General features: G+C 42.4%; 4 protein-coding genes across 10 annotated transcripts; 2 read left to right on the top strand and 2 right to left on the bottom strand.

Annotated features, from left to right (window-relative positions):
- Nucleotides 1-31,026: 31,026 nt before the first annotated feature.
- On the bottom strand, nucleotides 31,027-45,128 carry CRELD2 (CRELD disulfide isomerase 2). The gene is made up of 10 exons (XM_035128311.3): nucleotides 44,879-45,128; nucleotides 42,898-42,980; nucleotides 41,263-41,373; nucleotides 39,386-39,477; nucleotides 38,413-38,589; nucleotides 36,660-36,755; nucleotides 35,692-35,775; nucleotides 34,186-34,281; nucleotides 33,609-33,749; nucleotides 31,027-31,563 (listed from the first exon to the last, which is right to left on the bottom strand). Exons 1-10 carry the CDS (start codon nucleotides 45,041-45,043, stop codon nucleotides 31,511-31,513), a joined length of 1,098 nt encoding a protein of 365 aa, XP_034984202.1. The 5' UTR covers nucleotides 45,044-45,128; the 3' UTR covers nucleotides 31,027-31,510.
- A 95-nt stretch (nucleotides 45,129-45,223) lies between these two features.
- Nucleotides 45,224-71,544, top strand: ALG12 (ALG12 alpha-1,6-mannosyltransferase). Of its 2 annotated transcripts, XM_060279554.2 has the most exons (10): nucleotides 45,224-46,086; nucleotides 51,981-52,162; nucleotides 53,351-53,483; nucleotides 54,388-54,561; nucleotides 55,446-55,640; nucleotides 56,422-56,525; nucleotides 60,171-60,394; nucleotides 61,026-61,195; nucleotides 63,111-63,186; nucleotides 69,678-71,544. In XM_060279554.2, exons 1-10 carry the CDS (start codon nucleotides 45,957-45,959, stop codon nucleotides 69,913-69,915), a joined length of 1,626 nt encoding a protein of 541 aa, XP_060135537.2. In that variant the 5' UTR covers nucleotides 45,224-45,956; the 3' UTR covers nucleotides 69,916-71,544. The 2 variants fall into 2 exon arrangements, with proteins under 2 accessions (XP_060135537.2, XP_060135538.2); XM_060279555.2 differs by lacking the exon at nucleotides 55,446-55,640 and having other exon boundaries at nucleotides 45,947-46,086.
- Nucleotides 71,545-73,761: 2,217 nt separating this feature from the next.
- ZBED4 (zinc finger BED-type containing 4) lies at nucleotides 73,762-89,275 on the bottom strand. 3 transcript variants are annotated; one of them, XM_035128117.3, is made up of 4 exons: nucleotides 89,077-89,275; nucleotides 83,009-83,059; nucleotides 81,649-81,810; nucleotides 73,762-78,925 (listed from the first exon to the last, which is right to left on the bottom strand). In XM_035128117.3, the coding sequence occupies exon 4, from the start codon at nucleotides 78,566-78,568 to the stop codon at nucleotides 75,068-75,070; it is 3,501 nt and encodes a 1,166-aa protein (XP_034984008.2). In that variant the 5' UTR covers nucleotides 78,569-78,925; nucleotides 81,649-81,810; nucleotides 83,009-83,059; nucleotides 89,077-89,275; the 3' UTR covers nucleotides 73,762-75,067. The 3 variants fall into 3 exon arrangements, with proteins under 3 accessions (XP_034984008.2, XP_034984009.2, XP_088508226.1); XM_035128118.3 differs by having other exon boundaries at nucleotides 81,702-81,810; XM_088652100.1 differs by having other exon boundaries at nucleotides 89,031-89,097.
- A 6,569-nt stretch (nucleotides 89,276-95,844) lies between these two features.
- BRD1 (bromodomain containing 1) lies at nucleotides 95,845-134,669 on the top strand. 4 transcript variants are annotated; one of them, XM_035127067.3, is made up of 13 exons: nucleotides 95,845-96,278; nucleotides 104,521-105,898; nucleotides 109,031-109,187; nucleotides 109,477-109,608; nucleotides 110,806-110,934; nucleotides 111,781-112,093; nucleotides 114,436-114,693; nucleotides 117,060-117,164; nucleotides 126,179-126,314; nucleotides 126,713-126,840; nucleotides 130,380-130,489; nucleotides 130,758-130,912; nucleotides 132,809-134,669. In XM_035127067.3, the coding sequence occupies exons 2-13, from the start codon at nucleotides 104,535-104,537 to the stop codon at nucleotides 132,990-132,992; spliced, it is 3,171 nt and encodes a 1,056-aa protein (XP_034982958.1). In that variant the 5' UTR covers nucleotides 95,845-96,278; nucleotides 104,521-104,534; the 3' UTR covers nucleotides 132,993-134,669. The 4 variants fall into 4 exon arrangements, with proteins under 4 accessions (XP_034982958.1, XP_034982957.1, XP_034982959.1 ...); XM_035127066.3 differs by having other exon boundaries at nucleotides 116,676-117,164; nucleotides 126,713-126,780; XM_035127065.3 differs by having other exon boundaries at nucleotides 95,878-96,278; nucleotides 116,676-117,164.
- The last annotated feature ends 9,510 nt before the right edge of the window (nucleotides 134,670-144,179 follow it).

Raw genomic sequence — 144,179 nt, 5'->3', positions numbered from 1 at the left:
ACACACTTAAAATGTTGTATTTGCAGCTGAGCCCTCTCTCCTACACCGCTGCATTAAGGTTGTTCGGTTCTATTGATTTGATGGGCGTGGACTACAGATTCGAATATTCAAAGAAGATGGGTTTATTTATAAGATGTGTTTATTTATTTTAATCTTTGGCTGCCCCTACTGTGTTCAAAGTAGGGAGAAATATAGCATCCAGGATTTTGCAAGTAACACCACAGATGCTCAGCTCAGCCCAACTGTATCATGCTTAGCATCGTAGCTCAAGAGCTAAGATTTGGTTCTGTTGTGCTAGACACTTGGCTGACTGTCAAATTGATATAATTATATCATTCATTTTTTATCATAATTGGGTTGTTTTAGTTTACTGCAAGCGGTTTGCTGCTTATATACAATAGACAGGATATTGTGCTTCAAATGAAATGATTAAAATGGAGTTTTGCCTAGGGATGCAATTCATTTAAGCCCCATTGGTTTCAGTGGGATATAATTGAAGACCCATTCAAATCTGCTACTGAAGGCAGTGGGGTTTAAAATTTGTATGGTTGATGCCTAGGGATGAGGGAGAAAATCTGTTTTTGTTCATATTTTAAATTGAAGCACCTAATTCAGACTTTCCAGAAGAGGACGCAAAGCTGATTTTCTACCATCCTTCAAAATTCAAAGTGTGTACAGAAATGCACATATCAAAAGAGAGTGTGTATCAAAATGCATACATTAGGGAAGACACCATACCAAATTGCACTTTATTGCGGGGAAAACTGCTTGCAAAGGAGAGAACTGCGCACCAAAATCCCCATGCCTTTCATGAGAACTCTAAAAAGATGAGGAATGGAACTGAGGACTTGGAAATGAAAAACAAAGAGAAAACCAAATCGACAGGTGTGCACATCCCGAATCCCATTCATGTTGTATTTCCATTAAAGGAAGTGGAGGAAACAAGGCAATAAAGCGGGGACGGGAGAGAGTTCCCATCCAGGCAGTTCCCAAAGCCAATGGCAAGAGATCTGCAGAGTTATCACTTTCTCCGTTGTTCACCCATACCCATTCCTGACCTGATGCCAAGACACCAGACAGGCAAACTAATATTGGTGTACTGGAAGAAGCAAAGATCACCAGTGTCAAAGTGGTGATTCTTCAACATCAACTTCGTTGGACTGGTCATGTCGTGTGGAAGCCCGATTATCGTCTTCCAAAGCAACTACTCTACAGTATCCCAAACTTAAAAATGAAAAGCGTATTGCTGGTGGTCAACAAAAGAGGTTTAAAGACTCTCTCGAGGCAAATCTTTAAAAATGTAGTATAAACACCGACAACTGGGAAACACTGGCCTGCGAGCGCTCCAATTGGAAAACAGCCTTTACCAAAGGTGTCATGGACTTTGAAGACACTCAAACTCAAGACGAAAGGGAGAAATGTGCTAAGAGGAAGGCATGCTTGGTAAACCCTCATCGTGATCAGCTTCTGCCTGGAAACCTATGTCCCCACTGTGGAAGGATGTGTGGATCCAGAACTGGCCTCCACAGTCACTTACGGACTCACTGTTAAAACCATGTTCATGGAAGACAATCTTACTCAGTTACGAGTGATCGCCAAAGAAGAAGAAGAAATGGTCCAGGGGCAAGGTTGCCAGCCGTCAAGGATTTCTGCCCTGTTTCTTCCTTGTGACCTAGCACATTGGGTCGAGTACTCCAGGATAGGTGAAGAGCATTTATCCAAGCAAAACTAGTTGCTGTTAAATAAAGGTTTGGGGCTACAGGTCTCTCTCCCCAAAGACCCTACCATTAACTGGTACCCAACTGTATGGGAAACAGCCTGACTAGAAAGCTAACCAACAAACTGAAACTAGCATGGGGACAAATACTTTTGTAACGCAATAAAATCTTTGATAAAAAAAAATTCCCCCAAAAAAGAGCAAACCGAGGCAATTGCCTCGGGTGGCAGCTGTTGGAGTACAGCCAGGACAACTCTCAGCTGTTTCGCCTAAGACCCCTCTGTTTTTTTTTTAAAAAAACAAGTCTTTGGTAAAAGATTCAGGGCAAAACTACTTCAAATCTGTGTTGGAAATGCAAAGGGAAGGAGGGTACTTTTTACCATATGTGGTGGATATGTGCACTGGTAAAAGCTTTCTGGGAAATGATATACAATGAATTAAAGAAAATGTTTAAAAATACATTTGTAAAAAAAACCCAAAAAACAGAAGCCTTTTTGTTAGGTGTAATAGGTGAAGAGATTCCAAAAGGAGGTGAATGACTTTTTATGTTTGCAACGATGGCTGGAAGGAAGGAAATGTACCAACGAAAGAAGAATGGCAGAAAAAACTGATGCAGTATGCAGAGATGGTGAAACTGGCGGGGAAGATCAGAAACCAGGAAGATCAAGTATTCTTAAAAGATTGAAGTAAATTCTTAATTTTCTTAAAAGACCACTGTAAACAGTTAAAATCATTGGCAGGGCTGTAATCATAGAATCATAGAGTTGGAAGAGACCACAAGGGCCATCCAGTCCAACCCCCTGCCAAGCAGGAAACACCAACAAAGCATTCTTGACATATACCTGTCAAGCCTCTGATTAAAGACCTCTAAAGAAGGAGACTCCACCCCACTCCTTGGTAGCAAATTCCACTGCTGAACAGCTCTTACTGTCAGGAAGTTCTTCCTAATGTTTAGGTGGAATGACACTTGTAATGTGGAATTAATTGTGGTAACTATGGATATATAACAGATGGATAATTGTAAAAGATGCAGAAAACTTTATCTTAATTATGGAACCTAGTCTGGAGTAAACTTGGCTTGGAACCACTGTCCATTCCTTCGACCAGATTATCTGACAGCATCAACAGTCATTTTAAGGTCCACAGTTAACCAGTGCCTAGGCCAGACAGACCAGACCAGGCGTAGCAGAATTTTAGCAGTTTTTTTTTTTTTTTTTTGCTTTCAGCATCAGCTGTTCATTTTAACACTCCGGTTTGGATAATATTCTTCTAAATTCTCCAAAGCCTATAAATAAGGTAGAGGGATTAAGGGCTGATTTAATTAAGTTAAAAGCACCGTGTGGTGCCAGCTTTCAAAATAAAACAGGAAAAAGCTTCAGATCACGTTCTCACTTTCTACACAAGGCACCATTTCAGTTTTGGTACTGTAGAGCTAGGGCAGGACAAGAGGATGGTGTCCGGAGTAAGTTTTGCTAGACGTTTTTGGGGGGTAGGAGGAGGCAGAACTTGACATGAGGGTGCTGCGACAGCTTCATGTTACTCACAGAATGTGGTTTGGTCCTTAAATGAAGCACACTGGTTTACCCCAATAGCATTGTAACTGTGTATCTGAAGAAGTGTGCATGCACACAAAAACTCATACCAAAATATAAACTTAGTTGGTCTTTAAGGTGCTACTGAAGGATTTTTTTTATTTAGCATTGTAACAGTTGAGGGATGGGGGAGAAAATCAGTTCCAATTTAGCGTGAAACCCGCCTAATACACCCTTCCCAAAATATGCAAACAGGAAATTTCCATTCTTCAATTTCTACTCTTCAGGGCTCTGCTTTAACTGTACCAAACCCTGAGGTGAGGTGAAAGTGCAGGAATCCCCAAACTCGACCCTCCAGATGTTTTGGGACTACAATTCCCATCATCCCTGACCACTGGTCCTGTTAGCTAGGGATGATGGGAGTTGTAGTCCCAAAACATCTGGAGGGCCGAGTTTGGGGATGCCTTGGAAAGAGGCTTTACATATGCAACTTGTACGTGCCAGATCAACAGGTAGTCCTACCACACCCTCCAACATTCCTCCGATGAAAACAGGGACATCCTTCCATACCCTCCAACATTCCTCCGATGAAAACAGGGACATCCTTCCATACCCTCCAACATTCCTCCGATGAAAACAGGGACATCCTTCCATACCCTCCAACATTCCTCCAATGAAAATAGGGGCGTCCTAAGGAAAAGCAGGACATTCCAGGACCAAATCGGAATCTGGGTCAGCTTCTGTGAATCTGGGAATGCCCTGGAAAATAGGGACACTTGGAGCGTCTGTAGCCCACATTTTGGTTGTGTGAACAAGCCTCATATTTCTTATGTAGAAAGGTAACAAGCTATTCACTGCATTGGCGGAGGAAGAAGGGGCGGGGGGAGTGCACTGCCCCTGACAGCGCGATCCTGGTGGGGTGGCATCGCAGCTAGCCCCCCTGCGGGCGGTGCACCATGCTACCGAGATGCGCACCATGACCCCCGGGACGCATGCCAGCCACGCCCCTGCCTGCTCTCCACACACACACACACACACAGTCCCGGAGTATGAAATTCTGCCACTGATCTGGGCAAAATCTAGCTATGTGCTTTCCTCTGAAATAACAGATTGCAGATAACCTGAGAGCATGCCTGCCCCTATTTACAGCCTGACACCTCATGAGTGAGCTCCAGACGTCTGGGGTAAGGTGGCATGTCATCTTGCGCTGAAGATTATCCACACGGATCAGATGTCTGAGAGCATCTTTGGCGTGCAAAACGAAGTGTCCTTCGTGACCGTGGGCAATTCCTACTCACAAAGTACATTCAAATGAGCCCCCCTCCTGCGATTGCCCATTAAAAATAAATAAATGATGCATTTCGAGACTCTGCACAAGCCCTCCCGAGGAGAAGCGAGTGACGCACAGACAGGTTTGCTCCCGATGAGAAAACAGGACAGGTTTTGTTGGCATGATCTCTTCTGTTTAAAATTTAAAAAAACTTGCAAGCTCTCCGATAGAACAGACCAGATGAACTATAGGGAATACTCAACCATATGGTTAAAAGAGTGGTAGATAAAAAAACAACCTGGTTCTGCACCTGAGCCTCGAGCGACTTCCCAGCCCTTTTCTCATGGAGTTGCTGTTTCCCCCTTCTGCTGTAAAAGAAGAGTTTGGATTTTATATCCCGCTTTATCACTACCCTAAGGAGTCTCAAAGCGGCTAACATTCTCCTTTCCCTTCCTCCCCTACAACAAACACTCTGTGAGGTGAGTGGGGCTGAGAGACTTCAGAGAAGTGTGACTAGCCCAAGGTTACCCAGCAGCTGCATGTGGAGGAGCGGAGACGCGAACCCGGTCCACCAGATTACGGGACTACCACTCTTAACCACTCCACCACACTGGCTATGTACTCTATCTTCTATCTATGAAACCGTAACCACAATGTTATAAGAGGATGCAGTGGGGGGGGGAGCTAACTGTGCACAGGCTCTTCCTTCAGACCTACCACCCAATGATGAAAGTCAAGGGGTAAAGCCCACAGAGAGAGTGTGTGACCATGCAAGGGATGGGGAGGTTTGCATGGCTAGTCTCTAAATTATACATACATACATACATACATACATACATACATACATACATACATACATAAATACATACATATCCCACCCATCTGACTGGGTTTCCCCAGCCACTCTGGGCGGCTCCCAACAGAATATGAAAAACACGATAAAACAAGGATATTTTATGAGTATATAAAGAATAACGGCATATCCAAAATGCCAAAGGCAGACTAAGGTTGAACCTAAATTGAATTTAAGGGAAGAATGTATGTAAACAGAATGTAAGAATTGTGCGATACAATAAGATTAACATATACAGATTACAGAGAGAATAATTGGAAGTCAGCATAAAGAAGATGTAAATGAATAGCTTTTTTTCTTTTTTGTTTCTTTTTTGTTTCTTTCCTTGCGATTGTCTTTTTGTATGTATAGATCTTTAGAGTGCGTTGTTTTTTTGTTTGTAACAGTGTACATATATGTTGAGTGTTTATGTTTTTAAAGAGAGAAAATAATAAAATTTATTTTTTTAAAAAAGAAAAGAAAAACACGATAAAACATCAAACATAAAAAACCTCCCTAAACAGGGCTGCCTTCAGATGTCTTCTAAAAGTCTGATAGTTATTCATTTCCCTGACATCTGATGGGAGGGCGTTCCACAGGGCAGGCACCACTACCAAGAAGGCCCTCTGCCTGGTTCCCTGTAACCTCACTTCTTGCAGTGAGGGAACCGCCAAAAGGCCCTCGGAGCTGGACTTCAGTGTCAGGGCTGAACAATGAGGGTGGAGATGCTCCTTCAGGTATACAAGGCCAAAGACGTTTAGGGCTTTAAAGGTCAGCACTTTGAATTGTGCTCAGAAATGTTGTTGTTTAGTCATTTAGTCGTGTCCGACTCTTTGTGACCCCATGGACCAGAGCACGCCAGGCACTCCTGTCTTCCACTGCCTCCCGCAGTCTGGTCAAACTCATGTTCGTAGCTTCGAGAACACTGTCCAACCATCTCATCCTCTGTCGTCCCCTTCTCCTAATGCCCTCAATCTTTCCTAACATCAGGGTTTTTTCTGATGTATGGAAGTGAGAGCTGGACCATAAATAAGGCTGATCGCCAAAGAATTGATGCTTTTGAATTATGGTGCTGGAGGAGACTCTTGAGAGTCCCATGGACTGCAAGAAGATGAAACCTATCCATTCTGAAGGAAATCAGCCCTGAGTGCTCACTGGAAGGACAGATCTTGAAGCTGAGGCTCCAATACTTTGGCCACCTCATGAGAAGAGAAGGTTCAGAAATGTACTGGGAGCCAATGTAGGTCTTTCAGGGCCAGTTTTATATGGTCTCAGCGGCCGCTCCCAGTCACCAGTCTAGCTGCCGCATTCTGGATTAGCTGCAGTTTCTGGGTCACCTTCAAAGGTAGCCCCACCTAGAGCGCATTGCAGTAGTCCAAGCGGGAGATAACTAGAGCATGCTAGTTATACTAGGTGTGATGGTTTTGAACATCATATGCAGTGCCGCATGGTGTTTTGCTTTGTTTTGTTTCAGCTGGGAAGGACAAGGGCCAAAATATATTACATTTTCCTGTTGCACGCCCACTGCGGTTATTGCCTCCGTTCACACACCCCCCCCTACATATAGAAGCAAGCAAAACCCAAGACTGTTTTGCCACGCAAAAAATGATCATGCGTTTTATAAATCCCCGAGGAAAGTTTGTAGCCTTGATATTTATGTTGCATACTCATTTCTAGTAAACACAGAATTAACATTCATTCAATTACTTATCTGTATAATGAGACTTAACATTCTTTCCGGGATCTATAGTTCTTAAGGCGTTTTATCTCAGCAGGTTTCTGTTGTAAACGTGCTTTTTCTTGCTAGGGCAACACTAATTTCCAGAAAGCCATCAAAACAAATTATGCCACGATTTATAGGCCAGCCTGCCATGGGTATACAGAATTAGACCATCTATCACCATCCTCAAAACGCAGTATTATGCATGCGTTTGCCAACTTCACACCAGATGGGTTAGTTTTCCTAAGCTATGGATACAATTTCCCATTATATGCACACACCCCGTGTGACATCTAATTACAGGATAAAAATTACTCCGGATCCCTAAAAGCACAAATCCAAGCAAGCCAGTTTGCACCGTCAAAAGAATGCAGTGCTCCCTCAAAGGTTAATGTCATAATGAAAACGCAGTAGGAATCTGGCTGAGTGATTTCTACAGCCTTCCCAGACGGCATCATGCAGGCTGGTTCTTCCTTTGCTTATTTTAACCGCCCTCTTGTACACAGAATCAAAGGAGGAGGGGGAAGAAGAGGAAGAAGAGGAAGAGGAAGAGGAAGAGGAGGAGGAGGAGGAGGAGGAGGAGGAGGAGGAGGAGGAGGAGAGTGGTTGTGGGGAAGAGCAAAAGGATTGCCCAAAGCATTTCCAAGAGTTAAGTTATGATTCTTAATCTGCGTGAGAAAATAATAAGCATTAACTAAGCCACTGTCAAATACATGGGGGTACTCCATAGGACTGTGAATGTGATACTTTATACATGTGTGGAATTCTAAGGGGGCAAGTCATTTTTTTCTTTTTAGGGGGGTGGTCAACGGCTGACTGTTTGGTGTGTGCCTTTTTTTGAGTTTACTTATCCAACTCATGAGGGTAGGAAGCAAATCCGTCAAATGAACTAATATATAAACTTATAGTAGCAGTGAAAGTGGATCTGTTAGAGCCGTGGTTCACAACGGCAGACGCCCCACAGGGGGGCAATTCGAGAATGAGTTATTAACAGTGAATGGCCTTTTAGGCTTCCTCCACGTGAATAGGAGTTCACTTTTTTAATAATAATAATAATAATAATAATAATAATAATAATAATAATAATAAATTTTTATTTTTACCCCGCCCTTCCCAGTCAAAACCGGGCTCAGGGCGGCTAACACCAATAAAATTACAATAAGACATAAAAGAAAAGAATTAATTAAAATACAGATTAAAATACAATATTAAAATTTAAAAGTTAAAATGCAGCCTCATTTTAAGTAGTCCATAAATCCAAACCATGAGGGAGGGAAACACAGGGGTCAGACTGAATCCAACCCAAAGGCCAGGTGGAACTTGCAGGCCCTGCGGAAAGATGACAAATCCCGCAGGGCCCTGGTCTCCTGTGAAAGAGCGTTCTACCAAGTTGTGGCCAATACTGAAAAGGCCCTGGTCCTAGTTGAGGCCAATCTAGCCACCTTATGGCTCGGGATCTCCAGCATATTGTTGTTTGTGGACCTTAAGGTCCTCCGCGGGGCATACCAGGAGAGGCGGTCCCGTAGGTACAAGGGTCCTAAGAATTATATGTTTGGGGGGGAGCATCAGGATTTTAGAGATATTTAGGTGGGGCATGGCCAAAAAAAGGTTGGGAACCACTGTGTTAGAGCAAGTGGGGTCTGTTGGGGGCCCACAACTCCCAGTCTGCCTGCACCCAGCTTGCATTTGCCGGCTTTCGTACTTACCATGGTGCTAGCTGTCAACCTCCTTAATCTCAGTGTTGTTGCCCTTGTAGAATTTAGCGAGGAGGAGGATGGGGGGGGATTGCACTTTATTGGGTCTACTTGCTATTCCCTCTGGCGCCACCTACTGTTGGCCTCCCTGCTTTCCATCTTACCATTCCCATTGAGCACCAGCCACCACTGTTCAGCGGGAGAAGTTGCTGCCGTTGTGTTGCCCACCTTTCCAGCTCCTATTGTCATCTTCCTCCCCGATGTCAGGGGCTGAGCAGAGGAGGAGGAGTGGTGGAGACCACCTCCCCAGCCTGACTCGTAATCTGGGGAACCGGGTTCGTGTCTCCACTCCTCCACATGCAGCTGCTGGGTGACCTTGGGCTAGTCACACTTCTCTGAAGTCTCTCAGCCTCACTCACCTCACAGAGTGTTTGTTGTGGGGGAGGAAGGGAAAAGAGAATGTTAGCCGCTTTGAGGCTCCTTCGGGTAGTGATAAAGTGGGATATCAAATCCAAAGTCTTCTTATGTTGCTGCCATCCCTTTGCCAGTAAACAGAATCACACCTGGACTCAATTACAGTTTGGGGTTCCCCCCCCCCTAAAACGGTGTCAAAGAGCCATGAAACACCGTGAGGAAGGCGGGCAGCTGGCATCCTTTCAAAACGGAGTCCTCAGCTAAAATATTGTAACCTCTTAAGGCTTCCTTGGTGCAGCAATAAAGGAAGCACTGCAACAGAGAAGCGAAGGGAAAAGAAACGTCGTCATTAATTATTCACATCATAAAATCTAATGGTATGTAGAAGACAGGGCATTTTGTAAGATGAGGAGGAGGTGGAGGAAGAGAGAGACATGAGACAAATCAGGAATAGCAATCCATCGGCCCTGTGGTCTAAACCAGTGGTCCTCAACCCCCGGACCACGGACCGCTACCGGTCCGTGGATCAATTGATACCGGGCCGCCCAAGGAACATTTAAATACAATTAAATTAAAATTCTTAAATCAAAACAATCTAAATAAAATATAAACAGTCAACGTCCTCCCCTTAGTGGGCCGCGGTAAAATTATCAAATGTTGACTGGTCCGCGGCGATAAAAAGGTTGGGGAGCACTGGTCTAAACCACTGAGCCTCTTGGGCTTTCCAATCAGAAGGTCGGCGGTTCGAATCCCCGTGACGGGGTGAGCTCCTGTTGCTCTGTCCCAGCTCCTGCCAACCTAGCAGTTCGAAAGCACGTCAAAAGTGCAAGTAGATAAATAGGTACTGCTACAGCAGGAAGGTAAACGGCATTTCTGTGCGCTCTGGTTTCCGTCATGGTGTTCCGTTGTGCCAGAAGCGGTTTAGTCATGCTGGTCGCATGACCCGGAAAGTAGTCTGTGGATAAACGCCATCTCCCTTGGACTGAAAGCAAGATGAGTGCCGCAACCCCATAGTCGTTTTTGACTGGACTTAACCATTCAGGGGTCCTTTAACTTTTACCTTACCTATTGGAAGGTATGGAGTTATGTGACCCCTGAGCCAAGGAGATAAGTAACTAGACAACCTTTTCAGGGGTCAGTCCTTGTTGGGGGCCGGACTATTTTTTTTGGGGGGGTGAACGAATTCCTATGCCCCACAAATAACCCAGAGATGCATTTTAAATAAAAGGACACATTCTACTCATGTAAAAACACACTGATTCCCGTCCACGCAGACCGGATTTAGAAGGCGACTGGGCCTATACTGTAGAGATCTAGCCCCAGAAGCAAGGCGAAATAAATTGCATGCTTGTCATTTTTGTATTCTCTGTTGCCACTTCTGGGCAATGTGTGAAGTAGCTCTTCTGGTTGCAGGAAATCAGAATGCTGAATATTACCCACTTGACCAGGGTATTTTTTTATTGCCACTTTTTGGCACCACAGGGAAGAAGTGAAATTGTGCTGTATGTCAATGTGCAAAGGGAAAATTGCAAACGAACTCTGTAGCTCTCATGTCAGTTGTGATCATTAAAGGAATCTTTCGAATATAATACAGTCATACCTCGGTTTAAGTACACCTCACTTTGAGTATTTTCAGTTTAAGTACTCCGTGGAACTGTCTGGAACGGATTAATCCACTTTCCATTACTTTCAATGGGAAAGTTCACTTCAGGTCAGGTTAAGTACGCTTCAGGTTAAGAACAGACTTCCGGAACCAATTACACACATACCTCAGGTTAAGTACACTTCAGGTTGAGTACTTCGTGGATCCATCTGGAACAGATTAATCCACTTTCCATTACTTTCAATGGGAAAGTTTGCTTTAGGTTAAGTACGCTTCATTTTAAGTACTCCACAGACTATCAGGAACAGATTAATCCACTTTCCATTACTTTCAATGGGAAAGTTTGCTTCAGGTTAAGTACGCTTCAGGTTAAGAACGGACTTCTGGAACCAATTGTGTTTGTAAACCGAAGTACCACTGTAATAATAATAATAATAATAATAATAATAATAATAGAAAGCGATTGGGCCGAATCCGGCCCCCGGACCTTAGTTTGCCTACCCATGCTTTAGATAACATCTGAAGGCAGCCCTGTATAGGGAAGTTCTTCAATGTTTCATGTTTCGTTAAGTTTTAATAAATGTTGGAGGTCACCCAGAGTTGCTGGGAATATCTAGTTAGACGGTTGGGGTATTATTATTATTATTATTATTATTAAGGACATCCCTATTTTGATTTGGAGGAATGTTGGAGGGTATTTTAACCTACCCAAATCCTGTGGTTATCCTCAGAGGTCCTTTTCAATTTGACTCGGAGGGAAGTGCTAAGGGCAGCGACATGAAAATGGGCCTTTACAGTAGTGGCTCCCCCAGGAAAGGGTGCCTGGAGCCACCAGTGCCTGTTTTTAGGCACCAAATCAAAACATTTCTGATCACCCAGGCTTTTGGATATTAAATCGGAGAGTACTGAGATATGATTCTTGACCTGTTTGCAAAACTCATATTGTGGCGGCATGGGCAGGACTCATCCCTTTCTATGACTACCGGTAGTGACGGATGAGCTTTCTCGGTATTTTGCTCTGCAATGGTTTTTTTTATACAGTTGTACCTCATAAGTCGAACGGAATCTGTTCCAGAAGTCTGTTCGACTTCCAAAAATTTCGGAAAGCAAGGCGCGGCTTCCAATTGGCTGCAGGTAGCTCCTGCAGCCAATCAGAAGCCTTGGAAGCCACAATGGATGTTCGGGTTGCAAAGATCATTCGCAACCTTCTAAATCTGGCCCGCAAACCAGAACACTTACTTCCGGGTTTGCGGCATTCGGGAGCCAAAAAGTTCGACTCTCCAAGGCGTTTGTCAACCAAGGTACAATTGTATGTGGCTTCAATGCCTCTCGTGTTATTCATCTCTCATTAACCTTGAATTTGTTTCGGGACACATTTTGTACGAAAAGCCCCGAAAGAAATATATAAATAATCTTCTATATATATATAAATGTAAAGGGTCCATGTTTGGGGCTTTCCACTTTTCTTGGGAACTGCTTGACTGATTGCATTGAAATTTTGACACAATGTTCCGTGCAGAATGTTTGTATATACATAGATTATACATACGTCATACCTGATGCAGGTAAAAATCAAAGTTTTTGGAAAATCCAGACAAAAAACAACAGAAAAGGTTGCAAAACATCGCCCTCTAGCGGCGACTACACTGGTACAGCAGCTATAAAACCTTCCATGCCTCGAGGCTAAGCCGGGCCCAACAGCCGCAACCGCCAACGGAACCGAGCCCCAAGAGGCCAAGCCGGTGATGGAGCTTATGGCCCAAAAAACACGCCGCCGGACCAGCCCTCATCACAAACGGAACCGCAAAAACCCCACGCCCCGAGGCCAGGCCAGAACCCACAGGCACAGCCGCCAATGGAGCACACGCCCCGAGGTCAGACCGGACCCAACATACTCAGCCAACTGGCGGACAAGAGACCCAAGAGGCAGCTCACCCCCAACATCATTGAAGCAACAATCTTGACAGGACCTTTCAAAGGTGAAGGTGTCCTCATTCTACACATTCCTGTCATTCCTACAGATATATCATTTCCATTTAAAAGATTACAATTCCCTATTCAAATAGCATTTGCAATTACCATCAACAAATCTCAAGGCCAATCTTTGAAATTCTGTGGCTTGGATCTACAAGCACAATGCTTCTCACATGGAAAACTGTATGTTGCATACAGTGGTACCTCTACTTAAAAATTTAATGCGTTCCGAACGCACATTTGTAAGTCAAAAAAATTTGTAAGTTGAATCCCATAGGAATACATTGGGATAAAAAAATTCGTAAGTCGAAGCAACCCTATCTAAAAATTCGTAAGTAGAAAAAATCCTATCTAAACCGCATCCAAGATGGCGGACGGAGCTCCATTCGTAAGTAGAAACATTCGTAAGTAGAGGTATCACTGTATTTGAGAGTTGAAACACCAGAAAATCTCTCTATTTTAACAAACAATGGAACAACAAAAAATATTGTCTATCAACAAGTATTGTAACATCCTAAAACTTTACAATGTCAAATTTCTATTTCCATTTTTTCAAAATTTCCACAGCAACGCGTGGCCGGGCCGGCTAGTAAACAAATAAAAGGATATCTGGTATTCCCTGTTAAATAAAATTAAATCTGTGGTGTGACTGTTTGAAACACAAGGAGTGAAACCCAGGAAGTGCTGGACATCAGTAGCTATAATGACCATTGCATGATCCCTGGTACTTGTTCCTTAGAGAAAAATAAATATACACACATTATAGCACAGTTCTCACTACAGAGCAATACAAGCCTTTCCAGGCATGTTTATGAGCAAAACAAAGGTCTTTTAGACATATATATCTTGACACCATCTTTGCGGAAATTGTAAACCAGGGACACATTTTTCTCACCATGCATTTAAACCGTTAAATCATAACCTTAGGAAGGAATACACGCACATTTTCTTTTACTCTCTCTCACAGCTTTTCCTAATACGTTGAACAGATAATTATATCTGGAGTCTTTTCAGAGTCTGACCTGCAGTTGCCTCTAAAGCTGTGACGCACGTGGTCGAAACAAGTGAATTTGGGATTGATCCTTGCGATTATGAAAAGCTTAATAAGTTATAAGCTACACTATGAACTCCACAATGCAAGGTCTTCTTGGCCAGATTTTAATATTATTATTTTTTATTTTTTTGAAAAAGGGAAAAGGAAAATAGAATCACTTGAGCAAAGAAATTCGGCATAAGAAAGGAAGAAAGTTCCCCAGGGAACGATGCTGGGCAGTATGTTCCCACTTGGAAAAGGCAAAACACATTCCGGGCTGCATCAATAGGAGTATAGCATCTAGATCAAGGGAAGTAATAGTACCACTGTATTCTGCGCTGGTCAGACCTCACCTGGAGTACTGTGTCCAGTTCTGGGCACCACAGTTCAAGAAGGATACTGAGAAGCTGGAACATGTCCAGAAGAGGGCAACCCAAATGGTCAAAGGCCTGGAAACGATGCCTTATGAGGAACGGCTTAGGGAGCTGGGTATGCTTAGCCTGGAGAAGAGAAGGTTAAGGGGTGATATGATAGCCATGTTCAAATATATGAAAGGATGTCATATGGAGGAGGGAGAAAGGTTGTTTTCTGCTGCTCCAGAGAAGCGGACACGGAGCAATGGATTCACACTACAAGAAAGAAGATTCCACCTAAACATTAGGAAGAACTTCCTGACAGTAAGAGCTGTTTGGCAGTGGAATTTGCTACCAAGGAGTGTGGTGGAGTCTCCTTCTTTGGAGGTCTTTAAGCAGAGGCTTGACAGGCATATGTCAAGAATGCTTTGATGGTGTTTCCTGCTTGGCAGGGGGTTGGACTGGATGGCCCTTGTGGTCTCTTCCAACTCTATGATTCTATGATTCTAATAATCAAATTTATAAAAGAATGTATGGGTCAGGGTAACTTTTGTATATATTCATATAATGCCCCCCCTACACAGGTCTGTGTGTTTTGTTCTTTTTCCTTCGTTTTGTATCGCTTTACTTATTTGATTTCTTTTCAATAAAATATGAATGAAAAGAATTGCTAGAATTGCCCAGGCAAGCTGGTGAGAGATCACTGTGGGATAAACAGTTGGTTCCATGTGGTTCATACTGTTCAGATGTGCTGAAAGATCCCACACTCCATCAAAATTTTGTGGGTGTGATTTCTTAACGCTTGCTTATTGTTCTAATATGGGTCTCACGATCATACCTGCCAAGTCTCCCACTGAAAAATGCGGGATCAGCAGCAGCGCAGCACCGGAAGTTGCGTAGTGACAACTTCCGGGGCCTCTCAGCCCATGTGTGGGCACTAGAAATAGGGCAGAGCGGCACCGGAAGTCGCTTCTATGCATGCCCGCCGGCCATCTTGGTGGTGGTCGCCGCCATTCGGCCACCAGCAAGATGGCCGCTGGGCATGCGTAGAAGCGACTTCCGGTGCCACTCTACCCTATTTCCGATGCCCACACATGGGCAGAGCAGCACCCAAAATGGAGGCTCTCTGGCAGGTAGGAAATCCAGGGGATTTCCAGGATTTTTCTCCATGCGGGAGAACAGCGGGAAACGGATTAAAATCCGGGGGTTTCCCGCGAAAAACGGGATACTTGGCAGCTAAGCTCATGATCCAAATTTGGGGGGGGAGGGGAGAGACAAGTCTACAAACATTCATTCCCAGACTTGGCTCAGGGATATACAAGCTGGCAGGTTTGATTATTGTTTACTCTCTCATATGCTTGCCCACACAGAGCACTTTTTAATATGCCTCAGAAGCTATTGCAGGGATAATAATACGTACTAATCAGAATGCTGTATGGTCTTGTTTGCTTGACTGCTATCAATTTCCTTTGTGGACAAGCTATAAAGGAAACGACTTCTTGAAAAGGCTGTGTGAAGGAAGGCATAGGTTTAAATGGCATGCACCCGAATGAATGACAGCGGGGTCCACCAGACTGACATAAAAGATGGCTGTTCTCAAGATGGATGTTCAGCTCTGGCTTTCCAGCCACAGTCCTGGCTTTGAACACTGAGACTATTAAATGCTGCTGCTCTCTGCACCAAAAAATGCCATAGCGGGTTCTTTTTATCACATGCGGTGGTCTTATAGTAAGGTTAAAGCTTACCGGGAAAGGATATAAAGTGGTACCTTGGTTCTCAAACTTAATCCGTTCCAAAAGTCCATTTCAAAACCAAAGCGTTCCAAAACCAAGGCATGCTTTCCCATAGAAAGTAAAGCAAAATGGATTAATCTGTTCCAGACTTTTAAAAAGACCCCCTAAAACAGCCATTTAACATTGTTTGGCACCGTTTTAGAGAGCTCGTTTTTTTTGCCTACCTGGAATTGTGGCGTTTGCATCACCAAACGTTCCAGGGGGAAAATTGCAGGTGTTTGCCGCTGTTTTCAAGTGAATCGGACAACGTCAGAATTTTGGCAAAAACCGTGACCCGGTCAGGGCGCCGAGGGCTCATTTTTTAGCCAGCTGGAAACATGGCGTTTGCATTGCCAAATGTTCCAGGGGGGCAAATTGCAGGTGTTTGGCACCATTTTCGAGTGAAGCAGACGTCAGGGTTTTGGCGCAACCGTGAAACTCGGGCCAGTCACCAACTCTCAGCCCAACCTGCCTCACAGGCAGGCCCGTCCTACCCATAGAAGGCGCTGGAGGGCACCGGGGAAGTGGTCTGGGGGCCACGGCTTGGCAGCAGCGAGCCGGGCGCGCAGCGGGGCAGGCGAGGGGGTCCTGAGCTTGCGCAGAGTACCCTTTCTCTCTCCCAGCCTGGCTGGCCTGGCCCTGCCCCTCTCATGACGGCCAGGCGTGGCGATTGGCTGCGTGGTGGCATTGCCCTTCACGACAGGGTCTCCGGCGCGCCTCTCGGTGAGCCGCCCCTAAGGCACCACCGCCTGCCTGGCCACCCTTCCGCTCGCCCTGCTCCTTGCCTCCCTCCCTCCCGCCACGGGTTCGAGTCCCGGCCTTGGCATGGTGAGTCGGGGGCATTAGGAGGACGAGAGGCTGGGCGTTGCACTGCACTGCCCCCCCAGCAGAGGCCTCCGCACTGGAGGAGGAGGCGACGGCACCCCAGAGGACGACCAGGCAGCCTGGCTCACCCGCTGTGAAGCCCCTGAGCCCAGCCTGCCCTCAGCGCCTGGCCCGCCCGTGCCATGTCCCTCCTCTGCGTCTACGGTGAGTCGGGGGGGCGGAGGGACCTTTGCGCCACGGCACTCAATGTGATTAAGACGGGTGTGCTCACAGGTTTGTTGTAGAATGGGAGAGAACAATGTATGCCAACTTTGAGCTGATTGCAGGAAAGGCAAGGGATAAATGAAGCAAAAGAGGATGGAGCTGAGCTAAGTATATATTCAATGCAGTGCTAAATTCACCAGCTGACAGGAGATATTTCAAAACTTTCCCCCTTGCTGGGATTTCTCCCTCTTTGCCAGGGGGCGGCAACCTAAGGCCCATGGGCCAGTAGCAGCCCACGGGGCTCGTCTGTCTGGCCCATGACGACCCCTACCGCCCTCACCGCCCGCTCTTACCGGCGCAGTGCAGTGCAGCGTGGCACGATGCAGGGGTGACTTCTGGGTTGATGGCGCCCATGCGCATGCACACGAGCACTCCTCCGTCCCGGGTGTGCACTGGAAATAGCATGTGAGCACACGTGCGGAACTGAGAAGCTCCTGTGCGCATGCACACATGCTATTTCCGGCGCACATCTGGGTCGGAGAAGCGCCGGAAATAGCGTGCGCGCATGCACACTCCTCCTCTTTTGTTGACCACCAGCATTACGCTTTCCATTTTTTAAATTTGGAATAGAGCAGTTGCTTTTGAAGATGATAATCAGGCATCTGCACAACATTAAAATCCCACCCGGCCCTCTGTTTTGACCTAAAAGATCTTCCCATGCGACAACCATTGCCGAAGCTTTGAAATGTTAGGAAACGAGCCTGCAATTCTATGAGAGACCTGTCATTTGCACCCTGCCCTGTCACAAGCCGCGGCTTTGTTTATTAAAATAGATCTGAATCTCAGGAGGGAAGTTCTTTGAATGACAACTCAGAGGACAGGAAGCCAAAGAATTAACCGCTACAAATATCAATCACTTCTACAGCCCCATCCAAAGAGAGGAATAATCTGTCATAGTGATGTGATGGGTAGCAGAGTAATTTTCCACCGGTGTTTTCCACCAATATAATCCCAACACCTTTCCGGAAAGGGCTAAATTACTGCTCTGTCATTTTGTGCACAATCACCATTTTGAAATAAGAACCGGTTTCTGTTCTTCCTGGCCCAAGGACTTGTTCATTTTCCCTTCAAGTGTTTTTATCTCGGGGAAACAGAAGAAATTCAGCTGAGCTCCATTATCTCCATGCACATTTTGTAAGAAATAAAGCATGGATTCATGCAATCATAAAATTGTAAAATTGGAAGGGACTCAGAGGGAAATTTAGTCCAACCCCCTGCAATGCAGGAATCTCAGCTAAATCATACATGACAGGTGGCAATCCAAAACTCAGACTCTCTAAGTGTCCCTACTTTCCAGGGACGTCCCTGATTTAGAAAATCCTGGTTTCTCATTTGATCCCATAATGTTCAGCTTCTCCTTAAAGGTAAAGGGACCCCTGACCATTAGGTCCAGCCGTGACCAACTCTGGGGTTGTGGCGCTCATCTCGCGTTATTGGTCGAGGGAGCCGGCGTACAGCTTCCAGGTCATGTGGCCAGCATGACAAAGCCGCTTACCTTCCCTCTGGAGCGGTACCTATTTATCTACTTGCACTTTGACGTGCTTCCGAACTGCTAGGTTGGCAGGAGTTGGGACCGAGCAACGGGAGCTCACCCCATCGCAGGGATTCGAACCGCCGACGTTCTGATCGGCAAGCCCTAGGCTCAGTGGTTTAACCCACAGCGCCACCTGCTTTTCCTTAGGCCATCACTATTTTCATTTGAGAAATGTTGGAGGGTATGCAGTTATCCAACCCGCAAGCCATCTGGAGGGAAAGGTTTTTTTTTTAAGTTTAATGTTTTCTTATGTTTTTATGTACTGTATTGGCCCGAATATAAGCTGCACCCGAATATAACTTTTCACAGTTGGAATTTGGTGAAAAAAGACAAGAAAAGAAAAAAGAGGCTTATGTTCAAGTCAATACGGTATGTTGGAAGCCACCCAGAGTGGCTGGGGCAACCCCATAAGATGAATGGGGTATAAAAAGTAAAATTATCATTATGGCAATGATGGGACGTTCCTATTTTCATCAGAGGAATATTGGAGAGTATCAAAGCTCTGCTTAAAAACCTTCAGCTCCAAGAGCCTTCTGGCAGTTCCCTCACTGCGAGAAGTGAAGTTACAGGGAACCAGGCAGAGGGCCTTCTCGGTAGTGGCACCCGCCCTGTGCAACGCCCTCCCATCAGATGTCAAAGAAATAAACAACTATCAGACTTTTAGAAGACATCTGAAGGCAGCCCTGTTTAGGCAAGTTTTTAATGACGTTTTCTTGTGTTTTTAATATTCTGTTGGGAGCTGTGGAAAGGCGAAGTATAAGTTGTTTATTATTATTATTATTATTATTATTATTATTATTATTATTATGCCTGTGTGTTTGCCACCCTGGGCTCCTTTGGTTGTTTGAAATATGTGCATTCCATGCGTCTATTGGCATGCAGCAAAAAGCAACCCCGAGCACATTCATTGCGTAATAGATGTATCATCTCATTGACTTGAAAGCCGGGGTAAAGTTTTGATGAACTGCACAATCGGGAATTAGTGAAGTGACTCCAAGGAAGCAGAGAATGACACCCCTGATGTGAGGAGCCAGAGCGATGGTGATGATGATGATGATAAGTTCTTGGATGTAGCCATGACAGCTCATGAATTCGGAGAGGGCGGCATCGCAAGGCATGAGCCATTCCTCTTGGCACTGGGAATGTTTGTCTCAGAGCATTCTGAAATGAGCACAGCAAGTATTTAAATTGCTCCGTGGCTTTCAAATTGCTACTACAGTGGTACCTCGGTTTGCGACCGCAATCCGTTCCGCGGAGGCGGCCGCTCGCCGAAGGCACGCTTCAGCGTGTGCGCAAAGCACAGATAGAGCGCTTCTGCACACGCACGCGCTGCGCAGATCGCTTCTGTGCATGCGTGAGCTGCGCAGATCGCGTCTGCGCATCTGAGGCCGCGGAACCTGGATGTAAACACTTCCGGGTTCGCGGCGGTCGCTCACCGAAGCGGTCGCTCGCTGAGGTAGTCGTAAACCAAGGTTTGACTATACCAGCAAAGAACCATCTCCACATCTTCAGAGGGATGCTTCAGAGAGTTCCAGTCTTGTCATTTATTTATTTATAGAAGAAGAAAAACACCGGTTTAAAATGTGGCACTTACTGTAACATACAAATGATAAAATTGTTGTTGTTGTTGTTGTTGTTGTTGTTGTTGTTGTTGTGTTTTTCCTATTCTGTTGGGAGCCGCCCAGAGTGGCTGGGGCAACCCAGTCAGATGTTGTTGTTGTTGTTGTTGTTGTAACTTCATGGTGATTACTGGCACCTTTTTTTCCTAGAAGAAAAGTCCTGGGCAGAGCTTCCGTGAGCTTCCCCAATACTGTATTGGCCTGAATATATGCCTCACATTTCCCCCAAATTCCGACCGTGAAAAGTTAAAGTGTGGCTTATATTTGCAACCTTACGGTTTCTGGGTTAGCGGAGTTTGTAACCTGAAGCGTTTGTAACCTGAAGCATTTGTAACCCAAGGTACCACTGTACTGCATCATCTCTCTCTCTCTCCCTCCCCCCTCTCCCTCTCCCAAGCACTCCCCACATCCTCTCCAAGGGTGCTGTTCCTTCTCACGAGCAGGCCAGTGCCAGCAGTTATTTCAACAGCAGCCGGTCAGTGCAACAACGAACAGCCAGGGCATGATGCGATCCATCTGGGCCCTGCCTTTTCGCCCCATGAAAATGTGGATGTCACACTAACTTCTCTGCTGAAGCCCACTGGGTGCTCTGTGACCTGCATTCAGCAGTTTTGGCAAGTCAATACTCTGCCCCTCCGCCCCCCTGGTATTTTCTCCCCCCCCCCTTGACAGGCTTAGTAGGGGAAAATGTTAACACCAAGCTGTGATAGATTATTTGGAAGGTGTCAGGGAGAAGAAGGAAAGGGCAATGCAGCCACCTGGTGGCCAAGAGAGAATCTGCTCCTCCGTTCCTGAGCTTGCTAAAACAGGGATGACAAATGTCAGGTATAGTTTACCTGGTAGGTAAAGGTAAAGGGCAGTTCGAAAGCACGTCAAAATGCAAGTAGATAAATAGGAACCGCTACAGCGGGAAGGTAAACGGCATTTCCATGTGCTGCTCTGGTTTGCCAGAAGCGGCTTTGTCATGCTGGCCACATGACCTGGAAGCTATACGCCGGCTCCCTCGGCCAATAATGCGAGATGAGCGCGCAACCCCAGAGTCGGTCACGACTGGACCTAATGGTCAGGGGTCCCTTTACCTTTAAAGGTAAAGGACTCCCTGGATGGTTAAGTCCAGTCAAAGGTGACTATGGGGTTGCAACGCTCATCTCACTTTCAGGCCGAGGGAGCCGGCGTTTTTTCACAGACAGCTTTCCAGATCATGTGGCCAACATGACTAAACCAATTCTGGCGCAACAGGACACCGTGATGGAAACCAGGTCAACAACTTTGATCCATCCCCCTAAAAAAGGTTCAACAACAATTAACTCCCCCCCCCAAAAAAACTGGGTAGATCACTGTCAGCCCCCCCCCCCCGGGAGTAGATCGCAGTCTCTTGGGAGTTGGATTCATGTCCCTGGTATAAACCACTGAGCCTCTTGGGCTTGCCGATGGGAAGATTAGCAATTTGAATCACCCAAGGAAAAGGTGAGCTCCTGTTGCTCTGTCCCAGCTCCTGCTAACCTAGCAGTTCAAAAGCACACCTGTGCAAGGAGATAAACAGGTACCGCTGCAGCAGGAAGGTAAATGGCATTTCCATGCGCTCTGGCTTCCGTCATGGTGTCCTGTGGGACCAGAAGCAGTTTAGTCATGCTGGCCACATGACCCGGAAAGCTGTCTGTGGACAAACGCCAGCTCCCTTGGCCTGAAAAGTGATATGAGCGCCACAACTGCATAGTCGCCTTTGACTGAACTTAATCAGGGGGTCGTTTACTTTAGTCCTGTGTTGCCCAACCATGGCAGAGCTCAGTGGAGGGAGAGGCCAGCCAGCCAGCCAAGTCTCATGGGGGTACTTGCCTGGAGTCAGAGCCCGTGTGCAAGGTTCGATCCAGTCCTAAATTCAGAATTATCTCCGTTCATGTAGTCAGATGGTCACGAAAGCCGAGGGTCCAAGGTCACGAGAAGCAAGCAGCAGCAAGGCCTGGCCAGAGAGGGGAGCTGAGGGAAGTCCTTAGAGGGTGGGAGAGGGTGGGAGAGGGAGGGATGGGAGAGGGAAAAGGGGGGGCTGTGATTTGCTATGTTATTGGAAATTTATATTGTTTTTTAAAAAATTATTTCTTCAGTAAAAATATTTTTTTAAAAAAAAATGGAAAGAAGCAGAAGTCCCAGCAAAGGGAGAATGGATACGAAAACTTATGGAATATGCAGAAATGGCAAAACTTACGGAGGAATCAAGATAACAAACTTTTTATAAAAGAATAGAAATGGTTTATTGAATATTTACAGATAAATTGTAAACAGATAAGAACACTGGCAGGATGATTGTAATAACCTGCAGGTATATAAGAGTTTGCCAGAAGCGGCTTTGTCATGCTGGCCACATGACCTGGAAGCTGTCTGCGGACAAACGCCGGCTCCCTCGGCCAATAATGCGAGATGAGCGCGCAACCCCAGAGTCGGTCACGACTGGACCTAATGGTCAGGGGTCCCTTTACCCTTTACCTATATAAGAGTATAGGGATGTGGGTGGCGCTGTGGGTTAAACCACAGAGCCTAGGGCTTAGAATCATAGAATCATAGAGTTGGAAGAGACCACAAGGGCCATCCAGTCCAACCCCCTGCCAAGCAGGAAACATCATCAAAGCATTCTTGACATATGCCTGTCAAGCCTCTGCTTAAAGACCTCCAAAGAAGGAGACTCCACCACACTCCTTGGCAGCAAATTGCCGATCAGAAAGTCGGCGGTTCAAACCCCCGAGATGGGGTGAGCTCCCATTGCTTGGTCCCAGCTCCTGCCAACCTAGCAGTTCGAAAGCAGGTCAAAGTGCAAGTAGATAAATAGGTACCGCTCCAAGCGGGAAGATGAGCGGCGTTTCCGTGTGCTGCTCTGCTTCGCCAGAAGCGGCTTTGTCATGCTGGCCACATGACCTGGAAGCTGTACGCCGGCTCCCTCAGCCAATAACACGAGATGAGCGCCGCAACCCCAGAGTCCGGTCACGACTGGACCTAATGGTCAGGGGTTCCTTTACCTTTACCTATCTATGAGTATATATTTAAAGAAGAGAAATAAATGAGTAAGTTAAGTTGGATATGCAGAAGATATTTAAAAAATAATTTAAGAAATCACAGAAAGAGGGGGAAGGAAGTCAAGTTCTGAAATGTCAAAATGATGCTAAAATCAGTGCAATGTATACATCTGAAAAGTATAAATACAGTGGTACCTCTACTTACGAATTTAATGCGTTCCGAACACACATTTGTAAGTCGAAAAAAATTGTAAGTCTAATCCCATAGGAATGCATTGGGAGAAAAAATTCGTAAGTCAAAGCAACCCTATCTAAAAATTCGTAAGTAGAAAAAATCCTATCTAAACCGCATCCAAGATGGCGGACGGAGCTCCATTTGTAAGTAGAAACATTCGTAAGTAGAGTTATTTGTAAGTAGAGGTAGCACTGTAAAAAAAAATGGGGGGGGGGAGGTGACCACCGCCTGCCGGACTTGAGGAACCTTTCAAGTTTATCATCCAGTGACAGCATGACAAATTCCTCTCCTCATTTGCACCGTGTGTGTGTGCATTGCGTCAGGCTGACATTTTGTTTATAGTGCAGGCACCCACAAATGCTCGTCCTATTAGGTCATTTGTATTACACTGAAAATTGCCCCTCTCATCATCTGAATGCATTTAAAAGCATAAAAGGAGATGGCCGCATTCCAGAAGCAGCTGCTAAAAAGCAAAGATCAAGGGGGGGGGGGACATGACATGGGCTCCAAACAGCTGACAGAGGCTGCCACAGGAGAAACTCTGCCATCCTAGAGCTAGTTAATGAGTTTTTCAAGTAAACATCCAAGTTTCTTTTTATCATGCTATCAGGTTTCTTTTATCGAAAGCAGCCCGCTCCATTCCTGGCCCATCAGCGGAAACACAATCCTTTGAATTCTCAAAAAAAAAAAAAAAAAAAAAGGCCAGAAAAATAAAATATACCCCAGATAAATGGAGGCTGACAAAAATTGTGAATAATTTAAAATGAAATAGATTTGAATCCAGTGGCTCGATGCGCAACCATCATTAATGGACTGTTTTTCCATCGGTTTGCCAGAGCCCAAAACTTGACCGAGGCCAAAATGAGAACCATTCAATGGTTGCTGTTTTTTTAAAAGAAAAAGAAAAAGAAAGAAAATGCTGTCATGAGGACCAGAGCTGAAAGAAGCAGAGTTGGATCAGTTTGGAACCAAGTTACCTTAGGATGCAGGTGGCACAGTGGTCTAAAAATAAACCACTGAGCCTAGGGCTTGCCGATCAGAAGGTCGGTGGTTCAAATCCCTGCAATGGAGTGAGCTCCCATTGCTCTGTCCCAGCTCCTGCCAACCTAGTTCGAAAGCCCGCCAGTGCAAGTACAGTAAATAGGTACCGCTGTGGCAGGAAGGTAAATGGCATTTCTATGCACTCTGGTTTCCATCACGTTGTTCCGTTGTGCCAGAAGCGGTTTAGTCCTTGCTGGCCACATGACCCGGAAAGCTGTCTGTGGACAAAAGCCGGCTCCCTCAGCCTGAAAGCGAGAAGAGTGCTGCAACCCTATAGTCGCCTTTGACTGGACTTAACCCTCCAGGAGTCCTTTACCCCCCCCTTTTTTTTTTACCTTGACCTAAGGGACCATCTCATTCCATATATCCCAGACTTCTCAAACTGAGAGCAGCACATGCCCTGAGGAGGAGGAGCACTAAATTTGCACAACTTTCATCTAAGTGCCAGCATGGTGTGGAATTGTGCATGAATGAGTTATTTTGCAGATCAAAAGGTCTGGGAACTGGTCTTGTTTGCTGGAGATGTGTATTCAAGATCTGAGCTTGAAGTGCATCGATTATACACGGGATCAAAGCAAGAACATCAAATACATCTGACCCCACTGTAATGTGGCCTGAAGTGTGTCGATAGTTTCATCGTGTCATGCCAAGCCATATTGCCATTAAAAACAAATGACTGGGCCCCAATTTCACGAACAAGAGCAAAATTTGTCACCTGTCATTTTCTACTATTCAAAGATGGAGTTTTCATTGTTTATTTTTTTCTGCCCTGATCCAGGTGGCTGAACATATAACTTCTGATTTACTGTCAATTCCCATATGATGTGCTGCCAAGCTGTTCTATGTTCGGAGTTCAGCGCTACTTGGTGCAACTACTATTTACATCTGAACCATAATGGATCTTCAGAAGGCGAGCCAGTTTGATCCTCCGAGAGGCAGAGGAGTTATTAGACTAAAAACACAGGGAAATTGCGTTATTGAAAGATGAAAGGGATTCCAGCTTTGGAGATGTAGATCAAATAACTTCATGACCGAGCACAATGCTTTTCTGAAACCCAAGCCGTGATGTCTTTCAGAACAGCAAAGAGAAACATGGTAGTTTTATAGTACAGACAAAACCAAACCATATTCGATGGGTGATTTTGCTGTATGGTAAAACATGTCGAGGAGGCAGAAACCACAATGCAGATCCATTTGAAAAATGTGTATGCTGATTCTTCGCTGTTCTACACCCAGCTCAATTTGTACTCCCCCCCCCCCCCGACATAGCTGCCAAGTCTCCCGTTTTCCCTGGGAAACCCCCGTTTTTCCAGCTGTCCCCAGCCGAAAAAACAGATTTTTTTGTTTTCCCCTGGTTTATTCTGGCATGGCGGCCATTTTGGAACTGGGCGGAGCATGCTCAGAAGGGACTTTTGATGCTGCTCTGCCCAGTTCCAAAATTGCTGCAGCGCGACTTCTGGTGCGGTGGCCATTTTGGAACTGGGCACAGCAGCATCAAAAGTCACTTCTGAGCATGCTCCGCCCAGTTCCAAAATGGCCGCCGCGCTACTTCCGGCATGCTACTTCCGGTCGGTCCCTTATTTTTCAGAGAGGAACTTGGCAGGTATGCCCCCTGAGGTAGTGGGGGGCATATATTTAATAGTGGTGAACTTGAGTCACATCACTGGGCACCCCCGAATGACAACGCTCCTTTTCTCCCCCTTTTACTAGAGATGCTTGCAGCTTGAGACCCGATATAAATTGCTCAGATATAAGGAGCTATCACTTTACCAATTGAGGTATACCTCAGGTATTTGGCCAGGTAGCAGGTTTCAAGTTAAATAAAAATAAAACCAAGGCCTAGGTGAAAAATGTGACAGAGCAATATAAAAAGGACCTACAACAAACCATGGATTTATGTAAAGAAAAAAAAAGTTAAATAAAATATGATGGAAATAGTATGCAGTTGAAAAGGTTTATAATAGGACCCATGGAGGGGAAGGTGGGAAGTCTAGAGATTCAGAGAAATCTCTAAATATAGATGTGCATTTTGTATTGTTGTAACTCTACACTTGTAAAATCAAATAAAAATTATTTCAAAACAAAAAAACAAATCTAACTGCTAAATGTTAAGGCGCCTTTCTAGTGCAACAGCAACAACGGATTGGCGAACCGTATTTATATAACACAATACAACTTCCAAACATCCAAGGGAAGGGGGGTGGATGTTGCAAAAAGGCAGTTGCAAAATGGCAAAGATTGATGGCGTACCAAGAAAAGAGCACATTATTTTTAGAGCAATAGAGTTTGGAAAGAGACAGCTTTGTTTAAACAGTGAGTAACAGGGAGTTGCCAATGTTTTAAATAGCTGTCTATGCAAACCAAACCTTCACATCGCTTCCACAAAACAGGTTATAAGAGTTGAAATTCAACAGACACACACAAAACTTGCCCATGTATATTTTCTCCTTACCAGTGAGCAGTTTCAGCCACCGTTTAGCCGCAGCGTTTTGTATGCATTAGTTCTTTAGAGTCCTAGAAATGTTGAGCTATACAAAGAAAATATCAAACAACCGCAACCATTATTTGCAAGAGTGAAGTTGCACATGTATACTGTTGGGTTGTCGTCCAAATTGTTCTTGAACATACTTCCTGCAGCCTCCTAGAAACTGTTCCCTCAGTTGTAAAAGCGCAATCCGTTGAGATCCTTTGTAGAATCGTAGCTGGAAGGGACCCTGAGAATCATTTAGTCTAACCCCCTGCAATGCAGGAATTTCATCTAAAGCATCCATGTCAGATGGCCATCCAACCTCTGCTTAAACCTCCAAGGAAGGAGAGTCCACAAACTCCTGAGGGAGACCGTTCCACTGTTGAACAACTCTTGTGTTGCAATGAGAACCAGTAATATAAAGACAACACGTAGGCTAGTAGTTGTTAGAGAATATATAATAATATAATTCAAATAGTGGGAATAAGCCAATAAGAGTTGGAGGGCACAAGGAGAAGGGGACGACAGAGGATGAGATGGTTGGACAGTGTTCTCGAAGCTACGAACATGAGTTTGACCAAACTGCGGGAGGCAGTGGAAGACAGGAGTGCTTGGCGTGCTATGGTCCATGGGGTCACGAAGAGTCGGACACGACTAAACAACAACAACAATATACAGTGTAACAGAGAAGAACATAATGCCGTATGTTAAAGATAGGTGTCAAAAGACAGTCTCACAATAGTTTTTCAAAAGTTTCAACAGAAGACGTCTCAAAAGTAAAGTTTCTCAATAGTCTTTCAAGTTTCAATGGAAGATGTCTCAAAAGCCTCAAAAGGACAATATCTCCGGAATGATGCTGTCAGAAAGTTCCTCCTGATGTTGAGTCGGAATCTCCTTCCTTGTAACTTGAATCCACTGGTTCGGGTTTAATCTGCACCAGGAAATTGACTCAAGGATGCTTCAAGTCCACAGCTCTTCCAACCTCTTTTGAAATTCAAACCTGCAAACTGACTTCCTTCCTCTCATCCACCTGCCCTGCTGAATATTGGTCTCAAACCCCATTCCAGGCATTCAAGTTGTGTCCATACAGGGGCAGGTTGTAGAGCCAGTTTTTTTCTGCGCGCGCATTTCACCATACACAAACACATTTACCTTGGGTTGCCACTAGTGCCTACGCTGATGTTTACCACCCGCAGTAGTCAGTGGCATGTGATGGGATGGTTGTGCATTGTCGTGTGATGTCCCCTGTCCTTTCACCCAACTGGAAAAAGATCCTACCGGTAGCAGGATCAGACTAAAGGTCTCTCTGTTCCAACACCCTGCTTCCCTCAGTGACCCTTCCTTGAAGCCCGCAAACAGGGTACCACGTCAATGATGCTCCCTATGAATCACAGGAGCCCACAATTTTAGAGTGGGGACTCCAAGGCTCATCTAATCCAACAAAACAAACTTGCTCCCTCTTTCATGTGAAAGCCCTTTAGAGATTTGAAGGTGCCTATCCTCTCGCCTCTCAGTCTCCTCTTTCTCAGCCTAAACATCATCATCATTAGTATTATTACATTGTAGTAACTACATTGCTGGTTTCCCCACAGACTATTCATTTGTTGAGTTATGCTAGCAAGAGATGAAGGGTGCCCTCTCGTGGCTGAAAGTGCTCAAATGCTGCACAGCAGACCATTTAGAAAGATGGGAGGGTGCTTTCAGTTTGGGGCAGTTTTTTTCCGTTTTAACATTATTCATGAGGTGCAAGGTTGTAAAAGGCTGTGTGATATGACTAAGCTCGCTACATATAAAAGAAGAAACGATTTCTAGTTCTACAAAGCCACCCACATCAAATCTACTTATAGGTAAAGGACCCCTGGACGGTTAAGTCCAGTCAAAGGCAACTATGGGGTTGCGGCACTCTTCTCGCTTTCAGGCCAAGGGAGCCGGTGTTTGTCCACAGACAGCTTTCCGGGTCATGTGGGAGCATGACTAAACCGCTTCTGGCACAATGGGACACCGTGATGGAAGCCAGAGCGCATGGAAACGCCGTTTACCTTCCCAATGCAGTGGTACCCATTTATCTGCTTGCACTGGTGTGCTTTTGAACTGCTAGGTTGGCAGGAGCTGGGACACAGCAACGGGAGCTCACCCCATCGCGGGGATTTGAACCACTGACCTTCTGATCGGCAAGCCCAAGAGGCTCAGTGATTTAGATCACAGTGCCACCAGCATCCCCTCAAATCTACGTATAGCTATGTCTGTTTCCGCAGTTGTATATATTTTACAGAATGCTACAGACTCAGTCTACATCGATCCTCAAAGTGTGTTGCAGGAAAAAGTATGGCAGGTGCAGTGGGGAGAATCAAGGTCAATCAAAGAAACATTTAAACATTTCAATGCCATACAACCAGAAACGGTATTCACGCCTCTCTTCAAGAGCACTGGCTTTTCTTCTACGCTACTCCATGACGTATTGTTGTGAACAGGGATTTTCAACAAATTATGAAAGATCAGAAAAGAAAGGCTTCTTTGTGTTGATGAGTGCTTGTATGTCTCAAATTAGACCCAATATAAATGAGATTACCTGGCCAAAGCAAGCTCACACTTCTTGCAGAGTTTGTACTTATGGTACATGCTTGTTTACAATTACCAGTACATTTTCAGAATGATTCATGTTATGTAGTTGCATTGTTTTAGACTTCTGGAAGTCCCATGATCATATTATAAAATAGTTGCGTTCTCCATTATAAATCAAGTACTGCCAGGAGTTGTTTCTTTTCATTTTCCAATGTATTTATCACCAATTAAAACTCCAGTGTGGCGTGAGCAAATTTTAATTCTGAAAGTGTGGCCCAGAGAAAAGTTTGAGATTAAAACCACTGGAGACAGGAGTCTTTGCCCTAGGCCATGTGTCACATACCTACCTGGTCATGCTAAATAAGCTGTTTGATACTAATGCAAGTATGACTTGAGACTCTCTTATTCAGGTCATCTTAGTTCTGTAGGCAGGGACTCAGGTTTATAATTACTGTACCTATGCCTTGTAGGGACACGGGTGGCCTAGGGCTTGCCAATCAGGTCAGCGGTTCAAATCCCCGCAACGGGGTGAGCTCCCGTTGCTCGGTCCCTGCTCCTGCCAACATAGCAGTTCGAAAGCACGTCTCAAAGTGCAAGTAGATAAATAGGAACCGCTACAGCAGGAAGGTAAACAGCGTTTCCGTGTGCTGCTCTGGTTCGCCAGAAGCGGCTTAGTCATGCTGGCCACATGACCTGGAAGCTGTACGCTGGCTCCCTCGGCCAATAAAGCGAGATGAGGGCTGCAACCCCAGTCGGTCACGACTGGACCTAATGGTCAGGGGTCCCTTTACCTTTACCTCTAGTATATGATACAGCATATTAAGGATGATTATGATGATGATGATAGTAATAATAATAATAATAATACCTATACCCAGAGGTCTCAGAGCGGTTCACAGGAAAAAAAGTTTAAACTTATTGGAATCAATTAATCATATGAGTTTTACTATTTTTATTGATTAATCTATCTATACATAATTTGCTCATGAGTAAAAACAATATCTCTGAATCATCCAGCATTTTTTAAGCCACCGTGTTAGATGACATTGTCCCCATCTTGCATGTGTGATATGGTGACGTAATTGTACTGGCCAATTTGTTTTGAATGTTTCTGGATGATGCCAATAAAGGTCTTGATTGATTGATTGATCTTGCATGTGAGAGTAAAAAAGACTTTTTCTAAAACATCAGAGAAAAAATGTGTGTGTTAGGGGAAGAAATCCCAGGAACAATGATGTGCTCTGTGTTTTGTTTTTCATTGGGGGGGGGATGTAAAGTTTAAAAACCCCAGAGCTTCCCCAAATAAGATTTTTTTTGCAATAAATTATAACTGCGCTCCTTCCAGCTTTTCCCTTTCTTTGGAAAATATCTTAGAGCTCATGATGACATCAACACAGGTGAAGACAAAGAATTACACAAGCATTCAGGTAGGTAGCCATGTTGGTCTGACGCAGCTGATTTCTACAGGAGAATGACTTGAGGCAGAGGTCAATTCCCCTATAAACTAACAATTCCCCCACACCCCTACGCAACAGATGCTAACACGCAAGGCACACAAAATACAAAGCAGTCAAAATAAATCTTTATTGAATGCCGCACTTGACACTCAGCTTTCCTTCGCAAGAGGAGCCTTTTTCATAAAACAGCATCTCCTTTTGCTGGTATTTTTAAAGACAAGTGCGGGTCGTAGAAAATCCACCCAGATCTAAAAGTACTTAAGTTAGTCATTTTCTTTTACACAAGGAGCAATGTTTTGCAGGACTCAGCAATAAGTCGTTCAATTTAACCAAATACACTGGGGGGGGGGGAAAGACATACCTATCTCCAACAATGTCTACTAAGGTAGTTCAATGGCAGTATAAAAAGTGACAATTGTTTATGTTTCACAAAGAAATGCAGTTGAAAGGGCAATCCATCATGAAGTTCCAGAGAGAATCTTACTGGCGACCTGAGGTTATTTAATACCATTTACATCTCAGGTAGCAGCTGTTTGGTCCAATAACTTAAAGGTTTGATACCAATGTCTGTCATCTTGGAATGTAGATCATAACTCCTCATGGGCATCTGACGAAGATACATTTGCGGCCGTCTCCTCTTCTGTCAAAAGAAATGCATCTTTGTTAAAACGAAACCCCTACACAGTTAACATTATTTGTAAGAGGCAGGAACCAGGCAGAGGGCCTTCTCAGTAGTGGCACCTGCCCTGTGGAATGCCCTCCCGTCAGATGTCAAGGAAATAGACAACTATCAGACTATCAGAAGACACCTGAAGGCAGCCCTGTACTGGGAGGTTTTTAATGTGTGTTTTACTGTGGTTTTATAATTTGCTGGAAGCTGCTCAGGGTAGCTGGGGCAACCCTCATCTGGGAGTGTCATGAATAGTATGAATGTTAGGCCCAAAAGAAGATGGAGAATACGGAAGGCATGATATGCTGGCAAGTGAAGCGAGAAACTAGTTTTATCAAAGAGGAATGTATGACTGTGGTGTTGTCTTAGGCTGTTGTTTAAGGAAAGCAAAAAAACCAAAACAGACAAAAACAGGGAAGAACTGGCAATGGTCTAGGAGGGCAGGAGAAAAGCGGTGGAGACAGCCCTTCTCCAGACAACCCATGGACGGCAATGGGAAAGGCGGCTATAAAAAGGACCCCTTTGCATACCCCCAGTGTGCCGGGACTAGCGCTACAGCTCGACACCCACAGCTCTTGTGTGAGGCATGATCAACCTACGTGAAGGGCCTTGTGAGTATGGATGAATGAATGTGTGAGTGTTTGAACCTCTTGGTACCAATGTATTAATGTATACTTGACTATATGAAATAAATGTTACATGAAAGGTGTAAACCCAGATCTGGTCTCCAACGTGTCTTATTGAAAGTCCTATAGCATATGGGATATCACTTGTATCTCCAGATTCAAAAGAACCAAGTTACCACGGTTTGGTGACAGGAACTCCCACTCAAGTTCACAGGGTACCACTCCAGAAGGTCTCTGACAACTGGGGAGGGGGGCTTCTGCTGAAAGGGGGAGCTGAAAAGATTCTCTGCGCAGGTAAGAAACACATCATGCACACTCCCTAAACCTGGCCCATTCTTCTTTTTAAAAAGAAGGCAACCAAATTTCCTTGGTTTTTTAAGCAGCACCAAGAATTTGACCCTGCTGAGAATCTACAAGGGGCTTGCCATTCAATTTGACAATGTTTTGGACTATGAAGACAAACCATTAATGGCTTTTCAAATCAGATGTAAAGAAAGGAAGTGTATGGTGAGCGTTTTGTTAGCCCCCAAATGGAAAATGAATGAGGTCCTAACCAAAAAGAATGGCAACTAAAATGGATGGGATATGCGCAGCTTGCAGATTTAACATACAGAATAAGAGAGCAAGAACATACTGTATGTTTAAAGTAGGTTGGAAAATGTTTATTGAATACATGGGTGAAAATTGTATACTGTTTAGGGAAGCTTTTGATGTTTTGTCGTGTTGGGAGCCGCCCAGATGGGCGGGGTATAAATAATAAATTATTATTTTTACTACTACTTTTGAAAATGTTGGCAGCATTAAGATATATTCAACAGTGTAAATAAATTTTGATGGATGTAAAAATGGAATACTGAATGATTTTAGTTTAAGCAAAATATGCAGGGATTTATGATATGTAAAATGAACCATGGAAAGAGAAGAAGGGAAGTCACTGATATTTTAAGGTGGTTTAAACGAGTATTCTAAAATGTGAAACAGAAAAACTTAATTAAAAAATTATACAAAAAAGAAGTGTATGTGGAGGTGTTATTTGCTATATATTTTTTTATCCTAATTCCTTCAAGGAGCTCAGGGAAGTGTGCATGATGCAACACCCATGAAGGTGGTTGGATTAACTGGTCCAAGGTCACTCAGTGAGATTCATGGCTGGGTGAAGACCTAGAAGTTAGCCTTTCCAATCCTAGTCCACAACATCACACTGGACCAATGATGCAAAATGTGCTTAAGAATCAAAAAGAGAAAGGATAGATCTGTCTGGGGAACGGTGATTGAGAATGCAAGGGAGGCTGAGACGCATATGCAGCAGCAGTTGTGCAATTAACACTGGATTTGCTACATTCCCCTACCAACAGCCCGCAAAACCCTCGGTAACAAACAGCCACTGACCTCCTTTTACTGTTGCAACGCAAGAGCCATCTTCATCTTGAAAACCCTCGGAACAGACACATTTGTAACCCCCTGCAGTATTAACGCAGTCTTCATTTTCTCTTACACACACCTTTTCGGACGAGGTACATTCATCTACATCTATTTAAAAAAGGGAAAGAGTATTACAAAAAGTTTAATGTGGATGAAAACGTTCTAATACAAATGTTCTGTTTCTTTTACTTTATTTGCTCACACATACGAGCAGCGACAAAGATTACGCAGAATATAAACTGAAGCAATTTCTACACCGATAATCATTGAACCGTAGCCAGCTGTTGTTTATTGGTATCAATAAACACACATACAAACACAAAGAAATGAGAGTATTTGTGTTTTGCAGGCCTAGTTTGAATTGCAGGAATTAAAAATTCAAGCATATAGAATCTGCTTAAAATGACTTATGAAATTCTCCTCCCCGGAAATCAGGAACACATTCTTGCCTTTTTGGTGGCAGTTAAATACTTTTTTTTTTGTTCTCCCGGGCTTTTAGAATTGTGTCTTGACTCTGAGTTTCATACAAAAGTAGAAATCTAACCTGTGCATTTTTCATCTTTCATTTCATAGCCAGGTACGCAGCTTTTACATTTGCTGGGCCCTTCTCCTGTGCATCCCAAGCAGCCCCGATCGCATGCTGAAACATAAAACGGAACGTCTTTAAATCGCTGTAAACTAAGGTGAAAACTTGCTTAGAGAACAAGTTGAAGCTAATTTTTGTCGGACCCACCTACTGTGTTTAACCTACACACTGTGCTGCTTTTCATATGGAATCCTTTAACTTACTATTATAAGTTTATAAACCCTTTTAAGCTTGTTTTGAATGCTATGAATATATTGTTGCAAAGGGATGTGAAGGACAGTAAGAAATCTAACCAATAAACAACAAATACCTATGTACAAATTAGGCAACCTTTCAGCTTTCTGTTAATACTGCTAGCCAACTCAAAATATATGAATGACATTACAAAAACTTTTCTGCTAATTTTCCAAGATGACTGTCGTCAATGGAAAAATTGCCACAAATAAACTAGTATATTTAACTCCTTGCTTCCCTTTTCAGATCTCATTATCTTCTATCTTGCCCTGTTCATACCATTATCCCCTATTTCGTTGCCTTTTCCTTTCTCTCAAAACTATTTACTATGGATTGCTTCCTAGTTGCATTCTTTCCCTTTCCCTGGTGATGCCAATATCTATGAAGACACATTCTGACCGCTCTGGAGGTGGGTCAAGGGAATCCCCAGAGCAGCACGCGGCAAGAAGAGAGGGGAAATTGTTCTGTCTGGCAAGTGGAAATGTGCATCAAATTCTACCTGCAGAAAATAAATGTGCGAAGTGTTGCTACACAATTACTTTACTAGGGTTCCTGCAACTTCAGGGACACCTCTCGGAGCCACAGAATCACAGCATAGTGTATCCATGTAGCTCACGTATTATATTTCTCCGTGCAGTTTTCTACTTGGGGACAAATACTAAGATTCACAATTTTGGGTGGCGGTGGGAAAGCCAAAGCAAGCATCCCATTTGAGATGCACCAAACCCAGAAAGTATATATTGTACATCTGTTTATGCCAAAGGAAGTGAAACAAGCTCTCTATCTCCACATGTGAAATTAAACATAAAGATCTATCAATGAACCTATCCATTCTTAAGGAAATCAGCCCTGAGTGCTCACTGGAAGCACAGATCCTGAAGCTGTGGCTCCAATACTTTGGCCACCTCATGAGAAGACTCGACCCCCTGGAAAAGACCCTGATGCTGGGAAAGATTGAGGGTACAAGGAGAAGGGGACAACAGATGATGAGATGGTTGGACAGTGTTCTCGAAGCTACCAACATGAGTCTGACCAAACTGCAAGAGGCAGTGGAAGACAGGAGTGCCTGGCGTGCTCTGGTCCATGGGGTCACGAAGAGTCGGACACAACTAAATGACAACAACATCTATCAATGGTTTTCACACAACAAATCTGACATTTGTTTCAGCTCTTATATACTCAAGCCTACTACAAGTTAAGGTTAAATATATAGATATATGGAAAGGAAACCTTTGCAGGAGAAAGAGCCCTCTGTGTTTAAGCAGAATTTGTCCGTACTGCATGGAGACTCCTCTACGGCACATTCATCCACATCTGCAAAGGTGAACATAAATTTGGAAATTAAAAAAATTCCTTCAGTAGCACCTTAAAGACCAACTAAGTTTTTATTTTGGTATGAGCTTTCGTGTGCATGCACACTTCTTCAGATACACTTGAAACAGAAGTCAGTCCCTTATGTAAATTTGGAAAGTTAGTATTGCCATATGAACAGAATGTTTCAAAAGGGGGGGGGGATGTCTGGTTTCAAAGAGATCTGTTCGTGAACAGAAAGCACTTATTATGCATATAAGGGGAGGGCTGTTGATTCTTCTTTCCCACTTCAGCCTCATCAAATTGTTTGGAGACCATGATTTGCACAGGCTAGAAAGGAATGCAAGAAATCAGAGGATGAATAAGAGGAAAACCACGAGCTTCTTACCCTTGCACGTGACCTATTCCGACCCCTACAATGGCACAAAGACGAGTATCTACATGTGTGTGATTATAAACATGTTATATATTATATATTAGGCCTTAAAAGTAAAGGTAAAGGGACCCCTGGCCGTTAGGCCCAGTCGCTCCCTCTGGGGTTGCGGCACTCATCTCGCTTTACTGGCCGAGGGAGCCGGTGTACAGCTTCCAGGTCATGTGGCCAGCATGACTAAGCCGCTTCTGGCAAACCAGAGCAGCGCACGGAAACGCCGTTTACCTTCCCGTCAGAGCAGTACCTATTTATCTACTTGAACTTTGATGTGCTTTCAAACTGCTAGGTTGGCAGGAGCAGGGACCGAGCAACAGGAGCTCACCCCGTCGCGGGGATTTGAACCGCTGACCCTCTGATCGGCAAGCCCTAAGCTATGTGGTTTTGACCACAGCACCACCCGTGTCCCGTCTTCTCTAAACTGAACGCTTTGTTTTCTATTGAATGTCTTACTAACCTACACAGGCGTCTTCATTTCTGGTCCAACCTTCTTTACATTCGTTACAGTCTGTGTTTGTTGCTCCAATGCACGTTTTACATGAATCATGACAAGCTGTGAAGACAGAGAAAGACTCAAGACTTCATTTCAGATTCTGGCAAGCACATTTAAAACTGAATCTAGGTTTATGTTATATAATTAAACTGATTCTAGGGTTACTTCAGAGGCGTCGATAATGCAAATAATTGCATGTGAATTGGCTCATGAAATGTTTGCACATCCTGGCATGTTATTTAATTAACACGGTAAAATAAGTAAGAATGTTACGAAGTTACATAAAGCACTACCTTATAAAAGCAGTGGAACAAGTAGTGAGTGTGCAAACTGAAAAAGGCTATCAGGTTATCACCCAAATAATGACTCCACTGTTTTTGGGTTCTGATCAACAAGACACGCAGGACGGGTTTCTTTTTCCACTTTAGCAAAACAGGTTGGCTTTGACAGAACAAAGTGAGATTAAGGCTACAATCCTATTCTCACTTACTTGAATTCAACAAGGCTTACTTCTGAGTAGACAAGTATAGGACTGTGCTTGTTCTTTTTATGAATTTATTTATTTGGTTTTTCAAATTAAAATTTTACAATCACTAACATACAACATAAAGGCAAGATTCCAAGGAATCTCCTGGACTTCCCTCCTTCCCTTTGTGGGTCCTATTCTTAATCATTTCCTCAAACCTCTTTTATAATAATCCAAATCTCCATTACAGTAGAACCTCTATTTACATCCCGCTCTACTTAGGCCCATTCAAAGTCGTGACCACAGCAAACCCGGAAGTAAACACCGGATTTGCTGCAATTCATGCACACGCAGAAGCAGCTGCTGCCATCTGCACATGCGCAGAAGTGGGCTGCCACCGCCGAATGCGGCTGCACAGAAGCGGGCCACCGCCGAATGCGCCTGTGCACAACCGCGCTTCTACCAGCGACCCGTTTCACCATAAGGACGGGCCTCTGGGACGGATTGTGGTCGTGAGTAGCGGTTCCCCTGTATTTCCAAAATCCACCACTAAACTACAAGTGTTATTCCAATCCCGCTAATGATTTTAGCTGTTTATAAATTTTCCCCATTCCTTATTAAAATTTTGGCCTTCCTGATTTCTGATTCTTCTGATTGTTCTTGTCACTTTGGCCTAGTCCATTGACTTGATCTGCCATTCCTCTCTACTAGGGATCTTATCTTCTTTCTATGGATTGTGCATGTTCTAGCTAATTTGGGGTGCGGATCGGGAGCAGTCAGTGAGGAGAGAGGTGGTGCCACTTACTGGGAGAGGGTTGAGATGGTGATGTGAAGACACATCAGTGGGAGAGAGCTAGACTAACAGTTGTGCCTGGCTAGCAACAACCTCCCTTGCCAGCTTGCCCTTCCTTCTGCTAGTAAGCAGCAGTGGCTCCAGCAGCATGGCACTGACCCTCCTCACGGACCACTCCTGGATTGAAATATAGAAAGTTCAGAAATATTTAGCGACAATTTAACCGTAAAAAGCACTGCCTGAAATCTTGCAAGCAATTGGGCATGCCCACGGTTCCATGTTATGTCTAACGGGACTTCTGACTTTTCTTTTCCCATTCCAGCTCAAAAACAGCTTCTCGCACAACAAAGCAAAATGTTCCTGGAGAAACTCCAGTCCAAAGTCCCCTTTGTTGTGTGGAAGGAATTACGGTTCTCCGGACTGTAATAAAGGCTTTAAATGTAAGCATGTATGCATACCTGTACAAACAGAATGTGTGTCGTTTCTATGAGAGTTGTAGTAGCCGTCAGAGCAGTCCAAACAAAATTCTCCTTGGTATTCCCTTTTACAGCGGCAGGATCCATCGCCACCTCGGGTGCCGTCTCCAGCACAGTTGCCATTTCCATGGCAAGGTCTTTCTGATCCCCCACGGCAAGCTTAAATATATTAACACAAAAACAGGAAGTTTAACAATTTCACGTAAACGAAGCCAAACCGTATTTTCTCCCCACTGCCACTTCTCTCGCTGCAGCCGCTCGATCAACATTCACAAGCCTCTTCGCAAAAAGCTTTTCCCTTTGCTTCTAACTAAAGCTGTGCTGAAAATATTCTGTCCCTATTTTTGAAGGCCCCCCGTTGCAGGTTGCCTCCCCCCACAAAAAATGGGTGGTGAGCTGCTTAGGAGGAGCACCACCACAGCAACCAGAAGAAGAAGAAAAAGAAGAAGAGGAGGAATCTAAAAGGGCAGAGGGGATGAAAAGCTTCTGCAGCTAACACTACTGCAGTGAGCCCTCTGTGGCCTGAACATGTTGTGAATTTTCTTCCACCCCCTCCCAAAATGCCTTGCTTTTTTTGCCTCTCCAAACCCCTCTGAACGGTGCCAAACTTTCTGCGGATCTTTCAGCTTAGCTCAACTTTTTCAATGAACTGTGCCCTGATGCAGAGACGCCCCTAGCAATAACAGCCTATGCCACAATATAACTTGTTGGTTATATTGCCACATTCTCTATGAACCGTCTTGGTACTGACCCAACAAAGGCCCCAAGCTGACCAGCAGCTGATCTCCTGTGTTTCAGGCAGGGAGCGTCTCCCAGCCTTACCTGGAGATGCCAGCTACTGAACCTGAGACCTTCTATTGTATACTAATCAATGATAGTAAAAGGCTAGAAATAAATTAAAGCTTCTGTGTATGATTAAAGATACTCCAGTATTTTATTATTGTTGTTTAATTACCAACACAGTCTGGACCATGTGTTCCAGCAGGACAGCAAACTTCTATTGTTTCTATACAAAGCCACTTAAACAAATCAGGAGACTTCTTCTTCCTGTAAATACAAACAAACACAAAGGAAATGTATTTCTTGAACAAAAGGTAAGAGTTCTGTTCACATCCGATTGTATGAGTCAAACATTATTATCATTAGCCTGAACTGACTGAAATCAAAGTTCTAGAGAATGCCAATTACAACTGTCATGGAGAGTTTTGATGGGGAAGCAGGTACAATTTGCATAGCCAGCGATATTAGATTGTCCATTATGACTGATCTGGTACTTTTTCACCTTGTAGCATCTTTCATGATAAGAAACTTGGCTCCCAGGTTTATAGTGGAGGTCGAGAGACCACCAACTGGTGTCATAATAGAAATACAAGAGGTTTTCCCTGCTCCTCTTGGTGTTTAAAACCGGCCTGCCCAGGGTGGAGAGGGCAACTAAGGGTGTCTGCAAAAACACAAAAAAACCAGACAGACACCTTTTAAGACAGAGGTACCTAACCATTGGGTTGGCCAGTACAGAATTGCACATCCAACACACATAAACATACATGGTCCACACGTATCTAGACAGGTAGGACACACTACAGGTAGGAAAACACTCAGCCAGAGAGCAGACCTCCTCATTCCCGTTATGGGGAGAAAAGCCCTTCTAAAACTGAGCCCTGTTCTCTGCAGGAGAAGTGGCACTTTTCAAGATAAGAGGCGGCACTGGATTTCGGAAGAGTGTGGTGAAAATGGTTTCATGGGCTGGGGTCAGCCTGCAGCTTTATCGCCTCAACCTTCAGCATTTGCAGCCTTAAATTTGATATATCTGCTGCCCAACAGTCCACTGTGCCAAGCAAACACATCTTCAAATAGAAACAAAAGATCTGTGATGGAAGGAGAGAGCTAAAAGTGGCAGCCTGCTTTGGTCAGCTTTGTCTCACTTACCTCCAATACACTACACGTCTTGCCTGAGCCGCCAAAGGCTCCCAGATGCTATGTTAAGCTCACCACTATTGCAAACATTCCTACGGTGGTATTCCTATGTAACACTGGGCATTTTGCCAATGCGAACAGTCATCTTTACCCCCAGGGTGCAGTTTGGCTGGGGCAGAAGGGCTCAGGATGCAGCATCCACTTTGTATGCAGAAATTCCCAGGTTCAAGCTCTGGCATCTCAAGAGAGGGCTAGGAATATCCCCTGACTTAAATCCTGTAGATCTGCTGCTGGCCAGTGTAGATCAAGGGTGTGGAAACCTTTTTGGCTTCGTGGGCCAAATCCTCATCACTGAGCGAAATTTCTCGGCCCAGTATACCTGAAGGAGCGTCTCCACCCCCATCGTTCAACCTGGACACTGAGGTCCAGCTCCTTCTGGCGGTTCCCTCCCTGCGAGAAGTTAGGTTACAAGGAACCAGGCAGAGGGCCTTTTTGATGGTGGCGCTCGCCCTGTGGAAAGCCCTCCCATCAGATGTCAAGGAAATAAACAACTATCTGAGTTTTAGAAGACATCTGAAGGCAGCCCTGTTTAGGAAAGTTTTTAATGTTTTATGTTCTATTGTGCTTTTAATTTTGTTGGGAGCCACCCAGCCAGATGGGCAGGGTATAAATAATAATAATAATAATAATAATAATAATAATAATAATAATATACAGTAGTGCATCTGGTAAAATTAGTAGTTACCAAGCTAACAATATATGAGAAGCTGGTTTTATCAAGTCACAAGTTGAAAATTTGTGAATAATGCATTTAACATTGTTTTCCAGGAAGTTTATATCAAGTCTTTAATTTACACCTCTCTTGAATCCAATACTGAACACAACACAACAAAAAGTATTGCCTTGTTTCTTTCTTACCATTTGAACCACCATGTTTCTATATGTTCTTCATGCTCTTCTACCATGTTGTTGCATTCAAAGTTACTACTGTCACAGAGGTTCTCTATTATTTCCACAAGACGAATTTCACTGCATGGGGGGAAAAAGACCCAAGACAAATCAGTTTATTTTGCTGAGTTCTAATTTGGCACTAACTTTACAAATGAGAACACATTTCTATTTAAAAAAAGGGTCAAGAATATTAGACTCACTATTCGTTTCTGTTATTCCATAAACTGTAAGCATTCCAAAATTAAAGCCCAACTTTTGCTCAGGGTAGAAGTGATACATTTAAGAAAAGTTGTCTTAGATGATACCTTATTGATGCAGATCAGCAAAGCAATCCGTTACTACTCAGACTCAAACTATCTGATTTTTAGAAGACATCTGAAGGCAGCCCTGTTTAGGGAAGTTTTTAATGTTTGATCTTTTATTGCTATTTATTTATTTATTTATTATTATTATTAATATTCTGTTGGGAGCTGCCCAGAGTAGCTGGGAAAGCCTAGCCAGATGGGCAACATATAAATAACAAATTATTATTATTATTATTAATCTGAAGCATTTTTGTGTGCAGCATATGCAATCAACAGGAAGCTCAAAATACACCCAGCAAGGTCAAGAGCAAAGAAAGCTGTGCCTTTACAGCTTTAATTATAGAATACTTAATCATGAAATATACTTAGCAAATGCCAAAGGGATAGATAAGCATTCATATCAGAGCATGTGTTGAAAGAGAATCTGGGACTACGCAAGAGAAGAGTAAGAACTTTAAAAGGCCCATGTTTCCCATTCTTTTCCTGCCAACTATATCCCCTCTGGCCTGGATCAGACTCTTCGAAGCAACTCGTATTTCTCCTGCAAAGAAACTGTGCTTGGGGCTCACAGCAGGGTTGCAGAACCTGTGGTCCACTGGATGTTGTTGGGCTGTAACTCTGTTCATACCCATCCTGGCTAGGACTTTGGGGAGTCTGGAGGGTCACAAGTGTACCACCTCTGCTATAAAGGTTCCTTTCTTTCCTTCGTCCCTGCCTTAAAGTTGGTCCACAGAACTGCCACTACACTGAACCATTGCCCTTGAACAACAGTCGAAGCAATCTAAGCTGTCTTCCAGAAATTCAGTGGATTTGTGTCACAGCAGGACTGTTCTCTACATTTGTTGGGTTGATGTTAGTTAAATGTTTAGTTGGGGTTGGTGGTTATTTAAATTTGGGTATAACTGTAAACTGTTTATTATTGTTATTGTTGGTTTCTATTTATTTATTTGTTTGTTTGTTGCTTGTATAGGATATTTTGTTTTAACGTTTCATGCTTTGTTGTGTTCTTATATATGTCGTAAGTCGTCCAGAGTGGCTGGGGAAACCCAGCAAGATGGATGGGGTATAATTTTTTTTAAAAGCTCACTTCAAAACAATGTTCTGCAAAACTAAGATTATAGAGCTTGACTAAAGTATTAAATGTGTCACAATATGACATTCTTACAATATCAGCATGCTAACTTTGCTCTCAGAAAAATGTCCCCTGCTGACATAGACTATTTCATCCAGTCCTGTTATTTTACAAGCTGCAGACAAGGATATGACCTCATTGAAAAGAAAGATACACATACCATACCTGGACTCATACTTTGACAGAGTCTTTTCTTCCCAAGCTGTATTGCCACCTCCAAAGTTCTTTTTTGCAGTGTCAGTTAGACCCTGAAAAACAGAGTATTTTGAGACAATCTCATTTTCTAGAGCAATTGCAAAACCAGACAGACTTTGGATTAGTATGTGATCACCATAACGGAGTTTTTAAAGACTAAACATACCACCTAAAACTCTCTGAGACAAGTAGATTCCTTCAAAACTGGCTGCCCTTAAGAAGCCGCACACAGTGGGCAGTACAGTGGGTGGCTGATAAGATACTCTTTTCTGAAACCCCAGGGCGCTGCCAGACAGTATAGACAATACTAAGCTAGATAAACCAATGGTCTGGATCATTATAAGGCAGCATCCTATGACTTTTTTATTGGTGTTTTAGAACCAGTAATAAATGATGATGATGATGTTATTATTTATACCCCCATGCTATGATATGGTAGGCAATGCTGAAAACGTGAAGGGCAGTTGAAATGATCCAGGGGGGTGGAGGAAATATCTCTTCGAGGAAAGGTGGAAGCAATGTGGGACCTTCTTAATTTGGGGAAAAGGTGAGATCAGGGGAGATTTTTATTAAGTGTGTTCTTCACGAGGACGGAACAACTAGAGTCTTCCTCCCCACCCCTACATAAAGACACAATGCCACGGAAAGAGAAGAAGGGAAGTCACTGGCTTTTTAAAAGTTTGTAAAAATGCTTACTTGAAATTGTAAAATTGTAATTGTTTAGGGAAGTTTTTAATGTTTGAAGTCGTGTTGTCGTCGTCGTCATCCCCCCCCCCCCGTTTTAATGTTCGATTGAAAGCTGTCCAGAGTGGCTGGGGAAACCCAGCCACATAGGTGGGTTAGAAATAATAAATTATTTTATCATGATTATAAAAAACAGTTATGATTAAAATAAAATAAAACGTCAAGGTAGGGAGATGGGGGAAGAGAAAGGGGAAGAGAGAAAGGGGAAGAGAATGCACGCCAAAAATGCGGGGCGGACCTTCACCTGTCACAATTGAATCCGTATTAAGATGTAGGGCAGGCATAGGCAACCTTCGGCCCTTCAGATGTTTTGGCAAGAGCACCTCTCAAATGTTGCACACTGAGGAAGCATATCACAGAATAACTAAGAAACTGCAAGGATGCATAGTTGGACCATATAAATCCACCATCAATGCTCTACTGTTGTGTCAATTGCATGTTGCAGAATATACTAGCTAAAGATGCCCAAAGTCGCCAGGCATCTCCAAACTCGGCCCTCCAGATGTTTTGGGACTACAACTCCCATCATCCCTAGCTAACAGGAGCAGTGGTCAGGGATGATGGGAATTGTAGTCCAAAACATCTGGAGGGCCAAAGGTTACCTATGCCTGATGTAGGGGGTCAGGGCCGGATTTAGGCTTGATGAGGCCCTAAGCTACTGAAGGCAATGGGGCCCTTTATATGCCCAACTGTCCTTCGTCAACAACAAACTGTCGCTGTTTTTTGTGTTGAATATATGCTAGATCAGGCATCCCCAAACTTCGGCCCTCCAGATGTTTTGGACTACAATTCCCATCTTCCCTGAACATTGGTCCTGCTAGGACCTAATAGGTATCTAAAGCCATTTGCACATAACAAAATATGTATTTTATCAAAGTAATTGTTGAACTGAAATACAATTAAGAAGTATATTAACAGTGAAATAACTATTAAGCTCTAACTTAAAATGATTGGGGGCCCGTTACTTACAGCATAGGAGCCTACACAACACAAAAACACTGTTGCTGTATGTTGGCTTTATTTTATTTGCTTTTTTAATCTTATACCTGTATTTTGGAAATGTACATCCAGTTTGTTTTTTTTCCTTTAATTTTTTCTGGGGCTCCCAAGAGAGTGGGGCCCTAAGCTATAGCTTGTCTAGCTTATGTCAATCCGGCGGTGTTAAAGGGGGGAAAGGATGAGTCTGAGGAGCCGCGGCATCCCTCACCTGGCTGAAGCGGTCCGTTATTCCGCGGCAGGTGTCGCAGGCCTGGCGGACCCGGTGCTCCTTCTCCGCCGTTGCCGTGAGGGCGAGGAAGAGGAAGGCCCCGAGGGCGTCGCTGAGCCACCTCGGCGGAGCTCCGCGCGCCTTTCCCGACGGAAGGCGCCTCATAGCCGCCCGCGAGCCTTTCCCTTTCCCCCTCGCCCGCGCCCGCGGGACTCGCGCGTCTTACCGGGGGCAGCCGGCATCCCGAGCCTCGGGCCCGGCCAATCCCGACGCGCGCGCCGACGTGCCCTCTCGCCCGGCGACGTGGTCCAATCGGCGCCCGCCACGCTCCGAGAGACGTAATGAGAAAGCCCCACGTGTAGAAGAGGCGGGAGGGAAGCGGGGAAGGCGGGGAAGAAAGGGAAAACGCACGGGCTGGGCCGTAGAGTTAAAAATGGCAAGACGAGCGCGTAGCTTCGATATTCTGGGTTCCTTTAGATCAGCCACCCCCAAACCCGGCTCTCCAGCTGCTTTGGACTACAACTCCCATCAACCCTAGCTAATAGGACCAGTGGTTAGGGATCATGGGAATTGTAGTCCAAAAAAATCTGAAGGGCCGAAGGTTGGGGAAGCTTGGGTTACAGTGTGGTGCTGATAATGCAAAGGTCAAGGGCTGCCATACGTCCTGGAAATCGCCTTGGAAAATAACCTGGAAAAGTTCCAAAACCCCAAAACCCTTCTAGCTTTTACTAAAAAAAAAGCTCAATAGCTTTGGTTCCCCTAGAAATAACAACAACAACAAACAACAACAACAACAACAACAACAGCTCCACAACTCCGTCCTGATTTTCACCCTAGGCTTGTTCCCCCCAAAAGCTCAACAACTTTTAGGTTTTTACTTTTTTGAAATATGGCAACCCTACCAAGGTTGCATCTTCTATCCCCCTATGGAACAGATGCCTCTTCCTGCATTGCACGGGATTGGACTATGTACTAGAGACGATCCTCTGGTTCCCTTTCCGCTTGCTCCATTCAAGCGCTTAAATGCGCCTTATCAAAGGGATCCATTGCAGGCGCTTTGCTTTTGCCAGTCTCTAAGATGGCTGGGATGCGAGCACAGCGCTCGTACTTCCGCAGGCGCTTCGGTCAGCTGACGCGTTCGGATCTGAAGCGGATCACGTGCTCCACGGACTGCCCTTGTCTGGAGAGGCCACGTGGGTGCCTTGCGGGTAAGTCCAGTTTCCTCCTTAGTCCGGATCGGGCAGGATTTCTCATCCTTCCGTCGGATGGGCTTGGCGGGCTTGATCTCGAAGGGAAGGGGGGAGGAATGGAGAGCAGAAGCGGAAATAAACCGGGAGAAGAGTTGGATCAAATATCCGATACCCTTTTAAAATGTGTGGGGTTTTATGGGTGGTGGTGGAACAGAAGCGGAAGTATACCGGGAGAGGAGTCGAATCAAAGATCCGATGCCCTTTTAATTGGGCTGCTGCTTCGATTATGTGTTTTGTGGTTTTATATTTTGATTTTATTCTGTGCACCGCCCTGCGCCCTCTGGGTTTACAAATGCAATAAATAACAATTAAAAAATCGGATTCTTTGGAGGGCGTCGTTGATTTGTCGCAACGGTGCTAGTTGCAATCGAAATATGCCCTCTGGGTTTCAAGGATCGCCCGCCTCAATCCAGAGTGGGGTGGCATGTTTGGAACATAATAATGCGTGCTTCGCCAGGGAGGCAAGAAAGTTCAAATGCCACTGCAAGAAAGGCTAAATGGATGTAGCCAAGTGTGTGTGTTGGGAGCAGGTATTATGCATGACGAAGGTATAGGCACGCTAAATGTCTTGTATAAATGAGGCAGATATCCTATAGTGCCTATAATGCTGCTTTTCCAGCTGTTTCTAACAATGGAGGGAGTTTAATATTAACATTTATACCCCACACATCTGGCTGAGTTTCCCCAGCCACTCTGGGCGGCTCCCAATTGAGTATTAAAAACAATACAGTGGTACCTCGGGTTACAGACGCTTCAGGTTACTTTTAAAAATAGGATAGCTGCTTATTTCCTTGACATCTGATGAGAGGGCGTTCCACAGGGCGGGTGCCACTACTGAGAAGGCCCTCTGTCTGGTTCCCTGTAACCTCACTTCTCACAATGAGGGAACCGCCAGAAGGCCCTTGGTGCTGGACCTCAATGTCTGGGCTGAATGATGGGGGTGGAGACGCTCCTTCAGGTATACTGGACCGAGGCCGTTTAGGGCTTTAAAGGTCAGCACCAACACTTTGAATTGGGCTCAGAAACATACTGGGAGCCAATGCAGATCTCTCGGGACCGGTGTTATATGGTCCCGGCGGCCACTCCCAGTCACCAGTCTAGCTGCCGCATTCTGGATTATTTGCTGTTTCCAAGTTATGTGCTGAGTACAAGGTACGGATAATAGCAACAACAACAGTAATAATAATAATAATAATAACTTTTAAATTGATATCCTGCCCATCTTGCTGGGCTTCCCCAGACACTGGCCGGTTTACAAACATACATAAAAGCAAAACATAGCATCAAACACTAAAAAACAAAATCTCCTATACGAGCAACAAACCAATAAATCAATAGAGCAACAACCTCTGATTGGTTCTCCCCTTTATTGATTTACCCTATATATGTATTTATTACACCATTTGCTGTAATCAGTGCAGTTTGACCCTCCTCTCTCCCAGCCTCCAGTGTAGGAAGGTGGATCTCTAGCAAAGCTGTCCCGTTAGCAGGAGCCCGCCAGTGTGCCAAGAGTTAGTTGGCTTCCTCCAGTTGTCTGCTTTCACCTTGCCACAGTGCAGATGCCCATGTTTTGCTGACTGCATCTCTGTAGGGCAGAAGTTTTCAACCTTTTTGAGTCCACAGCTCCCTTGACCAGCTACATTCTTTCTGCGGCAACGCTGTGGGGCTCAGGAGCCCAGTTATGTCACCCCTTGCCAGCAAAGCTGGTAGCCTCTCACCCTTTTTCGAACAACCTCCCTTGTGGAGTGTTCCCTCAGCCTCCTCTCCCCTCTCCTCAGGAGTCCTCCAGGCAGCCACTGTCACCGTCCCTAGTTTCTGAGCTCCCCCCCCCTGCCCCAAAGAGAGGTGCCTCCTCACACTGCCCCACAGGGGCCTGAGACTCGCCTGTCCATTCCCAACAGCAAGGGCTGGCAGACTGACTGGCTGGGCTCCCTCGCCCGCTTGCTTACTCCAAGGCTGCCTCAGTTTCTGGCAACCAGCAGCCCCTGCCCAGCCATAGCTGCCAAGTCTTCTGTTTTTCGCGGGAAACCCCCGGATTTAAATATCCCGAATTGAAAAATGTCCCGTAAATCCCACGGATTTGCAGCTTCTGCCGGCGCCGGCGGCCATGTCCCGGCTCCCGGCTGGCTGCTCGCTCACTTGGCTTCAGAAATCGCCTCTGCACATGCCCGAGCATGCGCAGAAGCGATTTCTGGTGCCCAGACATGTGGACACGGGCAGCCCGGCACCGGAAGTCACTTCTGCGCATGTCTGGACATGCATACAAGCGACTTCCGGTGCCACGCCGCCGCTGATCCCTTATTTTTGTGTCCAGAAGTTGACGCCTATGTGCCCAGCTCCAGAGGCACCATTCGCCTGCGGAGCTTGTAGCCAGGACAACAAACACCCCCACCAGCCTTTGGGAGGCAGAGATGCAAGAGGGCATCAGAGGAGAGAGGGGAGGAAAGAGGAACAGAGGCCAGTGTTGCCCTTGGCACCCCTGACCATCATTCAAGGCACCCCAGGGTCCCACTGCACACTTGTTGAAAGCCACTGGCTTAGGAAAATGGCCAGAAAGGGATAGTGATCTATAAAAATAGGCATGCGGTAGAGGCACCCCTGACCGTCATTCAAGGAGGCACCCCAGGGTGCCACGGCACACTGGTTGAAAACCAGTGCCATAGGGAAAGGCAAGGGGTGAACTGTACAAATCCATCTTGCACTCGATTCGTGCCTGACTGGTTCGTGTTGGACCATTAGGACTTGGTAAGGGCAAAAAGCAAAACAAAGCAATCAACAAAACACTCCAGTAAAAATCGATGTGCATTGATTTTTCCTGGCTTTGTTGTCAAGCGGCTGTTTGGCAAGGCTGTGTGCCCTGTTCAAAGAACCTCTGCTGTATTTCATATTCCAACCCCCTTTTATCTGCTGCCGTTTGAGAACAACAACAACAAACACTTTGGCTGAATTAATGATCCTTCTAAAAAGAAAAAGAAAAGGAATTAACTCATGGTGAAATACTCTGTGTAAACTACAGTGGTACCTCGGTTTATGAACGCAATTGGTTCCGGAAGTCTTTCCCATTGAAAGTAATGGAAAGTGGATTAATCCGTTCCAGGCGGGTCCGTGGAGTACTCAACCTGAAGCGTACTTAACCTGAAGCATGGGTGTAATCCAGGGGTCCCCAGACTTACCGCGCAGTGGGCCGGTGCCCGCCGCGCCGACTGCGTGGCGGGCCGGAGGGCAGGGGAGTGCGCGCGCAGCGGGCCGGAGGGCGGGGGAGTGCGCGCCCGTGCGCGTGCGCACACGCACACGGGCGGGGAAAAAATCGCCGAAAATCGCTTGTGCGCATGCGTATGGGCCTCCCCCGACCCGGAAGTGCATCGGAAATGACCTCTTCTGGGTCGGGAGAGGCCCATACGCATGCGCAAAATGGATTTTCGGCGATTTTTTGCCGATTTTTCTGATCGTCGCCGTGCCGCGCGCCGTAAGAGCGGGCGGCGGCAGCGGGCGGCGGGGGTCGTCGCGGGCCGGATTGGGAGGCCGATTGGGCCGCATCCGGCCCGGGGGCCGTAGTTTGGGGACCCCTGGTGTAATCGGTTCCAGAAGTCTGTTCATAAACTGAAGCGTTCATAAACTGAGGCGAACTTTCCCATTGAAAGCAATGGAAAGTGAATTAATCCGTTCCAGATGGGTCTGCGGCGTTCGTAAACCGAAAATTCGTAAACCGAGGTGTTCATAAACTGAGGTTCCACTGTAAGCATCTGTGTTGCTTGTTATGGGAAATTTGTGTTGAGCAAGGGTTAAGAATGTTGTTTTGGGGTATATTTGTTCTAATAGCACTTGTGGCAAAGGCACTGTGAAATTCTTTGACTTCATGCCATGTTCCAAGCAGAAGTACCACCTTTTCCTATTTCTTTCTATTATTACTATTTTTTTTCCTACCCTTTCTTTTTCTTCTTTCTTACACTTTTCTTTTTTCCTTTGATAAGATACGTAGATTAATGTTTTAGTTTGGGGGGGGGGGGGAGGAGAGGATATTTGACATTAAGTTCTATATTTTTCTTTAATGAAATTTATTCCAAAACAAGCAAGCAAGCAAACAAACAAACAAACCACAAGGCAACTGACCCGGCTTATAGTGTAACACTTTGACAATCAAATTCCAACACTTACTGGACCCATGCATTTAGGGGGTCTAGCACCCACAAACTCATAACAATACCTTCTATCCAGATAACTAGAGAGGGAACAGAAATTGATAAGCTCAACATACTTGCAATGTGAAGCTGTGCTGGTTTAGAACAGCTTGGTGCTCAAAACAGCATCATGGTTATTCTTTGTGCCTATGGTGTTTGGCTCTGCAGAGAGATGCTGATTTGTCTTTTAACTTTTTCCTTTCTTTGAAATATTTTTTATTTGCTTTTACAAGCGTAGAGTTATAACCATACCAAATACATATCCATTCAGGCGAAACTCGGGAAATTATAATATTGTCGAAAAGTGCATTTATTTCAGTAATGCAACTTATTATTTTTTATTTTTCTTTTAATTTTTACAAATGCTTTCTTTTGGAAATTCCACAGTAATAAAACAAATAGTTACAATAATACAAAAATAAGCATCGCTATTACATTTCATTAATTACATTCCATTCATAATTGACCCGCCTAATGACAAATAATTACAATTACAACAAATAAAGGCTTGACATATCTTGTTTCGCATGTCATGCATCTATCACATATACGGTATTGGTTTCACCTTTTAAGTTGTGTTACTGAAATAAATGCACTTTTTGACATTATTCTAATTTTCCGAGTTTCACCTGTATTTAGAGATTTATCTGAATCTCCAGACTCCCCCACCGCCCCTCCATTGGGTTCTATTGTCAACCTTTTCAACTGCATATTATTTCATAATCCATATTTTTTATCTCTCCAGATTGTCCAGAAAGTTTGTTATTGCATACATAAAAAGTCTTTCCTGTTCCTTTGGGATGTCGGTACCTACAATTCCTAATAAAAAAGCTTCTGGGTTTCTTTTTAAATAAAGGTTATTTCAAACATTTTTTCAATTCATTATAGGTCATTTCCCAGAATGCTTTTATTACCTTACATGGCCATCACATATGATAGAAGGTGCCTTCTTTTTCTTTACATTTCCAGCAGGTATTTGTACCTGTCTTATACATTTTTGCTAACTTAAAGGTACAGTCATACCTCTGGTTACGTTTGCTGCGGGCTGCTTATTTTCAGCTTAAGAATGCGGCGGACCCGGAAGTGTTTACTTCGCTTCGCACATGCACACAAGCGCTCTATTGGCGCTTCGCGCATGCGCAGAAGCACCGCTCCAGATATGTACTTTTCGGGTGAGAACCACCTTGGAATGGATCAAGTATGTATCCAGAAGTGCCACTGTAAAGGTAAAGGGACCCCTGTTAAGTCCAGTCGCGGACGACTGTGGGGTTGCGGCGCTTATCTCGCTCTATAGGCCGAGGGAGCCGCCGTTTGTCCGCAGACAGCTTCTGGGTCATGTGGCCAGCATGACTAAGCCGCTTCTGGTGAACCAGAGCAGCACATGGAAACGCCGTTTACCTTCCTGCCAGAGCAGTACCTATTTATCTACTTGCACATTGACATGCTTTTGAACTGCTAGGTTGGCAGGAGCTGGGACCGAGCAACGGGAGCTCACCCCATCGCGGGGATTCAAACCGCCGACCTTCTGATTGGCAAGCCCTAGGCTCAGTGGTTTAGACCACAGCATCACCCGTGTCCCTTTTTGCTAACTTTGCTAAAAAAAAAAGTCAAATACCACCGGTACATCATTTTCATGTCTTCTCACTTTCAATCTCACACTATAATCATGCGCAGGGGGATGTTTTGTATCCGGCATGGCTGAGAAGAGATCTACAGGAGGACAGCAGTTTCTGCTGCTGTTGATCATCTCTGTGGCCTTCGTGCACCTAGCTGTCTGCCCGTTTGCAAAAGTGGAAGAGAGCTTCAATCTTCAGGCCACCCACGACATCCTTTGCCACAAACTGGACTTTGACAAGGTGAACGGGATGATCCTCAGGGAGGGTCCTGCTTCCAAAACCTTCCTCCGTTTACGATTGGTGTCCTGCTGACTTGCTAGGTTCATGGGACGAAACCAAGCAGAGGTTTTAACCCTTTCCGTTTTTAGCCTCTGGGTTTCGATGAACGTGGTAGAATGGAAACAAACACCCAATGCTTGAGGGAGTCGAGAGAGGAGCACCATTATGTTTGTTTCTCTTAGGGTGAGATTTGAGATTAAGCACTTAATTCTCAACCCATGATCAGAGGCATGGATGAGAAAAGAAGCCATATTTATGCCCCTCGAGAGAGGAAAATGTTTTATCAATTTATTATTATTTGACTCACTGCGTGGATGACGATGTAAAGGCTGATCCACAGAAGCCAAAATATTTGGATTGAATTCAGTACCAAGTCTTATCCCCACATATGTATAGATGGGAATTGGAGTCTAGCAACACCTGGAGGGCATGGTTGCCTTACCAATATTTTATATACCGTACTTTTCCTTCTATAAGACGCCCCCAATGTATAAGACATTCCCTATTTTAGGGGACTAAAATTTATGTAAATGGGGGAGATTGCCCAAAGTTCTTGGGCTTTTTTTTGCAGAGGGTTGCACAGAGTTGTTGAGCTTTTTTGGGGGGGGGAGGGGAATTACCAAGGGTTGTTGAGCTTTTTTTAGGGGGGGTGCCGAAAATTGCTCACCTACATGCGCTGCTAATTCCGCCTCCCGTCTGTCCCCTCGCAGACAGAAGCTGCAAATCGCCTGCCAAAGTTGCCGCAGCATCGGCCAATCAGCACCACCCATTGACGCAGCAACCAATAACATGCGCAATAGTTACTGACAGCCGCGGCAGCAACCAATCAAACGTCCACCCTATGCACTGCCCATGTATAAGACGGCCACAACTTTTTAAGCATGATTTCTTAGGGGGAAATACATAGTCTTATACAGGGATCTCGTGGGGAAGTGTACTGTATTAGGCGAATTGCTGCTTCGGGATTAGACTACTCGTCTTTTTAAGTACCTCCACAAATACCAGCAGGGCTACTCTGGAGCAAATACTTTGGAGCGTGCATCCCCGTTTATGCAGACCCACCGAATTTAGAACGACCATTGTCATTTATTTATTATTTGCAACATTTGTCGGCTACCTTTCTATAGCCTCTTTGTTTTTAAATGACAGTATGATCATCACGAATTTCCTGGCGTCGTCCCGAGGACGTTCCTTGGCCCGTTGTTTGTTGCGCTGCTTTCCAGCCCAGCCGTCTATGTGCTGTCGCTGCTGCAAATGTCTAAGTTCTACTGCCAGCTGATAGGTATGAGATCTGTTGCTCAAGTCAAGAAAGGCCCTTTTCAGGAGGGAGGGGGGCTCTGTAACAGTCTGCAAACTGTGGATGAGGAAATCATGATCCTGGACTACAACTCCCATCACCCCTTAGCATTGGCCATAATGACTGGAGCTGCTGGGAGTTGTAGTTCAACAACAACAAGTGGCTCGACAATATGAGAACACTTGCAACTTATGCTTACAGACGCAGACTCGGATAAATATGGCAATATTTGGAATGAGTTACACAAAATGCAGTAGACTACAGTCATACCTCGACCTACGAAGACTTCGACTTACGAAGATGACCGCGGAACGGATCGTCTTCGTAAGTCGAGGTACCACTGTATTAATATTTACATAAGTATTAGAATAATATCAAATTCATGCTTACAGGTTAGGATAGTTTTCATATATATTCATATAATATTTTTTCCCCTTTACACATTTTTGTGCCTTTCTATTTCTCTCTCTTTTCTTTTTCTCTCTTTATTTCTTTATAACTGGAAACTCTGAATAATTGAAAACTTGTCAATAAATTATTATTATTATTATTAGTAGTAGTAGTAGTAGTAGTAGTAGTAGTAAAAATAAAAAATTGTGGAGGGCCACAGGTTCCTAACCTCTGCTACAATCTCTAATGCAGTTAGATTGCTAGAGCAAGCACCCCCAAACTGCGGCCCTTCAGATGCTTTGGCATACAACTCCCATGATCCCTAGCTAACAGGACCAGTGGTCAGGGATGATGGGATGGGAATTGTAGTCCAAAACATCTGGAGGGCCGAAGTTTGGGGATGCCTGTGCTAGAGTAATCTTGTGACGCAGCAGTCAATTCTTCCATTTCTACTACAGATAACGTTTTCCCCCCCCACCTTGTTTTTTCCCCATGCAAGTCCGAGGAAGCCTGGGGCTGTGCGTGATTTTTGCCTTGTGGCGATTGCACAAAGAAGTGAGAAAGCAGTTTGGTCCGACCGTCTCCATGATGTTCGGTCTCATAACTGCGACGCAATTCCACCTGATGTTCTACTGCACTCGAACGCTCCCCAACATTTTTGCGCTACCCGCCGGTAAGCAGTTTTACCTGCCGTTGCCTTTAGACTGAAACAACTTGCCACTTGATCAGTAGTTAATCCAGAATGGAAAACGAGCGAGGTCCCAACCAAAGAAGAATGGCAACTTAAGCTGATGGAATATGCGCAGCTTGCGGACCTAACATATACAATAAGAGAACAAAAAGAACATATGTTTAGAGAAGGTTGGAAAATGTTTATTGAATATATGGTGTGTGTGGGGGGAATTGTGTACATTTGAAAAGGTGGGCAGCATTAAGATAAATTCAACAGTGTACTGTAAATAAGTTTTGATGAATGTAATAATGGAATACTGAATGGTCAAGTTCAGGCACGTCCAACTTCCAAGAGACTGCGATCTACTCACAGTATAAAAAGACAGGCTGTGATCTACCCATTGTCATTGCCAGGAGTTGCTCAGCTTTTTTTAGGGGAGGGTTGGCCAAAGTATGCAAAATTAACCACGGAAAGAACACTGGCGTAGGAAGCCGCTCGGGCACCCGGGGCAGCTAACATGACACACACCCGGGGGTGGGGCGTCGCTACGTAGAGCGCATGCGCTGTGTCGCTACGTACGACGTATGCATTGCTATGTACGACACATGCGGCGCTACGTAGTGACACTGCGCATGCGTGCTACGTAGCGGGGTGCAACCGCCGCCGCTTGCACTGCCCCCCAAAAGACGGAGCTGGGAGCGAGCCGCCCCCTCCACTCCCCCTTACTACGCCCCGGGAAAGAGAAGAAATTGATATTTTAAGGTTGTTTAAATGAATGTTTTGAATTGTAAAACAGAAAATTTAATGAGATTTATGGTGTTTTTAAAAAGGAACCCCAAATCTGGCCACACTTTGACAGATTCTTTTGTTTCCTTGTCAACCAGTTCTACTGGCAGTTACGTCCTGGATTCAGCAAAAGCAGCGCTCGTTCATCTGTTTCTCAGCTTTGGCCATTATTGTCTTCAGATCAGAGCTCTGCATATTCCTGGGCCTTATGCTTCTGATAAACCTATTTAATAAAAGGCTCTCCTTTGTGAAAATGCTTTCCTATAGCGTTCCTGCAGGGGCTCTCTGGCTAGGTACCGTAAGTCTTTTTTTTTTTGAGACCCATTTTTGTTGCACATTGCTTTTAGCGTTGATGCGTTTTTGTGAAGAACTGGAGGTTGGCTGTGGGTTATTAGTAGCTATTTTTATTTCTGGTTTTGAACAGCGTTCCGAAATGGCTTCATTAATTTTACGGATTGCTTGACTGGACTCGGAGATCTTTCTAATTACTGTTCTGAAGTATTTTACTGAAATTGTGTTGTTGCTTTATAACGATAAAGGAAACTGCCTCGGGAGAATTGTTTGCTTTGAAAGATTGAAGCTAAAAAGCAACGATGGCCTAGAAATATTTAACAATTAAAAAGCACAGTTGGACTAGTCAATAAATAACCCCCTTTTAAAAACTAAGTCTTAAACACCTAGTATCAAATAGTTTTTTTTAAAATTTTTATATATACAGTATAGTCTCCAAAGATATTTCAAATCACTTCAATCATAGTTTTTTTATACATACATAACTTCTTTTAGACATCCCACCCCTCCTTTCCTATTGTTTATTTTTACTACTCCTTTTTATTAGCTGTTTTAAAACTTATTATCTCAGCCCCAATATCATTCGTTTCTCCAATAATCTGCTGCTTATATTTCAAATCCTGCCTGCGACTTCAACCCAGTGTGAAGGTTTTTATTCAACCGTAATTCAGATTTTGTTTTATGTCTTATCTGGGAAGCAAATCCATTGCTTCAAACTAAAAAAAAGAAAAGAAAAAGTGTTTTCCGTTTTGTTTTTTACTTTGGGATTTTGCTTTCTTTTAGGACTCACCGTAGCCTTGGATTCCATGTTGTGGAGGCAGCTTCTGTGGCCCGAGGGGAAAGTGCTTTGGTATAACACCGTTTTAAATAAAAGTTCCAACTGGGGAGTATCCTTTAATGTGTGGCACAGCATCAGTGAAGTCAGGTATTCTGAGCTGGCATGATCGTCTCAGCTGATGCCCTGTGAGCTTATATATATATATATATATATATATATATATATATATATATATATATGGGCATTGATTGATTGATTGATTGATTGATTGATTTGCACAGCTGACAGTCATAGCAACAGAATACACGCAATATACAATTAAAAACAACATGGATAAAAGAATCAGTCATATGACTATGATTATCGTTTAAAAGGTAGTCCTTAGTCTCATTGCACCCGCGATGAATCTGGCAACTTTTATAAACATATAATCACATTACGTAACATCGTACCCCCTTATTTTATCTCTTTGGCTCAACTGAGCCTAATGACTTCCCTTCCTCCCGTCTGATGGTTTTCAAAATTAAACTTTAAATCTTTACTTTTCGTTTTGTTTCCTGTCCTTGTTATATCATTACCTAAAATACTATATTACTCAACCTGGATAGGTAGCAATTTCATCTTACAGATCTTCAGATAACCCTGCTCGTGATGTTAATTGCCTACAGTTCTCTTTCGAATATAATATAAATTTGTTCCATTCCTTTTGGAATGCTTGGTCTCTCTGGTTCCGGATTCTTCCCGTCAGTTTCGCCAGTTCTGCAAAGTCCATCATTTTCATCTGCCGCTCTTCTCTTGCTGGTAACTCCTATTCTATCCATGATGCCCTGTGAGCTTAAGGCAAATACAGAATTCCCGAAAACATCTGTTGAGAGAACAGTGATAATTCCAAAATATATTTGGTGTAGTCATGAAAGGGGTCTACAGCAGGCACCACCAAACTGCGGCCCTCCAGATGTTTTGGCCTACAACTCCCATGATCCCTACCTAACAGGACCAGTGGTCAGGGAAGATGGGAATTGTAGTCCAAAACATCTGGAGGGCCGAAGTTTGGGGGTGCCTGGTCTACAGCATCAAATGGGCAGGAGATTCCTGTTCCGAAAGTAGAGTTGCCGTACGTCCGAGATTTCCCGGACATATGCGGAACACTGTAGTTGGCAGCAGTGTCTGGGCGGAAATTGGTAAAAAATGTATTATTTTGGAAATTATAGGGACAGAACTGTCTAAATTGTAAAGAAATTTATTTACGTATGCTACTATAGCAGCAAGAATGCTATACAAAAACTTAAGGAATGGATACAAAAACTTATGGAATATGCAGAAATGGCGAAGCTTACCAGAAGAATAAGAATTCAGGATAACAAACTTTTTATAAAAGAATATTTATTGAATATTGACAGATAAATTGCAAACAGATAAAAACATTGGCAGGATTATTGTAATAACCTGCAGTTTCGTAAGAGTATATATTTAAAGTAGATAATTAAATGAATGTGGATATGCAGAATAAAAAATAAATTTAAGGAACCTCAGAAAGAGGGGGAAGGAAGTCAAACTTTGGAATGTTAAATGGATTGTAAAACTAATGAAATGAATAAACTCAGAGTATAAAAACTTTTTTAAAAAGAAGTCGGACACATGACAGGCCATGTCGGCATTGCCAATTTTGCTGATTTCCCATAAAAGTATCTCAGAAACGGCCCCAAAAGCTCAAGAACGTAGGGCAGAACAAAAACAAAGCTCAGCAACTTTGCCCCAAAAAAGCTCAGCAACCTTTCTGTCCGGATTCTCACTGTTTGAAATATGGCAACCCTACCCCCCAAGGGAACAGAGCTTCTATCTAGCAGTATTGCATAATATAACAAAACAAATGGGAAGCTGCAAGAAAATGTTGCAGCGCGGAATGCTTCTCTTCTGGATTTTAGCCGGGGTTCCCTAGAGCCTGCTAATGCCTTCCTCTTAGCAGCAGCACCAGATTTTCTTGTCCTGGGCCACGTAAAGATTTAAACTCAGAATTATAGTTCGTGTAGTGTGGACCTGTTGAACCCAGGAATAGCTCAGTTGGTGGCGCAAGGGACTTTTAATTGTGAGCTTTGAGGCCCATGTTGGGCAAAAGATCCCTGCATTGTAGGGAGTTGGACTAGAGGACTCCTGGGTTCCCTTCCATCTCTACGATTCTATGCAAACTTTGGCCTTTCTCAAAGCTGTGTCATATGGGAATACAGTGGCACTTTGGTTCTCAAACTTAATCCGTTCCGGAAGTCCGTTCCAAAACCAAAGCGTTCCAAAACCAAGGCACGCTTTCCCATAGGAAGTAATGCAAAACGGATTAATCCGTTCCAGACTTCTAAAAACAACCCCTAAAACAGCAACTTTTACTATCTAATGAGACCATTTATCCATAAAATGAAAGCAATCATCAATGTAAGGTAAAGGTTAAGGGACCCCTGACCATTAGGTCTACTTGTGACGGACTCTGGGTTGAGGCGCTCATCTCACGTTTTTAGCCGAGGGAGCCGGCATACAGCTTCCAGGTCAGGTGGCCAGCATGACTAAGCCGCTTCTGGCGAACCAGAGCAGCACACGGAAATGCCGTTTTCCTTCCCGCTTGGAGCGGTACCTATTTATCTACTTGCACTTTGACGTGCTTTTGAACAGCTAGGTTGGCAGGAGCTGGGACCGAGCAACGGGAGCTCACTCTGTTGCAGGGATTCGAACTGCTGACCTTCTGATCAGCAAGCCCTAGGCTCTGTGGTTTAACCCACAGTACTGTGCTATAAAATAAATAAGACAGTATCATGGGCTGTGTCCTGAGTTCGCTAGATGACATCGCAGGAGACCGCTGCCTCAGAAGAGCGAGGGAAATCCTCAGGGACGACTCATACCCTGGCCAGCACCTCTTTAATCTCCTACCTTTGGGCAGGAGTTACAGAAATATAGTCAACCGCACCAACAGGTTAAAGAACAGTTTTAATTCATGGGCTGTTGGGCTGCTGAATGAAAAAAAAAATAGTGGTGCAATTGACTTCTGACAAGCACACAGAGTGCAAACAGGATTGAGTGTATGTGTAGGGGGGAGGGCGGCTCATTTAATTTCACTGCACACAGGTGGTGAAGTGATAAAGAAGGTTTATTATTATTATTATAGATGGTAAAAATTGAAATTAATTGTTTTTCCTACCTACACTGATGATAGTCATTGTTTGGATGGGGGGCTTTTATCCATTTCTGCAGTGACACGATCAATCAATCAGTCAGTAGCTGAACTGGGTTCCCCACAGTCACAAAAACAAATGAACCGAAAAGGCATCAAAAACAAAAAGGCAAAATAAATAGCAAAAACAAAAGCGCCAAACTTAATGCGTTCCGGAAGTCAGTTTGACTTCTGAAATGTTCGAAAACCAAGACGCAGCTTCTGATTGGTGCAGGCGCCCCAGAAGCAATAGCCGACAGCCGCATCTGATGTTCGGCTTCCGAAAAGCGTTCGAAAACGGAACACTTCCGGGTTTCTGGCGTTTGGGAACCAAGGTAGTTGGTTTGTGCATTTATTGACATGCTCCTTCTCTCTCACACACATACATACACATGTCTCCTTTGGAAGAGCCGTGTAAATACATAGTGTTTCTGTATTCCACTAAAATAGAACTTTTGTCTTTATTCAGGGCTTGTGAGTATGTAACATGCTTCATCACTGGAAACATTCCAATAGGCAGTTAAAATAAAAATAAAAATCCTTAACTCTTTTTTTTTGTAGACTTCTCCTTTCCTGTGGTATTTTTATTCAGCCATGCCTCGTGCCCTGGGTTGCAGCATTATATTCATACCACTAGGTGCAGGAGAGAGAAGAACTCGAATATTACTTCTACCCACACTTGGCTTTATTTTCCTGTATTCCTTTCTCCCACACAAAGAACTGCGGTTTATTATATACACTTTCCCAATCTTCAATGTTGTGGCTGCCAAAGGCTGCTCACGAATGTAAGTTGACAGGTTTATTTTAATCCTTTGTTTTATTGCTAATGCATTGCTTCCCAGTTTTAGAATCACTTTGAGTTGCCTCCTTCCATCAAGTGAAATTGACCTGAAGGAAGAAAGATGTGTGAATTTATGTTGGCCTAGAAGCCATTCACATCATCTCTCACTATTTACTCACTGAGCCATCACATCATGCGGTTTCCCCTCCTGTATTTGAGTTGTCACCCACCCCAACATGGGTCTCCCCCCCATATTTGAGTTGGATATATTATGGGAAGACAAGATAAGCCCCCCCCCCCCAATGTGGGTTTTTCCGCCCTGTACAGTCGTACCTTGGAGGTTGAACGGAATCTGTTCCGGAAGTCCATTCGACTTCCAAAACGTTTGCAAACCAAGGCATGGCTTCTGATTGGCTGTAAGAAGCTCCTGCAGCCAATTGGAAGCCCTGTCGGACGTTCGGGTTCCAAAGAATGTTCGCAAACCAAAACACTCACTTCCGGGTTTCGATCATTCGGGAGCCGATTTGTTCAGGAGCCAAGGCATTCGACTTCCAAGGTACGACTGTATTTGATTTGGATATATTACACAAAGACAAGATCAGCCGCTAAGTCTCGTCTCCTTTTTTCCTTTGCAGTCTAAACAACTACAAGAAGTCTTGGTTGTATAAGTTGGCGTCTCTCTTTGTTGCAGTACACCTTCTAGCTAATGCTGTCTACTCGGGAGTATCGCTGTATGTTTCCCACTTCAATTATCCTGGAGGAGTCGCCATGCAGAAACTGCACCAGTTAGTGTCTCCAACGGCAGGTGCGTGAAGCCAAGTCGAAACTTAAGGAAGAGACTTTGGGGCTCGAGTCCCGTGGCAGTCCGTGGGGCATCATTTGTGCATTTGCAGATGCGTAGCTCGGCTTCGGGAAGCTGCTTTGAGGGGGCAGCTCGGAATGGAGAAGCGACCTTCCTATGTTCACCACATACGTCCAAAACACTGCGATGCCACTGCAGCTGGGCGGTGCCAGGTTTTCAACACTGCGATGTATCGCCAGCCAAACGTCATAATATGGCGATGCATTGTGATGCTGAAAAGCTGAAGGAGAAATGAGCTGCATTGTGGCTGGCCCTGCGAGGCAATGTGTCAGGGACTGTGTTGAGGAGGGCTGCACTGAGGAAGAATGGTGGGAGCCACGCTCTCCCCCTGATCCTGAATCTCCCCAGGAGCAGGAGGACAGTATAGAATTAGAAGAGTGGTTTGCAGAGGGGCATAGTTCAGAAGGCAGAAGCTGGGAAATACTGGGTGGGGAACAGCTAGCCGAAGAAACAGTAGAAGAGAGAGAGTTAACAGATTCACAGTCTCTGGATAGCATCCACCCCCCTTCCCCAAAGTCCCGGAGAGCTCAGAAAGTGTCGGATCAGAAAACACAGAGGCTTCAAGCTCAGTTTACAAGACATAAGAATGACGTACATTAATTGGTATGGAGCGAGGAGTGACCTTAATTGGGAGCACTGCCATTCTGGTTAGATGCTTTCTTTTGTCCTTCCCTATGTTTATTAAAGTAGCCAACTGGTAAGAATTCCCTTTCGTCTGATCCGCTCATTTACGGCCATGGGGGAGGAAGCCGATTCCCCAAAGCCTGTCACAATGTGATGAGACCACCTCTGATCCCTCAGCGGGAGTGATGGCAAATTCACACCAGTGCCTCGCGGGGCCTGGCCCGAGGCGGATTGTTCCTCTGCACACGAGTCCCTCCCAACATAGCACACTGAGGGGGAAATGAGCTCTGTCGACTCCGGCACCTTGCGGCTTGTTCCTCGGTGGCATATTGTGGGTGAAGGGTGCTGCCTCTCCTGACTCGGGAGCGGAAGCAGATTCACCTGCGATATACCGCCAGGCAAAGACGCTGTCGCACTCTGGCCCTCAAACCGGTCCTGGGCGATGTATTGATGCATTTCCCAGGCTGAGATACCACTTTGAGGTCACGGCTTCCCCCCAAAGAATTCTGGGAGCTGTCGTTTGTTAAAGGTGCCGAGAGTTGTTAGGAGACCACTGTTGCCCTCCCGGAGCTACAGTTCCCAAAAGTCATAATAGTGCTTAAAATGTATGCTTGAAATGTGGCCAGTGGCTGAGGGAAAGGTTAAGTAGCCACCTATTAATTCCCTGGTTTAAATTCCCTGGGCAGCAGGTAGATTGAGTGGGAGATCTTCGGAGCAGGTCAGCAAAAAACCCTGACTCTCAGTTGCTCATCCAATGTGGTGCTCTCTAAATATCGCTGATCCACCTGATCCAATGGTTAGAGATGATGGGAGTTAGGGTCCAACAACATTTCAGGGGGCAGCACGTTGGTCACTGCCAGCTTCACAGCAGTGGTGACAATAAAATCCCCCCCCCCCCAGAAAATAACATAAAAAAGGTTGAAGAAATAAAGAAAGCTTGGAGGAGAGAGGAAACCGGAAATGGATTTTTGCAGGAAGGGACTCTAAGCTCGATTCTGGTACTGGAAACTAATTCTTTTGCTGGGCTTGTGATCAGAGGTACCATGTTCTTTAATTCCAAGTATATGCCCATGATTTTACACCAGGCTCCAGCTGGCGGACAACACACAGGGTTGTACTAAAAAGTATGTAAATTCTCCCTACCCCAGTGTAGATTAAATTTTACTCCTTCCTTTCAAGCGTTTCTGTCTTGAGCTCCTATTTATTTAGAAGCACTGTTTCGTTCTCTTCTCAGATGTTTCCGTCCATATCGATGCAGCTGCAGCGCAGACAGGAGTGTCTCGGTTTTTAGAAGTCAATTCGCATTGGAAGTAAGATTTTTAAATATATATATATATAATAATAATTTTTATTAGTTTTCCATTACAGTCCGGTAATAGCCTCATTATAACAATACCAACTTATAATACAATTATTAATACCAGTCGTTCAAATGCCATATTATATAATTTGGATAAAGTGGGGGCCCCGCGTGCTAGATTTGATTATTTTCTTTATTTCTGTGTTCCAAAATCTTACTAATTTCTCTTCCTCCCTCTCTCTCCCTAATTTTTATTAAATTTTTATTAAATCCCTGCATATTTTTTAAAAACCAAGCCATTAGTATTCCATTATTACATCCATCAAAAGTTATTTACACTGTTGAATTTATCTTTATGCTGCCTACGTTTTCAAGTGTACACAATTTCCCCCCATATATTCAACAAACCTTTTCCAATATTCTTTAAATGTATGTTGTTCTTGTTCTCTTATTCTATACGTTAGATCCACAAGCTGCGCATATCCCATTAGGTTAAGTTCCCATTCTTCTTTAGTTGGGACCTCGCTCATTTTCCATTTCCTGTGTTCCAAAATCTTATTAATTTCAATTACATTCCGGTCATAATCTCTCATACAACAACTGCAATATTAACAACGTCTATTTGTGTAAACACATTAAATGATTTATAAAATGACAAGTGAGGCACTCAAACTACAGTGGAACCTCGAGTTGTGGACGCAATCCGTCCCGGAGGTACGTCCGCAACTCGAAGCATTCGCATCAAGAAGCGCCACGTCTGTGCGCGGTGCGATTTAGTGCTTCTGTGCATGCGCGAGCTGGGCAAAACCCAGAACTTTCGGGTTGCCACGGGGACGCAACTTGAAAAGACGTAACCTGTAAATATTCAATAAACCATTTCCATTCTTTTGTAAAGTAGTAATAATAATAATAATAATAATAATAATAATAATAATAATAATAAATGTTATCTTGATTTCTTACTCCTCTTAATAAGAACAAGAACTAGGATTCTCTTCTAGATGCAGTTTTGGCTTTTGACGCAATCTCCAGAACATAACCCCTGAGTAAGTTGTGGGCTTGCTATATCGCCAGAGTTCACAAAGGAATTTCCCCTCTTCCCATTAATGGAAATCTTTTCCCCAAACTGGGGAGTGCTTCGCCTTCAGAACTGCCTAAGTTCAATTAAATGGATGTCAGCACGATTAAGATGTGAGAGAGAAGCCTCTGCGGCCTTGGCCCCTTGGCAGGAGGCCGTGTTTCGGCTCCGAGCACCTACATAAACTCAGTGACTCATATAGGCCACCTGAGCTATACCTTTTCATCGCCCTGCCTCCAATCTGCCTCAGGAAAAATGGCTGGCGGCTGATTGTCTCCCTCCGGTGACTGACGGCGAATCAGCTTGACAGACACGCTAACGCGAGGCATGCTCTCTATCATCTTGGCCAAACCAGGATGAAAGGACGGGGCTGAATAATAGTGTTTGGCAGAGCTGGCGTCTTAATGACAGCTTCTTCAGTAGCCGGGGGCAAAGTATTACTCGAGGAGCTGGCCAGGTGTTTGGTTTTCTCCTGCAAGCACCCCATACTTATTGTTTCAATTAGCAGCTAGCTTAGAATCCGTGCAATCTAGGAGGGCGAGAGCACCTGCCCAGTGACGGCCGAGGTTCCTCAAACAAAAAAGTCTGCACACTGTTTTGCACAAGACTTGCATAGTTAGGGATGGAGGCAGGTTATTCTGAGGAGCAGACCTGCCTGTTGCTGTTCTTTTCTGCCGGACCTTCGCCAACCTGGTGCCTCTGAGATGTTATGGGCTGCAGATCCCGTAGTTCAGATAGGCTGAGCATAGGGCTGAAGGCATTAATGGGTGCGATTAACTGGAGCCAGCCAGCCTGGCTCTTCCCATAGCTCTCCGGGTAGCTGTGTGCAGCCTAGCCTTCCACGATGCGAGTGTTGCAGAGCTGATGCACGAGGGTGAAAAAGTAGGGGAACGATCGGAGCAATTTGTCACCCATTGCTAGCGAGGAAGAGACATAAGTAGAACCAGGGGGGCCGTAACAGTTAGAGCGTCAGGCTAGGACCTCGGGAGAGCACGGTTCAAATCCCCAATCAGACATTGAAGCTCTCTAGGTCAATAGGAGTATAGCATCTAGATCAAGGGAAGTAATAGTACCACTGTATTCTGCTCTGGTCAGACCTCACCTGGAGTCCTGTGTCCAGTTCTGGGCACCACAGTTCAAGAAGGATACTGACAAGCTGGAGCGTGTCCAGAAGAGGGCAACCCAAATGGTCAAAGGCCTGCAAACGATCCCTTATGAGGAACGGCTTAGGGAGCTGGGTATGTTTAGCCTGGAGAAGAGAAGGTTAAGGGGTGATATGATAGCCATGTTCAAATATATAAAAGGATGTCATATAGAGGAGGGAGAAAGATTGTTTTCTGCTGCTCCAGAAAAGCGGACACGGAGCAATGGATTCAAACTACAAGAAAGAAGATTCCACCTAAACAAGAGGAGGGAGAAAGTTTGTTTTCTGCTGCTCCAGAAAAGCGGACACGGAGCAATGGATTCAAACTACAAGAAAGAAGATTCCACCTAAACATTAAGAAGAACTTCCTGACAGTAAGAGCTGTTCGGCAGTGGAATTTGCTACCAAGGAGTGTGGTGGAGTCTCCTTCTTTGGAGGTCTTTAAGCAGAGGCTTGACAGGCATATGTCAAGAATGCTTTGATGGTGTTTCCTGCTCAGCAGGGGGGTTGGACTGGATGGCCCTTGTGGTCTCTTCCAACTCTACGATTCTATGATTCTAGGTGACCTTAGGCCAGTTGTCATCTCTCTCTCTCTCTCTCTCTATTTTTTTTATATGAATATTTATTAAGAAAAAAATGGTGAAACAATACAAATTGCCAATAATCAATTGTAGTTCCTCCCTCTCCCACCCTTCCCCATCCTCTCAGGACTTCCCTCAGCTCCCCTCTCTGATTTGTTTATACGTATTATTTTCTGCATGTTAATAAATTGTAGCCAGTGCCATCTTTTAGCCTTACCTGTGACGTGGGTGGCGCTGTGGTCTAAACCACTGAGCCCCTTGGGCTTGCCGATCAGAAGGTCGGCGGTTCGAATCCCCATGACAGAGTGAGCTCCCGTTGCTCTGTCCCAGCTCCTGTCAAACTAGCAGTTCAAAAGCATCGTGCAAGTAAAATTAAATAAATAGGTACCACTGCAGCGAGAAGGTAAACCGTGTTTCCGTGCGCTCTGACTTCCGTCACGGTGTTCCGTTGTGCCAGAAGCGGATTAGTCATACTGGTCACATGACCTGGAAAGCTGTCTGTGGACAAACGCCAGCTCCCTCGGCCTGAAAGCGAGATGAGCACCGCAACCCCATAGTCGCCTTTGACTGGACTTATACACAAGTTTGGTGTATATAAAGTAGCAGCCTCCATTGACCATAAGGCATTGTGTCTAAAACAAGACAGGGCTCAATACTGCGTAGGAATCGCACCCGCTGAACTTGAAATCATTGTCCTAATCTCAGATGCTTTGGGATAGGCCGAGACTGATGGAAGGGAAGTGGTCCTATTTTTTATTCACAAACCCCAAGTCTGATTTAGCATTAAAGGCAGGTTCCAGTTTTTAATTTTTTAAAAAAGAATAAAGACATCAAACGCTCCTTACATCTTGGCCATAGACACAGTTTGCAAATGAGGTAGACTTAATGAGATGTTTACTGGACCAGTATTTTATGTGCACATCATGTTCTCCGTTCCGTCTGGAAAAATGCAGCTAAATAGCCTGAAGCGACCCCAAAGAAACTTATATCAATTTTAATGCCTCTCTCTGGGGCATTGTTAATAGCAAAGGGAAGTACATGTTGTGTAGGATTTGGGGAGGTGAATAAGACGTGCAGCTTTTTGCAATTGGAATAGTGGGCAGGGCTGCATTTACTCGATGCGCACAGGCTTTCTGCCATCGCTATAAGCTGGGCAGCTGTCCCTGTTGCCGCTTCAGCCCCACGGAAAAGGCTTGATGCCCCCTATCACGGGCTCGCCTTGGTGTAGCTCCTTCCACTCTTGGCTGGCAGCCCATTCCGGTCGTGTTTCAATGTGCCATTCTGACCTACGCCCACTTTCTCCTACACAATTGAATCGGGTATTTGTGACATCTATGCTAGATACTCTTTGGGGTAGGTAACAACGGATTTCAACATCTGTAGGTCTGGTGTTGCACCTCCCCTTTCTGCAACAGCTGCCACGATCCTTTATTTATTTAAAAAATAAAGTACAGCGGAACCTCAGTTTAAGTACCCAATTGGTTTCAGAAGTCTGTACTTAACCTGAAGCGTACTTAACCTGAAGCAAACTTTCCCATTGAAAGTAATGGAAAGTCGATTAATCCATTCCAAACGGTCCGCAGAGTACTTAAACTGAAGCGTACTTAACCTGAAGCGAACTTTCCCATTGAAAGTAATGGAAAGTGGATTAATCCGTTCCAGACGGGTCCGCGGAGTACTCAACCTGAAGCGTACTGAACCCGAAGTATGAGTGTAATTGGTTCTGGAAGTCCGTACTTAACCTGAAGCATACTTAACCTGAAGCAAACTTTCCCATTGAAAGTAATGGAAAGTGGATTAATCTGTTCCAGATGGGTCCGCGGAGTACTTAAACTGAAAGTACTCAAACCAAAGCGTACTTAAACCGAGGTATGACTGTATCTGTGCTATTCACTTACAAAACAGTAGGGCAATGAGATAGGCAAAACACCCATGCACTCCCCGCCACTCTTGGCATCAGCCATCGGTTTTCTTCATGCATGCTTGGAGGAAACCAATTACTGAGATCCATTCCGGCCTCGCTTCAGGCTTGGTCATGGCACCATACCTGCCAAGTTCCTGTGGGAGAAATAAGGGACCAGGCCGGAAGTAGCTAGCAGGCCGGAAGTAGCTAGCAGGCCGGAAGTAGCGCTGCCGCCATTTTGGAACTGGGCGGAGCATGCTCAGAAGTGACTTTTGATGCTGCTTTGCCCAGTTCCAAAATGGTCGCCGTGCCAGAAGTCGCGCCGCAGCCATTTTGGAACTGGGCAAAGCAGCATCAAAAGTCACTTCTGAGCATGCGCCGCCCAGTTCCAAAATGGCCGCCGCGCCAGAATAAACTGGGATAAAACAAAAAAATCCATTTTTTCAGCTGGGAACAGCTGGAAAAATGGGGGTTTCCCGGGGAATACGGGATACAGCTATGCATGGCACTCAAACTGCCTTGGCACCCCCTGGGTGGAAGATATTTGTCAGGAAGGAGATGGAGGGAGAACGAATCTGCTCGTTGAGGACTCCTACCCCCAGGGCTGCTTCATTCTGATGGTGCAGATAAAATATCCCGGGTAGAATTATACAGGATGTGGTGCCAAAAACAGTCAAGATCCAAGGATCCCCCCCCCCCCCCAGGCAGGGACCTCCAGATGGTGGAGACGTCATGTGCCATTCTGGTGCCCGGGCATCTTCACTTGGTCGCAAGAGGTCAATATCCAGGTGCAAAATGCACCTGGCAAATTTCAAACGCTGCCCTCCAGATGTTGTTGCCTAGCATTATTATCATTCCTGATCATGACAGCAGAGACTCATGTGAATTACGAGTCTAGCATCACAAGCTGTTTGGCACACAAAAACTTTATTGTTGGGTTTTAAAGTTGGGTATAGTGCAGGTATCGTCGTTGCAGTAGCCCTGGGTCAGCAATCTTTTTTGTGCCTGCAGGCACAATTCAGGTTTTTTGAGTGAGTGCCGTAGGTCGTGGAGGTCGGATCCAGTAGAATTAACCTGAGCTCTGAAAAGCACATAGAGCTGAAAGAGGAAGTGGGAAAGAGTGTCCTTCTTCTAACTTCCTATGAAGGACTTGCTCACAAATTTATTGACAGCTTCACGAATTAGGATAGCTAGGAAGTGGAAGGGGCAAGTAGAATATAAAATAGAAGAATGGCATAAAGAGGTGTGGCATATAACTATTAATGATAAATTAACATATGCCATTCAGGTAAAACGGGGAATATGCAGGAGAAATGATTCTGAGGAGTTGTAGAGGGTGTTTGTACAATGTGTACTGTTAAAACGGAAAGGGGTCAAACTATTGCAAGAGGTGTTGAAATTTTGGGAGGTTGGAGAGTTACAATGGAATGGTCTCGGTGGTGGGGTGCACGTTCTTATTCTTATTTACTTATGATTATTACTTTGTTAAAATAAAATTAAAATTAAAAAAGAATGTTTGAAATGTAAATATAAAATTTAAGAATGAATAGAAGCAAAAAAGGGGACAGCGTGTGAATAGAAGTAGTACCGGTAGTAGAAGTAATAGTAGTAGTAGTAGTAATAGTAGTAGTAGTAGTAATAATAATAATAATAATAATAATAATAATAATAATAATAATGTCTTATTATGCTCCTGCTACTATGCCTTGTTTATTTCCAGACTGGAGCAATGGTCTTATGTTTGAAAAGAAAAGGAAAAAAAATAGCAGTTTCTTATTGTTTGTTCCCTTAACAGGTATGACAAACGGGAAGATCTCATGCCAGGTGACCCACTCATGTTTTCATACACACATATACTTATGGAGATGAACCCTGTTGACTTGTCACATTACGAGAAGACTCACAGAGTGCTGGCGCACATACATGGGACTAATGGGATCGGATTGAATTTTACTGCACTGCCTCCGGTTTCTTTGAACTTGAAATGCAAATTAGTATTGTTGGAAAAGTTTCCCACGTCGGCCGGAACGTAATTTTGCAAACAAGCGTCATGTACGTTGCAAACTGGAACGCAGTGGATGTGGAAGACCGAGAGAACCCCTCTACTCCCCTTTCTTGCGAGAGGATTGCATAGACGTGCATTTATATGTCAATATATATGGCACCAGCTATATGTATTTCCACGCAACTGAAACCCGATACAAAATATATATATATAGTGCCAATGGTCGTTTATTGTGTGTCCCACAAAGATGTCATGCACACTTTGAAACATCTGACAGATGTGTTGTGTTTTTATGTTATTTCTTGTGCGTTTACGTAAATGTGAAAGGCGAAAAACTGTCTGTCCCCCTGTCTCCCTACCTTCCGCAACCGAGTGCTCGGTAAAAACCTTTGTTGTAAGGGACTACAGCAGGCATCCCCAAAGTGCGGCCCTCCAGATGTTTTGGCCTACACCTCCCATGATCCTTAGCTAACAGGACCAGTGGTCGGGGAAGATGGGAATTGTAGTCCAAAACATCTGGAGGGCCAAAGTTTGGGGATGCCTGTGACTACAGCATCTAAAATTTAAATTTGTTCTGGGCTTGCTCTGACTATCTGATTGACTACACGGTGTAGGGAAGCAGGGTTGCCCAAAGTATCTGTTTTTCTGGATGGACACGTCTAGGTGTCACATTTGAATAGCCTCTGCATGCAAGAAATCCAACACGCAGATGCCAAAGCTTGTATGATAAAATCTGTGATGTGACTGTGCTTGATGCTTGTATCTATTGGAGGTGCAAAGGCACAATTCAAACACGACAGCCTTATGTGCTGGGCACAAATACAGGAGTTTTAACGTTCAGTGTGAACCCATTCCCTTTATCCTGTTACCTGTAACATTCCTGAACTAGCTCCCTAGTCTTTTTGCAAGCAGGTGACTGTTGAATGATTGTGTAAAAGTGTCATTATTGTGTCATTGTTTCACTGTACCTTTAAGAGTCAGGAAAGATTTAGTGACTGGGGCTCTGCAGCTGTGGAGCAGCTCGACAGGTGTTGCTGCGAAGTTGATGATGCAGGGTATATCAGGGGTATTGTGTGTTGCCTCTGTGCTGGGCGATTTCCCAGTGTGCTCTTGGTGGGTGGTTTGGTTGTGTGGGTGTTTTGTGTAAGCCTAATTTAATTTCTGTTATTTTTACTTTCTCCCTTAAACCAAGCATTTGTTTAAGTCTTGGTATGACTCTATGTGTAAGTCCCTCAGCCAGTTTCTGCTGATGCAACTCAATTGCTTCTAACCCTAACATGGAGGAGCCCCTCAAAAAAGAAAATCAAGGTAACACCTTCAAGGTGCTAATGAGAGCTATCCAAACAAAAATTAGGAGTAAAATACCACACCACATTTCATAGAAACATCAAATGCTGAGAGTTGGGACAGAGGATCATCTGCTTTGACCCCCCCTGCAATACAGGAGTATGCAGCTGCCCCAGACAGAGATCGAACCTGCAACCTTGGCGTCATCGCCACCATGCTCTCCCCAACTGAGCTGGGATTTTTGTGTGCGTGTTTTAATCACTGTAACTAATTTTGCTAATTCTGGCTGCAAAATGCAAAGCCTCATTAATCCGTCGTCTCAGCAAAGCCACCTTTTAATAAAGCCAACATTTTTCCTTGCTTGTTTTAATTTTGAAAATGTGGTGCTTTTCAAGTGGTACAGAAATACAGTGGGAACTTTAGCGATTGCAGCACATTTTCAGTGTGACCACAATACGGCACCTCGTGGAAAGAAATGGGTTTCGAGTCAACTTAACAATTGTGCCGGTAGCCTGAAACCAGCTGGCGGAGACATTGAACTGCCCCTTTGAGGAAAAGGCATTTCTGTATTCTTTAAGCATTCTTTAAGATGCTTCTTAAAATTATGCATACAAACTTCATTTTCATTCAGAGAGCTAAGCACTCGGGTTCATAATTTTGGGCGTAGCCTTAGCACAGCATGAGCAGGGTGAAATTTATCTCGATGCATCAAATGCCAACCTGCAAAACCAGTTCACCCGCTGTCCTGCAGTTCCTCTGCCATACATTTGATCAATTTTATTCGGTGTCAAAGAGCGCAATAGTTCTTCCTTGGTGTGTGATTTATTCAGGCATTCAGCAGCAGCTGGTTTCACTAGGGCAGGTGAGGTAGTAACCCACATTGAAGCATTATGTGCTATCGTAACAGCCTACAGCCAGCACTGTAACTTGACTATCAGGTACTTGCAGCCTTGCTGACTGTACCAGACCTTGCTACGGCTGGGGGGGAAACCCTACCTCTTCCACAACTGCCGGTTCCCACAGTATTTCACACAATTTGGGGAATACCTGGTATGTGCAGTCACTCCAACTTTCAATAAACAGTACTTTAATAGGTAATATCTTTCCGTTCATAAACAAAACTCCAGTTTTACGAATCACATAATTCAAGCATGAAGGCCAGGATCAAGACTGCTGTGTCCTCAATTTTTGTTGTTGTTAAAACAGCAGCCTTCCCAGTACCATATGCTAAGCGTTCAAAGTCAGAAACGCCAGCAGAAATGTGCAAACCATTGAGCTCACTTCAAGTTGATGCTGGGTCACCGGCAGATGCTTTTCCTACGGTTGCAATAATTTTACACCCTGAAAGCCATGGTTAGCCTTGGTTTATTCAACAAACCACAGATCAAAGAAGCGTTGGCTTGTTTCTCCAAATCTTGGTTGGTTTCCTAGCTGCTCGTGCCTTTGTAGCTTGGTGGACGTCTGGGGTGGAGCACTCAAACAAACCAGTTAAGGAAGGTTACAGGATTCAGACATAATGCCAAACCATTGTTAAATCAAGTCATGGTCTATAAGCTAAGCCAACAACAAACCATGGCTTCACGTTAAAAAGTACCTCCTTCCCTACAGACCCTATGGTGTTAACATTTGCAGAGGAGCCCCTCTTTGTGGTTCCACTACTCTCAGAAGTTTGAGGGTGGCAGTCTGGGGGAAGGTGTTTCTGTGGCAGCGTGGAAGAGGATATTCATTATGAAATTCCCTCTCCAAGAGTCATGTATCTGGTACCTTATCATATGCTGAAGACACACCTCTTTACCCTGGCCTTTGACTCCAGAGTGTTATTTTTTAGGACCCATTGTATTCTTCTGATTAAAAATCAAGTAAAACAATTTACAATCTAGTCTTTTCATATTGTTGTAATCCACCCTGGGACCTTGAAGTGAAGGGCAGGTAAGAACTTGAATATATTATAATAACAAATTCATTGGGAGAAAACAAACCATCTTTGCAGAGCTGGGCTCATTAAACAACCTGTAGTTAGGCAAAAGCAGCCGTAATTTAGACCTGTATGAAAATGAAACCCTCATCTGCCTTAGGTGTTATCCTGCATCTGTTAGTGAAGTGTTTTCAATGCATTTTCTTAAATAATTTCTTTTCATAAATTGATTCCATTCTAGTCTATATAGTGTTTCTAAATATTGCGCACTTAGAATAGAATGGAATTAACAGAATGTTGTATGGCAAAATGTTTTGGCTTTGTGTGTTTTTAAGTAAAGCAGCTCTTCAGCATTGTGTTCTAATGTGTGATTGCAGACTGACCTTTCTAACCAGTACTTAACCACTATATGTTGTTAATGCAACTGCTAGGTCACATACATCATTTTCTGCAACTGGTAGTTTAGGTAATGGAATCCAACTGAGACCAAAGAAAATACAAGAAAGTAAGAAAAATTTGACCAAAAGATTGCAGAAGTGCCCCCCCCCAATTCATATTTAATGTAAGCCTGTGCACCTGCTATACTTCTGCATATTCCTAAAAGTACTTTTCCACCAGAAATCCTCACTGCACTCTAAAGAGAAAATAGGGTAATTCAATTCACTCTAAAAATTGCAAATAAGAGGTTTAATTTCAGAAACTGAGTTCACCATTTATAAATACACTAAAACATAGTAAATGCAAAAATTAGGCAGAGGTACAGTATTTTAACAAAACTACATCTTTCCTAAAGGTCATAATCAATTCATTTCCCCTAAAGAATTTCATCAATGCACAAAAAATGGGGAGACAAATCTTAATATTAAAAAAAAAGTTGAGACCATACAGTTTACAATTAAAATGCTGGCTATTCTGACCTCAGAGGTTTAAAGGGTTCTACAATATTTTATTTGCCTGATGGACACTGTCAATTATGGGTCAGATCTACTATATAATATTCTAGGCAGGGCACCAAACTGTAAGGGTTATATTAATAGAGAATCATATTCTTTTAACAGGAATGCAAGAGGATGTCATGCACATTTTTCAATTACATGGGAAACCAAGACTTAATTTTTACACCAAGAAATATCGAATGTCTTGTTGCACTCAATTTTAAAAGGCTTTAGCATAATACCTACTCTTTATATTTTACCTTTCAATAAACTGTATTAAATAACAAACATTAATTGGAAAAAAAATTGAAAATAAACATCCCAAAGACCTTATAAATACTCAAGCTCTAATTCAGTTACAGTGTAAAAAAAAACCTGAATAGGGACCACTGAATGGCAAGATTATAGATTACTGTATAACTCATGTTCTGTAATACCTCTAAATTTAATTTAGTCAAATACTAATTCAATAGCCGCCCTTAGTACACATACATCACACTTGAATATCATCATTACCCTTTAAGTACATTAGGCCTGCAGTTAAAACCTGCTAAATAGAAAGATGGCTTCAATTCCACCTTTATGTACAGCTTTCTTCTGACAGCTACAAAATGTTTTGTGTAATTAAAGCAAATTTCAACTAATATACAGTACCTGGTTTATGGTTTTTACATAATTGAATAAAAAACTACATAATAGAACTGTTTACATCTCTTTCTTTGCCATTCTATTAAAACTGTTTTAAAACTTCATTTACAATTCTCAATTAAAACCAACATAATTATGTATTATCATGACAAAGACATGTCTAAATTCTAATGTGAACTAAAAAACACACACACATATATACAATATCTGGCCTGAAGGACTATTAATAAGGCACATGTAGACATATAGAAAGCTTAAAAATAAAACTAGAATTTGGAACTACAGTCACTGATTAAGATGTCATACATGGCCCCTTCTGGAGCAATTTAACAATCCAAGTTACAAATACAGTAATTACCCAGTGAGCAACAATTTTTTTTAGACTGGCAGCTTGTTCAATACTGGAAGTATATCAAAGGAAGATTTACTTTCAAAAATATAAGTTTCTCAAAGTGTTCCATTGCTAGCCTTGACTGACTAAAGCTGATGTTTTCATTGGATGTACTGAACAATCTCTCGGATGGGACAATGCTTGGAGGACAACCGAGGAATCGAACTGCTAACTTCGACAGTACTGGCCAAGATGATTTCTTAAAGTTCCAGTAAGTTAGGGGATCACAGTTATGCTCAAGTACTTCTTCCTCTAAGTACAAAAGCACCATCTCTTCTGGCAACTTGGCCTTTTCTTTTGGAGCTTTTGCTTTTTTCATGTCTTCCATAAGCGACCAAAGATTACTGTCCCCGTAAGAGTTTTTAGATGATGAACCTGTACCACAGCCATTGGAAACGGGTTTCTCATCCTCTGAGGTAGCGTTTAGTATTTCCAGCTCCCTGATTAAGTCCTGTTTATACTGCTCCGCCTCCTCTTCGGTGAATAAGGAAGCTTTATAACGAGGGTCCAAAAGTGTAGCAAAAATATACCGTGGATCATGAAGTGTGGAGGACAGTCTACTCACCATAGCTTCCTTTAAGGACTTTAGCATGGTATCGATGCCCATCGTTTCTTCAAACAGCAGCTCAATTTTCCGGTTGAGTATATGAATCATTGGAATTACTTGACTTAGAGTGGACATGTGTGTACTCATCTCTCGGCTTGCCACTTCAAACGGTTTAAGTGCGTGACAGACAGACTGCATTACTTTCCACTGATCACAGCTTATTAACTCCCTGAAGCTGCACTCTACAGACATTTCATCAATTGCTCTTTTCTGTTCAATTAGGCGTTCAAGCATATGGAAGGATGTGTTCCACTTTGACGGAACGTCTTGGATCAGCTGGTGCTGTGGCAAGTGATACTCCTTCTGCAGATCTGCCAGTTTCTCCCTTGCTTTCGCTGACCGATGAACCCGTTCACAGATCTTTCTTGCAATACTAAGCAGGTTCTGAACCATTCTCTGGCTTTTAATAGCTTCGGTTACTATGAGGTTAACCGTGTGACCAAAGCACTGCACACTTGAATGCTCCCCTTCGTTTAAAGTCTTTCCTATAGTCTGATTATCTGTAACAGTAATCCCAACCTGAAGCCCAATCGATGCAATCCAGGCCTCCCACCAATATTCTAGCTGCTTCTGAATGCTGATGCCGTTGTAGTCGCAATCAATCTGCGATACATTTAAAAGAGCGGAGCAATGGTAATCTTCACACTGCGGCCGAACCCTAGACTCAAACGTTACCCAATGAGCAGTAAGGGTAAGATATTCTCGGGTCTGGTTGCTCATCCATATTCCCGATGTAAAATGGACTACTCCGCTTTCAGCTTCTTTCAGATGTGAAACGATTATTTCTTTTACGCTATCATACATATCAGGAATTGCAGTACGAGAAAAATAAGATGGCGAAGGCAACGAATACTGAGGCTGCAAGAATTCAAGCAATCGATTAAAGCCAATATTGTCTACAAAAGAATATGGCTGAAGGTCAAGTGCAATCATTTCTGCTACAAGACTGGTGATTTTTTTGGCAACAGGGTGAGTGTCAGAAAACTTGTCATTGGTTTCATCGAAAGATGATGACCCCAACAGATCTGTGCTCAGTGGCACGTGACTATTTGCAGAAGAGGACAATACTGGCTCGGAGGCATCTGGTTTTAGGACATTGTTATGAAACCGTTGTAAATGTCTTAAAAGGCAACTTGTACCTAGATTGGTTGGCTTTTTCCCTCGACTTATTGTACGTCCACAGTGCATACATATTACTTTAGTTGAATCAGCAGAACAAATTGAAAAATGATTCCACAGTTTTGAGGTCTTTTTGCTACTGACAGGAAATATGACTTGTTTCTCATTAGAAACCATTGTGGGTAACTCAGTCAATTTTGACGATGAACATTCTGCAGAAGCCAAGGTAGCATAAGGAGAATTTGCTAAACTCACATCTATAAAGCTCTTCTGGATCCCAACGACTTCAGGGTGACGTCTGTATAAATGTCTCGTCAAACAACTTGTGCCTACATCACCCCTTTTCCCGCGATTTATAATGCAATTGCAGTGTCTACACACAACCTTTAGACTGTCACCTGGAGACGAAGAAAAATGATGCCATACCTCCGACTTCAGCTTTCGCATCATTCGTTTATTCTGATGAAAAACAGAGCCGTGTTCAAATATCAAAGGGCTTTTTTCAGGGGAAGAAACTAAAGAAGCTTCACCTATATCTTCAGATGACGACAACAACGAGGAGTCCTCCATAAGTGTATCCCCCAAAAGAAGAGAAGAATTGTTTTCTTCTGCCATTCTGTCCGGAGAAGACGATATAGATGTTGGTTCTTTAGCTACTTTTGCAGGAGATGACCCAGAGTTTGGATCTCCATCTGAAGGCAGTATGGGTTGCAACAAAGTTGGAGAAGCAGAGTACAGAGGGGGTATGCTTGAACCACCTCCATTCTCTTGTAGAACAATAGAACGATGGGCTCTCCACATGTGTCGTATTAAGCAACTGGTTCCAAGATCTTTCCCATTCTTTCCTCTACTGAATTCATTCATACAGTGGATGCAAACAGCTTTTGAATTATCTAAAGGAGACAAATAGAAATGTTTCCAGACAGCAGACCTTCTTCTGGACCCAGATGTACTCTTAGGAACCTGGACCGTTTTCTCTGCTGCATTTTCCACCGTTTCTTCACATTGGTTGCTGGGAAAGGGTTGACACAATCCACCACTGCCCTCTTTATTGCTCTTTTCAGGATGTGACATGTCTGAAGGCATCTCTTCAGTAGAAACTACAGGAACAGATTCCTCAGTTATTTGATCTGGGGATGGAATCTTGGAAACAGTTTTCCTAACTAATTTTATGGGGGCTAGCACACTAGTTAAATCTCCAACATCGGTAGGCTGTGGTGGGATTAATAATGTAGGTGGAGAAAAGGAAGAGATAGACGCCATATTTCCATTTTCCTGAATGAGCACAGTGGGATGAGCTCTCCTCACATGCCTCATGAGACAACTTGTACTTAGGTCTTTTTCATTTTTGCCCCTGCTAAATTCTTTCATACAGTACATACATATTGCTTTAGTGCTGTCTCTAGGAGATATGAAGAAATGGTTCCAAGCAGGAGACTTTTTTCTGGAGCTTATATTTCTGCTTGAAAGAAGGCTCTGTGTGACAGCTTCCATTGCTACATCATAAAGGGTGCTGCTGTACTGGGAAAACAGAGATCCATAATCATCTTCATTTTCTGCAGAGATATATTTGCCTGAATTGTTATGGATGAAATTCTTTTCTCTATCGTCTTGTTCATCACTGCTATCTGTCTGTCTCAAGTCCTCTTGTTCGGTTTTTATATCTATTGTTTCTAAAGCAAAATTACTATCATCTTCTGGTTCCACTTTTAAACTGTTGATTTTATCGATCATAAAATTATCATCAATTTGTGGAGAATCTGACCTATTTGTATCCATGATGGACCTCAGTTATTTCTGCTTCTTCTTCATAACTTAGTGAATACTTAGAATTGGGTTTAAATTGTATCTCTTAAGTCATACGAAAGGATGGATGTGAAACATAAGTTTGTATTTGTAGTTTGATAAGAAATGTATATTACACAAACTTATGAAAGAGCATGTGGTTTAATGCACATAATCTCATTTCTCCCCAGGATCTTGAGATTTCCAGGTCATGTATTATTTTTGATGAGCGATGCTGCAAAATGTTTCATGTTATGGGGAAAAACCTGAAGAGAGGATAATTAGAATCATGTTGAGTTTCTTCCTCTAAAAAGTATATATTCTTTTCAAATTTCAATCCGCTCACATCATCTAGAAAAAAGAAAATAAAAAAGAAAATGGGTAACTGAATCAATTCAACTGAGCTTACTTCATATGCCTAAAATGAATCATTACTTTACCTCCACGTTTTGCCATTAAACATCACTGTTCTTATAAATTAAGAGAAAAGAGCACACACACACATTTCAGAAGAAACTTAATTCCACAAAATGTCTATATGCAGAGTATATCTGAAAATAAATTTGCAGAAAGTATATGTGACAGCCAGAACCCAAACAGCTAGTTTAGATGTATCCAAGAGCTTAATCATATCAGATATGAACCGTTATCAACCCTGCCTTTTTGGTGAGCACTCTTTAACATTTCGCAAGCTGTCTGTGCAGGTACCGTCCTGTTCAAAAGCATTTTGGCATACATTATATATGGAAACTTTGAGAAAGAAAGGTGAAAAACACCTTAGTCACACTTTTATTTTCGTCCCAGCCATTATTTGTCTGTCACTCAATTAACCAGCTCTACTGAAAACTAGCTAAGCTTAAATGTTGTAGAAAAAATAAGCGACAACTATTATTCAACACATAACTCAAAACCATGATAAGTGAGCAGACTAGGCTTATGACATACAGATGTCAGATAAACTCTTTGAAAAATCTACATATAAGCTGAACAAAGGGAATGCACCAGGCATTTACACCATTATCTTATTTTTTTGTCTGTGGGAAGGAATGGAGAAATAGGTAGAGTCACTTTGTGGTTGCTGTACAGATAATCAATCTATTTCCCACTTCTCTCCCATCCAAAATTTGTTTATTTTTTTGTTACATATATCTTCCCCTTCTTCAGTAGGGGACAAGGAAGTAGGGCACAAAGATGAATACATAGGATTTCCAAGCATTCTCCCTTTCAGGCACAGATCATTTGAGATTCAGTAAATTTGCCTTTGTACAGTCCCAGGAGTTAAAAATTGATCAGTCTAAGTTACAGAAAGCTGGCTGCTAAGTTATGCTACCATTCCCACTTTCATGACTTCCGCCGTTGCTCTCACTCCATAATTTAAGGTGATGGAAACAGCCCCAACTCCTGCTTCCCCTTTAGTAGGTTTTTGAGGGAGGCGTGTGTGCGAATGGACACGGCATGTTAATTTGGTGCCGAGACTACATTGGCCATCTAGTTTACAGTTTCCCTAATTTCTCTGCTATAATACTCAGGATTCTCCCTAGCTAAGCAGAGACATGGACACTAACATAGCAACTTGGTTTATTCTAATAAAATAAGGCAAACAAACAGGAAACAAAAGAGGATAAGTACCACAGGAAGGGGGGAACTGTTCATGTATTTTAGTCTAGTTCCACAAGCTTAACCCTAAAGCTGTAGGTAGGATATGTCTTTGGACTGTGGTCTACTCTGTGGGTTTTTTTAAACTGCATCTCTCAAAGATTCCAGAATTTTTATACATTTAATATGAAAACAGTCTGTAATTTCCGTACCGAAACTATCACTCATGGGAGTGTATTCCATTGCTACTAGTCCATAAAAAGGTAAAGGGACCCCTGACCATTAGGTCCAGTTGTGACCAACTCTGGGGTTGTGGCACTCATCTCGCATTATTGGCCGAGGGAGCCGGCGTACAACTTCCAGGTCATGTGGCCAGCATGACAAAGCCGCTTCTGGCGAACCAGAGCAGCACACGGAAACGTGGTACCTATTTATCTACTTGCACTTTGACGTGCTTTCGAACTGCTAGGTTGGCAGGAGCTGGGACCGAGCAACGGGAGCTCACCCTGTTGCGAGGATTCAAACTGCCGACCTTCTGATCGGCAAGCCCTAGGCTCTGTGGTTTAACCCACAGTGCCACCCGCGTCCCAATATACTACCATATATACTAGTCCATAGCAACTATAAAAAAGGAATGACATTTATACTGACCCAAGTGTTAATTTCAATATTGACTGAAATGAGTAGGCATTAGATCTTATAATCAAAATGCTTAATAACAACATTTAATGAGGTTTTTATTAGCCACAAAACATTCACCAATTGTCTGTGAGGCTAAATTGACAAAACAGATAAGTTCCTATCAAATCTTCCCTCTTTTAAGTTTGTTTTCATTGAGATATCAGCCAAGAATGAAAATATTTAATTAAGAGGGCTGTTTCCCCTTGATATTCCTTTTTTTCATACATAGTTTGAAGTTATGAATAGCAGAGCTGGTAAAATATGCATGTTCTTTAAAGAAGGTTCCATTACTTAATTGTTGTGATAAATCCGGGAGTTGTTCAATTCTACTCTCAACCACTCCAAACAATGATACTTGTAAAGTCTACATTTTACTTATTATTGGGAAAAGTGCAGAGCTATCCATAAATACCCTACAGGACAATTTAGAGACAGGAGCACATGGAAACACCAGACTACCCATACATTGCAACTGAACAGTCCCCACCTTCAAGATTTTTTTGCTAAGTCAGTCTGCTTTCTAGCATAAATCATGTTACATTTAAGCCAAAATCCCTAGCTTCTTATATTTCATTTAATCTACTTTCTCACAATGCTGACTCCCATAGATTTTAGCATTCATAAAGAGTAGAGTGCTGGCTCAGAGCAGGCAGGCACTTACTACGAAAGGAGGAAACTGTGCAGAATTCCTTCCCCTCAACAAGCAAGAGACCAACAAAAGATAAGACCAACAAAAACCTCTAAATTGCAATTTTCTAAATGCATCCCCTTTTTTTGAAACAAAAGTTTCAATTTACCTCCCAAATTTGTAGTAATCTGAAAATGTTTGGTGCATTATGTAATTTTTCACCTATCTTGTAGGCTTCATCCTTCTCATTAAGCCCATGTGGATAAACAAACTTTGGAATTTTTCAGTTTCTTTGATTTATTGAAGAAAGATGTCTGCATTCTCTGAAACCCTGTACAAAGACAAATAACACTCATTTTATATTTTCCTCATTATTCTGCATTAACTATTTTTGAGTATGTTTAATAATTTTTTTAATCCAGGCATCATTCTCTTAGTAATGATAGTATGACCCAATTCAGACCTAATAACAAACCTCTTCCTTCATATGCAGTGAATGAGGTTCAAAACTTTGAAACTTCCTGCTTAATTGAACAAAACATGAAAATTGCACCTGAAGTATTAAAATTCCCCACCCCACCCCTGGTACAGGTAAAGGAAGAAGGGAACACAGAGGTCTATTGTAATGCACTTTCCTCACAACAAGTCATGATTGATTGCAGAGTCTGAACTATGTATCACTCAGATTATTAGCAATTACTTGAATTCAAAAACTGAGCAATTGAATCACCTTCAAGTTAAGAAAGAAGCTCCAACGGAAATGGTGAAGCATTTAGAATCCACCTAATATAGTTGGACGTCAAAGTATCGTTGCAACACTGGCACACCAAAAATTCTTGAAGAACCATGCTAAATTATTAGTAGTACAGCAGTTTCACTTCCATTGCTACTTATTCAGATAATTAACTTTCACGGAAAATTTGACAAAAGGATTTAAAGCAGCCTGCTAGCAACTCAATGTTTTGATTACATCATTCTTCACTTGATCTCAATCTGCTCAAGTCCATTTTAAAATGCTGGCTTTGATTTTTTTTAAAATACTTTAGGCACTGGATATTTTAAGACCATCTCTACCCCTATGAACCCACCCACATTTTTTTAGAGCCCCTGCTCTATTTCCCACTATTTCTTGAAGAACAGCAGGTGGATACATAAGAAAAGCACCCACAGTGATGACACCTAGTTTATGAAATTCTTCACCTCAGAATATCCAGCCACTGTTCTTCCTCCCTGCCTTTAGAAACCAGACTAAACACTTATTTCCACATGCCTTTGTCCTCTGTGGTGATAGGCAGCTTGGTTCTCTTACTGGGATTTGTTTCCAGTTTTGCTGCTTTTGTAATTGAATGATGCTGTTGGAAGTTTTATTTCTAATGATACTATGTATTATTACTTGTTTTTATCAGCATTATCTGCTTTGAGAGCTGCACATATGGGAAGGCTGGATACATATTTTTTGAAATAATAATAATTTCACATGGAAAATGTAGCAAGTCAATGAAAATAAATATGTTTTACAGGGCACTCACCTATTTGGCCTATTGTCTTCCCTGGCTTCATTTCAGAGACAATCTCCACATCTGGAGGAGAAGGACAGAGGGAGAATGAAAAGAAGAGACCTTAATCCATGCCCTTTGTTTTTGACCCAAGTGTACAAAAGATACCCACTTTTCTGCATATAGTCACTTCTAGTACATCAAACCTCATTCACATCTTATTTTTGTAATTTTTAATATGCATCCTTCACCACTGCCATGTCAAGTCACTTAAAATGTAAATGCATTGATTCAAATGAGTTTACTCCAAATATGACTAATTGGATATCAGACAAATATAACAACACACAACAACTGTCCCGTTTTGTGACAATATGCAATGTTTAAAAGATCATTTATAAATTAACACAATGAAGCATGGAGTTGCATAGATCCAGAATGGAAACAGGTACACAACTGGAAACCAGAGACTGTTCCAGCAATTTTTGTATTTATTATTATTTTTGTAAAGATGGACAGGAAAAGAACATATATACTGGAGGCTATATGTCATCCCATAGTTCATAGTTTCTAAATTGGTCAGGATATTTTTGTCATCAACAAATATTGCACTTCCAAATTTCAAACACAAGTACAGTGGTACCTCGGGTTGAGTACCCAATCCTTTCCAGGGTGCCGTTTGCACCCCGAAAAGACTCAACCCAAGTGGCGCTTCAGTGCATGTGGAACGCTTCTGCACATGCAGAACACTTCTGCGCATGCACGCGCGGCAGAACCCAGAAGTAAACACTTCCGGGTCTGCAAGTACACAACCTGCAGCGTACTCAACCCGAGGTATGACTGTACGTATATTCAAAGCCAATCTGAAAAGCAACCCATATAACTACTATGGGTGTGGTTCAAAGACTCTCTCAAGGCAAATCTTTAAAAATGTTGTATAAACACTGACAAAAGGGAAACACTGGCCTGTGAGCGCTCCAATTGGAGAACAGCCTTTACGAAAGGTGTCATGGACTTTGAAGACACTTGAACTCAGGAGGAAAGAGAGAAACACGCTAAGAGGAAGGCACGCTTGGCAAACCCTCACCGCGATCAACTCCCACCCGGAAACCTATGTCCCCACTATGGAAGGACATGTGGATCCAGAATTGGCCTCTACAGTCACTTAAGGACTCACTGTTAAGACCGTGTTCATGGAAGACAATCTTCCTCGGCTGTGAGTGATCACCAAAGAAGAAGAAGAAGTGGCCTACACTATCCTGTTCTGCAAAAATTACAGGGATGTAAATAGAAACTACTGGAAGATTAAAATAATAAATTTGAGTAGATGAGATGGTGAAGGTGCTAAATATATAACAATGCAAAATTATTATTTTTTTAAATCAACATTTTTTCAGTCTGTGGTCTCTGTAAATTAAAGGAGAGTAAGCCCACCACAAATATAACATTACCCAGGGTTTTAGGATAAGTCTATGAGGCAATGGATGAAGGAGCTTTCAGTCGTTTACAACTGACTTTTTCTATCAACATATGTCGGCCTTGCAAATTAGTACACAAATGTTAGGGTGCAATCCTATATAAGTTTACCTAGAAGTAAGGCCTATTGAACTCAAAAATGACTTATTTCTGACTAGACATGCACAGGATTGTGCTACTACCCTGCAAATTAATTTCCATGTTGGTTTAGGAGCAAGGTGAAAAGGGGATGGATGAAGTGATTTGTTCCTCCTCTGTCAGCCCACATGAACTTGTTTGCACTGAATTCCTGGTCATCAACGGCTACAAGACAAGTTGTTACATACAAGGCTGACCTAAGTACATGGATAATCTGCTGAAGTTCCTATTTTGAAAATGTTAACAAATTGCTAACTATATGCAACACTAATCTGGGTGGTTACTCCTCAACACCCTAGTATGCTGTTACTCATGGTGGAAAAGGGGTCTGTTATGATCATTCCGAATAGAAAACCTGAGGCCGTAGTGGTAATTATTCTGAAATTGCTAACATGGACTCCATCCAGCTGGAGTCACAGAATCATAGAATTGTAGAGCTGGAAGGGGCAAACGGGTCATCTAGTCTATCCCCCTGCAAGGCAGGAATCTTTCCCACAATGTGGGGCTCGAACCCACAACCCTGAGATTAAGGGCTCTTATGCTCTACCAGTCAAGCTAAGATTACAATCCTTTTCACAGTTATTTGCAAGAAAGCTCCATTGAACAAAATGAGATTTACATCTGGGGGGGGGGTGGAAATGCAAAAATGGGACTTGATTTAGTTACAATTAACTAGTTTCTCATTTCAAATTTAGGCTACAATTCTATGTACTCTTAAATGGAAGCAAAGAATATAATAATTATTGTTCTACTTGTATATTTCATGCATTCCAAAAGCTAAAAATAATAATATTTTTTAAGTTGCCTGATTCAAGAAAGTACTCACATAGGATGCATATACACTGATGAGCCACAGGACAGCATTCCAGTTTCTCACCAAGACTACTCGCAAGGAAGCCATATTTCAATTGCAGCTCCTACTACAAGGGTCCAATGTCCCTCAGACCTTGTGGGGGGCCAGACTATATGGGGGGGGTGAACACATTCCTATGCCCCACAAATAACCCAAAGATGCATTTTAAATAAAAGCACACATTCTACTCATGTAAAAACACACTGATTCCCAGACCGTGGGCAGGCCAGATTTAGAGGGCGATTGGGCCGAATCTGGCCCCTGGGCCTTAGTTTGCCTACATAAGACAGCTTTTCAGACTTCTATGGTTCTGCTTATGATATTAGAGGAAGGAGCCACCAGATGTTGTTGGACTACAGCTTCCATCTCCCCAACCAATCACTGATGCTGGCTGGGATTGATGGGAGTTGGAATCCAACAGCTGTAGGTCCCAGTATATGAGCCATTATACTTTTTTCCTTAAAAAATGGCATTGGACATCTTTCTAAATCACTTAAAAGAGCTGTAATACTTGCACATTAGATATGCATTCAAAAGCATGATATCTGCATAATACAGACATTAGAAACACAGGCAATTAAGTATCACTTATGAGATGGAAAGAAACGAGACTTTAATGCTTCACACACATTATACAAAGCATATCAAGCTTGCAAACTTTGCATCCTGTGCAAAAGTGCAATGATCTGGCATATAAGAAAGGAAAAGGAGAACAATCAGGTTATTCCTTCTTTATTTTAATTTATGATTAAAATGGAAAACGGTTTGTAGTTCAAAATACCAAAGTCCTCACACCACAGTAAATAATTCAGTTTGAGGGACAGTTTATACTAGTCTCTATCAAGCCAAATCATTAAGCAGTTCCACAGCTTGATCAGGAAACAAGTTGAACCTGACTTCTAGACCAGTGTTTCTCAACCTTTTTTGGGCCACGGCACACTTGTTCCGTGAAAAAAATCACGAGGCACACCACCATTAAAAAAGTTAAAAAATTTAACTCTGTGCCGCCCTATATTATAATTATGACTGTAAGAAACACTTGCCAAATATTGCTTTCCAGCGGGTCAGTGATGTTGCACTGAGCTTTGGGAAAGAGGAGTAGAAATATTGCTTTCCGGCAGGTTAGTGATGTGTATTGGCGGCCGCCAGGCACGTGACAATGCAAATCGCCTTTCTCGTCGCCGCACGTCGCGGCACACCAGCCAGCGTCTCGCGGCACACTAGTGTGCCGCGGAACAGTGGTTGAGAAACGCTGTTCTAGACCATAGACTCAAGTCTGGGAAGTTTATTACGAGGCTAAACTCTACCAGTAGATGAAAATAAAACCAAACACAACTGCTATTATTATAGATTTTTGTTTTGAATCCCTAAGACCAACAACTTTAGTAAGAAAGAAATTAGTAAACAAAGATTTTTCCCCCAGCAGTGTTGTTGTTTTTTAACACAAGCTGGATCGATAAGATTCCCTCAGCTACTCAATTTCTCTTAGGGCAAGTTTAAATGAAACACGAAGGTTGCAAAAAAAACCCCCACACCAAAACACTTTCTTGTTACAACTCTCCAAACAGCAAACAAATATTTAAAAAGTTACGCAGTCCACGATCTGGCTGAAACATACACAACTCCAGGCAATTATTAGTGGTTGTATGGATGCAAGATGTTGCATGAAGAAACCTCATGCATTTAGGATGACATATAATAAATGTTTAAACCATGGAGCTGCCATTGGGAAGTGGTCTATGACAACCTCCATGTGGGGGCTGAAGTGGGGGGTTGAATTGCCCCTTAGTGTGCATGTGCATACATTAAAAACTTGTGCAATGCTGCCCCTAATTCAGTCCATTGATCCACTGCCTATGTTGACAAGCAGCCACCCTCCAAGGTCTTAAGCAGAGGTCTCTCCCACCCCTGATATCTGAGATACTTGTAACTGGAGATGCCATGGATTGAATTGTAAGGTCAGAATGGCTATTAACACTCTGATTATTCTGCATCAGGGTGATTTAATAAATTACAGGGTCCCTCAACCAACACTTGAGAAGAAGTGCTTAGACGTTAAGAAACCAGTCTCAAACCACAACACCACAGGCTGTATGCTCTAGGTCTGTGATGACTGCACAGATGCATATATTTGCTGGAGAGCTGGAAGTGGCCTTAAATTTCCCATCCCTATGGTAGAAACAATCCCTGGAAGTGCCTCCCCCTCTGCCTGGGAAGCTAAAAGGATTAGCCCAATAGAGCTTAGCACCTTTTGCCTTAGACTCTGCACAAGGGTCCCTCATTTGTCATTTGGGGGTTGGGGAGAGAAACTGCTTGCAAAGTGGGCGGGGCAAAGCTTGTTGTCAGAAAAGGTGTGTTGTCAGCCCACCTACCTCCTCTTCCAGTAAGTGGAGGGTGGAGGAAGAGCACTCTGGGACCACCCACGAAGTGTGTGTCCGGGGAAACCCCCACCCAAGGAAAAACATAGTAGCAAAGAGGACTATTGCATTGGTTCAGTGTGGGTGAGTGCCAACTTGAATAAAATATTGGGGGAAGGCAGCCAGGTAAGCCCCGCCCCATGTAATTGATCCCATGGATCTGGCAGGATTATTGTAATAACTTGCAGCTTTTAAAGAGTATATATTTAAAGTAGATGAACAAATGAGCAAATTAAGTTAATTTGGATATGCAGAAAACATTAAAAATAAATTTAAGGAACAGCAGAAAGAGGGGGAAGGAAGCCAAGCTTTGAAATGTTAAAATGAGTGTAAAATTAGTGAAATGTGTAAACCTGAAAAGCATTTAAAAACGAATTGATTCCATGGATCAATTTGAATGGCATTTGAATGGCAATGGCCATCAACTCAGGGTGTGGGAGTATGTCTGAAATATTCTTTTTGTGGGGAAACTGAAGACCCCTATGCATCAATTTGAATGGCAATGCCCATCAACTTGGCGTGTGTGTGTGTCTGAAATATTTTTTCGTGGGGAGGCCGAAGACCCCTATGGATCAAATTGATAACATTTGGGGTGGGGGGGTGACATACTCCACGGGCGTTTCCCAGGGGAAGGAGGATTCAAAGCGGGTGGTGGTGGTGGTTGTTGCTGGAGGGGTGTGTGTGGAAGGCTTGATAGAGGAACCGAACCGAGGGGCAGACAAAGCCACGCTCCAGGAAGGGACGCGCGGCGGCCCAGCACCTTGGGGGGGGGGGGGAGAGAAGCCCTTCCTCATCCGGCACTGGGGGGGGGGAGGGAGAGTGGGAGGGCATAAAACGTTGCTGTTGGGAGGGGGGGGTTGTTCCTCAAGGCCCAGGAATGAATTAAGTGTGTGAATGGAGTTTCTCTCTCTCTTCCCCTCAGGGTCTCCTCACAGACAATAAGGCCGGCGCACGCTTATTTTTTGGGGGGGAGTGTCGGCCTCTGAAAGGCGCCCCCCCCTCGTGCCGTGTCTCTCTCCTGAGGTGGGTGGGCCTGGTCCCAGCGGAAGGATTCCGACGGGCCAGAAGGCGTCCCTCGCCGGCCGAAAGGAGTCCGCGCGGGGTTGGGGGTGGGGAGGCTAAGGAGACAGGCGCTTCGCTTTCCCACACACACACAAATATCTATGACTACCTTGATACACACACACACGGAGCGCCGAACCCTTCCCTTTTCTCACCTCCTCCGCCGAGGCGCGTCTTTCTCCCGCGCGGAGCGACTCGACGCGGGCCCGCCTCCCCGGCCGCTTTGTCTCGCCTCGCCCGCTGCCGCCGCGACGCCGAACGACGCCGATTCCCCTCCTTCCTTCCTTCGCTCCTTCCCTCCCTCCCTTCACACACACACATACACCCGGCTCGGCCGACCAAGCCGCGCACTGCGCATGTGCCACGCTCAGCGCGCGGCGGGTGGAGGAGGGAAGGGGAGGCGGGGCCAAGCCGGAGGGGAGCCGACGGCCGGCAGCGGCGCGTCATTAGGAGAGCGCAGGCGCGCGGCGAGGCGCGTCATCGGGAGAGCGACGCGCGCCTCGCCAAGGCGGACAAAATGGCCGGCAACGGTGGATGTTGGGGGTGGAGTGCGGGAACCAGTCACATCGGAAGTTTTTGATGTTTGATGTTTTATCGTGTTTTTAATATTCTGTGGGAAGCCGCCCATAGTGGGGTTTAATAATAATTGTTATTATTATTAAATAATGTATTCTGGCCCAGTATAATAATAGTAATAATTATTTATACCCTGCTCATCTGGCTAGGTTTCCTCACGCTTCGCGGCTGCCGTCTGTCGCTTGCTTTCCCCCAGTGGTAATTCGTATCTCCTGTGCTGCGAGAAAATCCCAACGCATTAAGCTCTTTTATGTACGAAGGCGGAAGGGTGGGGTTTAATTTTCTAACTGGAAACTTTGCACCAACACCGTAGATCTCGCTGCCCGAGTAATTTTTGCTTACGATTGCAGTCTTGACAGCTGCGTAGATATCGGAGTCCTGGGAGGGACGTGAGCGCCAGGATTTCCACTTTTGAACAGGAGTTGTTTTTTGTTTTTCAGAAGTTTGTCAGCTGAGCCCTTCCTACAGACGTTTAGGTTAACTTGTTATGCTACCGTTGTTAACTCCAGAAAAGGGAAATTTCCTGAGGGAATCCCTCGGCTTGATTTCTTTTCTCGCTTTTATTCAGAGCCTGTGATCCATGACAGCTGAATGACAGTTGTGGGGCTGAAAAGGTGTAGGTTGTGTTTCTCGGTCACTTGGTTCATGTCGTGAATGCTTTCAGGCCTGTGCACACTTTGCTGGAAGGAAGTAAATAAAACTCTGTAACGGCTGTTTGCTGGGTTTACTTCTGAGTAGACATGCATATAATTGCACTGTAAGTTGAGGTGTTATGGCACTGTTAGAGCTGTGTAAGCAGAAGTTGTGAAGGAGGACTGGATGCAATCTTGAATTAATGGAAAGGAAAGACATTCTTGCAGACACAGATTTTTCAAGCCCTGTGGTGCTTAAACCTTGCAGCCTACATCTGCCCAAACTCTTGCTGCTATCCAATTATTAAAGGTGCATCTGAGCACCATAAATATTAGGCGTGCCCTCGCCTTGACAATGCTTGTTCTGTGAGCTGACATGGAGGTATAGCAAGTTTAATACATAATTTATACTTTGCACCCAGAATGAAATGAAACACTTTGGATCTTAAATATTACAATTAATCATATAAAGGTGATTCACAGATCTTTCATATAAGACTACTGTCCTATGCACATGTATGCCTGTACTTGCTTACTCCTGGATATTAGTCTGCGTGTGTGACTTCAGCCTGTGAATGTGTGTGAAGACATGATGTACAGTAGAATTTGTTAAGATTTGCACAAAGACTGGTATTGTTCCAGAATTTATTGTATGAGCATAAGAGTACCCTTATAGCATTGTTTTCCTTGTGTAAGGGGATAGGAGTTTAATTTTGATAATTAAACTGTCGGTGGTGGAGGGGGGGGGGGAGAATATCCTTAAAGCAAATTAGATTGATCCATTTAAGGGCCCCTGACCATCAGGTCCAGTCGTGTCCGACTCTGGGGTTGCGGCGCTCATCTCGCTCTATAGGCCGAGGGAGCCGGCGTTTGTCCGCCGACCTTCTGATCAGCAAGCCCTAGACTCTGTGGATTAACCCACAGCGCCAGATTGATCCATTTAGCATAGCACATATTGCTTTGACAATAGGGACGCAGGTGGCGCTGTGGGCTAAGTCACAGAGCCTAGAGCTTGCTGATCAGAAGGTTGGTGGTTCAAATCCCTGTGACAGGGTGAGCTCCCATTGCTCGATCCCAGCTCCTGCCCACCTAGCAGATCGAAAGCATGCCAAAAAGTGCAAGTAGATAAATAGGTACCGCTACAGCGGGAAAGTAAATGGCGTTTCCGTGTGCTGCTCTGGTTCGCCAGAAGCGGCTTTGTCATGCTGGCCACATGACCTGGAAGCTGTACCCCTCGGCCAATAAAGCGAGATGAGCGCCAGAACCCCAGTCAGTCACTACTGGACCTAATGGTCAGGGGTCCCTTTACCTTTACCTATTGCTTTGACAGACAACAGCTTTTGAGCAGTGCGGGTTTTTTTTTTCTAGTTTTAATAGCTTTCGGCTAGAGATACCAGTTAAATCTGAGACTTTGTCTCGCAGGCAAGACCACATGTTCTGTCACTAACCAATACCTGTTTATATTTAGCATCCTGAAGAGACATTTGTATCTGGCTAAATACACACACTATCAGACTGGATTCACCCATGCAATTACCAGATTATGGGTTTTGTTGACACAACATTTGTCTGTTTAGCATGCAAAAGATTTTGTAAGAGGTTTACCAGTACCACCACTCTCAGTCCAAACTTTTCCCAGCTGTTGTATATTTAAAATCTTACATAACAGAAATTTACCTCACTTAGTTGCTGGACCAGTTGTATGACTTTGGACCTACGCCAAGAGAAAACATCAGAGAGCTCTTTTGTGTGAGAAAGATCTTTTTAGGATAGAGAGTTGTATGTGTGGTGCAATTTTGACTGTCTCAAGTCTTTAAAGATGTTGATTAATTGGGTCCAGATAGACTGTGGAAATTGGGTGTCGTTTTTGAAAGCAAACTTTTGTAAATTAGGGAGATAAAGCTGTGATGGGAACACTAGGCAAGATGACTCATAAAACAGCTTCTGTATACAGTATATATTCATTTTGGTTTTACAGTGATTTTCTGTAACTAGGTAAAGCCCACCACCTAAACATATTAAACAAGCACATTATGAAACGAGTCTTAACTGATGTGGTTAGGATCTACTCTATTTTCCATCATTTGTACTGCAGATCTTTTCAAACTGTAAATAGTAAGCCTTTCTGTGTCAAGGGAGGGGAAAAAAATCCCTTTCTCTCCCAAAAAATAAATAAGGCAAAACTAGAACTCTCAGGCTAGTTATTAAACACACACAAAATGGAGAGTGGGAAGAAAAAACAGAATTTTCTTTTTTAAAAATTGTCCAGAACTTGAGAAGGTCAGAAGAAGATTAAAAAAACAACAGGGATGACAGATTTGAATCATTCATTTATTTAACTTAAATAATTTTATCACTAGCTGAGGACTTCTTAAAAAAGGCTTGTAATTAAAGGCTGTTGTGATGCATTATGTCATGTAGGCCTGAAATACATAGTGTGAGCTGCATTTTGAATACTTGAGTATCTTTCAATGAATGTTACCCTTTATACAGAAAGTAATTCTTAAAAAGTATAACTGAAAGTACTAGAATGTTGTAATTACAGATAATGGAATGAAATAGTTTAGTACGTTTGCAAGAATCCCTTGAGAACAAGGACATCTGGCCATTCCCTAAAATTAACATAATATAGACAGAATTCAGCTTCTTTTTTATTTGAATTATCAGGCCATTTGTTTCCAAACTCTTATTTAAGATTGTTGATTGGTATGGGTCTTTGCATCACATGTTGCGATTGCATCTTAGTATGGGTTCTAAAGTTTTACTTCCCCACTTTTATTCTTTTATTGTGTGACAGTCCTAAGCATTACTTAATTCAGTTTGAGACCTGGGTTCATGCAGATACTTGTCACATGGCAGATAAACAGGGCTGCTCACATACTATTGCCATACAGCTTGCTGTATAGAAGTGTCCCCAAACTAAGGCCAGGGGGCCGGATGTGGCCCAATCGCCTTCTCAATCCGGCCTGCGGACGGTCTGGAAATCGGCATGTTTTTACATGACTAGAATGTGTCCTTTTATTTAAAATGCATCTCTGGGCTATTTGTGGGGCATAGGAATTCATTCATTATTATTATTTTTCAAAATATAGTCTGGCCCCCCACAAGGTCTGAGGGACAGTGGACCGGCCTCCTGCTGAAAAAGTTTGCTGACCCCTGTTGTATAGGGATATGGGAACCTTGAGCCCTGCGGAATATTATTGCCCAAAGCTGTACCCATCCTTGACAATATTGGCCGAGACTGATGGGAATTGCGAGTCCAACATCTAAGGAGCCAAAGGGCAACCCTCAAATAACAATGTATCAGTATTAAATCCTAATACTATAGAGAAGTTGCCTGTGGAAACAGAAAATATCCTCAGTAACATATAAAGAATACAAATGTTGTTGTTACTAACAGAACATGTGACAATGCATACCATAAAAAATGTTCCCCTCCATTGACAGACTCAAGGTAGTAAACTAATTTTTTTACTTAATGTTTTAAAATTCTGTTGGAAGCTGCCCAGAGTGGCTGGGGAAACCCAGCCAGATGGGTGGAGTATTAATAGTAAATTATATTATTATTATTATTAATAATCATAATTAAAAGCATTTTTTTCACCATCCAATGAAAGATAATAGTTTCATGTACAGTACTTTCACTATGATCTACAAGTTACAGGTGTAGCTATAGATGTAATCTATTCCATCATAAATTCATATAAATCACCCCACTACTGATTGCTTTTGTTTTTTATTACTTAATTTGTATTGTATTCTTGTAAATTGTCACAATCTTCTTAAAAGTAATCTCATCCCCTACAGTCCCGATCAACCATAGCATCTGCAAGATGCCCTCTCCTACAGAATGCAATCCTATCAGAAAGTCCATTCTGCATGATGTCAGAATTGGAACTTTAGTGTGACAGCAGGTAGTTTGGAATTCCCTCCCATTATATCCCCAACAGACAGTTTCCTTTGTCTTTTTGACACCAGCTTTTCAACAAGCCTTCTAAATGAAGAACTTTATTTCAGTTGGTATCTGCATTTGATTTGATATTTTTGCTTCTGTTGTTTTAAACTTTTATATGTACATGGTTTTTAAATTCTTTTTATACATATAATTGTTTTAACTTTAATAAAAATGCTTTTCAATATATTTTTACTATGTGTATTGTAAATAGCTTTGGCATGCCTCGTGGGAAGTGATGCTTACATGAAATAATAATAATAGTAATAGTGCACCTCCTTCTTTTATATATAAATATATCTAACAACCTTGTGAGGTAGGCTATATGCCGAGACAACCCCTGTCTTAAGGCAGGGTGGAGATTTGTGACCCTCGTAATGTTGCATTATGGCTCCCATCATTCTCCCGTGCTGGCTGGCTAGACTTGTCACAGAGGTCTCAAAGTGACTATTTAATATTTAAAAACGCAAGCACAAAGAAGATACATTATAATATTGCCACATTCATACAAAAGCATATGCAATTCATAGTGTATACAAAAGACAGACAACTGTGGAATATTTGGGCACCACACTGACAAAATAGTGGTACTAAGAACGGAATCTGAACAGTGGGAGGGCACCAATGGCAGGAGGCTTCATTAGGGAAAGCGCACCCCAGTTTAAGAACTGTTTTGGTTTAAGAACCGACTTCCAGAACTGATTAAGTTCAAAAACCGAGGTACCACTGTAGAACATATATGCACTATATCAGGCATCCCCAAACTTCGGCCCTCCATATGTATCTAAGTCATGGAACTGCCTTCCCCAGGAGGTTGTGGACTCTCCTTCCTTGGAGGCTTTAAAGCAGAGGTTGGGTGGCCATCTGTCGTGGATGGTTTGGTTAAGACTCCTAGATTGAAAGGGGGGGTTGGACCAGATGACCCTTGGGGTCCCTCCCAATTCAAAAGCCCGGGGGGTGGGCTTTTTCTGTATATAATTTTTTATTAAATTTTGTTTTACAAAATTTAAAATATTCATTTAATAATAATTTATACTCCGCCCACCTGATTGGCTTTCCCCAGTCACTCTGGGCAGCTCCCAGCAGAATATTAAAAACAGGTTAAACAGCAAACATTAGAAACTTCCCTAAACAGGGCTGCCTTCAGATGTCTTCTAAAAGTCAGGTAGTTATGTCCCTAAGATTATCAATGACTTCCCTTCTTCTCTTTCCATGGTTCATTTGAATTTCATGTATCACAAATCCCTACATATTTTACCAAAAAACAACAACAAAAAACAACCACCCATACCATTCAGTATTCCATTATTGCATCCATGAAAACTTGGAAAGGTGGGCTTTCACGGGGTGCCAAAAGCACGTCAGTGAAGGCGGGCCCCAGTTGGGAGGCGAATTCTGGCTTTAAAGTCCTCTGCATCAAAGAAGATGAAGATCTAAGGGGCTGGGCCCGTTTAATCTTCCCAAATACAGTGGGATCTCGAGTGGCAAAGAACTTGACGCGTCAGGACTCCGCAGAACTAAGCCAACCGATCCTACGAAAGCTTCGCTTTGCACCTTGCTCCGCAAGGAAAAAACGCCATGCCGCGGAAGATCGCCCAAGAAAGGGCCTCGTGCTCAGTTCCCATCCACCTCGTCCATCCCTGAACGCGGCAGCAGCCTGCGATCTTAACAAACCCGACGCGCTCTCAGCCCCGCCCACCTCGCTCCCAAGCGCGTCGCGAGGATTGGTTGGCGGCGGGCGGATGACGATGACGGTCGCGGGCGGGGCGGGTCCTCCGGGGCCCCGCCCCCAGAACGCGCGTCGTCGTCCGCGGGGCTGGGAGGTGCCTGGCGCCCTCGCGTCCCGCTGCTGCTGCTGCTGCTCCTCCCCCGCCTCCCTCCCTCCCTCCCCTCCCCCGCCGGCGCGAGCGCTGTGGTGAAGCCGCCGCATTGTTTGTGCCGAAGGGGGGAGGAGGAGGAGGAAGAGGAGGGGAAGGTTCTCGGCCACGGGAGCCTTCGCGACCAACCCGCAGCCGGCCCTCCGCCCCCGAATGCGTCGCGGCAGCCGGAGACCGGGAGCCCGAAGGCGGCCGGGACAGCGCGGACGACGAGGCCCCTCCCTCAGTCTCCTCACAGCCGCTCGGCGTTAGCAAGCTGAGGGAGCCGCCATTAGCCCCGGAGTCTCGCAGCCAAGGGAGGGGTCGGCCAGCTCCCTCAGGTGAGCGCCCGCGGTCCGTCAAACCGCCAACCCCCCCGCGCCACCACCCACCTCACGGCTGGGCGGGCGGGCGCCATGTTTGCGGCCCGAGCATTGTCCCGGGCGGGGGTGGGGGGAGGAAAAGCCAGGCGGGCCCGGCGGGGAGAGGTAGGGCCTCGCAAAGGATAAGGCGCCGGGCCTGGCGTGGGAGGAACCACTCGGCAGGAGGGGAGGGGCGGCGGCGTTGGGGGAGGGGAAGGAACCATCGGCGCGCCCGCGGGAGGGGCGCCCGCTGTTGTTGATGTCGCGGCCGGGCGGGGAAAAGGCGACGTTCGGGAAAGGGGGTGGGCGGGTGGGGGGGCTTGTACGGGAATCTCGTGCAGGGCGCAACCATTCCGCGAAACGGGGGAGAGGATTGGGAAGAGGGAAGGTGGCCTAAACCTATCGAGTCTTTCGAGTCTTCCTGTTTCGCCTCGTTCCCGTCGGGGAGGAAAGGGTTACTTCCTGGGGAGTTCGCTTTCGCTTTCGGGGCGCAGCGCGACTTTCCCCACCCCCACCTCCCCGTCGCCTTTCTGTTGTAACTCTCAGCTGGGAGCTGGCCCGGCCGGATTCTGTGCACCGGGTTCCGCAGTTTGTAAGAGGAGCGTTAACTCCCAGGGACCAGGGCCTTTTAACTCGGCGGCATGCAGTTGGAAGCGGCTTTCATCTCCCTTTCTGTAACAAGAGATGATGTAAGACGCTCCGCAAATGGACGTGTGATTTATTATTTTGCGTTCCCAAGGGAACTGCAGATAGGGTAAACCCTGACTATAGTACTGTACAAGCCTTGCAAACAGTATGCTTCTTGAGGAAGGCTTTATTTTGGCTATGTGGTCTGGTGATAAAATGTTACTTTTAAGATGCTTTGGCTGTTGCTGAATAATGATGACAATTATTATTATTATTATTATTATTATTTATACCCCACCCATCTATCTGGGTTTCCCCAGCAACTCTTGGCAGCTTCCAACAGAATATTAAAAACACGATAAAATATCAAACATTAAAAACTTCCCTAAACAGGGCTGCCTTCAAATAGCTTCTAAAAGTCAGGTGGTTGTCTACACATAAGCATTTCTTTCTGTCATTCTTCTAGACATGGAATTCATTCCCTCTCTCTGAACTAGTTTATAATAGAGTATACGCTCTGAAAAGAACTTGCATGGTTCTTACTTTTCCCTTGGTTTTTATTCTTTTAAAAATCTTAGGGAAAATAGTAGTTTAGCACAATAATTTCTTCCACCATTTTAGCTTAGTTTTTATTCATATAATGCATGACATTTTGAAATGAATTGTGGCTGTCAAAATAGTACTGTAAACACAGCTTGGGTATTTTAAAAGTTTGCTTGGATCTAAAAATGTCTGGATGTGAGAGTCATTTCTATCTTTCTCATCAGTTCACCAATTATAAACAGAGAAGTAGTGGCCTACCTCACAAGGTTGTTAAGTCATTTGGTTCTCTAAGGATTAAATCTGATTCAATGTGATGGGTAAATCCCATTGAATTGGAAAGCCATAGGATTATGTTGTAATAGCTCTCCATAAAAAGCTCCCCATTGTGTACACACACAAACAGCTCTCTTTCCGTTACAAAAATTGAAAAGTGACATTGGATTTGATGTAGCTCTTCAGTCTGGAATCAGTAAAAAGAAAAGAAAAGAAGGGGAGGTGGGAGATGAGTTGCAAGCTACTGGAACAGGTCTGAATGGCTGTTTCATAAGAGTGCCAATTTTGATGAAAGTTTGATAGATGCCTCTTGCATTTGGGTGTTCACTCGATGAACTAGCTATTAAAACTCCAATTTCATAAAGTTTGTGTAGCTTCTGCTCCTCTTTCTTACCCCTCAATATTTATGATTAAAGAATTAGTTTAGTGGGAATATTTGCACTTCCAAAACGTGCTTATCATGGAAAAAAAATGTCAAAAACAATTTGAAAATAAGGAATATTCATCCTCTGTAATCTGGGGAAGTGGGAGAACTGTCATTTGGAGGGAGGGCATTGACACAAATGTTTTAAATAGAGTTGATGCCATGCATTACCCATGAATATGTGTAAAATGTTTTCTCCATTGCAGACATTTGTTGAGTGTTGCATGCTTTATGTCTTCAGATATCATTGCACAGCTACCCTATTCTTTTCTTACTAACAGCTGCGGTTACTGGAAGAGAAAATTATGATTACTATCCAGTAGTCTTCTATTACTACTTTTTTTAAAAAGCAGCTGCCGCCTGTTGAATTGCTTTCTGATGCATGTTTTGCAGTCTGCACAGTTTTCTAAAGTAATATATCAAAGCTTAAGTTTTGCAGTGATGACTTTATAAGTACTATTTTGTTTTGTGCTTCAGTTCTTTTTATGAGGCTGTATAAGAAGCTTTAGAAATTACGGCAGTCTAAGCTCAAATAAACCACAAACACAACCAGTTATTGGGTAATAACAGAAAAAAGATTGTGAACTAAGAATCATTCTGCATGTGAAGGAGTGCAGGCCTTGGGGCCTGCGTCCATAAAATGTTTGAGCAAGTTTTTTTTTTAGACATGCATTCCTTTAAGTGTCTGTTCTAGCTTTGTAGTCCATGGGGGAACGAACAGTGGGAGAAAGAGAGATAGGGTCCTTTGCTCAAGATTACCAAATACTAGTAACCCTTAACAACTTTAACTCCATTGGCATACTTGTCATCATGGACCTTCCTGTTGTGGTTGTAGCATCCACAAAGGCAACGGATACCCATCATATTTCTGTCCTGCTACACCCCACTCACAGATGTGTGCTTCCAAAACCACGAACTCATGTTCCTTGACGATATTGTGGATATGAGCAGGCATCCCCAATCTCGGCCCTCCACCTGTTTTGGGACTACAACTCCCATCATCCCTAGCTAACAGGACCAGTGAGGGATGGTGGGAATTGTATGGTTAGTCTACAATTCCCATCATCCCTGACCACTGTTCCTGTTAGCTAGGGATGATGGGAGTTGTAGTCCAAAGTAGCTGGAGAGCCGAGTTTGGGGATGGCTGATATGAGAGTTGTACACAGACCAATCTTTCCTATAACAGCCTAGTTCACTGAGCTGGAGGACATGGAAATACACGACCTTTGCCCTCTTCATTTGGGGGATTCTGTGTACGTGTACATACAAAGGATTTTTACCTCCCATGCTTTTTAAGGTGGATACGTGAATCCACAGGAGCTATTGGTGACGTGGGCACTTAAAATTAAATACAGTCTGGAGTAGGCATATGTGATCTTGTGTAGGTGGCATAGGCCCTTCAGTGCACTTGATGCACACCCTCTTGTGCGTTTACTGAAATGAAATAATAAGCTTTTAATCAAACCTCCCAGAGGAATTGAGTGAACTTAGTTAATGGTTGAAAAAATTATATTTAATATGCTTTTACTAACTGCATGAAATTATTCTAATCCTCAGGGAGCAAAGCTTTCCTTAGTAACGTTGAATGGTTGTATGGCTCAAAATGATCAAGGCTAGCCACAGTTTTTTACTGATTAAAAAGAGTTGACCACTTATTGTAGTCCATGTTCAAAGAAGCTAACTCATTGTTAATTGATTGTGCTGTAGTTTAGTCTGGAAAATAGCACTGAGGCTATCCAGGTAATAATTTTTTTTTTATTGTCTAGTAGTCATAGTTTTGTTTTGTTCCTGATAGAAAGAGTAAAATTGATCCTGTGGCAGTGAAGGTTGGTGCCTTGAAGAGAGAATCTGATGCTGTGAGACAGTCTTCTCCAACCTTTTGTCCTCCAGATATTTTGGACTGTTGGCCATGCTGCCTGGGTCTGCTGGAAGTTGTAATCAAAACATATAGGAAATCTACCTTAAGTGAATACTTGTTCAACTGATAATTTGACAGAGCTTATTTATTGAATGAAAGATCATTGCTGTAAACAGAACACTAAATTTCTGCCTACACTGTTTGTAAGCAGGACAGTTTACAGAAATGGCTAAGGTTTGATTTTGTTCCTTTTGTTTTTGAGATCAACTCACTGTCTTTCCTTTCCTTCACATTTTGGCATGTGAATTTTCACAACACAAGTCTTCTTTTTTTCTCTCTCTTGCCCTGTTCCCCATTAGAAACACATTGGATCCCTCACGGGTGCTGCCTCGTACTTGCATTTATGTACTGTATTAAACATCAGCACTTTCCACAAATTTCTGACCCTATTACAAGACAGAGCCATTCAAATATCATTTTTCTACTAATGAGCAAGTCAAGCAATACACTAAAGGGGAAGGAACCAAGTTCCCACTTCTTCCCAAGCATATCAGTCATAATTATGTTCCTCCAAGTTTTCTCCAAATGATTTTTTTATGGGCTCATTTACACTGCATCACAACATTTGTTGGTTCATAACTATAAATTGTGTCAGTGTCTGCTTTAACCCAGAACCTGAAAGTGTTGCTATATCTCATTATGAAAACTCTCCTTTCTCAGAGGCAAGTAAAAGAGATACGTACACAAAATATACCATCCTCTGTATAGTTTCCGGACAGTATGTATTAAAAGCTACACAAGCATAAACACAAGTGAAATCCTATAACATCAGGTGAAATGGTTCCTATTCTATATGAGAAAAATACAGCGTAAGAGCATTATGAAAACAATCTTTGTTGATAGTAATATAGGTCACAAACATGAATTATGTATATATTTTTAGTTGAATAGAATTATATACAAATTCAACATTGGATTTAATTCTGTGGATTTCACGTGCTGGCTTAGATCCAGACCACGAGAAAAATTAGGCTACTTGTGCAACAGAGTTGTTTCTTTACCCCTAAAATCTGTTCCTCACAGTTGGTGTGGGGAGAGACCCCTTTCTCACTGTAGCTCTCCATGTGCAATCCCATGTTCCTTGGCTTTGGAGAGCTCTGTGGGTTGCAGTCAGAAGGAGTCATTGAGAAACCATTGCATGAAAGACCTTGTGCAAGTCATTTTTCATAATTAGAGGCCCATTTTGCTTGATAGAAGAGTAGAATGCAATCCTCAATATTGTGGAGCTAAGGAGAATAAAAAAGTGTTAAGTATTTGTTGACCTCTGTTAGTTGCTATAACAAATCCTTCATAGAAATCAGCATCTGATGCTCACTTCACATTTCTTTGAGCCATTTTTGCAGAGGTCCATTTTAAAATTATTTCAAGCCATCCTGTATTAGAAACAAGGTGATGGATTTTTATTTTTATTTCGCTCTTTCTTTCTTTCTTTCTTTCTTTCTTTCTTTCTTTCTTTCTTTCTTTTGCACTGGTAGGCCCCAGGGAGGGGTAGGCAACCTAAAGCCCGGGGGCCGGATGCGGCCCATTCGCCTTCTCAATCCAGCCTGCAGACGGCCCAGGAATCAGCATGTTTTTACATGAATAGAATGTGTCCTTTTATTTAAAATGCATCTCTGAGTTATTTGTGGGGCATAGGAATTCATTCAATTTTTCCCTGCAAAATATAGTCCGGCCCACCACATGGTCTGAGGGACGGTGGACTGTCCCACGGCTGAAAAAGGTTGCTGACCCCTGACCTGATGGAACGTTGTCTTGTATAGCTATCACCTCTCCAATGATAGCCTTAGATGCCTTCGTTTACAGGCTGTATTTTACTGCCACCATTCCGTTCCTTGCACCAAAATTTCAAGCTCTGGTATAATTTAATTTCTGTCTCTATGATAATCCATCTACATAAAACAAATAAGTGCAAAATAAATTTTCCAAATAACATTAAAGTGTTTGATCCAAAAGGCTATGAACAGTAAGCTGCAAATGCATTGGAGCTTCCTGGCTCCTTTCATTGCAGGTGTACTCTCTCTCAGTCTGTCATTCAAACACACACACACACACACACACACACACACACACACACTTTTCTCCATTCTGCCTCCTTGCTTTTGGAAGTCACAGGACCCTTCAGGATTCATCATGCTGTGAAATGCTGCAAAAATTGGCGGCCCTAATCCTTACAAGTAGAAGTTTTTTTCCCCTGCCTGTGCATAGGACTCTCTGTCAGTGAAGTATACCTGTTTTAGTTTATGCTATGCTATGTTACACCTGTGAATGATGAATATTTGTTTGAATGTGAATTAATGAGTGGTTCACTATTTCAAATATATATAGTGAAATTAGGAAGCAGCATGCCCAATGAATCATTAATCTCTCCAATAAACAAATCTGCAATCAAAGCTTGCTATTGCTTGAAGGACTGGTTCTTACTCTGCACACTTCTGAAAGCACAAGCGCTTTGTTCTCCCTTTGCTTCTGCCAGTCCTTAGCTGGAGGAAAGCAAACCAGAAGCTAGCTTTCCATTATGCATGAACCAGAAGTAATGTTTTGTTCCCCCCTTCCAGACAAGCCATGAGCAGTATGGCTGGGCGATACATCGTCCAAAACAGTTTTCAAGTCCATATAATGATACTGGTTTCATAATTTTTAACCGGGAAATATATCATGATCATGATGTGTATTAGGACTAGATGATATATCATCCCAAACCTGTTTGAAGTCCATATTGTGATACCAGTTTCGTAATTTTTGACCTTGCAATGTTTTGCAAATCGTGATGTGTGTGTTCGTGTAGTATTAAAGAATAACAATGCAGGAAAAACTGTGAAGCCATCCAATGCCTCTACGTGGCTCCATCCTTATTTCAGACATTGTGATATATCAGTACTTTGTATTGTTTAGCTGGTGATATATCACAGTGTTGAAAGCCCAGCCCTAATGAGCAGCATGCAAAGATTTGTTCTTGGCTTACTGTGTGTGGTGTGCTTGCGAGTTCAGGCAAATGACAATCACTGGTTTGTACATAACTTGAAGCTACCCTCCAATTTCTTCTCCAGTGTGCTGAAGCCAAAAACAAAGCATAGTCTTTCGATCAACATGCTCCAACACACTGTTTGATCAGTTTATACCATAGTTTATTTTAAACTATGTTTTAAAATGACATGCGGCCCAATCACCTTCTAAATCCAGCCCGCGGACGGTCCGGGAACCAGCATGTTTTTACATGAGTAGAATGTGTCCTTTTATTTAAAATGCATCTCTGGGTTATTAGTGGGGCCTGCCTGGTGTTTTTACATGAGTAGAATGTGTCCTTTTATTTCAGGCATCCCCAAACTGCGGCCCTCCAGATGTTTTGGCCTACAATTCCCATCATCCCTGACCACTGGTCCTCTTAGCTAAGGATCATGGGAGTTGTAGGCCAAAACATCTGGAGGGCCGCAGTTTGGGGGTGGCTTTTTTATTTAAAATGCATCTCTGGGTTATTTGTGGGGCATAGAAATTCGTTCATTTCCCCCCTAAAATATAGTCCGGCTCCCAAAAGGGGGACAGTGGGGGGGGGCGGTGAGGGACAGTGGACCGGCCCCCTGCTGAAAAATTTTGCTGACCCCTGGTATAGAGCCTTTTAGAGGGGATGGGATGTTTTAATGTTTTTCTTTTCATTTCTGGTTTTAATATTTTATGTTTTTTTTAAATGACTTTTTCCTCCCTGAGGCAAAAAATGCAACAGATAAATGGAATAATAATAATAATAATAATAATAATGGGTGAAAAACTACTATTTAGTTTTAATAAATGGGCTTGTTTGTGTCTTGTATGAGTAGAAAAATGCTTTTAAATTACTATTCTGAATTTACCTGCCCTGCTGCAACTCCCTGTTTCTCATCCCAAGCTATTAGACAAGGGCTCTCAACCCTCAGGAGCAGCTTTGGGGTGGTTGTAGTCAGGAAAGCCCTATTGTACAAACAGACTTTCAATAGCAGTTCTCTGGATCTAACTCATTTTGAATACCAGTGACCAGTAAACCAGTAAATATATTATGCTACTAGATAAAGCCACAACTCTGTTTCTTCAGATAGTGTTAAACTACGATCTTCATCACTTCTAGCCATTGTGGCCAGTAGTTAGGGATGATGGGAGTTGTAGTACAACAGTAGCTAAGGTTGGGGAAGGCTGACTTAATGACAGAACACACATCTGTTTAACTGCAGGGATGTTTTATAAAATGAAATGTTAAGAGTTTTCTTAAATTACAAAAATGTGTAGAGTTGTTACTGTGGTCTTATGAAAGTATTTTGTTTCATAGTTTTTAAATGCCTTCTAGATACTACATTTAATTTTTATCATAGAAACCACCTAGTAGGTAAAAAAAATGTTTCTTCTTTTGTCTTTCCTGTTTTCATATTAAAATATACAATTTCATCTTACAATCATGCTTCTAATTTTAGGTAATCAGTACCAAATGAGGAGGAAAGGAAGATGTCATCGAGTATCTTCAGCAAGGCACTCTTCTTCTCCATGCAGTATTAAACACTCCCCTAATAGAGAAACTTTGACCTATGCCCAGGCTCAAAGGATGGTAGAAATAGAAATTGAAGGGCGATTGCACAGGATCAGTATCTTCGAACCTCTGGAAATTATATTAGAAGATGATCTTACAGCCCAAGAATTAAGTGAATGCAACAGCAATAAAGAAAATAGTGAAAGGCCACCAATCTTTCTGAGAACAAAGAGGCATAGAAACAGCAAAGTTAAAAAGAAAAATGAAACGTCTCCGAGTGCGCATGGCATCCCGTCTACAGCAAGTACTCTTCCAGAACCCAAAGTGCACATTGTTGAGTACAGTCCACCTTCTGCACCCCGGAGGCCTCCAACGTACTATAAATTTATTGAAAAGTCTTCAGAAGAACTTGATAATGAAGTGGAGTATGATATGGATGAAGAAGATTATGCGTGGCTAGAAATAATCAACGAAAAGCGAAAGGGTGATGGGTTCTCGGTTGTATCGCAAAACATGTTTGAATTTCTTATGGACCGTTTTGAAAAAGAATCTTATTGTGAGACTCAAAAACAGGGTGAGCATCAGTCTTTAATTGATGAAGATGCCGTTTGTTGTATTTGCATGGATGGAGAGTGTCAGAACAGCAATGTAATACTTTTTTGTGATGTGTGTAACTTAGCAGTGCATCAGGAGTGTTATGGGGTGCCATATATACCTGAGGGCCAGTGGCTCTGCAGGCAGTGTCTGCAGTCCCGTTCACGGCCTGTAGACTGTGTACTGTGTCCAAACAAAGGAGGTGCCTTTAAAAAGACAGATGATGATCGATGGGGACATGTTGTTTGTGCTCTTTGGATTCCGGAAGTTGGATTTGCCAATACAGTTTTTATTGAGCCAATAGATGGAGTTAAGAACATTCCCCCTGCCCGATGGAAGTTAACATGCTACCTCTGTAAACAGAAAGGTGTTGGTGCCTGTATTCAGTGCCACAAAGCAAACTGCTACACAGCATTCCATGTTACATGTGCTCAAAAAGCTGGTTTGTATATGAAAATGGAACCAGTGAAAGAGTTAAGTGGTAGTGGCACGACATTCTCAGTAAAAAAGACTGCATATTGTGATGTACATACACCACCAGGTTCCATTCGGAGACCTCTGAACATTTATGGAGAAGCTGAAATGAAAAACGGCCTCTATAGAAAAGAGGGCTCTGCCAAAACAAGGTCTACATCAAAAGTCAGAAAAAAGGCTAAAAAGTCAAAGAAAACACCTGCTGAACCCTGTACAGTTATGCCTGCAGTATCTGCTCCATGTATCCCTCCTCAGAGGTAAGAAAAACATTAAAAGCTAATGCTTTATTTACCTTAATGGTATGTTAAAATTTAATTTGCTTTATTTTAATTTCCTTTTAGTTGTTGGCTTATTGATGGGGAATAAAACCTGCAATACTTTATGGCACTATTTGAGAAACAAGTTAATAGAATTTTTTAATGTTCCTATTCAGTAACTTAATATTTTTGTAAAAGAGAGGATAGCTTTCAGAGTCATCATTGCTGTGGTTTGAGTTCACTTAACATGAACAGAAAACCTTTAAATTATTTACCTAGATCACAGGTGGACAGTCAGTAGCCCTTGGCCTCATTTTTATGCAGCCTTCAGTGTTTCTTGAAGCTGCCACATTTCCCCATTCCATCAACATTTCTTTTTTGCTCCTACATTTCCTATTTACTCTTCTTTGCTTTTCAAAGTGTTTCCCCCCTCCTTATGTAGCTTCAGGGCAACTGGAAGTGGCAGTATTTTGTTTAATTTAAATCTATGTTTGTTTCTCTAAAGAAAATAAATTCCCCTGTTTGTATGGCTTGAGGAAATGGATGTCTGAGAACAAATGGATAGGCTTTTGCTTTTTGTGTGACCCACTAGTATCAAAAGAATTACCTTTACTTGCTTTCCAAAACAACAGCTATTAATCTGTTGTTCTAAAAAATCAAAAGTCCTCTGCATGCTTATTTGAGAGTAACCCTGTCACAATCCTATGAGACTTTCTTCTGAGTAGACTTGCACAGAATGGTCTTGATTCTCACATTAATCTAGTCAATGTTTCTAGTTCCACCCATCATTGTCTCTGTTTTTGTCCACCACTGGAATGCAGCTCTGAAAAAGGGGTTGCCTATCCCTTTCCTACATCCTCAATTAGCAATTAGAATTTATTTTCTTTCCTGGGGTTCCCTGTTTCCCCCCAGCTATGCTGTGTTAGTGGAGTTGGGTTTGTGAATCTGGGGGGTATTCAAGAGTGACTTCCTGTTTGTATGATGGTGTCAACCTCTAATCCAGGCATCCCCAAACTTCGGCCCTCCAGATGTTTTGGACTACAATTCCCATCATCCCTGACCACTGGTCCTCTTAGCTAGGGATCATGGGAGTTGTAGGCCAAAACATCTGGAGGGCCGCAGTTTGGGGGTGCCTGCTCTAATCATTCAGAGGGGTTACACACAAAACATCACATATATATTTAAATAATTTCGTGGAACTCATCAATTTTAGAAATTAACTTTATTGGCCACATATTGCTTCTTTATATTTAAAATTTATATCCTGCCTTCGTCCCCAGGGGAGCCCAGGGTACTTACTGTGCGTGATGTGATACCCATATTAGAAATGGAAGTTTGGGTGCTGCATACTTCTACTATTTCATATATAGACTTGGTTTATTTTGAGAAATTGATTCTTAAAGGCAACCCTGACAGATGTAATATTTTGGGACATATTTGCCTCAACCCAGAAAACTACTGGGCAGACCATTTGGTCTAATCTCTGTATTTTATCAGATGTTTGTTGTTGTTGTTGTTTAGTTGTGACCCCATGGACCAGAGCACGCCAGGCACTCCTGTCTTCCACTGCCTCCCGCAGTTTGGTCAGACTCATGTTCGTAGCTTTGAGAACATTGTCCAACTATCTCGTCCTCTGTCGTCCCCTTCTCCTTGTGCCCTCAATCTTTCCCAACATCAGAGTCTTTTCCAGGGAGTCTTCTCTTCTCATGAGGTGGCCAAAGTATTGGAGCCTCAGCTTCACGATCTGTCCTTCCAGTGAGCACTCAGGGCTGATTTCCTTAAGAATGGATAGGTTTGATCTTGCAGTCCATGTGACTCTCAAGAGTCTCCTCCAGCACCATAATTCAAAAGCATCCATTCTATCTGATGTTAGGAAGTGTTAAATGCTTCTCTTTCCCCTGTGCTTTTAATAGTGTACTACTGCCTAGGAAATAATTACACATACAGACCTATGGCCCAGATCCAAGTCTGACTGTACTCAGGGAGGTTGAAATAGTTGTCAATCTTGCTTTTGATTTATAGCTCCTAATTCTGAATTTAAATTTACTTTTGATGGTTCCCAACCTTCAGCAGCAGTGGAATAGGCATTTGGAGAGAGTGAGTGAGGGCTACATTAGGATGGGTGGCCCCCCCTTGTATATGTGTATGTGCAGTTTTTTGGATGCTATATGCGGTTCTAATATCTTTGTATAGCCCTTGAATAAAATTAGTGAAGTTACATGCAGAAGTGTAAGGAGAATTGTTTCTAATAACACTCATCTGTAAATTTGTTTTCCCCAAAAAAATATTTTAGCTAATTACTAGAAGGTTATTTCTATCTCAACATTCCTAATGCAATCCCCTATTATCCAGATTGGCATGCCATGAAGAAAAAGAAACTAGTGGAAATAAGATGCACCTGTTGGTACTTAGATGAAGCAAACACAGCTGGCATAGTAATAGAAATATAGCAGTCTGATACATCAAACTTGTAAATGGCAACTTGCCTGGATCTTATATCAGTTGAGAATCATCTCTAGGCAACCAGTTTAATTGAAAGAGAGTTGATTCTTTTTTTAGTATTGCACAGTCAAATGTGACTTTTGGTGTGTGGACATGTAAGTCTTGTAAACTTGCTTCACTACATAACTTCAGTTAAATAATTAAATCAAGGAAAATAATTCAGTGAATATGTATTGATTTGTCAAAGGGCTCTTTCTATTCTTTTTTGGTCTTTATTGTGAAACATTCCACTAGGAAATAACAGGTGAAAATAACATTCTAGTTATATCAGGTTTTGTAAGATTTATGTAACTGTTTATAATACCCTGGTTCCAAAAGTGTGACTAGCTCCAAGTGCCTAAAAGAATTTTCAGTTAGTGTTTCTTGGAGAGCAGTCCCTTACCCCCAGTACATGGGAAAACTTTTGAAATCAAGGCGAATTCCAAAACAAGTTTGTGATGTAACATTGGTGTGTCATCCAAAATAAAGAGAGGGGATACCTAACTTTCCTGAAGTTCTTCTTATACCAGCCCATGTAAATGTTAGTATCATTTCAAAACATTTCCGATTCAGAAGTATTCCATGTTCTTTCTTAATTAAAATATGCAGTGCTGAGTTACAAAAAATGTTTGTTTTCCCCCTATGCTTTAGATTAAATAAAATTATGAATCAGGTGGCTATTCAGCGAAAGAAGCAATTTGTTGAAAGAGTACATAGTTACTGGTTACTTAAAAGGTTGTCCAGAAATGGTGTCCCTTTATTGAGAAGACTGCAGTCTAGTTTGCAGTCACAAAGAAACACACAACAGGTATGTATCTTCCGTAATTTCCAGCATAATTAAACTGCTCATGTGATTTGAGTTGATAATATATGGCATAGGTAGCTATGAACAGTATAATTGTGTATTAACTGAAAAGGAATATGAGATTTTAATTCCTATCTTTGTTCTACTAGAGAAAAATAGTATACCTGGAATCGTAAGTAACTTCACAGGCTAGCTGGACTCAAAATTATTCTTGAAATGCTTGCGAGAAGCTACTGTTAGCTGTAGAGTTAAGAGCAGAATAACATAAAAGCTACTATTTTTCTTTCATAAGAGGGAAGATGATGAAGAAACACAAGCCTTAAAGGAGAAGTTGAAGTACTGGCAAAGGCTCCGTCATGATCTGGAGAGAGCACGGCTGCTGATAGAACTTATACGAAAACGCGAAAAGTTAAAAAGAGAACAGGTATATGAGTAATTACATTTATTAGGATTTTGAAGGGTAACGTTGCCGAGTCAGGATTGATTCAAAGGATGCACACTCTGGGACCCACAAATCTTGAATGGCCTTGGTAGCCGCCATAATTTATGGTTACCAGAAACCTGCTCTTCTCATAATGAGGGATGGGTGGGATCCCCTTGTATCTGACATCACACTATGTGGAGGACATCTCCAAAGCACAGTGAACTGTCAGGAAGAACTCCTTTCTCAAATTCTAATCTCCAGGGGGTTCTTAATTGTGTGTCATGCTCCATTTCTGAAACACCTAGGGTGCACACAAAGTGAATGTGCATGAATCCTACCTTCTTCCCATTCTTAGAGCTTTGGGGATCAGAGATATTGTGCAGTTGTACTGTGCTTGCTCATAGAATTGGAAGGTACCCCAAAGATTGCCTAGTTCCAGCAAACCTAGCACTGCATTCCAGATGGCTGGCCATCCAGCATTAAAACACTTTAATGGATAAGAGTCCACCTGACAAGACTCTTTGTTCTACTGTCAAGCAGCTTGCATTGTCAGAAAGTTGTTTCCTAATGTTTAGTTTAATGCTGTCCCCGCCCCCCCCCCTGTTACTTATGTGATGGCCAGCTTCAAATATTTGACTATGGCTATCATGTTGTTGTTTTTAAAAGTCTCTTCTCCAAGCTAAACATACCCCACTCCCTCAACCTTTCCTAATAGGACTTAGTCTTAAGATCCCTTACTTTCTCTGTGGGTGTTCTTTGCTCATGTTTCAGTGCAACTTGGAACAGCCTTAGAGCACCTTGGAAGCGTGACGTAACTGGGAAAGCTCCAAGCTTTGAAAGAGCACCATGATTATGTGTCGTGTTTCATTGGTATACTCTCCTCTTGAACATTTCCTATGGCTCTATGTTAGTTGTATTGCCAAAAGCACACGCAGTTTTGTAATTAAGCTGTAAACATTGCCAGATACAGGCAAATCAATTTGCTTGCTTCCTGTGTTACTGCCCATTGAACGTACATCACATGTAACATTTAAGATGTGGTCCTGTGTACACTTACTTGTGAGTAAGCACCATTAAGCTTGTTGGAATTTATTTCTGAGTAAAGTTGCTTAGGATTGATAAATTCAATTTTTCATAATTACAGTCTGCAATCATATCCATGAATGAAATGGATTCTGTTTCTCTTCCATTGCATAGATCAAAGTGGAACAGGTTGCCATGGAACTTCAGCTAACTCCATTTACTGTACTACTGCGGTCAGTTCTAGACCAACTACAGGAAAAGGATTCTGCTCGCATATTTGCTCAACCAGTGAATCTTAAAGAGGTGAAACTTTAATATTTCTGATACAGTTGGTCAGTTTTGTATTGAAGCGCTAGCTTGGTAGCCATAGGTGCCTTGGAATTTCATGCAGGTGAGTGAGTAACCTGTTCGAGGATGGACAGATCACTCCATTCCTCCTCTGCACTCAGCATAGAAATTGAGGGAGTTGCCAGAGGAGGAAAGTCCCCCTCTGCCATCAGCATGGAAATGCACTGCAGGATGTGGAACCTGTTAGAAAAATAATTATCTGGTATTGCCAGACTTGCACATGAAGGATAAAATGCTTTAATTTGCAAACAATAAAATGTTACTACCTTCATTTTCTAGATTTTGTGAAAGCATGCAATATAAAAATAATTATTTTGTTAAAATTAAACATTAAGGGAGGAATCCAGTGTCTGTCAGTGCAAGGATTTCTGCTCCTGCTAGTGCAACCGTTTAATTGAATCCAACCCTAATATTTGATTCTTCAACCAGATGATAGCATTTAATCATATAAATCTCAGAAGAGTACTTTAGATTATTTTCTAGCTTAAATATTAAAATTAATTTGTCTGTGCCCACGTCACTTTAAAATAAAGGTTGCATTTAAAAGTAGATTAAGGGAACAGATGTTTGGAAAGTGCAAAGCTTCAAATTATCAAGGTCACAAACGTACACATTTATACATTTCTATGTATCTCATTGATTCAATATTTTTAGGAAGAAACTTAAGTAATTTTTTGCCTTCTGTTAATAAGGTGTAGTATATTTTTGCCTTCTGTCAATATGGTATAGTATTTATATTTCTGCATCAATCAAAGAGCAAAGAATATTTTTTTAAAAAAATGAATAAATATGTATTTGCAGGTTCCAGATTATTTGGATCATATTAAACATCCCATGGATTTTTCTACTATGAGAAAACGGTTGGATGCCCAAGCTTATACAAATCTCAACGAGTTTGAAGAAGATTTTAACATTATAATTGAAAACTGTATGAAATACAATGCAAAAGATACAATATTCTATAGAGCTGCTGTGCGGTTAAGAGATCAAGGAGGTATTGTTCTGCGACAAGCTAGAAGAGATGCGGAGGCAATTGGGTATAATAACGAAACTGGAATGCACTTACCTGAACGGCCTAAACTTGAAGCTCCTCCACCTTTTACCTGGGAAGATGGTAAGGATGCATCAGAATGAACGCTGATATAATATTTTCAGGCTATAGAGTGGGTCAATTCTTGTTCAGAATTCTTGAAGCCTTTTAAACAAGGTGTGTTTCTCACACAAAGGTCATCTTTGCCTATAGCACTAAGCCCTGGAACATTGTTTATTAAAATCTACTGAGCAACCCAAGCATTCCTATGTCACTCCTCTTCTTTCACAAGTGGAAATAAACTATGAAGTGGAAAGTTTAATGTTATGTCCAAACCCAACATGTAATGTTAAGTACAATCCACAATTTTATAGCCAGCTTAATGATGGTTTGTTGCTGGCTTAGCCATTATGGGTTTAAAAAACAAAACAAAAAAAACCCATGATCTCAGATTCGAAACACAAAAGCTAGGACCTTTGTGATTTGGTTACTCGCTTCATTCCCAGGAATAAAGGAGTGAAGTTAGGCAGTGTATGCAGTGTGGTTTGATAAATGAAGCTTCATGGCTTAGCACTATATGCAATTGCACTTTAGGGACATGGCCAGGGTTACCTGCATTTGCGGCACTGTGGGGACGGCTGTAATGTAGAAAGCCCTATCACAAATTATTTGTATCTCTGAGATTAAAGATCATTTTGTGATGTGAAACAGGACTGCTCTTAGGAAAGTAAATACTGAAATCCTATTGTTTATTTGCATGTTTTGTGGACTGTGCCCTTGGAATGTAGGTGTTGCAATAGGGAAAAAAGTGTTGGACACTAAAAAGAACTCTTATAAGAGCATAATAAAGCAAAATAAAAAATCATTTAGAGTAGAAAGAAGGCAAAATATTTTAACATGGAAGGTTAAACTAGGGGTGAATGGACTTTCCTCATTTCTTTCTGGATTCCTTCCACAGATTGACTGACAGTGCCTGTTATGTTCGTCTTCCTGTTTATAGTGAATTTCTAGAACATGTACTATTTGCTTTTGCCACAGCTTCCTGTTTCTACCATTAATTTGCATAATTTCCCCATCCACTCACTCCTACCCCGATATGATTTATATTCCTGTCTGTATCATAATTATCATTCTGGCCTCCTAGGAAAAGAAAGGAATCTTGATTTAAGCTGCTGCACATACAGAAGCAATTTTAAACGTATATGTTGAGAGAGTTAAAGCTGTGGTAGACTGTCTTCCTTCAAAAGCAAAAGTAGGGGGAGGGGAAAAAAGGGGGGGAAGCATGTATGCAAACTAGCAGTAGTGCAATAGTAATCCATTTGTTATTATGCCGTGAGATTTGAGAAAAAGCACTTCTTATATATTCATATGAGATTTTGGGGATAGCATTCCAAAAACACGTACTCCTAGTGCAGCAGTCTTTACAAATCTCTGGAATGCAGAGTGGAAGAATAGCAGAAAGCAAATGCAGCAGTGCCGTTTCATGACCTGTGCAAGGTAAAATTGAGTCACTAAATCTGTGGAGAAATTCGCAGGGAGGGAAATTCTGCATACAGGCTTACACATATAATTCGTTTCAGATTGGATGGCCAAATACATTAGTAGGTTTGATACAATAACTCATAAAGGCATTTTTGTGCCCTTCAGAACATAAAATTCATGTTCAGTTCATGTTGCAGAGGGGTTGGATGTGGAAAGTGAATGAGATTATCAATCGAGCTTGTGGAGCTGCCAGGACAGTCTTAGCATTGAATATTTGACACTGCCATCTTGAATCATACCATTGGCTCATTTTGTTTTTTATTGTTCATTGTGATTAGCTGTAGCTCTTGGGTTTCAGGCATTGGTTTTGCCCAGCCCTGCTATTGAGGGTCCTTTCAAGTGGAGATGCCAGTGATTAAGCCTGGGTCCTTTGGCATGCAAAGTTAGTACAGTCGCACCTTGGTTGTCGAATGCCTTGGTGCTCGTATGTTTTGGCACCCGAATGCCGCAAACCCGGAAGTGAGTGTTCCGGTTTGCAAACATTCTTTGGAACCCAAACATCCGGCTACTGCTCCTGCGGCTTCCAATTGAATACAGGAAGCTCCTGCAGCCAATCAGAAGCCGCCCCATGGTTTTTGAAGTCGAATGGACTTGCAGAACGGATTCAGTTTGAGAACCAAGGTACGCCTGTACTTTGGAGCATCTGCTTTGCATGAGGAATGTCCATTGCACAAGAGACTGCTGTCTGAAATCCTAGAGATTTCCTAGGGGTGTTTTAATGATTTTAGTGAAAATTGTTGGGACAATACCAGCCGCAGTGGGAGAACAGAATCCTACAATTTATCAAGTGTTTCTGCTGCGCCAGTGTTGCACTGTTTTAGCTGTGCTCTTAATGCTACAAGGGGGGAAAAACACTGTTCAAATGTCTATGTTTTTAACTTCAGTGGATAGGTTACTGAATCCTGCTAACCGAGTGCACATGTCTTTGGAAGAGCAGCTGAAAGAGTTACTAGAAAAACTTGATCTCACCTGTGCAATGAAATCCAGTGGTTCTAGGAGCAAGCGAGCAAAGCTTTTAAAGAAAGAAATTAACATGATTCGCATCAAGATAAGCCAGCAACATCATCAGCCCTCTCAGATTGAATCAGGTATTGGAAGTTTTGAAGAAGAAAATGCAGTATTAGAACAAGAAGGCGAAGAAGGTAAGATCTATTAATTTAAGCCAGTATTAATAAAAAGTTGATAGAAATTGCCACAATCTTTGAGTGAAAGGGGATAAGAAATTACTTAGTGTTATCAAAAGCCCTGCACTTCTGTATATTTTTGTAGGTTCTAAATACAAATTTAGGAAGCTAAACTTAATTTGGTTAGTATATAACCAGAGGTGGGTGTTTTTTTTTAAAAAAAGTTTTATTCTCTTATGTTCCCTGCCCAGATTCCAGGAGTACTGTACCTTAATCCTACAATGAATGAATTAGAAATAATTGCTTTTGAGTAAACATGTATGATCAGAGTGATGCTAGCAGGATTGCATAGGGATTAAGAGATTTCAGAAAATCCATATTTGTGCATCCTTGCTCAGTTTCTTGCAGCAGTAAGTTGTTTTCCAGATAAGCTAGAAATCACCATAATCCAGTTTAAAAGGGATCATATAGGAATGGAAAAAATAAGAGTAGATTGAAGAGGTGAGAATAATCTTATGTGCTTAAAGAAGCTTACTGTTGCACCTATCTGTTTCCAAGTGATTATCCAGTTTTTACATTACATAGAAAGTTGCATTTGTTGCAGTGGGCCTTCATATTTTCATTAACGGCTAGTTTCTTTCCCTGCTGTTGCATTGGAAATTGCTCCCGATACACCCTTAAGATGGTTGTTTATAGCTCAGGTGCACATGTTTCCTATGTCTACTGTCTTCACAGTCATGGCCATGCAAGTTTTATAGGTGAACTGCAAAAAAGAAGGGGAAAAAACGGAAAAATTAAAAGGTTGAGATGTGAATAAAGAATGTATGCTGAATCCTTTTTTACGTCAAAAATATGGAAAAGGTTAAAATCCAAAGCAAGTTTAAATGGGGAGCTGCTTAGTATTTTCAATGTGTGTAGAAGCAAATTGCATGAGAGGAGAAACCTGTGGGAAGCCTTAAGTATCCTCAAGGTCACGAAAGTCTCCACTCAGTACTGTTGGTGTAAGATACTGACAAAATATTTCGGTAGAAATAGTGGTCTTTCTATGTCCCCTTTCATTCTGCATGGAGTTTGTAGATAATGTGTATGGATTGTTACGTGAGAGAAGCTCTTGTGCTTGAAAACAAAGGTGGTAGACTTTATTGACCCAAATAGCAGGCATTCTCCCAGGTAAATAATTAACTGTAAGAATGTCAGAATGATGCTAAACTAAATAGTGGGCTGGGGGGGGGAGATGAATTGGTAGAAGGAATGGGGTTTTTTTTAAAAAAAAAATCCTCCAAATAGTGGGTGAAATTTAATGTCATGTAAGCAGTCCACTAATCAGTCAGGTACACTACCGAATGTCATCCTTAGGGTTGGGTTCATTGTAAGCATGACTTAAGTCTGGAGCCATCCTATGATATTTCCTGCCGGGTTTTTGCCATTAAGATAGAAGTGCACGTTTTACTGAATTGAAACTGGTAACCGTAACTCTAAGCTGTTTTGCAATTCTTAATAATATATTAATTTAGCAAAGCTTTCAAAGCCCCCTGTTAATTCTCAACAGTTTCAGGCTTCAAAAGTGTATAAAAAAAACTAACTGAAAAAGTTTAAACAGGTAAGGTGGATATATTATTCAGCTTACTGTATTTTAAGTACTTTTATAAACAGCTTACATCATGAAACACTATGCAATTTGAAAGGTTATAGTATTTTAGAAGCTTAAAACTTTGGCACAAATTGGAACTCTTAAGATTCAATCCACAATGCAAGAGTGAGTCCTTTGGTTCCAGTGGGACTTGCTATGAAATAAATGCATTGACGATTAGATCCAATCTTTTCCATACTTACCATATTCCCCTAAATCCAGGCACTAACTAGGACAGTTGGTTTAAAGTTTATGTGTTATACTTTGTATCAAACAACAATAATTATTGTGGGCTACATATTTGATACTAAGTTTTATGTAGTAGCTCTTATAACAGTTTTCAAAAACCCAACTTTATTAATTTTTTCAGGAGATAAATCTCCCCCTAAACTTGAACCATCAGATGCATTACCTCTTCCTTCAAACTCGGAGACTAATTCAGAGCCACCAACCCTCAAACCTGTAGAACTCAATCCAGAGCAGAATAAACTTTACAAAAGAGTAAAATTTGACAATGAATTGTATAGTACTTCCATTCAGAAAGAAATAAATGGACACACTCCAGAACACTTACTTGACAGTAATCTCAGTGAGTCGACCGTTTCTGCTGTAGCTGAGTCATCAACTGATGTAAACAGACGTACTTCTGTTCTCTTCTGCAAATCGAAAAGTGTAAGCCCCCCAAAGTCTGCAAAGAACACTGAAACCCAGCCAACTTCTCCACAGCTAGGGACCAAAACCTTTTTGTCTGTAGTCCTTCCAAGGTTGGAGACACTACTGCAGCCCAGGAAAAGATCAAGGAGTGCTTGTGGAGATTCTGAGGTGGATGATGAGTCCCCTGTAAAGCGTTTGGATACAGGTAAACATTTGTTTCCATATTCTTTCTAAAGATAACATGGATAAATAATTATTGGATCCTTTAAAAAAAGCCCACATTAAATTGACAATATAAATGTACAACTTTATATTTGTAGAAGCCTGTTATCTTCTGACATCTAATTAATTTGTTTTATCCATGTTGTCTAACTTCCTATTCAGGGATGGTTGTTTTTCTTTTTCTTTACTGCTGTGATCTGCTCTTCTTTAAATTAAATTGAATAGATCTTTCTTCAAACCTTCTCCACTAATGAATTTGAATGCTTGCAGCCTAGTTAGCTATCTTTTATATGGCTACCTTTGTGTCTAATCATGAGAATAATATAGATAGATTCTGTTAAAGGTCAACTTTAGGATTTACATTCAAACCCAAAAAGGTTTGGACCAGTTCTGTTGTGCCATTCCCAGAAGCAGCCCTCTATTGAGTATAAAATGTACTGTAGTCCCATCCCCCCAAATTTTATGTGTTGGATCCAAGCAGCCATGTACGTTGCTTGCTGGGATTGAGCGTCACTGTTTTCCTTTAGTGCTCTAGGCACTGGGAGTGCCCCTTTGGATCCAATCCTATATTATACTTTGTGGGTGGGTGCGTGCGTGCTTTTCAAAGAAAATCCTCAAAGTTATGAAAGATTAATCTGGAGAAAAAAAGTTTTATTAGTGTTATGAATTATTATTATTATTATTATTATTATTATTATTATTATTATTATTATTTGAGTGATAGGTTCTTACAAAGCAAACCAAATCCATACTCTGCCTCTCTGGCCAGGGTTTGGATGAAGAAGTGGTGTGTGTCCCCCTACCCAACTGTGCCTGGGCTTTTCTGGCAGGAAGCAGAGCCCCCATGGAGCTCTCCTTTATTCACTTGCCTGAATAGTGGCCATATGGAAGCTGTTGCTGGTGGCATCTAGTATAAATCCTCCCCAAAGGGGTGTCTTGGAAGGCAGGGAGGAGGTGGAGCTGAACCAGCAAAGGGTTCACTGAATTAAAAAGGTGGCCTTGCTGGTGGTAAGTTGCGATCTGGACCTGTTTGCCGTGCCAGCCCGGCGTGACAAACCACAAGGTTTTCCTGTCCATCTTCTTTCTTCCTGTGACAAAGATTGTGTGGGAGCAGCAAAGGAGATTTTGAGTCTGTAACACACGGCCAATCTCTTAACCATGGTCAGACAAGAGGGAATGTTATATCTGCATTGTGTCATTGAAAATGTGTATCATTTTAAAAGGATCAGTTTGGCGATACAAAATACACAAACAACTTTTGTGTTGATTATGACATGCTGCTGTTAATGTCAACTTTTCAAGCATTTGAGCAGCTTTTTGTTTTAAGCATAATTGTCTGACATTCATATTTCATGTTCTTGTGTTAAGCATGCTTATTTTTTTGCAATGTAGAAAATAGTGGTGATTTACACTTTTACTTTTGTGTGAAACGGCAAAGCAGAAAGTACGGTAGCTTGGCGAACGGTGTTCATTTTAGTGGTTCAAGCCATCAGACCTGATTCACAGCAAAGAGCTGTTCTGTTGAGCGTCACCCTTCAAGATGCATATTCAGTAAACTTGTTGACTTCAGCTAATTATCTCTTTAAATTAGCTAACAAGATTGCTTTTCTCTCTACTGTTCTGCTTCCATGTTTTTCTTTTCCGTGGCCAGGAGTTCTGTTGAAGAGGCTGCGGTTGACATACATTTCCAAGTATTAATTGTTCGGAGAATACTGCAGGTATCAAATATGGGTTTAAATCCAGAGAAAGTTAGTCGTGGGTCCAGTCGAAGAAAATGGAACTTAGATCGCATTGAACTCAGTTCAACTTTCGTGCAGCTAACTAGTTCTGGATGCATACAGTTGTGCTCTACATCTCAATGGGGAATGTGTCACAGGACCAACTGTATAATGGGCTGCCCCAACTATCACACACTATAGAATGCACTGTTTTTACCCACAAAGTCTATATTTGAGTTTCCACCCCCACCATTTCTCATTGCAGTTTCTAGAAATGTCAAATCAAACTGTGACTAGCATTTGGTGCAGAGAGATAAATGTCATTTGTAGTTGGTGCCACTGTACATTTCCATGTGTGTTTATTTACTTATTCATTTATTCATTGATCCACATACATACAAACCCCATTTACCTGAATATCCACCAGAAGCATGTTCTTAGCCTGACTTGTTTTAGCAATTAGTAGCATCTAGTACAGGCTTCCTCAACCTTGGCCCTCCAGATATTTTGAGACTACAGTTCCCAGCATCCACGACCACTGGTCCTGCTAGCTAGGGATCATGGGAGTTATAGTCCAAAAACATCTGGAGGGCTGAGGTTGAGGAAGCCTGATCTAGTAGCTGCTTGATTTAGCTTTAAAGTCAATACTTTACAAGTGAAACTCATTTTTTCTTGTGTCTAGAATGCCATCTGAACAAAGTTTACCTGCGTCTGTTTGTTCTCATTGTGTTGCATTATGCCTCTACACGCCTAAGGAACCTCAAAAACAAGAGTATGCCACTTGCTAGTTTGTTTCTTGCAGCTCATTATGAATTCATAGTGGAGCCCGCGGAGCCCCCCCCCCACACTTTCTCCATATTTGTCCAGAATCTTCCTACTGAACACGTTTTCTCTTTTTTACTGAGGTTATAGCAAAGGTCCAGAAGGGCACAAGACCACCAGCAAGTGGTTCACAAATGTTCCTTGGCTTACTTGCTGGCTATCATATGTAATTGCTGCCGATCCCCTCTCCTGCATCGTCTGGCATTCACAGAAGGCCTGGGAGGGTAGGCATTTGTGTGGAGGTAAGGGGGCCGGCAGTAAGAAATAGTGGAAGTGTCACCATTTCCTGGGTAGGAACTTCTGCTATTTCTTATCTGCTCAAAAACTGCAATGGATATTAGACTTGAGGGTAGCGATCGATCGGTGTCCTGTTCTCAAGAGGCTGGTGAGTGGCCTTGTTGATCCCTGGACTCAGTTGCCTGGAACTTGGGTTGTGAGGGCAACAACCGAGGAATCATGCCCTTTCCTTCCTACCATCGGAACGGTGCGTTTCTTTCTTTCTTCCTCTTCCCTCCCAGCCTCCTCACACTTTCCTGAGAAGTTCCATTTGTGCCGTTCCAGTTTCACAATGAACACGTGAAAACACATAGTGCTGTTTCTCCCCCCCCCCCCGCCTCACTACTACACATGAAAGAGCAAAAGTGCCCCTAAAGTTGAGAAGCGGCAGGGGGAGAGAAGTGTTGGTGTCCCCCTTTTTTCAGAACTCATTTTCCCCTCTTAATTTTTTTTATTAAAAAAATGGATAGGTAAATAATTAAAATATGTTTTCTGGCAAATGTTTTATATCACCTATTTTAAATAGCTGCAAAATCTAGAAAGCAGGGTGAGTTTATAATCCTAATCCAGAAATAAGTTTTTCCCTGATGGTATCAACTGAATTGAGGGAAAGAAGAAGAAAATGCTGTAAAGCTTTTTTTTAATTTGTGTGTGTTTCTGTCCCATCTCTCTTATATAGAACTTCTTTTTAAACCAGCTTTATAAGCCCATAAAATATTCCGGCAGTATTAGTTAATTGGTTTCTTCTTTGCACTTTATAATAGACCTTTTGTAAATACTGTTGTGCTTTGAGTAGAAGGATGGCACAGTGCAGTATTCTTTTGTCGAATAAAGCTGTTTCAGAGTGTCAACACTATTTCAAATAATCATCTTACAAGACTCTTCTAGTGTATATTGTGGATGCAAATGACTTGCTGCTGGCCTTATTAAGAAAACTTCCATAAACTGTCTTTCTAGATCCCTAGTGTTCATGCAATCTTTGATATCTGTTAGCAGGAAAAGAAGCTCATGACTGTTGATCAAAACTTGAGTTTGACTTAAGTATAAAATTGGCAGGGAAAAAACTAATTGACTATCAACTATACTAGAATATCTTACCCTGTTTTTGTTAGAAATATTGAAAATGATAATGTTTCCAGTATTATACTGAAAATGTAAGCAGGACAATTCTATAGCTATATCTCTAATGTGGAAAAGTAAGATCCTTTCTTTTATTGTGTGTGTTATGTAATTATTAAGGAAATATTGTGCGAGTGTTTTGGAAAGAATAAGCTCAGTTTACTTCTGAAATTGTGGAACTTGATGCCCTCTAGTCTGTTTTCTTATTTATGGAGCAATTGACAGTAACTAGAAACATTTCTAAAACACTGCAAGATTTGGAATAAACAATTTAGTAGTTACTTCACCCTAAGCCTACAATTCCCTTTTTTAAAAAATTCTGTGTGCTGAAAACCAGTTCAGTAGCATCTTGTGACCCTTAGCACATGCTCCTCCTAACTCACAATACACCTTCTAAATTCACATGTGCAAGATACTTCCTTGGGCTTCATCTGCTAATATCTTACTGTACTGTTGAAGCATCTTTAGAGGTACTGATGCTCCAAATATGGAAATAGGTGGATAAATTAATCTGTCATCTTCTTTCATTGGAATGAATTTCTGCAAAAATGCAGCCCCTGTTCATGGTATCTCTTATTTAAAATGCCCCTAAGCTCTCTGCTGCTATTGCTTTCAGTAATGAGAAGTTGATTCAAAGTGGAGAATATTTCAGTCTTCCACTTTCAGATATTACATTAAATATGATTAGTAGAAGACATTGATAGTTTGCATAGTTTTTGCTAATCTTGCTCTGGATACTGCTGGGAGGAGGGCTTATTTAATTAAAGCTCTTTTCCCTTTCAGTGAGACTAAATGGCTTTTTCACTGTCTTCCAGGTTCTCATATTAACTAATATGCTGAGTATTTATCTATTTGGATCCTAATTATTTTCTATTATCCTGAACACGGACTGGAATTCAATGTAATGATCATTTTGGAACGCAGAAAGACAATTACATTTCAAGTAATTATTTTGGATCATGTTGGAGACACCAGCCATCTTTAAAACAAAATCAATATCTTGAACCCTGTTGGAGGAAGTCTTTGATATATATGAACCTATGCTCTTCATTCAGTATATTTCCCCATCTCCGTAAGTTATGAAGTTGTATGTTGCAATCTTATGTGACATAAATTGGTCGCAGTTTTACCAATCCCCAGAAGTCTTACCTCAAACGTGCTCCTTGTGGGTTGATTGGTTAAGAATGTTCCTTTCCATCGCCATTCCTCTACAAGCCAATCTAATCTTCCCTTGGCCAGGATATAGACTCCATAATACATTCACCAAATATAATAACTACATTTCTCTCCATCTTTATTTTGTTGCAGAAAATACAGGGCTCTATAGTAACTGAACATGATTTTGCACTAGCACTGGGTAGCAAAAAGGATCTATTTTAGTGGTGTCATTCATTGATTATTGAAAATACTTGCCAGCCGACACCCTCAATTACTGCCCAGATCAGCAAGCCCAATCCTGCGTTATACAGAGAGGGATTTAGGCAAGGGTTTTGTAACTTCCTAAACCAAAGGGATTTTGAATTCCTAAATGCAGTATCTTACGTTTACTTTCCAAACTTTTAGTATTCCTCATTTAAAAAAAAAAAACACCTGCCCTTTTTCTTCTATTTCTTCATAACTGTTTGCTTTCTACTGCATTGAGTTTTTTCAGAGACCAGTCGAGAATTCTTATCTGGTAGACACGGGTCTGCTGCTTTTTTTACATAAATTTTACACACTCTTGACACAATAAGTTTGACTTCATATTTACAGATTGGGTATAATTTGAGTTTCAAAATAATGAAATAGAATTTTTTTATTGTTTTGTGTGTCCTTTGTTTCCATGAAATGGTTAGTTTTGTTACAGCAAGGAGTAGTTGTAGTTGTAGCTTCTACTGTGGCAGTTACATATCTGCTTCAACTTACACCCAAGTAGTAATTCATATATTCTCTCTCTCTCTCTCTCTCTCTCTCTCTCTCTCTCTCTCTCTCTCTCTCTCTCTCTCCCTATTAAAATAATATTTTTTGCAAGGAAGGTTTTCCTTCCACAGTATGAAAACCTTAAGTACATATTGTTATATAGAACATCTTCATCAATAGTAGTCAAAGAGTTCTTTACTACTTAGAAAGTGTTCTCTTGTCCCTTAACTAGCTTCTTGCAGCATGAGCTTGTGTAGGCAAGAGTTTGTTCATCAGACGCGCAAAGGATCTGAATTGGACTATGAACAATGAAATTTCATAGGCGGTTAACATCTAGAATGCCACACACTACCTTGTTGAAACAGACTAACATGGCTTTTCTTCTGAATGTACTCTAAATAGCTGTAGCAAAGAATGGTGCGTTCTTAGGGAAATGTTGCTTGGACAACTAATGAAAACTTAGAAACACATATCATTGTAAAGGTTTGTTAACTTCCCGTGGAATACTAATGGTTCCAGAAAACTTCAGTGTGGATCTGACAGAGCATCTCAAATGCAGAAGAAAATGAATACAGATTCAGCCATTTTACCATTGTTCCAACAGAGTCTCTAAAATTGCTTGAGATAGTGATAGTATCCGGCTACCAAGTGCTTCTTCCTCATTACTCTCTATTTTTGGTAGATTGTTTGTGTTAGTCCAGCCCAAAATGTTTCTGGCAACACCTGGGACTCAGCTATACTGCTGCAAATAAAACGTTTTGTGTATGTTGTAAAGTGCAATATACAAATGTGACACTAGATGGCAATGGTGAGCCATGGCAAATTCAATATATATTTTCGATATTATTATTTTTTTAAAAAAGCAATTTTCACAGCGTTTTTATATGTGTGTAGATTCCACCCTGTTCTTGCTAAATTATTATTTACGTTCTTGTATACTTCTATGGCTGTGTTTGGATTTAATGGTGGATTGTGGTTTAGCATTACACAAACAAACCTTGGAGTGCTTCCCCCTTGCCTTTCTCTAGAGTGGCTAAGAGAAATCTGGAAGCTTTTCAAAACAACAACAACAACTACTACTACAACAACAACGTTTAGCTTACAGCTGCAAGACATGCTACAGCTCATTTTTGTAATGCTAGACTACATTTTAGTGTCATGCTTGAACCAGCCCTGTATGTTTTACACATTTTTTTTGAAATTTATTAGTACTTTAGTTGCGGAATAGTGCAGGGATGTAAGGAATGGACTTCGGTTGGATATGGTATTTGAACCTCTGTGCTTGAACTGCTCATATAGAAGTGTGTGTACAAAAATTTTAAATTGTCTTTCTAGTTTGCCTCGGATATTTTGCTGTTTGGCTCGCAAAACAGATCAGCACACAGTATTACAGTGGTTTCAATTTAAGCATTTGATCCTCTGGTCTCCTAGAAATAATGATGCTGGCTCTTTCAAGCCCTGCTGTGTGTACATATCACTTGAAAATATTCACTTTGCAAATATTATTGCATTTACATTTAGCTTATATTTAGCATCCCCCCCCCAATTCATGTTGTCCTGTTTTGGAGGAGGATGAAGATCTTACCTGCATGGGGCTTCGGCCCTATAACTGCTCTTCCTAACAGTAGTTTTTCAGTCAGATTTGTGCACAATGTCAGTAATGCAGTAATCTTTGCCTATGCACCACCACCTTGTAAAATGAGTATATAAAGCAATTATGAAACAAGGAAGCTTCTTGAAACCTTCAAAGCTAACACGACACAAGCTATTGTTGACTGCTTCTCATTTTGATTTTTCTGTACCCGGTATATTCTGGTGTAAAAATGCAGAGTGACTAACTGAACGAAAAGAAGGAGCGTATGTGGGTATAGGAAAATTATAATGTCCATTTGCCTGCATTCTATATTGCAGTTGGTTGTCTTCAGCTTGTATTGCCACAGGTTCATGTCTTGTTGGATCGACTAGTGTCTGACTTGTTCATCACACGGTACCAGTTCTAGAAAAAGTTATTTCTTAGAGCAGGTTTCGTTTTTTGAAAAATGAAAGATTGGAAACATGTTATTTACAATACTCCAAGGAAACATAATTTTAGCGTTGCCGTGTTCACCACAAGTGTTTGTATACTGGCGGAACCATGCCATCTTACCTTCTGCAGCCAGTGCCAAGCAGATCTTATCCTCTCCCCCCCCCCCCCCGCCAAGCAAGGCAGAGAGCTTTTAAGGGGGAGTCAAAAGGGACTTCTAAGATATTGCAAGAGGCTCCCAGAGCCAGACAGGGAGCTTAAAAGCTCTTCTTGCCCCGGGAATACCCTGCACAAAAAGCTCTCTGCTTTCCATGCTCTTAATTTATGGGATTTCAACCAGTCAGACTTCAGCAATGTAAAAATGTACGTGAGTTGCGAGTTACCTGCGTGCCCTCAAGATATTTTATGCATCTGTTGAATCTTATGTACAATTTTCATTCACGGTCAATTGAAGCATCGTTCAGTTTTATTTATCATTACTATACGAGACACTACCATTCCTGTTTCTAAAATAAGAGAAGATCAAATTTTAAAGTTGGCAGATAAGCTGTTTGGGTTGTCAACTTTTAGACTAGTTTAGTGATGTATTAGGCTTCTGTACATAGGTTCTGATTCCTAAATTGAATATGTGCAGACAATGTTAGCATTTTCTAGAGCTCTATTGAAAGTAAGGAGTCGCCTATTTGATACCAGACTGGTCCTCACGATGCTGGGATGTTGGAGACAGCCATTCTCCATTTTCTTCTGACCATTTGAGGAATAGAATGAGTTTGCTGACACTTGCAATTCAGATGCTTTAACTCACATTCTTTTAATTTTTAGATATTTAATGAAAATGTAGACCTGTCTTTTGTATGTTTGCATAGACTTCGTTCTGCATGCATTGCTTTAGGAGCGGCACTGTTTGATATATCTTGCAACAAGTATCAGTCCCTTGATTTTACCACCTTTATCTTCACTGTTGTCTACACATTCTGCATGTTTCTCTTAACTATTTAACGTTTAATCTTGTTCCTCTTGCACATGTTACAGCTCTATTAACAGAGGTACTAAAACATGCACATAAGTATATATTGAAACATGTATGAAAATACAATCCACTTCCAAATTATGTGTATTTTTCTCTTGTTAACCTGCCAGGTCTTTCGAATGGTTTTGGAGATGGCAGTAAAGAGACGGAGTTAAATGATACTCCAGGGAGAAAAGTTGAACCTCGTCGCCGTTGTGCATCAGAGTCTAGTATATCCTCAAGTAACAGCCTGCTGTGTAATTCAAGGTAAAAGATGTGGTGTTACTAGCCCAAAGTTAAAGTATGTTCAAAATAGAATTATTTGGATCTAGACTTCTCATAAGCAGAGGTACTCCAGTTTGTCATTTCCCTTGTGCCTCTTGAAAATATTCTCTGGAGGGTTGCAGGACCCTCTGGAACAGTGAGGGAAGTGGTAAGAAAAACCAACCATTTTCTTTCCTCAAGGAAGAATCTTCACTGGATTTCAGAAGTGGGCAGCCCAACAGTAATATTAATTACTGGGGTGAGAGACTTCTGGCATATAAATGGCCATGTTCATGAAAAGAAGTATAACGATTGTAAAGAAGTATAACGATTTATGTGTTTCTGCAAGCTGCTGTTGTTGTTGTGGTGGTGGTGTTTTCTGACACTTCAAATGTTTCTAGTTTTAGCCTGCCAAAATGCGGGAAAGGCAAACCAGCGCTTATACGAAGACACACGTTAGAAGACCGAAGTGAGTTGATATCATGCATTGAAAATGGAAACTACGCAAAAGCAGCAAGAATTGCGGCTGGTAACTGATATATTTACGCTATGTATTTATAAAAAATATCTGGCGTTTCTTCCTGCCTGCTCTCTAGAAATGAAGGGTGATGCCTTCCCAGGACATCTAATTCTGTGGCCAGATGAATGTGAGACTTTGCCTATTTGTGTCTACCTCTTGATGATACCCATTAGGTTTCCCAACTTGTCTCCTACTAATCGATCTCTTATTTCCTCTGCCTCAGACATTTTGAGGTGGATCATAACAGACACAAACCCCCTCCTACCCGTATTTCCCTCCTGTGCACCCTTTTCTAAATTCATCGTTAAAATTGATCTCCTTTGAACACCCATTACACCTTTAAACTCCTATTTCCTTGTCTTGTGTCCTGTTCTTTGTGATTATAGCAGTTGGTCCCTTATGACTATTTAACCATTCCCTTTAACACATCTCCACCTCAAGGCTTTGTTAGCATTGCTTTTCCCGCTCCAGCCTCGCCTCACCTCATCTGCTTTCCCTCAGCTGTTGTCTCTTGTTCACGCCCTCATTACTTCTTTTGTCCATCTAACATGAACTGTAAGCCCTTCAAGCACTATATTTTCCCTGTTCAATATATTGCCTTAACACACTGGTGTCACTAAACAAATAAATTCAATTAACAAAGAACTCTTAGTTTGCATGTTGTGTTCAGGGCTTTCCATGTTGACTCTGCTCCAAAATGCCAGGAAATCGCAGCTGAGAACAAGACACATTATTGAGGCAGTATGGTACGGGATCCATGCTGTGGTTAGTTCAAGCTTCGCCGCCACCTTGGAGCAGAATGGCTTGCAGTTCAGAATCAGAAGAACCTTTATTTGCATCAGCCACTAGCCGTAGCAATAAAATAAAATACAGTGTACTGAAGATAGAGGTAAAAACTTAACTATACAAAATACATTCTGGAGGTTTACATCAATGATCCAATAATACATCTTATTCTAATTGCCCCTGCTAAATTTTTTGCAGTTTTTGCTGTCGCCCGATTATCTTGATCTTCTAGACGAAAGGACACAGTAGCAAAGGTTGAGCGACCTGGTATGGATAGCAATAGAGGGGTAATAACCTCTCTCCTCAAAGGCTTTCCGTTGCTCAGCCTAACTCCCAGATCTGTCTGTTCACTGGAACAGACATGTGGGGTCAATGCAGCTGAAGCTAACATGCAACCAAAGTTACCCTTCCATGTTACAAATACACAACTAGCACAAATGATGAGAGATGGAAGGGACTGTTTAAGATGGTAGGAGGAGGAGTTGACATGCACACAGACACAACTAGGGTTTGCTTTCCGCCACAAAATGGCCACTGTCCGTTTTAAACTTCTGTTTATAGGTGCTGGGGCCTCTTCATAAGTTGCCTGCTCAGAAACTCTATGTATAATTCACAACACTGTGGAACAAGGTCCTGGGCATAAACTTATGCCATCATTACATCTGAACCATATATCAGCTTTTCTGGAGTTCAGTCTGTAAGTGCCTCAAGTCTGTTGGACTTGGCTGAGATGCTCGTGAAGAGCCTGCGTGAAACTGAGTTGTTGAGAAGTCCTAGTCATTTGATAAGATTAAAACACAACACACATGCCTCCATTTCTAGTTATAACGGCGGAAAGCAGAACTGTGTATTGGTAATTTAATATTACAGTGGTACCTTGGTTCTCGAACATAATCTGTTCCGGAAGTCCGAAACGGTAGCTGAAAGCCGCATCGGACGTTAGGCTTCCGAAAAACATTAAAAAACCGGAACACTTACTTCTGGTTTTTTGGCATACGGGAGCCAAAATGTTTGATTACCAAGGCGTTCGAGAACCAAGGTTCCACTGTATAAACTTGAAATAATTTTCTATGCTTCCTTTCCTCCAAGGAGCTCAAGGTAGTATACATGGTTCTGCCTCTTCCATTTCATCCTCGCAAAAACTCTGTGGTACCTTAGCCTTCATGGCTGATGAGGATTCCTTATCCATCAGACTAACCCTCACCCTACATTGGTTCACTTTATAAACTATTATTTTGGAAAATTAAAACCATGTGTTGTGTCAGTGTGAAATCTGGCATATAGAATGTAACTGAAGTAGGGTATAATTTGACCAAATTTCACTCACACTTCGTATTGATCTTTTGAACATTGGGTTTGCTGTGTGCACAGAATGGCAGGGTGGTGGGAGGACCTTTCTTACTTGCAAACTTCTCTGTCTCGTAAAATGGGATGCCTTTCAAACTGTTGCTCATAAATTTCCTCATTCGTGGGAGCTTAGGCAAACACATGACCAGAAAATGTATTTTTATTTTATTTATTTTTAAGGGGGGGAAAACCTCCTAGGTAATGGCATGAGTTAGACATTCCCCTTGATCTGTTGCAGTAAAAAGTTTTGCAAAAGATGCAGTACAAACAAAAGTATTTCCAAAAAGTCCACCCGCTCCCACTCTCCTTTTTCTTAATTGCAAGTCGAGGGCAAGGACCATCTAATTATAATTTTTTGTAAGCTGCTTTAAGAGTTTTTGGCAAAAGGGTTGCTGAATAAATGCCTTATATAAATAAACCAAACCCCAGCAATGTCTATGGTAGAAAAAAATGGTTTAAAAGTGCTAGTTGCTCATCAAACATTTTTCACATTCAAAACAAGCGATTTTATAGCATTTCTACCTCAAATTCAGTATGGACCTAACTTTTCTACCTTGTCAAGTTCCAAATCAAGCCATAGAACTTGCATCCCCACTTCCAGGTTCCTTATTATAGTTCCAGAATGTGATTCAACCAACTTAACGTGGGACCATGACTGTGGCCTTACAACTGATGTGATCAGTTATTTCAGTCCTACTTATTTCCATGTCATGTAAAACTAATTACTGTCCTTTGCAGGAATTGTGGTTTTTGCAGGTTTTTGTGAACAGGCTATAGGAGTTTCCTAGTCAAAAGCATCATTATTATTCAACTAACCTTTACTCAGCATCGACCCATTGAAGTTCATGGCTCAAACTTAATTTCAGTGGGTCTACCGTGACTAAAAGTTAGTTGGCTTACCATTTGATTTTTCTTCTTCAAATCTACGCTAAAGAACAGGAGAGCAGAATCCACAGGACTGCCAGTTTCAATTTGTGAAATGATCACTCAAGGGTCTTAAAAGGCCACAGCCAACAAATTTCTCTCAGCTCAACGTATCTGTGGCTCCTGCATGCATAATATTAACTGGTTAAACTGGTCAATATGTTACTCTGTTCTCCCCATCAGCCTATGAACAATGTATAACAATATATTGAGCCACCTCCAACATTGATGTTGACAACATAGCCTCTTTTCTGCATGGAATGTTTTGTTCCGAAACCTATGTGGTATGGACTGGTTTTCACCACGCCAAAGACTTGAGCAAGTAGAAGAGCAAAGATTAACAGCTGGTTAAAATTGCCCAAACAACATAGGAGCTGCTTCATGCTAATGCCCTACTCAAAGGGCACACACAAAGTTTACCTTTTCAGTGTGTCAACCATTGCATCAACTGTAGCCGTTACTGATTTACTCTCTCTTTTCCCCCCCTTTAGAAGTTGGGCACAGCAGCATGTGGATTTCAACGGATGCTTCCAATTCTGTCCTTGAGCCTCTAAAAGTTGTGTGGGCCAAATGCAGTGGTTATCCTTCCTATCCAGCACTGGTGAGTTATTTGTCATTTATATTAGAGGTGACGAGAAGCAACCTCTGGAGGACCACAAGTTAGTTATCCTTTGCTGTAGCATCCTGGGGCTTGATCATGTGGGAACCGTATGGGAAGTTACCATATTATTAAGAGTGTGGCTCCTGTGGATTGAGTTTAATTTTGTGTACATTGTTTTGAGATTTATGTTAATAAATAGCTGTCTAATATACAATAAAATCTTTAAGAAGAATTACTAAATTATTATCCTTTCCCTTCCATTTTATAGATAATTGACCCTAAAATGCCTCGTGTTGCTGGTCATCACAATGGTGTTACAATACCAGTGCCACCCCTTGATGTGTTGAAAATTGGAGAACAAATGCAGACCAAATCGGATGAGAAGCTTTTCTTGGTTTTATTTTTTGACAATAAAAGGAGCTGGTACGTAATTTTTTCTCAGGTGAAAAAACTATATTTTAACTGTAAGGGCAGCTGAAAATGTGAAAAAACTGGGTTCCACAGCTCCTTATTTGCTCAGAAATGGAATTTTGCAGAAGGAGAGAAAAATCAAAATAATTTTAGGAAGTGTAAAAGCTCCAGCTTCTGAAAAACCTGGTTCATCCTATAGTAACTGTTTTAAACCATAGTTTATTTTGAAAAGAATAAGGCTATGCTAGCCTTGGGCTTAAAGGCTTCCCCTTTCCCTCTTCCAGCGCAAAACTAAGCTTAATTTGAACTTTATTTGAAACGAGCCACCTTCATAATTCATGGTTTGAAGTTGGCTTGCTTTAAACCATAGTTAAGAGTAACCATGGTTTTTTCAGGTTCAGATGTAATGATCAGCTACAGTGAACCAGAAACTGAATTGAAAGCTTCAGAACTTCTCAAAAGCAGCAGGCATGTTCCTGCCATGATGAACTATGATTTATTGTGACGTCCAGTCATGATCAAGGGCCTTCTTTGCACATACCACAAAGCCAAGCCATGTTTGAACAAGTACGCACTGAGTGCATGGAGGGAAAATTGCAACCGTTTTGCTCCTCTGGTCCTGCTGTGAGTTAAAGCCATGGTTTGACTTAGCATTATCTGGGCTTTCGTCCCTCCAAGTAAAGCATGTGCTGTGGCCAAGGTTCATTTCATTGCTTTACCAGTCACGGCATATCTGGGGCAGATAAGCTCGGGTTCAGATGAAATAGTACATCTGGTCCACAGACTGAGACCCTACCTGGCCATAGATTGTCTTGCCAGAGTAGTGCATGCTCTAGTTGTCTCCCGCTTGGACGACTGCAATGCGCTCTACGTGGGGCTACCTTTGAAGATGACCCGGAAACTACAATTAATCCAGAATGCAGCAGCTAGACAGGTGACTGGGACTGGCCACCAAGACCATATAACACCTGTCTTGAAAGATCTATATTGGCTCCCAGTACGTTTCAGAGCACAATTGGTGCTGGCCTTTAAAGCCCCAAACGGCCTCGGCCCAGTATACCTGAAGGAGCGTCTCCATCCCAATCAGCCTGGACACTGAGGTCCAGCGCCGAGGGCTTTCTGGCGGTTCCCTCCCTGCAAGAAGTGAGGTTACAGAGAACCAGGCAGAGGGCCTTCTCGCTATTGTTAACCATGTGAGTGGAGGAGAAGCAAAGCTACCTCCATCATTCACAGGTAGCCCTAACTTGGCTTAGTGTCATGTATGAATTTATCCGCTGCAGACTCTGGTGTAATCTTTGTCATTGTTAGCCTCTGATCCTGTTCAATATCCACCCTGATGGTGTATTTAGACCGTAGGAGGAGAAATGATGAAAGTGTCATCTCATACCAGTGCCATGTTTGTAAAAAGTAATCTTGTTAGCCTGCTTGATAATATGGTCCTCATTGAAATGGCCTTGGTTGTCTGAAAAATAAAGGGCAGGCCTGATACTAATGTGCTTGACTGCTGCACATCTTTTCCATGGACCACAGTTTTAAAATCATTTCCTTAGAGAATTTGTCCATTACGAGATTTGTATGAAATTTTGGTTTACTTCCCTGTTTGAAAACCACTTGGGGCTGGTGGTAATGTATGGTTTTAAACATTGGACTCAAACATTTTTGTTCCACCCTGCCATTTTGGCTTTTTAATACTCCAATTAATCTGTAAGTGTAGGTTTCTTCTATTTCCAACAGTTATCCTTGCAATTTTTAATAGAAGTTGATTTTTAATTGTCTGTTGTAAACTGCTGTGAGCATTGTTTTGAGTGGAAAGGAGGATCTAAAACAAAAATTGGACGGGAACCAGGGCATTTTTACATTTTCCAGAATGGTGATAAGTATCTGAGATGTTGACTTATCCTCTTCTAGGCAATGGCTTCCAAAATCCAAAATGATTCCGCTTGGGATTGATGAAACAATAGACAAGTTAAAAATGATGGAAGGTCGGAACTCAAGTATTCGCAAAGCCGTAAGGGTTGCATTTGATCGTGCTATGAACCATCTCAGTAGAGTCCACGGAGAACCGGTCAGTGACTTCAGTGATATTGACTAACATAGGTGCAGCCAAGGCACACAAAAAACCACCCTGTATAGAGATCTACAAATTAACTTCTTTGTCTACAAGAATGTATTGAAGATGCAACTTCGTAATCATTGATCCAGTGGCAGAGTTCTGCAGCAGTTCCTCTGAATCACCATTGCCATATTGATTTAAAGATTTTTTTTTTTATCATTGTGTTGCTGTTTGGAGGATTTTTCCACTAAAATATCTTGTTCATAGTGTTCATAAAGTGTACATATATGTATATTCAACTCTTTAACTTATTCTGATTTTAGATGTACCTTTTTATTTCTTTTATTTTGGCTGGGAAAGGGATAGATTGTCATTTCCATTTCTTTCCGCATTTTTTTTTCATTTTTTTTTAAAAAAAACTTCAGCACCACCTTCCAGCTTAAGGTGCTAGGTGTTTCTTGAAGTAAATAACATCAGATAGATTTGGCTAAATCATATATTATGATATGGTGCTGCTTATGAAACTTGTATGTGATCTGTAGCTTTTTAACAAGACCTCTGAATGTTTGATTTTGCATAAATCAATTAATCTTTGCACAAAGTACCACATAGTTAAGATGTAAATTTACAACAGCAAATGTGTATTTTAAGAGAAGAAATTACATTATTTTGGAGGGTACTTTGTGAGAAAGACAACAGAAGTAAAAAATTATGCTATGTACATCACTTGAAAAGTCACCAAAAACACTCCATTGTTGCCCAAAATATCACTTTAGAAATTATTTGTGTTTTACACACAACTGGCTTAAAGCCTGTGAGTACATTATTTCTTGCAAACCATATCTCATCTATCTCCCCTGGATTTTATGTGCCTCCCTGTGTTATATTTATTGTAGAAAATGTATTACTTTGCTTTATAAAGAGAAATAAATGAGAAAGTATATTGATATACATTTTTATATAGGCACATAAGACAATTTGCTTTGGGAGAAAAAGCTATCTTGGAAATGGTTGTACAAAATAACTTGATGGGTTGTGTGTAATTTGACCTTTTTTTGTAACTTGTAATCTTTCTTTCAATGAGGGGATTTATGTAACTTTTAATTTTGGAACACTTTGGTAGCAATAGAAACTTTGGATACATTTTTGTATGGTACATGTGCTGTATATAGAATTAGTACTTTATTTTTATTTCGAAGAATTAAAGCATTACATTTAGGGAAGGGAAATGATAGGGTGGGTTTCGAGTAATAACTTTTATATTAAAAAATAAAGTAAAACTATTGATTGTTGTAGCTACTTTATTTCTATGTTCACTGGAATACTGAATTTGTAACAATGGAAATGGCAAGTATGTTTTCAATGTGATTTATAATGACTACACTATTTATAAGTGCACTGCGGTGAACTCTTCAGTGATAACATAAATGCTGTACCGAGATATATAATATGCAACACCAAATAATGCATATGAATGCATGAAATATTTATGCCCAGCTTCTTTTTTTAAAAAAAAATGGGTTAGCAAAGATGGCAAAGCCAATACTTTTAAAGTCTTTTTAAACAATTTCATTGAATAGCGTTCTTCATTGTAAAACCTGCTTGGATTTTTATTTTAAAGCTACAACCAATTTTGGAATAGTTTCTAATGTTTTTATTATCTATGGTTTGTAATACCCCCTTAGAAGCTTGAAATAAACTTCCTTTCTCAAGTGATACTTTTGTCATGCATTTGGCCCCTTAGAATGTCTACATGAGAGCCAGAATCGCCTAAACACTTTCTCTTTAATGGAGATCATTGCAAATGCTATACAAAGGATCCAGTTTTGCACCGAGCTGCATTTTGAGCCACCTAACCGCTCACAGATCTCATCTGCAGCAATATTTGTGATCGCTAAGGAACACTTCTAGGATCTCAAAAGTGTAACTTCTCTGTGTTTGTGTTACAAGAACAGTTGCCAGGAGAACTCTGCAGGGGCACTTAACGTAATGTCTGAGCAGGCCAAAGAAAATTGAAGTTGTGGTAGCTTAAATGTGAGGACTGCAAAACTACATAATCACTGATGTCACTGCTGGACAAAGGAATGTGCATTTGGGGCTGACTGAAAAAATAGTTCTTGAGCTTTTGCACAGTTGATTTTTCACTAGTCATGCTATAAACTGCAGTATTCATAGGGCAGGTCACATATCCAAAAGAGGTATTCATTGGAAATGTATCTTAACATCAATAGTTCCAGATTCAGGTAGGTCTGACACAGTCGAAATAATTTTTTTTCTCCAATAGCACCTTAGAGACCAACTAAGTTTGTTCTGGGTATCAGTTTTCATGTGCATGCACACTTCTTAAGAACAAACTTAGTTACTGGACATTTTTTTTATCAATAGTTCCTTCACTAACTCTGTAAGTACCTTGTATAATTTTGGGGTTGCCATTTGCAGGAGTTCCAATAAAATTGGAACATTTTAGAGTTTGTTGGAAAGTGCTGGAGATGATGGAATGAGGCTTAAGGAACAGAAACGTGGGTCACAAAGGTGAGAGTTGATCCCTTTGACCTGTCAGTGCAGTGACGTCTGCCCTGCGTGACTCGGTTGTTGTTTTCTCGGAAAGGAAGTGAGCGAGCGAATGTGTGCTTTGAGCCCCTTAAGCTTCTAGAAGACCTGCCAGAAAGTTAGGGTGCTTTCTCTAACGCCAAGTAAACTGGCAAAAATGTATAAATCCAAATCAAATAAGTGTTAGAAATGTAAAGAGAAATAAGGTTCCTTTTATCATATGTGGTGGTCTTGCAGTAAGGTTAAGGCTTACTGGGAAGTCCTGTGGACACGGGCCCTGTAAGCTCCATTGGAGGAAGGCAGGGTATAAATGCAGCATGAAGGCTTCAAATGAGATGTGCCTTGTCTTGGTTCATAAAAATCTGTTTCAAGAAATTAAGGAGATCCTCATGTGCACACAGGCAAAGAGGAGCACTGTGGTGTAGTGGTTAAGAGCGGTAGACTCGTAATCTGGAGAACCGGGTTCGCATCTCCGCTCCTCCACATGCAGCTGCTGGGTGACCTTGGGCTAGTCACACTTCTCTGAAGTCTCTCAGCCCCACTCACCTCACAGAGTGTTTGTTGTGGGGGAGAAAGGGAAAGGAGATTGTTAGCGACTTTGAGACTCCTTCGGGTAGTGATAAAGCGGGATATCAAATCCAAATTCCTCCTCTGCTCTCCATTCATTGGAGGGCATTTGTCTAAAGTAGAGAGTCTGGTCTACTCTTTGAGGCTCCCAACGTGGCACCAAACCTTGAGATATCTCATAATTATGCATCTGCGAGCACATCAATATGGAGGGGATTAGTTGAAAGGCTAAGGGTGGGCACAGTGTTGGGGTGAAAATAGGGTTGAAATTCTAGGTGAGGACTTCAACTCCATTAGCCAGATTGACTGGGATTGAGGGAAGCTGGAGTCCAAGAACCATCTGAAGCAGGCACCCCCAAACTCAGCCCTCCATATGTTTTGGGACTACAACTCCCATCATCCCTAGCTAATAGGTCCAGTGGTCAGTGATGATGGGAATTGTAGTCCTAAAACATCTGGAGGGTTGAGGTTGGGGGGTGCCTGATCTGAAGGGTCATATAGATGGAAATTTTGGGACCATAGCTGAGTGAGTACAGTCATACCTCTTGTTGCATTTGCTTCACGTTGCGGCTTTTCAGGTTGCGAATACGGCAAACCTGGAAGTATATAGTATATACTTCCGGGTTTTGCCGCGAGCGCAGAAGTGCTCTATCGCGCTTTAGTTATGGACTTTTTGGGGTGCGAACAGCACCCCAGAACAGATTGTGTCCACGACTAGAGGTACCCCTATACAAGACTTCATTGCCTCACTGGGAACAGGCTACCCATTAAAGCTTAGTAGTACAATATAAGATTGAATCAGATAACTGCTGGAGATGTAATGAGGTTGAGGGTATGTTCTTTCATATGTGGTGGACCTGAAAAAAAGGTAAAAGAGTATTGGGAAGTAATTTATAATGAATTAAAAAAAATGTTTAAAAGCACCTTTCCCAAATAAAACCCAGAGTCCTTTTTATTGGGGATAATTCAGATGGAAATTCCCAGGCATATTTAAGTATGCCACTACAGCGGCCGGTGTTTTGTCAGCCCCAAAATGGAAAACAAGCGAGGTCCCAACCAAAGAAGAATGGCAGCTTCAACTGATGGAATACGTACAGCTTGCAGATCTAACGTGGAAGAAGAAGATTCATTTAAATAAGATTGGAAAATGTTCATTGAATATATTGGGGGGGGGGATTGTGTACACTTGAAAATGTTGGCAGTATTAAGATAAATTCAACAGTGCAAATAAGTTTTGATGGAAGTAATAATGGATTACTGAATGGTTTAGTTTATATAATAGGGGTGCAGGTGGCGCTGTGGGCTAAACCACAGCCTAGGGCTTGCCGATCAGAAGGTCGGTGGTTCGAATCCCTGCGACGGGGTGTGCTCCCGTTGTTCGGTCCCAGCTCCTTTAAAGGTTCGAAAGCACATCACAGTGCAAGTAGATACAGCGGGAAGGTAAACGGCCTTTCCATGTGCTGCTTTGTCATGCTGGCCACATGACCCGGAAGCTGTACGCCAGCTCCCTCGGCCAATAACGCGAGATGAGCGCCGCAACCCCAGAGTTGGTAACGACTGGACCGAATTGTCAGGGGTCCCTTTACCTTACCTTTAGTTTATATAAAATATGCAGGGATTTATGCTATGTAAAAAGAACCATGGAAAGAGAAGAAAGGAAGTCATGGATATTTTAAGGTTGTATAAATGACTATTTATACAATTATACAAATTTTCTGTATAATTTAATAAAAACTATTAAAAAAAGGAAACGGGCTAGCCAAACATTGCTTGTTACTTAATTTGATAGGGGTGAGAATATCGTGTTCATGATAAATCAGGCGGCGAGGGGAGTGGACTAGAAGTGTAAGGAATATCCTACTTGCCGAGATCTAGCAGCTTGAAAAATTTAACACATGTATGTTTTGTTCATGTGCGTACACACCCAGACACACAATCTGCTTTACGACATAAGGCAAAAGATCAGAGATGCGCTTGGACAATGGATTTGAAAGTTAAATGGGGATGCAGACAATCTTTCACGATTCTCAGTCCCTAGCTATTATCTTGTAGCCAGGACTCGCCCTCATTTCTCTCCACTGAAATGAAGGCTAGCACTACAGAACTGGGGTCTCCCATGAATTCTACTTTCTAAAGCAAAATATTCACCTGCTGTAATGCTTCCTCAGTAAATCTAAGCCTTTTAACTTCAAGGTTTTACATCCATTTAAAGGTATTCTGCCACAGTAAAAGGTAGTTCTTAACGCTGGATATCCTATTTTTTTTTAAGCGCTTTGCACTGGACAGGAGCTCCTGCTAAAAGGGGAAAAGTTTTTTTCCTTGCAAGAAAATAAACCTGTCATAATTCTCCTTAGGCATCTGGGTATTTGCACTAAATGAACACGTAATCCATCAATGTGAAGTGCTAAAACCCCTTAAAGACCATTATGCTAATTTAATGCTGTCGCTTGATTAATCCCTTGGTCTAAAACAGCAGAAGCTCAAAAAGGAAAAATGGTAAAATGGTTGGGGGGAAATAAGAGAGCGTTACTACTTTCCAATAAACGTACACATTCTGTGTGCAGGATAAGACCAACCTGGATGCTAAGACAATGAATTTTTTAGCTTCTTGGGGGGGGGGGAGCCCGGTGATCTACCACAGACGTCCAGTGATCTACCTGTTGGACATGCCTGCTCTAGACGGTCCAGAAGGATGGTATGGTCGATGGTATCAAAAGCCGCTGAGAGACCCAGCAGAACTAGGAAACAGCTCTCACCTTTGTCCCTAGCCTGCCGGAGATCTTCGACCAGTGTGACCAAGGCAGTTTCAGTCCCATGATGAGGCCTGAATCCCGACTGGAAATTGTTGGTATTTATACTACATTTTTTTAATATTTGCCTTGAGAGAGTCTTTAAACCTCTTTTGTTGACCACCAGCATTACACTTTCCATTTTTAAGTTCGGAATAGAGTAGTTGTTTTGGAAGACGATGATCAGGCATCCACACAACATGACCAGTCCAACAAAGTTGATGCTGAAGAATCATTGCTTCGGCACTAGTGATCTTTGCATCTTCCAGTACACTGGCATTAGTCTTCCCAAGTGCTTTGTAAAAAATTTTGGAGACACCATTGATGGAATCTTTCAAGGAGTTGGAGTTGGCGTTTATAAGTGGTCCATGTTTCACAAGCATACAGTAAGATTGGTAGTACAATAGCTTTGTACTACACAGCATTTGGTAATACATCAATGTGGTGAATGCATACTGGGAACTCAGTTATACAGCTGCAAATAAAACTTTTTAAATGCGTTATAAAGTGCAATGTACACATGGGACTCTAGATGGTGAGAGTGAGCTACGCCAAATCCAATGTGTTTTTCAAAACATTTTTTTAGAAAAGCATTTTCACAGCCTTTTTCTATATGTGTGTAGATCCCACCAGAATTTCTTGTGGGGAAAATTAAGGAACCGAATGTTTTTTTTTTTAGTCTTCAGGACCTCCCAACCAGATTCTTATTACATGCTCCTTCATTTTTTAAAACGCAAACGAGACTGCCTTCGGTCCAAGACTGGTTACTTTGCATGCCAAAAAGTCCATCATTTCATCTGAAATGCATGTCAGTATTTCTGGTAAACAGACACTATGGATCTCAACAATGAGCAGGGCCACCTGTCTGGAGTTAAAGAGAAAATCCTTGAGGTCTTGTTTTTGGCCACGAGGCAACATTAACCACCTGTCTATGCATATGTCTAAGCACACTTGCGGGATTAGGTCTGTTTGATCTTCATGTCTTTTTAGATGTATTTTAACAAACAGCATGCAGTGCCAAAACAAAAACTGCCCATTTAGCATTGCCCGTAGAAACGTCTATGGATTTGGCAGGTATTGTGGCATTTATTGTGTGTGCACCTCAGGCGGGGGAGGGGGGAGGCTAGGACAGGAGTGAATGAACAAGCTGAGTTTTATCTGTGTTTTCCAAGTTTAGCGGTGTAAAAAACAACAATGGAGAGACATTTTAAATGTGACACCCTCACAGGCAACTGCAGACCCTATTTTTTAGAGATGTCCCTGATTTAGAGAAGCCACCCCAGTTTCTGATTTGATTCCAGAATGTCACACTTTTCCTTAGGATGTCTCTATTTTCATTTTTTAAAAAAGTTTAATATTATATTATGTTTTTATATATGTTGGAAGCCGCCCAGAGTGGCTGGGACAACCCAGTAAGATGTGTGGGGTATAAATAGTAAAATCATCAATTTTGGAACGGGACCTCCCTATTTTCATCGGAGAAATGTTGGAGGGTATGGTATCTTCCCCTGTGTACACTTTGCCCAGCCTGGGTGCAGGTTTCAAACTACTCAGCTTACTGGGGGTCCAAACTGGAATTCAGGACACAGACAAATAAGCAAATGATATGACCTCTTTGGTGACAAAACTGCTTGGAGCATTCTGCCAGTCAGTCAAGAATGACTTTCTCCAGGAATTTTCAAGACAGGATCAGAATACAGTAATGTATCGACAAGGCGAAATCTAAATAATCATAGATTCATAGAGTTGGAAGAAACCACAAGGGCCATCCAGTCCAACCGCCTGCAAAGCAGGAAGCACCATCAAAGCATTCCTGGCAGATGGCTGTCAATAATAATAATAATAATAATAATAATAATAATAATAATAATTTATTATTATTATTATTATTATTATTATTATTATTATTATTATTATTATTTCCCCAGCCACTCTGGGCGGCTTCCAACAGAAAAATGAAATAAAATAATCTATTAAACATTAAAAGCCTCCCTAAACAGGGCTGCCTTCAGATGTCTTCTAAAAATCTGGTAGCTGTTTTCCTTTTTGACATCTGATGGGAGGGCATTCCACAGGGCGGGCGCCACCACCGAGAAGGCCCTCTGCCTGGTTCCCTGTAACTTGGCTTCTCGTAGCGAGGGAACCGCCAGAAGGCCCTTGGCACTGGACCTCAGTGTCCGGGCAGAACGATGGGGGTGGAGACGCTCCTTCAGGTATACTGGACCGAGGCCGTTTAGGGCTTTAAAGGTCAGCACCAACACTTTAAGCCTCCGCTTAAAGACCTCCAAAGAAGGAGACTCTCTTAAAGTTTTCCATCTCACATTTTTAGGGGCTTTATATCTTTTTAGTGATGCTCTCTCTAAATTATTTCAATACCTTAGCAATGGATTCGGGTCGCTCAGATTTTTCTTGATAAAGGGCGTGAAACCTATAGCCCCAAACTGGATTTTCTATATTTGTTGGCAGGAGGAGGGCAAATGAGGATGATTCATCTCATCTAAGCATCTCCAAGTCTTTCTGGGGGAATTACCTGTCTTTCCCTCCAGAAGAGGTCAAAGAAAATAACAATTACCAGACCCTTAGAAGGCATCTCAAGGCAGCCCTGTTTAGGGAAGCTTTTAATGTTTGATGGATTTATTTATTTTAATATTTTGTTGGAAGCTGCCCAGAGTGGCTGGGGGAACCCAGCCAGATTGGCGGGGTATAAATAATAAATTATTATAATTATAATTATTATTATAAATCAGAAACTGGGGTGGCTTCTGTAAATCTGGGACTGTCATTGGAAAATAGGGACACTTGGAGGGTCTGCAGCAAGCTGCCTTTTAGGGTAATATGGCACCCGGAGAGAGGACAAAATGTGCTTTAAATGTATGATGCAACAGTGCCTAAGTCTGTGTAGGCAGAGGGTTCACCCTAAAAATTCTCCATTCATTTCTGTTGATGGCCACAAAGAGGAAATGAAACCCTACCTCCCTTCTCTTTGCATTCTGGTGCCTTATTCTTCCAGGTTACCGCATGCTGTTTGCTGCAGAAGATGCTCTATTGTACTGTGGGGCGGTTGTTGTTTCGCTCTGCAGATCTGGCCCCTTTCAGGGTGGAAGAGCTTTCAAACCGTGACATTGTGTCCCCTTTCCTGTAACCTGTGCTAATAATGCAGAGAGCGATTGAGGGTCCCTTTCTTCGAGTGTTTCACGATCCTCAAGGTCTCCTTCGAAAGCTGTGTTCTTAATTGTACAAGGAAGGAGCTGCCCGGGCGGCCTTGGCCGAGGAAACATGAAACAATACTCCCGGCTTTTTATCTTGCAGATAAAATAGACTTCTTGATAGTTGATGACAGAGCGGGGAGAACGGCTCAGGCAGCTGTCTGCATAATGGACCTGCATCCTCCAGATGTGTTCTTCTGATTGCCTGAGATGGGAGCCAAGTCCCTGAGATCAGACCAAAGGAAGGAGAAACTTTCAGAGCAGTTTTTGAAATGCTGTGGCATAGGGAAGAAGGTGAAGTTGCATAGGTGCTATGCTAATGAAGGCCTTCGCCAGCCTGGTGCCCTACAGATGCTATGGCTCCCATTTACCCCAGCAGGCACAGCCAATGGGAGATGCCATCCAGAACATCTGGCCAGCAAAGGGATTCCCGCAGTTATAGAAACTCAGATATATGAGCAGGGCCGGATTTAGGTTTGATGAGGCCCTAAGCTACTGAAGGTAATGGGGCCCTTTATATGTCCAGCTGTCCTTTGTCAACAACAAATGGTTGCTGTTTTTTTGTTTTGTTTTTTTGGTGTTGAATATATGCTAGATGGTAATTTATGGACCTAATAGGTATCTAAAGCCATTTGCACATAACAAAATATGTATTTTATCAAAGTACTAGTTACAGGTAGGTAGCCATGTTGGTCTGACGTAGTCAAAACAAAATAAAAAAAATCCTCCCAGTAGCACCTTAGAGACCAACTCAGTTTGTCATAGGTATGAGCTTTCGTGTGCATGCACACTTCTTCAGGTACACTGAAACAGAAGTCACCAGACCCTTTGTTCAAAGGATAAAGGGACATAAATCTGACATCAGGAATCACAAGACAGAGAAACCACTAGGAGAACACTTCAATCTCCCAGGACATTCTATACAAGATCTCAAAGTAGCTGTTTTATTACAGAAAAATTTCAGAGACAGACTGGAAAGAGAAGTTGCTGAATTGCAACTCATTACCAAGCTTAAAACCATGGAGTGACCTGGTCTGAATAAGGACACTGGATTATTATCTCATTATGCATGATCAAGCTTTCTTTAGCACCTCACCCCTTGCTTTTTCCTGCAAGACCAATTGCAGTCGTTAACAGTCATCAACAGGTTTACCACTCCTATCAGCCAATCACCCATTCCCACCACCCTTCTGAGTAATACCCCCACCCCCACCCTCTGACTATTCATAAGGGTCTGGTGACTTCTGTTTCAGTGTACCTGAAGAAGTGTGCATGCACACAAAAGCTCATACCTATGACAAACTTAGTTGGTCTCTAAGGTGCTACTGGAAGGATTTTTTAAATATTATTTTATCAAAGTAATTGTTGAACTGAAATACAATTAAGAAGTATATTAACAGTGAAATAATTATTAAGCTCTAACTTAAAATTATTGGGGGGCTATTACTTATATCATAGGAGCCTACACAACACAAATCACTGTTGCTGTATGTAGGTTTTATTTTATTTGTTTTTAATCTTATATTTTGGAAATGTACACCCAGTTTTTCCCCTTTATTTTTTGGGGCCCCCAAGAGAGTGGGGCCCTAAGCTATAGCTTGTTTAGCTTATACGTAAATCCGGCACTGTATATGAGAACTGCAGCACAAAGTTTAGGCATGCTGGAATTTCAAAGGATAAATTTCAAATATAAACTGAATCAAAATTTTCCGAAATCCCTAAGAAAGATAGGATAGATAGATAAGACAGACAGAAAGACGGAGCTTCTAAAGTACTATGACAGCAGGGGAAAGGATGTTATTATGCTCACATCCTGCATAAATAAAGGTTCTTCTTGTTCCTTGAAAAACAACAACAACTCAGATATATAATCTAATTGCCAAATGGCAGCTCGGCGCAGTATACCTGAAGGAGCGTCTCTATCCCCATCATTCTGCCCGGACACTGAGGTCCAGCGCTGAGGGCCTTCTGGCAGTTCCCTCACTGCGAGAAGCAAAGCTACAGGGAACCAGGCAGAGGGCCTTCTCAGTAGTGGCACCCACCCTGTGGAACGCCCTCCCACCAGATGTCAAAGAGAAAAACAACTACCAGACTTTTGGAAGACATCTGAAGGC

This window comes from Zootoca vivipara, chromosome 9 (genome assembly GCF_965207765.1).
Source record: "Zootoca vivipara chromosome 9, rZooViv2.hap1.1, whole genome shotgun sequence".
In the NCBI taxonomy this organism is placed as follows: Eukaryota; Metazoa; Chordata; class Lepidosauria; order Squamata; family Lacertidae; genus Zootoca; species Zootoca vivipara.
This window is presented reverse-complemented; position numbering and strand designations above follow the sequence as displayed.

Coding starts and splice junctions, on each gene's coding strand:
- CRELD2 (XM_035128311.3), bottom strand. CDS start 45,043: ATGAGGCGCCTTCCGTCGGGAAAGGCGCGCGGAGCTCCGCCGAGGTGG. Junction 35,776..36,659: donor AAATGAAGACGCCTGTGTAG/GTTAGTAAGACA, acceptor TCACCTTTGCAG/ATGTGGATGAATGTGCCGTA. Junction 34,282..35,691: donor GGGCTCTTTCTCCTGCAAAG/GTTTCCTTTCCA, acceptor TTTATGTTTCAG/CATGCGATCGGGGCTGCTTG.
- BRD1 (XM_035127065.3), top strand. CDS start 104,535: ATGAGGAGGAAAGGAAGATGTCATCGAGTATCTTCAGCAAGGCACTCT. Junction 109,188..109,476: donor CACAAAGAAACACACAACAG/GTATGTATCTTC, acceptor TTCTTTCATAAG/AGGGAAGATGATGAAGAAAC. Junction 110,935..111,780: donor AACCAGTGAATCTTAAAGAG/GTGAAACTTTAA, acceptor ATGTATTTGCAG/GTTCCAGATTATTTGGATCA.
- ZBED4 (XM_035128117.3), bottom strand. CDS start 78,568: ATGGATACAAATAGGTCAGATTCTCCACAAATTGATGATAATTTTATG.
- ALG12 (XM_060279554.2), top strand. CDS start 45,957: ATGGCTGGGATGCGAGCACAGCGCTCGTACTTCCGCAGGCGCTTCGGT. Junction 53,484..54,387: donor GTTCTACTGCCAGCTGATAG/GTATGAGATCTG, acceptor TCCCCATGCAAG/TCCGAGGAAGCCTGGGGCTG. Junction 61,196..63,110: donor GTTAGTGTCTCCAACGGCAG/GTGCGTGAAGCC, acceptor TTCTCTTCTCAG/ATGTTTCCGTCCATATCGAT.